Source organism: Meriones unguiculatus, chromosome 20 (assembly GCF_030254825.1).
Source record: "Meriones unguiculatus strain TT.TT164.6M chromosome 20, Bangor_MerUng_6.1, whole genome shotgun sequence".
In the NCBI taxonomy this organism is placed as follows: domain Eukaryota; kingdom Metazoa; phylum Chordata; class Mammalia; order Rodentia; family Muridae; genus Meriones; species Meriones unguiculatus.
The window spans coordinates 33137733-33281911 of record NC_083367.1 but is presented as its reverse complement, the minus strand read 5'-3'; the positions used below and the strand labels follow the sequence as shown (position 1 = coordinate 33281911).

The window sequence follows — 144179 nt, the reverse complement described above, 5'->3', positions numbered from 1 at the left end:
CAGGCGCTAATGATGATCGCAGCGCAATTTCTGGTATTAACTGTCTTAACTCCTCAATCAGGCCCACAGGGCAGGAACTTCAATGTCCCTAGTGCCCCTCTGTTTCCCAAAGTGGGTATGTGGGTGGGAGGGGGTTCGATGCCTGGCTTCTGATTTAGAAGGACCCAGGATCTGGGGAACTGCAGATTCTCAAGGGTGCACTCACTTACAGGCAGGTCTCTTGGCAGAGATCTTGGTATCCGGGGCTCTCTGCTCTCTGGTTTGGCCCTGCTTCTTTGATGTGTTCCGCCAGTTCTGTGCTGCTGTCATTGCCAGGTTCTGAGGTCTTGCTGCAGCTGGAGATTCCAGGGTGGTCACTTCAGCAGGGATGGGGTAACCAGGCTCTGTGTTCTCTGGTTTGGCCCTGGTTAGTCTTAAACTGGAGGGCTGTGGTGCCCCGCCAGTTCAGTGCTGCTCCGCTGCCATGTCCCGCTGTAACTGGAGACTGGGTTGCTAGTCCCAATGCTTTCTGGGAAGTCCTGGGATCTCTTTGTTGTGCTCTCCAAGCTTGGGAGGCCCAGCGCCTGGTGTGTCCAGGTTGTATGACGTTTCTGCCTGGTTTTGGTGAGTATATAGCATATTCTCTGTCACTGTGGGATTGGGCAGGCCGTACCATCAGTGATGGCGATCCTGCGGAGCTAGTATGGTGTCTAGCAGATTTGCGCCCTGGGAGGATGGTGCAGCCGCTGCGCGAATCTGGGACTCTGGGGCACGTACTGCTGGCTTTTGTCTGCCGCTAAAGTGCTTGGGGCTCCGTCTCAGTGGCTGTATACCCCAGGCAGTTAGGTCTGCGCTCAGAAAGATGAGTCCGCTGTGCCGCTGTGCTGAGGAGGAAGGAGGTCTGGGGGAAGGGAGTGCTGCAAGAACAAAGGATCGTTTCTCTCCTTCCCCAAGCAAGTCTCCGGGTGACCAGAGGCCAAAGTTTTCACCTCCTGCGATGTTCCCTGGTGTTCAGAAAGCCTCGCTGTGGTTTTCCTGGGTTGGGGGTCCTTCCATTCTCCAACTCAGAAGATCAGGTATTCCACCGCTCAGAAACTGTGTGTGCTAGTCGCCATCTTGGCTTCGCCCCCCTCAAGGTCATTCTTATTAGGGTTTTATTGCTGTGAAAAGACACCATGACCAAGGCAACTCTTATAAAGGAAAACATTTAATTGGGGTTGGCTTACAGTTTCCCAGGTTTAATCCATTATCATCATGGTGAGAAACATGGCATTGTGTAGGCAGACTTGGTGATGGAGAAAGAGCTGAGATTTCCACATCTTGATCAGAAGGCAGCCAGGAGGAGACTTGCTCTGTTTCACACTGGGAGTAGCTTGAGAATTTAAGACCTAAAAGACCTGCCTCCACAGTGACAAACTTTTTCTAACAAGGCCACACCTCCTCCAATAAGACCACGCCCCCTAATCATGCCACTCCCTATGGGCCAAGCATTCAAACACATGAGACAATGAAGCCCAGACCTATTCAAACCACCACAAGGTCCTTGAAAATTTTCAGAATAGCTATTTTGAAGACATTGTCTTATGATTCAGCTATATCGCATCCTCAAAGCCTACTGTAGCTCAGTCCCTGGGCTCCCTCTAGGGGAAATTTAGGGTCCTGACTGTTATTGTGCTTTTATACTCCTGTCTAAGCATCTGGGTTTGGGTTGGCTTTACCTCTAGGTGCTGATATCTGGCCTTTTCTTTGTTGGGTGGGTTTTCTGTTCCTTGTGGTTATCAATCAGGCACTCCATCTGCCTGCATTTCAGTGACTCAGCTCTGATGGCTTGCTTCATCACCCACCGTCACCGCCAGGCGCAGACATTTTCACTGTGGCTATGAGCTGTGCATTTTCCTATGCAACATGCGCACCGTTTAAAAGATCCCTCTTTACCTCACAGACCCTCTCTCTTTTTTCCCTTTGTCTCCTGGTCTCTGTCTGTCTGTCTGTCTTTATCTCATGTCCTCACTCTGAGATGGTTTTAGCATTCCTTGGCCTGACCTGCCAAGGAACCTTCTGCTGCTTAATCCTAACAGTTGGTTCTGATGCTCTATTTGGGTCCTAGCTGTGGTGGCTGTGGAGAGCTTTGTAGGGAATGATTCTTAATTCCTGTGTGGTATGGCTGAAGGTCCCAGTTAGAACTTGTTTCTAGTGATTGGTAGCTAACATGCTGGAATGGGAATGGGCTACAAAGTGGTTGGACTGAGAGCATCCTCAGGGAATGGTGGAAGAGAGGTCCCTGTCTGCTATAGGCCAAGGAGAATGAACACCACCTACTTGTTTCACTGACCAGCATGTCCAGCAGGTTTCGAGGGAGATACTCTCCCTGATGTTGGCAGCTGAGACAAAAAGATGGGGTGAAGAAGGAAAGCCATAGGAGAAGATTAGTTTAGGCTTTTTAGAATTAGGGCACAGAGGAAGGAGAGGGTGCAGCAGGTGGTCCTCTATAAGCTTGGGGCAACAGTTGATAATTGGAATTGAAGGATGGAAAGGAGAGTGAAAATCTGCTACCTGACTCCCTGGCTAGGTGTGTCCAATGGGTTTCCTGGGACAGATGCTTTGGGTGTTGACAGATAAAGAGATGGGATGAAGAAGACAGATTGTAAAAGAGAATCTACTTAGTTCCCTGGGAGTGGATGCAGAGAGCATATTAATTATCTTGACTGTGAAAACATGTTTCAATATATGTACATATTAAATTACTGTAGACTTTAAATACATATAATTTTGTTTTGTTAATTTTATACCTTAACTAAGCTATAAGTAAAACTAGCAGGATAAAATTAAGTATACAGTAGTTTTCTGGGACTGAAAGAAAAGGGAGGCTTGTTTAATAGGTATAGAGTTTTAGTCATGCAATATGAAAAGGTCTAGATAAGAATTGTACAGCAATGCTCGTCTTTAACAATTCTTTGTGCACTTAAAAACATTTTGTGAACAGGGTTTACGCTAGGACTTTAATTACTATTTAAAAGAAGGAAGAGTGGACTCTTAGTAAGTAAACAGAAATTGTGATTATACATTGTTAAAATATGTATAATTTTATGAAATATTAATTGTAAAATCAAGACTGCATTTGAGCATCTGAGGATGGCAGAATGTGTTGGTGTTTGATTGGCAACTTTTTTGTGAAGTAGAAATGAAATTATGAAGGCATGTAACTATTATACTTATTACATTATGTGTATTAACTCTCTGCTAATGTATGTCTGTTACTGCATTTAACTTTTATAAAAATGTAACTGAATGTGTAGAATTATATATATTTTACAAATACACAAATGTGGATTCACTAAGCAAGATGTAGAAGAACTCAACTGCAAAGGAACAACTGCAGAGTTGGCCCACTTATAGCGATTAAGAAAGTGCTCAGAGTAATATTCTAAGGAGACCTCACTTAAAGATAGCTTGCTTTAAGTGGTTGAAAAGACCATGATGGTAGCTTAGATGTGACAATAGCTTAAACATTTTATAGCCTTTTATTTAATAACATGGAAGTAAAAGATGGAAAGAAATCACTAATGAATTGTGATTTCAATGTGTTTTCTTTCTTCCCTTCATTGTCAAGTATTCTGACTTACTGATGAATACCTGAATGCAATCTACTGGCTTCAGTTCATTCAGAAACAGTGAAGAAATATGAATGTTTCCTCCTATTCTTTCAAGTTCTTCCTACATTGGGTACTGCAAGTAGTTAAATGCTCAAAGAGGTAATCATAAGTCATTTGGGGGAGGGGGCATAGAGATGGATCAGCAGTGGAGAGAACTAGAGAACTTGGTGTTCTTCTAGAGGACACAAGCTCAATTTCCAGAAACCACATGGTGACTCAAGCCATGTTACTTCAGTCCTAGGGAGTCTGATATCTTTAGGTCCCTGTAAACGCTGCACTCATGTGTTGCACAGACTATAAGGAGGCAAAATAGTCATACACGGAATAATAAAAATAAAATTTAAAAATCATTTCAGGTAGTTATACGCTATACAGAAAGTTCTTTTTTTCATATGTAAAATTATTTTTATTATTATTATTTTTTACACTTTATTCACTTTGTATCCTCCCATAAGCCCCTCCCTCCTCCCCTCCTGATCCCACCCTTCTTACCCCTTCTTCATGCATGCCCCTCCCCAAGTCCACTGATAGGGGAGGTCCTCCTCTCCTTCCTTCTGATCTTAGTCTATCAGATCTCATCCGGAGTGGCTGCATTGTCATCTTGTTTCTTTTTATTTACTATTTGGACAATTGTGTTGAATTACTACTTCTAGCAGACTCTCCAGGATACATTTAAGCTCATGTGCTAAGTGTTGGTTTTTGTTTTTATGAGTGGAAACAAGTCTAGTATTTACCATTTCTATTAGTAAAGAAAAATTCTTTCTTCTCACAGGTGGTATACCAAAAAGTTATAACGACTTCACATTGCATTCATTAAGAAACCATCAGTCAATTTTTTTGCATCAACTTTTCACCAAATTGCCTCATAAGCATCCTAGATAAAGCAATCACTGAAAATTATAGTTAAGACTAAACTCTTCACTTTCAATACCATTTGATTTATTCACATGCTTATGTTTATGCTTGCATTAATTCCCAAGTATTATGTAAGTTCCACTAAGAATCTACCCCTCTGCTATGTTGCCTTCCTATAGCCAACTGATTTAATGTTTTCTGTTCTAGTAGTTCCCCTTTCTCCTTTATATCAGTATGCTCTATCTCCCTTCTCTTGAAAGCTCCCATTGCCCTTTCTTTTTTTGTTGGCCTTTGTGGGTATTCCAAGTGAAACATGAATCTAAAGAGTCTAAGATAACATCACAGATGAGAGTAAGCATGTGACATTTGTCTACGTGGGGCTCAACCTTCTTAATTAAGTCATAGGACATGGAAAAATAAAACTGGAATTGACTTGAAAGCTTCATTTCATTTCTACTGGCTTTGTTTCATAAAGCTGGAAGGTACTATGCATGCTTCTGGAAGAGAAATACAATTCTCAGTCTTATCCAGCTGTGAACCCTGAAACCTATACTAATGACCTGCCTGGCAAGAGATGTCTATCGATGAAGTAATGGCCTCAATTTAGTGGGAGTAACCAACAGCTTTGCTCTGATTTAATTTAAAGTCCACTCCACACGATCGAACCTCTATCTAGTATCATTATTGGGGACAAAAATACCTGTCTAAAAAATACCTGTCATAGGCCTTAGAGGAAAACCTAGTACTATTCCTGTTAAAGGGACATTGTATTAACCCTACTCTCTACAAGTTACTGATAGTTTCTTAGTTAGATGAGAATTTGTGACCATCTCCACTGACATTCAGCGATTTTGTCTTGTTTTGGCATGCTATCACAACACTGTGAGTTTATGTGAGCAAGAGCTCTGCTGTGTTTGGAAGGAACTCTTTCACTGTAGTCATCCACCATCTGCGGCTTTTACAATCTTTCTGTACCCTCTTCTACAGTGATCCTTGAGTCTTGGGATACAGATACTCTGTTTATCTCATGTTGACCAGTTGTGAATTTCTGGGTTCATTGCCATTTAATTTAAAAACAAAACAAAACAAAACAAAAAAAAACCTTCTTTGACTATTGCATCTCCAAAACCTCATCCAAGTGAAGAGCAGTTGGTAACTGAAAACTTTCTGTAGGGGGAGAGAGCTAGCTTTTGTGAAGGCTGTTTCTCGCTAGCTCTCTCTTACTCTAGAGGGTAGCTAGATACCCAAGGATGCTTAACTGCCACAAACTGAACTCACATCACTTTAAAAAATGAGGAGAAAAACAAATTTGAGTGGATATTGAATGGGGTTTATAGCTGGGAGTTTTTGGAGGGAGAGGGGTAAATATGATCCCGTTACGAAGTATGAAATTCCGAAAAACAATAAAATACTTTAAAAGTTTTAAAATTTATAGTGTGCCAAATCACGTCAGTAGAATTCAAGAATAATACATTCATCTCCTTTTTCTTCTTCTTTTTTTAAATCATCCTCTTTCCAATAGATCTCACTCCAGATTCTGAGAAGTAATTTTAGTTTTTGTCCTTATGCGTAATTTTCCTGAAACTGTTGCATTGTTTGTTTAGATCATGGAAAGATCTGAATACCTAGTAAGTGGATGTGAAACAAAAGTTTCATTTACGCAGAGGGCATGAGTTCAAGTGGAAGCATGAGGTCTGAGGCTGCTGGAGTCTTGGACTTCCTCCAGGGCTTCTCTGCTCTCTTGGAGGAAACCATTGATTCGAATAATTTGCTATTGATGCTCTCAAGAAGGACCTTACAAATTGTCTTTATTCACTTTCATATGTTATTGTGGGGATTTTTTAAATGAACATAAAAGCACAACACAGTCTCCTCCAAAACCCAGCTCCGGCAACCGTTAATGTTTTACTAACTGTTTCTAAAAGTCGGTCGCACCACCCTGATTATTATTATTATAACCTGAATGTATTCGAGGGTAAGTCAAGGGCATGGTATTATTTGATATGTAAATAATTTTATTTGCATGGAGCTCTTTCAGAGAGAGTTGAAAATTCTTTAAGAAAAGCATTCAAATGAAGCCAGTGGTCAGTTTTCCAACAAGATGCATTCATGCAGCAGAGGGCAGGAGCCACCATTAGCCCCTAGTTCCTAGACTTAAAAATCCTGACACAGGTAGGATACTAGTAGAAATGTGAGCACATTCTTTAACCCTGTGTCCTCTGTTTTTATCTCCATAGTACGGATAAAAAAAAATCGCTTCCTTCAGAAGCAGTTATTGAATCATTAAAAATATGAAACACAGCAAAATTACAAATTTACTTTGTAAATCGCTAATACAGAGTTCTAGTGTGTTTAATAGAGCTTTGAGTGGCGTAAGTGCCAAATATGTGTAAAATAGAAATACATTATGTAAAAATGATCTAAGAATATTAGCTACCTAATGTTTTATGAAAAATATGTTGAATCACCTGAATAAATGTTTTGCTCAATTATACTGCATAAACAGCTATTTAGGAATACCACCTGAACACACACTATATATTAGGTATACTTCTTGTCTATGTTTAATCTTTGGTCAAGAGTTGGTATAATGTTCTTTTGGAATGTATACACCTTACTCTTGTTCATTCAAATGTTGATTTCTCTCCCCCACTCTCTGGTTTCAATCCGGACATTGCATTGTGATACTTATTCTAAGCATCACCTGTCTAAGTTTGTGAAAACGTGCCAAAATAAAACAACCAGCCACAATGTTGAGCAATGGAGGAGAGGAGAGGAGCCAGAGGAGAGGAAGGAAGAGGAGGACAGGAAGGAGTGGGAGGAGAGGAGGAGGAGAGGCAGCAGGATCAGAAGCTGGGGGAGCAGAGGCTGGAGGAGGGGTCTTGGGATGACATGGAGAGATGGACTGGACCTAAAATATCACTAAAAGCAAATATAATGTGGGAAATCTGTGTGGGCTTGGAGGTTTAGGATGGAGTAACTATTGACCAGCATTGTGTTCTAGGTTAATTAAATAAATCTTAGTCTCTGTGTGGTGATTTGATTATACAGCTGTTTAGGATTAACCATAGCATTAATAAAAGAAAATTAACTGTAAATATTAGCTCCTAGTACAACAAATAGCACCCAACTAATCTAAGTATCCCCACCCCTTAAATAATGCTTTATCATAATTTGGTGGGGGGAATAAACTCCCAGTGATAAAACCCAAACTTAAAACCTAAAAACTCCCAGGTCAATTACTGTCTCTTTAAGAGAAACTCTTGAACAGGCCAGGTCTTCAAGTGAAAGACAGCCTACTGTGGGGAGACCTGAGACTTAACATAACAAAACTGGCTGCTGCTGCAGTCTAACTGAGGGATACACAAGCATGGCTCCTTTATACTGTGGCTGGCTCAACTAGCTCAGCTCCACAGCCATGGCAGGAAAGAAAGGGACTGGAGGCAGACAAGCCTCTAGACAGAGTTTGGCCTAAAACTGCATCTAAAATAAAAAATGCCACAGCAGAGGGTGTTTTAATCCTTTTTGGCTTCATTTTGGCTGTCATAGGCATGGATCTGGTTGCAATATGTTTAATGGTGATGGTTCTTCTCCATGCCTTCTCTGAGAAAGTTCAAGAAGAAAATGGGGAAAAAAAAAAAAACAACAAGGATTGAAATACTAAGTTACAGACAAGAGAAAGGACACTTTTCCTAATAATTAGATAAATATTGGCTAAAATTCAAAGCTCTCTGGCTGCAAGATACATGACAGCTCTTTCTGGTAAGGGTCCACCAATTCACTGAAACATCAACTAAATTCCAAAAAATAACCAACTGGGCTTTGCTTGATACAGCATAAATTGGCTCAACTGAGGTCAAACTTAGAATTTTTTTTGTCTCTTTGCTTAATTTTCATTTAAAGGCTTTGAGTTACAACGATATTATTTTGAAAAAAAAATTGAACCAGTTGGTGAAGGCAAGTGTCTTTATTCCCAACACAAAGTAAAAGAGAAACAGGCAGATCTCTGAGTTCCAGGTCAAACTAATTTATATAATAAAAGCCAGGATGGCAACTCCTGCTATTTAACCACTTGCAGAAATAGTCTAAGATTCAAAATGACAAAATTTTCCTTAAGGTTACCATGTAAATTCTTTTTCTTAATAATAGATGTTATGTCCTTACTGCTCTAAAGGTTGGATTCACATCAATTTTAGGTTTATGTGAAGAGAGATAATGTCACACTGCTCTGGAAGCTGGCTTATCCTTTCAAATGTGAGACATTTTCACTAGGGACAAATGTTGGTCATGCCCGATACAAAAAAGACAAAGGAGGCTTACAGATGGCACAGTACATGCCAGCCTCGTTAAGTCCTAGAAACTAAAAAATTATAATTCATATGTTTAAAAACAAAACTGTCCATCCATATCAAAAAGGGGGCAAGCCAAAGAAGAGCCCAAACCAATGTAAAAACACAGGTACAAGATACTTAGGATATACTTAAATGCTAAGGGTAAAAGAGAATTTATGTATAGTTTGGCTACAAAGGCTTAACTGCCCATTCTATATTAAAAAAAGGGGTTAGGACAAATAGCTACAACATATACAAAAACCTAGGCCTAAACCTCTAAACAGGTACAAGATGCCTAGGGTATGCTTAAATTCTAAATTAAAAAGGAGTTTATATAAAGTTTACTTAAAACATGTCTTTTCTGTTGTTCAAGGCAACCAGAATGTCTCTCTAATGGGAGGCCTTCTCTCTGGAGATAGGTAGCAGCTTGGCCTAATACAACAGACACTCAAGAGCCCAAAAAAGATATTTTGATCTATTCAACCTTGTTTTGAGTTCAACATGATAATGATTGTATGTTCAATAATAATGGTAAATTATATTGCTGATCCGTTTACATGGGAACAACTCTGAAACTGACTGTCTCCAGCCAAAACTTCAACAATTCATGGCCAATAAAGCATTGGCTATAATATACTCAAAAATATATTATGCTAAACTTTTAATTGTAGATAAAATTGGCTTACAGTTTAGTTTCATCCTGCATGTCTCATACATTTATAATTTTAGAACTCTGTAATACTTGTAAGAAATTATATGTTTGCAGAACAAAAGAAATGGAGACCAGAGATGCTGGATCTAACCTGACAGGATTCATCCTTCAGCATGCTGAGACATTGACACATCTATTCAAGCATCTTGCATGTTCCAGCATTCAGCTTGTTCCTGCCTCAACTGCTACAAATGCTGTTTTTCATCAAAGCCTGCTCCCAAGAGATCTTTGAAGAATGCTACTAATCTTAATTGGTCTAGCATTTTAGACTGTTTCAAACAGGATTTTTATTGAGCCTGAAATTTCTCAACATTCAAAGACTGGACCACAAATGTTATTGCTTGCTTAATTAACCATTTTTCCCAATTTTCTTTGGGCACCCTAATAGGATTTCTGCATGTCCAAAATGTCAGCTAGAAGAAATCCATGACAACAACATCCAATTTTCCTTAAAGCGGGTTGGGTAGGTTTTGGTTGTTTTCTGTGGCTATGAATTTTTATTGTCATTGGGAGATGTTTATAAATTATTAATGGTCATATTCAGAGTGAAACAAGGTTATACTGAGGGATTTCTCTCTTTTCCTTTTTCTATCTTTCTTTCTTAGACAAGGAGAAAAGGGGTTGAAAAGAAAGGAGTATACAGGGATGTCTTATAGGAATAAGACAACAGGTAGATTATTGAATCTACTCAACTTAGAGTTTTATTTGTTATTCTCAAATAAGGTTAATTTTAACTCTGGTATAGGATTTTGCATATTGATGCAAAAATAAATATTTTTGATACATTGGTATGAGCCTTAGTATATTGATACAAATTCAAGGTTACTTCTAATACTTTTAAATTGCTTTTAAAAATGGTTTAGATTATTAGGTTATGCAAATTAATTGCTAGTTAATTAACTCGTAGTCATGTCAGATGACTAGTCTAATTTATCACAGGAGTATACATCCTAGGTTTAACAGATAGATCTGATTTTGTAGACAGATCGCTTATATAAAGATAGTCTTCAAAAACTTCAGACACCTACAGAATATGTCATTTAAAAGTGTCTTTATTATTTTAAAGATTCTTTGACAATGAGACAGGTCATCTCCTGGCAGCACCCCACCTACCTCAAAGAAGATGATGAGCATTGAAGAACCTTTATATGGAGATGGCTACAAATGTGGCAAATGAGCCACTTGGGTAAAGAAAATACTCTCGCTTCGCTACAGACAAATTCTGCCAAAAATGGCCAAACTTAAGTGCAGGACAAGACAACTACTGAACTCTGCCAAGACAGGGTAAGCATGTCCTAAATAGTTCCTGCTTCACATATTATGTCTGTCAAATATTTTGAGCCAGAAGGCTGAAGATGATGTTCCAACGTTATAGAGAGTTATGGGTGATTAAATAGTCATAGTGCCACATTTAAGTTTAAGTTGTTTATAAGTTAAGAAATGCTTTCATATAGGTAATAACAATAAGGATAAAAGTTAATTCAGGTATAGAACTCTACGCTTGTCAAGTTAGATAGGATAATCAAATACTTTCTCCTAAGTTGCTAAATACACATGGACTGGACATTGCACATGTAGGTTTTACCTAACAGTTTTCATAATTTCATAATTATTATTGTATTGAAAGAAAAGGAGCCATTTATTGGACTTAAAGGGGGAAATGTTGGTGTAATGTTCTTTTGGAATGTATACATACACCTTACCATTGTTCATTCAAATGCTGATTTCTCTCCCCAACTCTCTGGTTTCAATCTGGACATTGCAATATTCTAAGCATCACCTGTCTCAAGTTTGTGTAAACATGCCAAAATAAAACAACCAGCCACAGTGTTGAACAATGGAGGAGAGGGGAGGAGCCACAGGAGAGGAAAGAAGAGGAGGACAGGAAGGAGTGGGAGAAGAGGAGCAGAATCATCAGGAGCAGAAACTGGGAGAGTAGCGGCTGGAGGAGAGGTCTTGGAATGATGTGGAGAGATGAACCAGACGTATGATATCACTAAAAGCAAATATAATGTGGGAAATCTAAATGCGTAGGAAACTGTGTGGGCTTGGAGGTTTAGGATGGAGTAACTATTGCCCAGCATTGTGTTCTAGGTTAATTAAACAAATCCTAGTCTCTGTGTGGTGATTTGATTATACAGCTGTTTAAGATTAACTGCAGCCCTTCTAAAAGATATACCAATAGTAAATATTAATGACCTAATACAACAGTCAAGCATGGTTGTTAGGTATTTTCATATGGGTGCTTTATTGTGTTTTACAGTAAAGCTAAGAAGCCTTTTTGCACACTGCTCTTTACATTGAAAGGGCTTTGTTTAGGTCATGCTAATCTCTAGCATAGTTTAACTGCATTGTGTCTTGGGTTCCTGATTGCTTTTCCTCAATGACCATGGTGATTGATCTAGAGAAAAATATCTTTCTAAGTGACATGATGATCCCACATTTCTCTCTTTGAAATGTTCCAATTTCTCCACTTGTGAGGGATGCTAGCCCTGAGTATCTTCCTAGACAACTTTCCAGTCCTGTTATGAAGGTTAGTAGAAAAGATCTACCCAATAGAATAACACAAGTGCTTTAAACATGGTATAAGTGAAGAGAGAGGAAGACACAATTAAAATCTTAAATGGAATCACTTGAATCTTTAGCACTTCCTATGGTTGAAGAAAACAGGGAGGAACTATAGGAAGTAGTTTATCATGATCTGTATACATGATCTGGTTTACTGAATTTGTGCAGCCTAGAGAACTTGCTCAGGCATCTCTCGGCAGCTCTTGTTTCACTACAGTGCACTGTTCAGTTGTCTGTAAAAAAAAAAATGGTTCACAACATCTCATAAAAGGGGAGTTGATGAGATGTGAAGCCCCCTTTCTCACTGTCCTAGTGGCAAGTAACAAAATGTTTATAAGTTAAGAATTTGCTTTTTCCTGGATTTGAAATCGTGTTGGGGAGTCTTTGAGCATATCACAGTGATACCTAGAGGACAGGTCATGAGATTCCCATTACTGCGTGGGAATCTCAAGGGACCGAAGGTGCCTTGACACCACTTTAAATGCTCATTACTTTTATGAGTTTTGCCCTAAGGCATGTTCAAGGCTTGGCTATAGTGGCATAAATGTCTCTTCTAGCCCTCATTCAGTTCTTTCCTTTAATATAGTCTTGATAGGTGAAAACCTCAGATCTCAGAGCACACATTCCTCCTTAAGCATCAAGGCATGCACATAAACCAATGTCAGGCATATTCTTCTCCAAACATTCTTTGGGCCACATTTTTTTTTTTTTAGCTTTCTTGATCTCCAATACATTACTGGATCACATAAAGAGTATGTCTCTCTCCCTCTAACCATATTCATAGCTCCATTTTCTAACACAATGAAGAGAAGATATTGCTTATTATACAGATATAGTTGGTGGCTTTCTATTTTGTGTGAGTAATGTTGGTTTTAAATGGCACATAATCAGTGTCCATTTACTGAGACAATCAGTCCACTCTTCTGATGAATTGCTTTTAATTTTCTTTTGGCATTTAGTGAATAGATTCTCAAATGTGATATTACCTTGGTCATCTAAAACTAGAAATTCTGGGTGGAGATTCATATGGTGATGTTCTGGTATTATTATCTAACAAAATATAATAGTAACATTCGAATGGGCTAAGCCTACCTTTGTATTGCTCTAATCAAAGAAGGTAATACATAAAAAGATACACACAGTTGTCCAAAATGGTATTTCAACTTCTAAGGTTTAACTGTAGTGATTAGAATTGAATTACTAGAACTATATTTAAAAGTGGTTTCAAGCCACAGTTTATACTTGAGACGAGTCATTTTTTTTTAGCTTCATCTTATTGAACGATGGATATTTCCACTCAGCAATATAACCACAAAACAAGCCAATTTATCATGAGAATGCAGAAGATATTGTGTCAAACACCGATCGTTTGCAAAGATATATATTTCCTCTTACTTATCTTAGACAACAGAATAAATGTACTGTGTTCTTAGCTGAACAGTGCTGGAAACACCTCTCCCTTTCATATATTATACATTCAATGTTATTATCAGACTAGATGATTTTTAAATTGGAAGGGAACAATACAGTCATCTAACTGAACACTCCTGAGCACTGGAACTTTACGAGGGGAAAACAGCATGGCTAAGAGATATGGAATGACTTCACCTAATATCACAGCAGGTAAGAAAAGCAGAAGTAAGATCTGGTATCTTGATTTCTATCCCATACTTAAAATTCTGTCTGTTTTATAAGCATGTAATTATAGTATTTTGTTTAATGCATTTGTCTGTGCTTATGCACTGCCCAAGAAAGCTGGCATATTCTCTAAACAAGGTCAAGTGATCTTGTTTATTAATTCAACACAGATCTATCACATCCATGTAGGACCAAGCATCAACTTTACAGACTTATTAACACTACGAAACAAGTTTTTCTAAATAAAAAGGAAGACAATAGGCAATTACCTCGAAGCACTGTAAATGTTAAAATATAAGGAAGATGTCTTGATTGTGTACTAAGGGTGAGTCACATAATTGTTTTGAAGTTGAGTCGTGAATGTTTCCTAATTTTTTCCACATGAAGGAGAAGAGGAGAGAGTTCTAAGATCAGAGAGCAGAGTATATAACAGGGCATGCAAAGACCCAGAAGCAAGTCAGGGCAGCTAGTCTAGGTATTTTGCTATGACATAATACTTAACCAAACAACTTAATAAAGGAAGAAAAAGGAAGAATTTCTTCCAGCTCACAGTTGGTGGGTACAGCCCATCATATCAGGGAAGGCATGGCTGCTGCAGCATGAAGCAGCACATCACATTATGTCTGGAGTCAGAGAGTTGAGGCAGACCCTCACTGCTGCTCAGCTCATTTTCTTCTTTATTCAGTCCAAAACCCTAACATTGTGCTCTGCTACATTAAATTGAGTCTTAACCACCTCAAGTGAGAAGAACTTCCTAATCCTGGAAGTTCCTCTCAATTGTGGCCAGAGGTGTGTTTCAAATCACATCCAGCTGACAATCAACATCACTATAATGCCCACCACTTCTGCTTGTGAGTTCTGTAGCCATTGTTCTGCAACTGTCTGGCCACCTGTATGGACCGTCCTGTCACTGTAGATAGGTAGATACTGTTAGTAACCTACTTGCCATATCCCCCCTTTGCTTTCACTTCTGGTGTTGATAAAATGTCTTTTTGCTCATTGTTAAAGGATACTATTTTATCTTCCACTTTGCAGCAAACAGACCTGTCAGCTCAACCTGCCAGAGAGAATATGGCACATCAAGTTAAAATTTTAATTTTAAACTCACTAAACCTCATGGACATTGCATGGACGATACTTGTAACGTTTGGTCTTGATTTTTAGCCTGATGAAATATGGTCATCTCACCTGGAAGATGGGTCTCTGAGAATGCTTGTGGAGGATTACTTTGATTAAATTAATTGAAGTGAAAAGACTAACTTTCTTTGCTAGACATCCTTCTTCTAGTTTTCTGTCCTGGACTACATAAAAATGAGAAAGCTAGCCAGTCACAGCCATTCATTGTTCTTTGCCCATTGACTGTGGAAATAATGTGACCAGCTTTCTCAAGATGCTGTTGCTATGATCTCCCTGCAATGCTGACTTTTAGCACTGAACTGTGAGCCAAAATATGCCCCTTTCCCCTGACATTGCTTCTATAAATAGCAAGAAACAAACAAAAACAAACAAAAAACCACAAGACAATTGTTTTGCTGAACATTTGAGTATTAATTTGTTTTTGAAACTAAATGTTACTATGTAGCTCAAGATGGCCTTGAGTTAAAAAAATCTTTCTGATTTAGTCTCTCAGGTGCTGGGATTACAAGTGGATCACATGTTCTGCTTACGCTAATTTGTTGTTTATTATTTCTCTGAAATCCTAATGTATCTGGACATCTCTATTTCCCTCAAACCACATAATCTTACTTTCAATTTGTTTTAAAGAGCAAAACTCCTAGGTGACCAAGACGTTTTGACTCCTAAATATTAGTCAGAATTTGTCAAGTTTACAGTGCCCTCTACTGGGAAGCCAGAGAGCATAGGGGACTACAGCAGGACTAAGGCAAAATAAGAGCAAAATAAAGGGTAACACTTGGAGAACATATGTGGTGATTAAGGGGCACAAACAGACCTCATTTCACGAGACTGTGAATACTGACAAGACCTGAATTGGAAAGACTGTTCTCAGTAATTTTATACTTGAAGAATCTTCATAGCCTTATGAGAGCATTATACTTTGATTAATTTTATTTCCTCTATTCTACAATGAATACAAATCAACCTCTTCTCCCACCTCACTATCACTTGCATTCTTGCACTTTTTAGCTGCCTGCAGGATTAGAGGATTAGAAGATCAAGTAGGATATGATTTTCAGTGATTAATGTTCTACCAATAAATAACTCTACAGCTCTAGTTTGGAGAAAATTGCTATGAATAGTTTAATTTTATTTTCTTATTGGATTTTCCCTCACATCGAGTGTAATTTGGGTTTTCTTCCTACAAGGCATATGCCATAATATAGTTGAATCATGGAGAAGGTTTGTGGTGAATATATCTTTTAAATTTTTCCACAGAGCAGTATGGAAATGGTAGCTAGGAGTTTGGTAAAACCGACTCTTGCTTTTACAGGGCAAAGTATATAATAAATAATTTATATTGAATGGTTTTCCAGTCATAAATCTAGTCACAAATACTAGGTTCTGTACAGGTTCTTGAATAATGAAAAGAAAGTCGCTTCACAGAGAGGATGAAAAACTGAATGCTTATTCTGGCCTATTCAAGGGTATATTCTTTCAAATAGTGACGTTTGTTGACTTGGGAACAATGATGGATAAAGAAAGCAACGCTGCTGGGCTGCCGGGTCTTTGCTTATGTGGAGGGGAGGGGAGCTTTTGGTTGCAACATCAGAAGAGAGATCACCAGTTCAGCAGCAGTAGATTCTAGGTTGTGGTTGCAATGTTTACTTGTTCATGGTAACCTAGCCTTCAAGGCTCTGGCAGAATACAGCCTCTGGTTCCTGGACTGGTGGGAAAACATTCACAAGCAAAGGAGTTATTATTTAGCTACCAAAGAATTTGTCTAATGATAACTTGTGTCTGGTTTCAGGTAAAAGCCAAAGCCTGTAAAGATCAAAGCAGATTAAGATCTGGTAAAGTTACTGTATTTGTGGCAAGCCGTCACAACTCAGTTCTGTGCACTGTGTCTACCTACGGATCAAAGGCAGCCCTAGGTGCTGTGACCTGGGACATATCTAGGTGCTGGGAATAAGGCTAGGTTTTGTAATATTACGTCTCAGGGAAATTGGCAAATGAAGTGACTACAGTATGGGAGTTCAGACGGTTAGCACAATCTGGGCATCCTGAAACTTTACTGGGCCATGATAGCTCAGGGATTATCTTGGGCAAAACAAATTAGTTCATACCAAGGGATAAGGAAGTCCAGCAAGTGTTTTTGTGTTATATGCTGTGCGGAAGGAAATTGATACAAACAGGCTGAGATGCCACCCTACAGACTGATTCACATTTTGTAAAAACCTCCTGGGTCCTGAGTGATATTTGAATTTGAAGTCTTTGGCTTATGGTTTACTTTTGAAAACCATGTTATTTTTCCTTTATTTTTTTTCTGAGATTATAATTTAGTTACATTTCTCCTTTCTCTTGTCTTCACCCAAACCCTCCATTATATCCCCCAAATCTCCTTTAAATTCAAGATTTTTTTCACTAATCATTATTGCATGCATATTCATATGTGTATATCTATACACACATATTTCTAAATATAACCCAGTCAGTCCATATAATGCTACCTGTATGTCTGTTTGTAGGGCTACTGCATGGCATTGGACAGCCGGTTTGTGCATTCTTCCCTGGTGAAGAACACTTCTCTGCATTTGTGTAGGGTTAAGGCCTTGTAGGACTTTTCTCCATCCCACTTAAAATGTTTCTTGGTGTAATTCTTGTTCGGCTCATATTTGGGAAGTCATGTTGGTGAGCTTTATGTGTGTAGCTTCTGATATTAATAGGAGATACAATCTCACAGATCCTCTGGCTCTTATAATCTCCCCACCCCCTCTTCTGCTGTGTTCCCTGAACCTTCGGGGAACTAATGTTTTTTAATGTACCCACAGCTCTCTAATTGGATTTAAGACCCATTGAAAAAGAGAGATACCATGCCTGGTTGTGAATATCTACTAAATACTCAGTCTTGGTGAAGTCATGGATATTGTAGAAGAATCCATAACCACTAATTTTCTAAACCAGCAGAATTTCTAAATAAACATATATCCTTACATACACAGAAGAGTTTAGCCTTTACCCTTCATCAAGGAAACTTCTCTTTGCAACAGATGAAGAGAATTAGAGAAAACCACAAACCAATCAAAACATAGACTTGTGGAGCCCTGGGCCAATGTTATATGTATACTATCCTTTATTGATCTGTGAAGGAGAATAGGGCCAGAATCCTCCAGTGTGGCCAGCACTGCATTGGAGGAAGGGAGAGTAAGGCTGATGTTGATGGTGCTAAAGAGAAAGCAGTCTTCAAAAATACTGCTATCCTGTACGAATGTGTGAGAAGTTATAAGGAATAATGCTATTAGCAATCTACCTTGAAAACTCTTATAACACATGTAACTCTGTGTATAAATACACATATATAGTCTGAATGAAATTTTCTCATCTTTCTCAATTTTCCTTCCAAAAGACAAAAATCCTGGCACTAGTCATGAGAAGTCCTCTTTGAAGTTATTGGTCAGTGTTGTCCTAAACATGACAGGCTATTGCTGTTATGAAAACATGGCAGGCTATTGCTCTTGCTCCTGGTTGCCCTCTAGACGTTGAAGGTAAGTCCGTATTGCTGAAGACACCATGAACATCAGATGCAGGGCCAAAAGACTTCTAAGCACGAACTGGCCTGAAAATGTCCTCCCTGAAGACTGCCTTTCATAGCACCAGAAGACACCATGCAAGCTTCCAAAGGAAGAAAGCAAAACATTTGCACCCAAATAAGATTCCAGTGAACCACAATGATGAACATCACGGCAACATAACCCTAAAGGCACAGCAGTGGCATGCATATATGATGGTAACCAACAACTTTTTAATTGGAGTGAAGCCCTGCTCAACAGTAGGGAATTCATGCCTGGTACTGATCAACCTGATCAACCACACAGGGCTAGTGACATAATGGATTTTGGGAGAGAGGCTACAACCAATAATTTACTAAGCCAGCATAATCCCTGACTATATTCCAAATATTTGTCCTTTTGCCCACAGGATAAGTGTAATTCCCACTAACCATCAAGAAAATTTCTCATTGAAACAGATGGAGAACATTGCAGAAAACAACAATCAATCAAAATACAGAGTTGTGAATTCCAGTCCCAATGGATACATCTTCAACACAACTCCTACACCTAAGAGTCAGGGAACATTGTGGAGGAGGAGGTGAAAGTATTGTAAGATCCAGAAGATGAGGGAGTTTGCTGTGAGACTGTATTTCCTAGGAATGTCAGAATCTACAACTGTACAATCTCACTAACATGACTGCCTGAATGTGAGCTGAATGAGGACAACAGAAATAGACATGCCAAAATAGATGGGGGAAGGGTAAAAAGGCTTCAACCCTCCATAAAGAACTACAGGTAATTAAAGAATGTTCAGAGCAAGATAGTCTTCCCTGAGGAAAAGCACATCAATTAATTATCCATTAAAAAGTAGGCAGCCTTAAAACATAACATATAAGTAATATTATGAGACTGTACATGTTATAATTAGTATTTATAAATATGGATGTTTACAGTACACATATATGTATATAGCAATAACTGATGAACAAAGAGGCCATGAATTTGAAAAAGAGCAAGCAGGGGTATATGAGATTATTTGGAGGGAGGAAACAAATCAAATTACAATATGACAAAACAACCAAATAAGAAAAAGAGACAAAGAAAAAACACAAGAAACAAATATAGATGTATAGATACACAGGTTTTCACAGTCAAGAATCCCATAAAAACTCTAAATAGGAAGCAATTATACACACACACACACACACACACACACACACACACACGTAAAGTAGTTGTAAGGTAGAGAAAAAAGAAAACAAAATAATAATAAAAAACCAACAAAACAAAAATATACCCTAATTTAACATACGATAAAAAGAATCTCCAACTTTTCTGAAAACAGTAAAACAAACAAAATAGATAAATACAAATGAGTAAATGTATTTATACTTCCAAAATGTCTTATCTGGGGTTTGGTAAAATAAAATTATACTGAGAAAAGTTAAACAGTAACGGAAGACTTTACTCAATACTGATAAAAATGGAGAGACAGAAGATCTGAAATCAACTCCACAGAAAGTAAAGATCAGAAGGTTTGATGCATGGATGGACTAGTGGAAAAACACTGGAGAAGTTTAGGGATGACCAGTGGAGTATGTCCTGAGTAATTAGTTTCCCCTCAATTTTTAGGCCACTGGTGCTTACTTCTGAAACTAGTCTTCTACTTTCCCACAAAGGTAAGAAAGCACTAGTTCTATATTGTATGAAACTTGCATTTCAACCCTAGCATGGCGGCTGATACCTTTGTAAGAAAGAGAACTATGAGTTCAAGGCCACACAGAGTTACATAATAAGACCCTGTTTCCTCCCCAGAAATACTTTTCCTTTCATGGGAAGGGTCTTTCTTGGTTTTGAGACCTGTATTAATACTTAAAAGAGACTGGAAGAATTTCCAAGAATTTTAAAGGGCAGGCACACAATTCAGAATTGGAGGTATATGAAGCAATCATTAAGAAAAGTTTCTCTCTCTGTGGCACAGAGAGTTTACTTGATGAAGGGGTTGAACGACTGACCCTTTCATAGACATTTGGAAGACACAGATATTTACATTACAATTTATAACAGTAGCAATATTACAGCTATGAAGTAAAATAACCTTGTGGTTGGGGTCATCAGAGCATGAGAAAGTGTATTAAAACGTTGCAGCATTAGGAAGGTCGAGAAGAACTGGTTTAAAACAAAGCAGGAACTACGCTGCAATAGGCCATAGCTACTATTTGACACCATTCTTTCCCCCATTAGTTGTTAGGGGTCTATTTGTATATAATAGAAGACTTACCTAATTGTCAGCATGAAAGGTATGTTTTATACAGAGGATACACACACACACACACATACACACACACACACACACACGTTATATATACATATAACAAGAAGGAGAATCAAATAGTAGGAAGGATTCTGGATGATCACATCTCGTACCATACCTTCTGTTTTGATATTTCTGGGCTGAGATATTACCACTCATATGAATGATGTTGAGCACTGAAAAAGTACTGGAACTCAACAGTAAAAAAAAGGCTAGTTTTCCAGGGAACATGAAGGATTGACAAAAAACTGAAAGTACTTCTTTATGAATAAATAAATCACTGTAAAAAAAATGGATCTCCAAAACTGCTGTTGAGCTCGTTTGGGTGGCTATTTCCTCTTGGTCATGGGGCCTACCCTTAAGAGTGTTTTGTTTTGTTTTTTTTGTTTGTTTGTTTGTTTTTTGTTTTCTCCAGTGAGACTTGCTTGGAAAAAACGATTTTTATATTTGCCGGTGGTTATCAATTGGAGATAGCTTATGGGTTCAGGATGGGGGTGTGTGTCCACTTGTACTTTCAGTTACAGGACCCCATCTGGTGCAGAGTGATGCTTACTCCCACAGTCTTTGAGTTCACCTGTAAGCCTGCCATGTTGTGTCTAGAATGCCTTAGTTACTTAATGTTATCTATTCTCTCTGGTTCTTAGACTTCTTTCTCCTCCTTTTCCCCACAGTTCTCTGAGTTCTCATGTCTGTTTGTTACCATATGCTGCAAGAAGAAGTTTCTCTGATAATGGCTGAGCAAGGCACTGCTCTATGAGTGTAGTAGAATGCTGTTAGGCACTGTTTTATTTCTTTAGTATAACAATAGTATTTGGTTTTCCCTAGCTCCCCGTCCAATCTAGTCTCATGTCCTTGGCCACTCAAGCGGTGCAGGGTATAAATTCCATCTCATAGAATGGGCCTTAAATCCAGTCAGATATGGGCTGGTTAATTCCACAAGTTCTGTGCTACTATGATTCAGCATACACTTGAAGTCTGATCACTTCTGTAGATTGAATGTTTTGTAGATGGGGTGATGTTTCCTTTTCTCCTGTGGTAGCATTCAGAGTACTTTCTAGTACCATGAATGCTAACTAGTTCCTAGTGGTGAAGGCCCTAGGTAGGCACCGACTTGACTTCTCCATGTTCAATGAATTGTGTAGGTGCCATCTTCAATCATAGGGCTTTGTCGTCAGTTTGTAGAGACTCTTGGCAATAGCCTAGAATATTTGGGAGACCCTTATAGGACTCCTATGGTCAACAACTCGATTAGATGAAACCAGTTCCCAGCACAGGAAGCTTCATTTGAGAGAAGGGACATCCAATTGGGCCTCTGACTCCTCTCTTCTTTAGATTTTATTTAGATCACATGTACATAGGTGTATATTATAAGAATACTCTATTGTATTAGGTTTCCACATGACCCCTCAAATGGCCCTTAGATTTAGTTATCCCTTACATCCCTCCCTTCTACCCATACCCTTTCTGTTTGATCCTCCCATTTCCTGCACATCCATAACTATTCTATATCTCCTTCTTGGAAAGACCCATCTCTCCTTACTAGTTACTTCCTAAAAAACCTTTATAGTTATACTGATTGTATCTTGCTTATCAATGACTTAAGAGCTAACAACCACATATAAGCAATGTATACCATATATGTCTTTCTGGGTCTGAGTTGCTTCACTCAGGGTTATTTTTTTCTACTTCCATTCATTTACCTGTGAATTTTATGATTTCACAATTTTTAAGGTTTGGCAATATTCAGTTGAATAAATGTACCATATTTTCTTTATCCATTCATCTGTTGATGAACATCCAGGTGGCTTCATTTTTCGGCTTTCATGAATAGAGCAGTCATGAACATGGTTGAACAAGTGTCTTTGTAGTAGGATGAAGCAGTTTTTGTGTATATACCCAAGAGTGGTATAGTTAGGTCTTGAAATAGATCAATTCCCATCTTTCTGATTTCCTACAGATTTCCCTAGTGGCTGTAAAAATTTGCTCTCCCACCAGCAGCAGATAAGGGTTCTGCTTATTCCATATCCTCACCAGCATGGACTGTCGCCTGTTTTTTTTTATCTTGACCATTCTTAATGATGTAAGATGAGGTCTCGACATAGGTTGTTTGCATAGCCTCAATGGCTAAGGATGCTGAACCTCATTTTGAATGTTTCTCAGCCATTTTAGTTTCCTCTTTGGGAGAATTCTCTGTTCTATGCTCCCTTTTTAAAATTGGGTTAATATGCTTTGATGTCCAAGTTTTTGAGTTCTTTATATGGTTTGTAGATTAGTCCTCTCTAGAATGTGTAGTTGGTAACAATCTTTTCCCGTTCTGTAGGCTGATGCCTTATCTGAACAATGATGTCTTTTGCCATGAAGAGGCTTCTGTTTCATGAGGTCACATTTATTAATTGTTGATCTTAGTGCCTTTGCTAACAGTGTTGTGTTCAGAAACTTTTTCCTTGAGCCAAGGAGTTCAAGACTACCCCCCCCCAACTCTTTCTTCTATAACACTCAGTGTATCTGGGAGTATGTTGAGTGTTTTGATCCATTTAAAGCTGAGTTTTGTGCAGGATAATAAGGGTAGCTCTACTTTCATTCTTCTAAAAGCAGCCAAACAGTTTAATCAGCACCATTTTCCAGTGTGTATTTCCGGATTCTTTGTCAAAAACACATGTCCACTCCATACGTGAATGGACTTATCTCTAGGTCTGCAATTCAATCCCATCGGTCAACTGGTCTGTTTTGTGCCACTACCATTCTGTTCATATTACTATAGCTCTATAGTACAACTGAGATAGGGGATGGGAATACAACCAGCAGTTCTTTTATTGTTCAGGATTGTTTTAGTTATCCTGATTTTTGTGTTTCCATATGAAGCTGAAAATTGCTTTCAAGTTCTGTGAAGAATTGTGTTGGAATTTTGATGGGAATTACAGCCAGTCTGTGGACTGTTTTTGGTAGGTGTCCAGTTTTACTACGGTGATCCTACTGACCCATGAACATGGAAGATCCTCCCATTTTCTGATATCTTCTTCAATTTCTTTCTTCAAATACTTGTAGGTTTTATCATGCATGCCTTCCACTTGCTTGGTCAGAGTTACCACAAGATATTTGACATTATTTGAGGCTATTGTGAAAGATCTTGTTTTCCTGCTTTCTTTCTCAATCTGTCCATCATTTGCATATAGGAAGAGCACTGATTTTTTTTGTGAGTTAATTTTGTATTCAACTACTTTGCTAAAAGAGTTTATCAACTGTAGGAGTTCCCTGGGGAAATTTTTAGGGCCACTTATGTATGCTATCATATCACTTGCAAATGAAGATACTTTGACTTCTTCCTTTCCAATTTGTATCCCCTCGATCTCCTTCAGGTCTCTTATTGATCTAGATAAGACTTCAAGTACTATATTATTAATCAGTATGCAGAGAGTGGACAACCTTGTCTTGTTCCTGATTTTAGTGGAACTGCTTTAAATTTCTCTCCCTGCCTTTATTATGTTGAGGTATGGTCCTTGCTGTCCTAATCTTTCGAGGACTTTTATTATGAAGGAATGTTAGATTTTTTTTTTCAAAGGCATTTTCTATACTTAAGGAAATGATCATACATTTTCATTCTTTAATTTTGTTTGTATGGTGGATCACCTTTATTGATTTTTTTGTATATTGAACAGTTTCTGCATATCTGGGACAAAGCCTACTTGGTAATGGTGAATGATTATTTTGAAGTATTCTTGGATTTGGGGTGTAAGTATTTTATTGAGAATTTTTGCACCTATGTTGATAAGGGAAATATAAATCAGAAATTCTTTTTATTGAATCTTCATGTAGTTTAGGTATCAGAGTTACTGTGGTCTAGTAAAAAGAACTGGGCAACATGCCTTTTATTTCTATTTTGTGAAATAATTTCTAGAATGTTGATGCTAGTTCTTCTTTGAAAGTCTGATAGAATACTAATGCTAAAACCATATGACTGTGGTTTTTTTCCCCCCCTTTGGGATATTTTTATTTATTAGCTTCTATTTTACTAGAATTTATAGATCTGTTTACATTGATTATCTAATCTTGATTTAGCTTTGGTACGTGGTATATATCTAGAAAACTAATAATTTATTTGAGATTTTACATTTTGTTTGGGTACAAGGTTTTAAAAGAATGTATGATTCCCTGGAATTCCTTAGTGTCTGTTGTTAGGCCCCTGGTTTCATTTCTGATTTTGTTAACTTGGATACTCTCTCTCTGCCTTTTAGTTAATTTGGATGCAGATTTGTCAATCATATTGATAGTCTCAAAGAGCCACCTCATTGTTTCATTGATTTTTTTTACTGTTTCTTTGTTTCCATTTTATTGATTTTAGCCCTGAATTGATTTTTTTCTTGCTGTCTACTCCTTTTGAGTGTGATTTCTTCTCTTTTTTCTATAGATTTCAAGTTTGCTGTTAAGTTAGTCACATAAGAGTTCTCTCTCTTTTTTACGTGAGCACTTTGTGGTATGGACTTGCTGTTTAGAACCATCTTCACCAATTCTCATAAGTTTGGGAATATATGTTTTCATTTTTTTTTACAATTCTTAAGTTTTAATTTTTCTTAATTTCTTCTGGTTGAAGTTTTCTTAATATCAGTCTTCACACATTTTTCATTGTGAAAAATGAACTGTTCTTGTGTTTCCACAGAGTTTTAAAGCTTTCTGTTGTTTCTGTGGTTGTTGATATCCAGCTTTAATCTATGATAGTCAGAGAAAATGTTCAGTTGTTACCTTAATTTTAGTATATCTGTTGGGACTTGCTTTGTGTCTAAATATGTGGTCAATTCTGAAGAAAGTTCTATGAGGTGAAGAAGAAGAAAAAAAAAAGAAAAAAAAACGTGTGTTTGGGTGAAATACTCTGAAAATAACTGTTAGGTCCATTTGATGTATAATGTCATTTATCTGAATCATTTTTCTGTTTAGTTTTCATCTGCATGACCTGCTCACTGGCAAGACTCAGACTTTAAAACACCCATTATCATTGAGAGGGTCAATAGGTGATTTTAGCCCTTTTAAGAACCAGGGTGCCCTTAAGTTTTGCATATAAACATTACCTTCTTGGTTGAGTTTTCCATTGATGATAATGTAGTCATGTTCCTATTTCTTCTGACGAGTTTCAGTTTGAAGTTTATTTTGTCAGATATTTAAATGGATATATCCTTAGTTCCTTGGGAATGAGGGCAGGAAGGGAGTTGAGACTGCAACTAGGACTCTGCTCCACAGCTGGACATGAGACTGGGTCTTGCGCTTGAGGAAGAGTAGGAAGATTGCAGTCCTAACAATCACCCACCTCCTTCCCAGGCCTGAATGTTCCCATAACCACCATGTCCTAATATTTCCAGGAAATGCCTGACAGAGCTGGAGGCGGAGGCAAAGGGATGGGCGGTGAGGGAAGTTCTGAAGGGTGTGTACTTATCTCCATGGTTAGCTCGCTTGGCTGGTGGGCCTTATTATTTTTTTTTCCCCATGATGTTTGGTTTTCTTCACTCCCCCTTTACAGTACCTCTATGATGTAATAATAAGATTTTTGGTGCTTTTGAGAGCAGAATCCCTTCTAAGAAAAATGAAAGAAATTTGAATTTGAACAGTTGGTATGAAAATATGTTACAACTGAGATCGCATGCTTCAAAACATGAGCAATGAGGCATGACTGAATTTGCTCTCTTGTACTGACAAGATATCACTAACAGGGTGACATTCACAGGCATGTCAACTGGCCTCACTCAAGAAATGTCAAATCTGACAAGTTCAGCAAAACAACAATTTTCTGTACGTTTAGAGATCTCTTACCCAAGACACACTCGTTTCAGCGGGTTTTAGGCTGCTTTTCCCAAGTTGTTAATGGAGGAAGCCCATCGATGCTGGTGTGTTTAGAACACTCGGAGCTTGTGTGTGTACTCATTCAATACTCCCTTCTACATGTGCATGTTCACATGTGTGTGAATACACGCTCTCTTTCAAATGTTTAGTCTAATTCTATCTATATACTTACTAAGAATGCTGGAAATACTGCTACACGGATGTTAACGATCCCAGAAAAAAACTAAAAATGAATATCCTGGGAAAGCTTTATTAAAGTGAAATTTAATGTTACATAAAATATGATGCAAGGTAAGAGATCTAAGAAATAAAATATTATTAAAATATTTCTATATGGTATGTGCTGTCACGTACTAATTTAAAGCTTCACAAGTCAGCAAGATTTAATATTAAACTTCCATAACCACATTAACTTCTCAGAAGGAGAGAAAAGTGCTTTAATAACCACTGACTCCTATAGGCTTCCTGGAAAGAATCTATGCCACAAGATGGAAAACTGGATCTATTTCCCATTATCAGCTACTGGAAAGGTGTGATATGATTGGTCACAGGGCTGAAATGAAACAAAGATTTGTCAGCTGCATCTTCAACCCCAGTGAGGATGATGGATTGGCAAAAAGATTACCAGGTTCTTATTTCAGCATATTGAGTGCTGTCGTGTGCCAGCTGATTACCAGTCATGGACCACAGTATTCCAAGGACTCAGTGGGCTGCAGCTGGGACTCTGTGATAGGACATTTGCACAGAAACTTCGTTTAATGTTTCTGTTGCATTTTTATAACTTAGAAGCATTCATCTTTTGGGAGAGTCAAGTAGAACTTACTGGAGGGTATTTAGTTGTGGTAACCTTAGAGATCCCCTTTGCTGACTAGAGTGTTGTCTGCCAGTATCTATTAATGTCAGTTTCTCCTTGGACATTTTAGGTTTCTATGATGTGACCATTGGGAGAATGGTAGGAAGAGAGTGTCTGGTATGTTTTTGTATTACTTCCTAAAACTTGAGTTTACAAAGAATTTTAAAATAAAAAAAAGTGAAATAAAAATTCTCCATTTAAGAATTTTAAGTAAATGTAAAGCCTAGAACCTTTTCTCTGTGATTTTGCCCTTAGTTATCATTTGTCCATGTATGAAATTTGTAGATGGAGTATTGGAGAAGTGAATACTCCAGGAAAAACTTAGAAATGAGTGCGGGATTGTGTTTCATTTCTGTTGCTATTGCTATTTTTTGGCTACTTGTGAGCCTTGGTTCCTTATGATTTAATAGTTGTTGTAGTAGATAAAAAATAAGTGTTGGGCTATCTAATGTTTATTTATTATCCTTAAGACTATCATGGCGGTATTATTTAATTCACTAACATAAATAATGAGACACAGACACAAGTTAGATTTTATAATTGTTTTATTACCTTCGGCTGGGTAGATATTTCATCTACCCTGTCTCAATAACCTCATCATCTATTTCCCAGCCCCCATCCAATGCCATCCACCTTAATCATCCTCATCTAAACTATCTTCCATTCGTAATCTTATGGTACTTGCTTGTATTATTCATCTGACCATTATAGGAGTCCTTGCTCTCAGCTCACGTTTTTTTGTTGTCCTTTTTATTTTTCTCCTCACTAACCCATCATGATGTCCTCCTTCCTCCTTCCTTCGCATCCATCTGTTTCCAGTGATTCCCTGTCCTCAAAAGCCCAGGAACCTTAGCTAAGCCTATCTCATTCAGCCCTGCCCAGGTATAGGCTGTTTAATCAACCTATCAGGTATGTCTTAGGCAGGTTCATAAAACAAGCATAGGTGTAACTAGATCTTGAGTGCCAGCATTAGAACAACTCCCAACAAATAGTTTCTATTTTTCTCCTACTTACATATGTATAAAAATTTAGAGTATACTGTTATGATTTCTGACAATAAAACATCTATCAGTAGTAAAAATTATAAATGATTTATTCTATAATGTCTTTTTTAAAAAGCTATTTTTTTTGGATGATTTGGTGGCCAACCCACCTGCTGAGGATGTTTAGGAGAAATAAAAATAAAAATAAAACCCACCTAAACGTATTGGTCAGAAATAGATGCAAAGGGGGGGTCTTACTATGTGACTCACTGTTTTTTGTTATGTTTTCACGATAGTGCAGTACATTGTTGAAGAAATCCCAGCTTCATGGTTGAAAGGCCAGGCAGTATGTTGTTTTTCAATATTTCAGAAGGTGGAGGAGACAGGTTTAGAGTCAAGGGCATACCAAGAACAGTTTCTTTTTTTTTTCTTTATATTTTTTTCCATCAATTACACTTTATTCATTCCCCCCATAAGCCCCTCCCTCCTCCCCTCCCAATCCCACCCTCCCTCCTCCCTCTGCTTGCATGCCACTCCCCAAGTCCACTAATAGGGGAGGTTCTCCTAAGAACAGTTTCTTAAAAGTAAAAATATCTGAGAAATGTCTTAGCTCCTTCAGGCTACTGCAACAAATACATCAGGAGCTGTGGGGCTTATAAACAGTGGAAGTCCATTTCTCATAGTTCTAGATCTGGGAAGTGCAAATTCAAGGCAAGTATAATGGTTGCATGTCTGATCTGGTTCACTGACAGTCATCTTTATCAAAAAGGGTCAAATGTACAGCTGGGATACAAAGTTAATAAAATGTAACTCAAAAAAATAAAAAATAAAAATTTAATAAAAAAATACAGAGTATGGTTACATAAGCATCTATATCTGCTATGAATTGGGATCTTTAAAATTTTAAAGTAGACTCTTCAGAATTACATTTGCAGGGACATCAAAGAGAGCACATCTGGCTCTTGAAATAGTCCTTGCAAATTTCTCTATGGTCATTCAGACCTGCATACCGATTTCCCTTTTTTCACTTGCTCAGTGTAGGGGTAATGTTTTCCCTTCAAAATGTAGCACATTAAAAATGACCACAAGAAGACAATGCAGCCACTCCTGATGAGACCTGATGGACTAGGGTCAGAGGGAAGGAGAGGAGGACCTCCCTTATCAGTGGACTGGAAGAGGGACAAGACACTGGTAGGAAAGAGGGAGGATGGGATTGGGAGGGGAGAAGGAAGGGAGGTATGGGGGGGGTAAAAGTGAAGTGTACAGGAGGTACAAAGTGAATAAACTGTAATTGATAAAAAGAAAAAAATGAATAAATTGTAATTTAAAAAGGGTCAAATGTTTTTCTAAATTAAAAGTTCATAGAATAGAGATACAGTAGGCTGAGGTTAAATTACAGAAGGAATAACTGTTTTTGATAAAAGAAATGTCATATTCTCTATGTACTGGGCTGAAGTAGTATGCAGTAGTGCAGTCATGGCCTAGGCCTATGCTTTTACCCTGCTTTCTGAATTATTAGACCTCTCAGGATCCCAGGTCATGGTAAGAATCATGTGATCTTACAGCTACAATAATTAATAACATTTTCAGTCTTCTCTAGGTTTTACATGCCTTTTCTATGTTTAGACACACACATATGTAGACTGCTGTTTCACCTTTGGTCACAGTTTTTAGTGTATTAACGTTTGTGGCTGTAAGCAATAGGCTGTGCTATCCAGCCAGATGGGTAGTATGATACATTGTCAAAGTTTGTGTATCATGTTGACACATAATAGCACACACCACCTCACAACACATTTATCAGAAATTAAAAAATGACATTATGAAATTTGCAGGCAAATGGATGGAACTAAAAAAAATCATCCTGAAAGAGGCATCCTAGACTCAGAAAGACAAATATGATATGTATTTGCTTATATGTGACTATTAGCTGTGAAGTCAGTGAGACAAAGCTACAATCATAGAACCACAGAGGGTAGGTACAGCATAAGGAACTAGAGAGAACAGTTAGATATTGTTGGGAAAGGGAAAAGGATAGAGAGTTATGGAAGGATGGATGGGTGGATGGAGTGGGTATTAAATCTAATTAAGTTGTTGGCTGTTGGCTGAAAGGGTTGGTTTCCAGTTCAGTGCTCTTGTGGGATTTCCTGAGTGTGGGCTCAAGTGGGCCTTTGATTCTTGTGATTTCTCTTGAGCTCTTTTCTTTTCTTTTTTTTTTTTTTGTTTTTGTTTGTCTTGTTCAACTTTGATGTGATAGTTTTAGTTTTACCCAAATGTATTTTATTTTGTTATAGTTAAACAAAAAATGAATGAATGAGTGAAAAACCTAGCCGCTAGGGTAAAGGTTAACAACTGAACTGTCATTAACACCCGCTGAGAGGAAAAATTAGTTTTCTTCTACAGAGCGCCACTGGGCTATCAACCACTCTAAGACAGGCTTCATGTTCATGAGTAGTTGACCAACATATAATGGACTCCACAGTTTTTTTGTGTGCTTTTATTTGCTTTCAATTTGGTGTTCTCATTTTGTTTTGCTTTTTTCTCTTCTGGTTTGGTTTTATTTTGTCTTCTTTGCTTCAGGGGTTTTGTTATTGTATTGGATTTTCGTTTTTTGAGGAAAAAAAATTAATGTTGGGTGGGTCAGGAGGAGGCTCTGGAAATACTTAGGGGGAGGAAAGAATATGATCAAAATATATTTAAGTTTTAAAATTGTTTTAAATAAAAAAACACAATAAAAAGTCTGAAAAGGGCCTGGGTACATGTCTCATTGTTAGGTAGAGAGCTTGTTTAGCATGCTCAGAGTTTGGGTTCTTTTTAACACCAGCACTCCAAGCAACCACAATAGCAACAAAGTCTATCTATCTATCTATCTATCTATCTATCTATCTATCTATCTATCTAATCCGGTTGAACATCTCCACTTTAGAGAATTATATTAAGCAGTTGTTTTAACTCTTTTAAGGTAACACTCAACTGTCTATCGTTTCAGGAATGCTCCTGGCAGATATGATCTAAACTCCTGGATCATCAAGCCAGCAGGCAGCATGGGTACCTACACGCCAAGCATTGGGTCCTTAGCTTCATTCCTGTAGAGCTAAGAAAAGAGTCAGGTGACACTGTACATCCAGGGGGTACTTTGGGAGTAATGCATCTCTATGTTCAGAGTATTTACATAAGCTCTTTTGCCTTTTGCTTAATATGGCGATATTGTAGCTCCACACATATATATAAACTTTATTCCAGATGAAGTGCTGTTATCTCCATCTCTTGAGGCCCCTCCAAGATTACTATTGTAGCAACATGTTTGAAAAATTAGTCTGGAAAGCAGGTACTTAGTCTCTATTTTGTTAGACACAAGAGAGCTATGGAAAATTCCCCTTCAACACTGACGACAGCTACAGCCTGATTATAAGTTGATATGAGACAGGAATTTCTTCCAAAATTTAGAAGTTGTCTGAATCAAATTTATATAGATATATTAAAATATTCATATTCATGGTTTCCATATATGTGGATTAAGCAAACTGAGAATTAAAATACTCGCAGAAACAATTTCTTCTTTCCTAAACATATACAGGCATTTCTTTTCATCAGTATTCCCTAAAGAATACAACATGACAACTATTTACACAGCATTTGCATTGCGTTCATTATCGTAAGTAATATAGAGATGATTTAAAGTACATGCAAGGTGTGTGTAGAATATATACAAATACTGTAGCATTCTATATACTTAAGTGTCTGCAGAATTTATTATCCACAGGACCTGAGAACATTTTCCCACGGATTCCAAGATATGTACAGTATATATATAGCATATATATACCACGGACACATACACACACCAGACACCTGCATAAGCACACACACACATCTATACGGCTAATTTCCCATTCTTGCATTTACAATACAAACCAGTGACTATGTGTATAAGATTTGTTCTCTTTTTCTGGTCCCTAAATTATTTCACATCAGTTCACTTAACAAATGGTATACAGTGCCATTTCACAGTTCTTTCCTTTTTTTTTAAATCAATACCATTCTCAAGAAAACAAAAATGATGTTCTAAAATTTGACAGTCTAGTGTGGTCTTTGAGATAGAAAGACCTGGAGGGGACTGACAAGGAGAGCAACGGGACCAAAAATTCTGGGCCCAGGAGTCTTTTCTGAGACTGATACTCCAACCAAAGACCATTCATGGAGATAACCTAGAACCCCTAGATGTAGCCCATGGCAGCTCAGTCTCCAAATGGGCTTCTTAGTAAGGGGAACAGGGGCTGCCTTTGACTTGAACTCAGTGTCTGACTCTTTGATCACCTCCCTCTGAGGGGGGAGGGGGGCACAGAGGAAGACCATGCAGCCAGTCCTGATAAAACTTGATAGGCTAGGGTCAGATGGAAGGGGAGGAGGCCCTCCCCTATCAGTGGATTGAGGAAGGGGCATGGGAGGAGAAGAGGGAGGGAGGGAGGGCAGAATTGGGAGGGGACGAAGGAGGGGGCTACAGCTGAGATACAAAGTGAATAAACTGTAATAAATAAAATAATTTTTAAAAAATGTTGCAACTTCAGAGCTATGTCTTATCCACAGAATCTGGACCACTGGCCTACAGTGGGGAGCTGTGAAGAGTTGCTGCATCAGGCTACATAAACGTAGGAGCCTTTCTTATGGCGTGAGTAATGCACAGTGTGCTTTGAAAATTGAAAATAATCTCTTAACAAATACGTTTCCAGCCATCATAAGCTCAAGGGTTCTTTTTTATTTATAATGATTCCAGTATAAAGATGTATCACAAGGGAAAGAGCATGTCTCTAGAAGTAACTGGAAATACACTTTATTAAGAGTCAAGTGCCGCCCCCAGCACCCTCCTCCCCAGTCCCCGCCATCCTATGACAACTGTGTTGTTCTTGTTGATTTTGTTGATTTTTGCCCCGGTTGTCATTTTCATCTTCTTCAACAGGAATTTAGCAGGGAGAGTTTGCGGCCAAAACCAAATCGGTGTAAGTTTCCCCGGGAGAGTAAACACCCAACAACATCTTGGAACCTCTGTGGTCTTCCTTAAAATCAGATCTCTCTGTGTATAAGAAAAGCAGAAAACACAAAATGTTTCTGGACTCCTTCTCCATCAAAACGGCCCACAGGAACCAGAAGACGTTTAGCAACCTCAGTTACGGAGCAAGCACAAAGGTTACTCTGCCGGGCACTCCGGGGTCATGCACACAAAGGGTGAGCGAGGGGCATCTGGAGTCTGTGAGGCGTTGCCTGTCCCTCCAGACCAACTGAAGCGGACCCTGGCTTGGGACCTGGGGACCCGGAGCAGGCTAAACTTGGGGCTCCGGATATTCGAATGCCTCCTGAACTGCGGTCCTACCCTTAAGAGGCAGAGAGAGGAGCGGAGTGCGTGCGCGGGCGCTTACAGCGCTTACGTCGCTGCGAGCTCTCTGCTGGGATAATCAGGAGTTGGGCTGAGCCGAGTCCTCTCCTAACAGCAGCGGGCGCAGGAGTGGCGGCGGCAGCCCCCAGGGGCGCGCGGGACCCAGGGGGCTCTGGGCGCACGGGGACAGCTGGTGCGGGCCTCGCCGGTGCCACCGCGGGGGCGCACAAAGGTAAAGGCGGCCGCAGCCCTCCCGGCCTGCTCAGTCCCGGCATTCCCATCCCCTCCCTCCTTCCTCTCCCGAAGGCGAAAATGGCTGGGCCGGGCGAGGACCTGGGACAGCAGTGGTCTTAGCTCTGCTGGTCCCCACCCTTCCTGCTCACACAGGCACCCCCGCTGTCCTGGATGTGGTGGCCGAGACTGCTCCCCGGTTCATCCTCAGCCCGGGTCACAGCCACCGGCTCTTCCCGCTTGCTCCATCCCTCTGAGAAGAGTTGATGCTGCTGTCGCCCCCGCCTCCGCCGCCGCCACCACCACCTCCGCGGAAGCCAGGGCTCATGGATGCCGGGGAGTGCCGCATTGCTTAGCGTCCCTGCCTCCGGGTTTGCTGGTAGGAACTGGCTGCTCTTTCTTCCTTCTGGCTTTGGGGGGTTATAGGAAAGATACAGACATCTTTATTTCGTTCTCCACAACTCCCTGTACCCACCCTGGTTTTGACATCTTTGCTCCCAGAGAGGTCTCCTCCTGTCCTTATGATTACCCTCCACTCCCTTGGCAAGTCCCCTGAAATAAAGGGATAGACTAGGCAAGAAGTTGGGGGCGGGGGTGGAGGAGCCCACGCCCGTGTCAACGGTACCCAAAACCCAGTTGGAGCCTTATGAGATGGTGTGTGGAAGACGGGCGGAGGGAAGGATGCACTGTCTGCGGTCGCCCCTAATTGGATCGTAATAACCCAAAGTACAAGATCACACAAAGATAGCTTGTAAAAATAGCATTTTTAAATAAGCAGAGAGAGAAATGAGCTCCTTTCCCTTCCTCTTTCTCGCTCTTTTTTTCTGCTGAAGACGCTCCCTCCCCGCCCTGGAGCTCAGCGCTGAAGAGCTACCTTATTATTAATCAGAATTCCCGTCTTTATCCGTGGCAGGCACATCCTTCAGCTGGGACCGCAGCAGCATCACAGAGCTGGGGCTGAGATGTGCGTGGGGGTTGTTTTCCTTACATCTTGCAAGACAAGAAAAGAAGACAGAACCAGGATCCAGAGCACCCATGCTAGGTGGAATTAGGGTTTCTTTCTTTTTATATTCAGAGAGGTAAAGGGCAAGAGGCAGGCTTGCAGGGCCTGCCCAGAGGCCCACTTCTGATGGGAGGCATTGTTTTTTAGGAGTGCTGGGGGTATAAGTTTAGATACTCTCCAGAAAAAAAAACTGTGGGGAAAAGCAGGAGCAACAGGGTACTTGACTGAACACAGAAGAGGAACCATTTCCTGTACAGGAAAGGAAGCAGACAGCAGCGAGAACTGGGGGCCAGAGAGTGGTGTGGAGGTGGCAAAAGCCAGGCGTATAGTTGGACACACAAGGAGAGCTGCAGAGAGGACAGCTTGGGTACAGGGGAACAATGACTCATTTGCAAGCTGGTCTCTCTCCGGAGACCTTGGAGAAGGCTCGCCTGGAACTCAATGAGAACCCAGACACTCTGCACCAGGACATCCAAGAAGTGAGGGACATGGTCATCACCAGGCCGGACATTGGTTTTCTGCGCACGGATGACGCTTTCATCTTACGCTTCTTGCGGGCCAGGAAGTTTCATCACTTCGAGGCTTTCCGCCTCTTGGCCCAATACTTTGAGTATCGGCAGCAGAACCTGGATATGTTCAAAAGCTTCAAGGCCACTGACCCTGGCATCAAGCAGGCGCTGAAGGATGGCTTTCCTGGGGGCCTGGCCAATCTGGACCACTATGGGAGGAAGATTCTAGTCCTTTTTGCTGCCAACTGGGATCAGAGCAGGTAAATCCTGAATCCAAAATTTTTACTTATGATCTTTTGACAGCTCAATTTAAAAAAAAAATTTACTCCAAGGAGTCTCATAGTGTTTCAATTTCAATGTTTTGTTTATTTGGCTGGGGGTGGGGGTGGGGAAGGGAAAATGGGACTGAGGAACGAGCGTTGGGTAGGCTCCCTAGGAAGGGCTTGTGCTTTTACTTTCAAAGCTTTTATTTCTCTAAGACAGTTTCTCCTGCAGTCTATGTGCTCCTAAGGCAGATTATTATGTTGAGAACTAAAATCACACAACTACCAAATCAAGCATCTAAGAATCTTGGCTTCCAAATCCTGGTGTTTACTGAGGTGGAGACTGGAGACAACTTTTTCCTTCTTCAAGAAATTCTTAGTCTGTTCATCATCATCATTGTCATCAAGTTTTTCTCTCTCCCTAGTGGTGATATTTTATCTCCCTCAAACAGCCTCATGCATAACCAAGAACAGGCAGTTTTATTGCTTGGGAACGTTTCTGCTTGGTGATGTGTAGATGATGGGCTGATGTGATAGGTGTCACTTCAATGAGAAGGAAGAGTTGTACCCTGCGTCTCTGAGCATGCTTAGTGACACTGAAAATAAAGGCTGACTAGTGTTCGTGTTCTACGCCTGTCACTAATTTGAAAGGTATGCTTCCTGTCTGATGTGATTTCTCATCTTTTAGAAGTGGGAAACTTTTAAGATCCATCAGCTGGTAGACTTTATGAGCTCTGGTGTTCTAGGAGAGAAATAATACTCTTAGTTCCTCTATTTTACTGTGGAAAAATGCAGACCTGTGACATTTCTAGGTTCCCCATCACAACTATTTTCTCAGACTGATAGACACAAAAATCATAAAAGCCTCTTGGGTAAGGTAGTTTCCATCAAATACAAAGTTAAACAGATTTCATAGTATTTACAAAACTAGTTGTTGAAGCATTTGGTGTCTTTTTAGTTCCGTGAACGGTGTCTTTCGATGCATCTGGTTAGTTTAAACTATTTCTGGAGCAATGTAAATGACTTCTGCAGTTAAAGAGAGATCCAATAGCTCTAACAGATTTTCAGACAGATTTCTCAGAGTATTACTATGTTAAAATGTAAATGGATACTTTAATAGCTTTTCCTCTTTTATTGTTCATGCTTTCCTATAATTCTAGGTTGAGAGGTTCTACTAACAATTTTTTTTTAGTAAATAAAAAGACTAGGTGTTATCTGAAGAACCACCAAGTTTAGGAACTCACCAGTAGGATTAGTCATTGAGAGGGATGGAATCCCCTTGCTTTGAGTAGATCTATGGATTGTGCACCACTTTTTTTTGGGGGGGGGTCAGGCAGGAAACTTCAAAGAACTATAACATTCTACCCATTGACTACATGCTTTTTTTTGAGTTTTTTTTCCTTTTAATGTAAGAAGTTCATGGTAGAGTTGTGTGAACCAGCTGTGTCTATCAAAATGTAAAATAAAATTCATTGAGACCCTCATATTTCTTATATCAGTTGGACTGGAAATTTATTAGTTGAGCTATGATGTTAAGTTATATTGAACCATAGTCATATGTGGATATTTTATATTTAACTATGTCTTAAATCTGTTTGAAGTTTTTAAATAGGCAGGTTTCACACCCTCACACCTACCTCTCCCTGCACATACACATACAACTACAGTGTTTTTCCTGTAAGTAGACAAATGTTATTCAAGCTTTATAAACCATGCCAAGGTGAATTTTACTTACAGTTCTCATGTATGTAGGAAGGGTTATTTTGGCTATGGGAAAGAGAATGTATTTCAGTAGCTTATTGCATGTATTACTATGAAAGACAGGCCATTAATCAAAACTCTCCCTGGAAATCTATAATGGAAGAGAATTTATTGATTGGTATGTAGCTTTATTTTTAATAAGCTGATATAAGATTATAAGTAACAATAAATGATTGTGAGGATAAATTTAATAATGAGAAGCCATGTTTTATGGATGTGTAATGTCAGGGTGTCTATGCTGGAAGCAGGGTGCCATTTCTGGGATTGACGAGGAGAAGTTATCATGTAGAAGGCAGAGCACATCAATAGGAAAAGAACGCACATAGATTAGGGCTTGGCTGAATTCCAGATATTTTCTCCATCTTTACTCATAAACTAGTTCTTTCTTTTTTCCTACCTAAAGCACATTCAAATCCATAAACACTCATGGGCAGCATCTTGGCATTTTCTGAAAGCCTTCATCTTCAGGACATGGGCTTAAACAGTACTGTGATATCTGCCCTGAAATGGAAGAAAAGCTGTGCCCGGACCTCCCCAGTTCATCTCAGAATGGATCTTCTCTTTTTGCCCATCACATCATGGCTTATCATGTAGAAGTCACCGATACCGTCTTTATATGATACCTCGGCAATACTATGAGGTGTATGTGTCATGTGCCACCTTCTCCTGTTCCTCAGTCTCCTCCTGTTCTGTGACTCAGCACCAGTTTTCCCTTTCCCTCACTTTGACAATCCCAAATCTCCTGAGTTCAAGAAGACTGCATATCTGAAATTAATTCTGACCATATCCCTTGAGTGCAGTCACCATCTTTAAAAACATTTTAAGGAAAGAACAGGGGGAGTGTAAATAATTATTCAGGGAAATTTCAGAAATTGAGAAAAATCAATAACCCACATAATTTAAGGGAAAAGGGATTACATACAACTTCCTAATTATGGAGTTAAAAGAAAAGTGTGTAAATTTTGAAAAAAAAAAAAAAAAAAAAAGCCAAGTCCACAGGAAGTTAATCTTGTAACAGAAGCACCTTAACTAGAGAGTCGCAGAAAGAACCCGAGTGCAAATAAAAGTCACATAGTTCTTGCTAAAAATTCTAGTGGGATTCATCTGTGGTGAATATTCTCCTGTACTGACTAAGGAAGAAACATTGGTTCCATAAGTGTATGTGAGAGGCAAGCATAAACAAAACAGAGACTTTTTCATATATGACGTTTTCATATAACAGTGATTTTTTAATATAATGTAATATAGCACAGATTACTTTGGACTTATTATAAAGAACTGAACCATTTCCAAAAACTTGATGAGAGATGAAGTCATCAAGAAGACTCTGTGAATCACAGTATCTGCAGGAAAACCTCTTTAGAGTGAATGTAATGCAACTCAAAATTCTAAAATGTCAGAGTGACTTTTGCTTTGATCTGTGGTTCTTTTTAAAAGAACTAGAATGGCTAAAGTGACTGGTAAATTTCATTGATCAGGCTGTACTTTGGAAGATTCACCAAATTTGTCTCCTTTTGTTCAGGTCATCTAACATAATATGTGAAAATAGAAGTAAACACAAGGAAATTATAAGCAATTTGATAGTCACTCTGCAGCATTAGACTGCCACAGTCTTCCCAGGACCCCAGATATCACATGCTTCATTTGCTTCCTCAGTGATAGTGCCCTGCTTAGGACTCAGCGGAGAAATTCAATTTGTTCACCTGATTTTGTCAAGAGTCTGAGGATAATGGTCCGTGAAGCTAAAGGAGATAGTTTCTTGCAGAAGGAAAGATTGGAATGACAAGAGAAAACAAGCAGTCTAGCAAATGTTGAAGAAGTTGGTATCTGTAGGTAAAACCTGTGGAGATGGCTCACTGTGTAAAAGCACTATCCACAAAAGCACTGTAACTTGACTTTGAATTCCAAAATCCACGTAAAAGCTAGGCACAAAGACTGTGTCTCTGTAATCCCAGTGTTCCTACTTGTAAGAATATGACATAGGAAAATCATTGGAAGCTCATGGGTCAGCTTGTTGTACACCATGGTAAAACTACAGAAACCCTGTTTCAAACAAGATGTAAGATGAGGACTGACACCAAAGTTTCTCAACTCTGACTTTTACTTGTGTCTGTACCATGTCCATCTCACATACACACACAGGCACACACACACACACACACACACAACACATGATAAGAGAGGGAGGGAGGGAGAGATAGAAAGAGAGAGAGAGAGAGAGAGAGAGAGAGAGAGAGAGAGAGAGAGAATACTACATGAATGTACAAGTAATTATTGCTGGACATATTCATGAATGAAATTTTGTCATATGAAATATAAGATGATGTAGTATTCTGAGTTGGCTTGTGTATTTTCAATTAGCCCACCACTTACACACCTGAGATCAGAACAGGCTTGCAGAGTCGTTATTTATGTTCCAAACAGTCATTTACCTGGAACCGGGCTGACTCATTAGTAAACAACTAAATGTAACTATAATTAAAATAATTCTTATCAGAGTGGCAACTCAGAGGGTACTGACCATCTTGCCCTTGTCTTGTCATAATGCTTGACTATCACATACAGTATTAAAGTTCCCAGAAGTGGTAGAAAGCAGACTGCTCAGATATGGCTATGATCCTCCTACAAATGTGCCCATTATTCTTGCATATTTGTTGGTAGTTTTTTTTTTTTTTTTTAAGAAAAGAAGGCATGCAAGTGGACAGCTGTTTGTGGCTTCTCTTCAAATAAGAGCATGCTCCTATTTCTCCAAACAGGGTGGGAAACGGTCAAAACAAATGCAAATGCTGAAACAGTCACTGAACACTTAAAAACATAGCCACAGAGCACAGCACAGAGCATATTGTACCTGGTTTACTGCCAGGTACAATGATTTAGTCTTTCTTAAAGTGTACTAAAAGATGTAAATTGAAGTAAAACAAATATGACTTAAGTATAGATTAATACAGTCAAGGGCAATTAGCCAGAGAAGTAGGAAGACACAAGGACAGAAAGTTTCAATTGCCAAGTCTGATTTTAAGAGCCTCCTTTTCTCAGTTTATTGAAAATTTTCTCAGTAAAGAGTTGTTGTCATCTCCTTACTGAGCCAGTGTAGACCAGGCTCCTTCACCTTCACTATCCTAAAGGCACTGTTGTGCAGTGTTACGGTGGGGGTGAGGAGGTTGAAGCTAACAGTGGCAGATGAGCATTGTATGGGATTTCTGTTCCAGAAGAACTCCTGTAACTGTAAGGAAGCTATCTGAACAACATTCTAGAACAACAGCAGCTGATGCCAAACTTTACTCCTGGTACAGACCACGGCAAACTGAAGGTGATGTGAAAGCTGACTTGGGAACTAGTAAAAGGATAAAGTGACAGACTCCTATATTTTTTTTTAAAGTAGAGCAGTCTCTTAAAATTGGGACAATTATGTAGTAACTACTGAACTAATCCTGAAATAGCAGCAAAAGTGACAGAAACAACCGTAGCTAGCATGCTGACTAGGTCTGGTCCAGGCTGTTCCCATGTTTCAAACATGCAGGTTTAAACAAAGTTGAAGAGTAGCAAAGGCCTTAACTTACTACAGGATGACTCAAATGAAATATTTAAAGGTGTATTAACACAGGAGTCAATACTTAGTACATGGGTAGGTTATGCTTAGTGAACGAATGCATTCCTTCCATTTGAGAAAGAAAAAAAATTGAGCTTCTTTAACTTTGCCTTGAGCGGATACATAATTCCACTATTATGATGAGCAGTGTTAATATCATGAGAGCAATCTATTCTAGTGTCTTTTGTCCTTACATTAGTAAGTAACAAAGTGAATAAATTGTAAATAATAATAATTTGAGAAGAAAACTTCAGACTTTTTATCTCTTCCAGAGCTTGTCGACTGGGCCACTTCCACCCTGCCTCTTTTGAATGTGGTCCTGGTTTTCCTCTACTCAAATACTGACTCTGGCTAGGTTGGAAGTGCCTGGCTCAATGGGAAAGTTCCATGTTGGTACTGACTTCCTGATATCCTACATTTTGATACATATGTGCCATCAAGTCACAGAAATGCAGATCAACTCTATTAAATTGTGTCCTGGGTATAAGACACTAAAGGAACTGGAAAGAAGCTTGTTCTAAGTGGTGAGAGGAAGACACTGGCTTCTAATCTAGGCGCCCCTCTTTCTTCCCATGAAGATTTGGAAAAACTTTAAACTCTCTGAGACCGGTATTCTCTTTTAAAAAGTAATGCAGTCAAACCAGTGCCAAGTCTTCATTATTATGGCAAGATTAAAATAATATATTTGAAACTGCTTGGGAAATGTTAACTATTATCCAGATAGAAGTATTATTAATAATTATTATTATCACCACATGGTGATATAAACCCCCTAGATAGGTTCACCAGCTTTAGCAGTAATGATACACTGCAGCATAATAAAGCCAATTCTTTGCCTTTGTTTCAACTTCAAGCACCTTTCCAACAGAAAACACTTTCAGCATTGGAAAAATGCGGCTTAATGAAAACTGAGGGGTTGGGCTAACTTTAATGAAAGGTTTAATAATGGTTGTTGATTTATTGACAAAGGGAAATTGCTGGCTGTGGTGCTGTTTAGAGTGATACTAGGATGCTAGCTAGCATTTTCCTTGTACTGAAAGGGTTGGAAAGTGGTAGACAGAACCCATTCGGATTTTAGCTGATCTTTGCTCTGAAAGAAGGCATGCTGTGGACTCGAGGAGGGAGATATGGTCCACAAACTGACTAAAAATTGCTTGGCTTGAGGTAGAGGCTTACCTGGTCACCTTGAATGTTTTTAAAAAGTACTTTTGGAATTCACTTCCCATAATTAACACTTCCAATTTTAAAAAAGCTTCATTTTTCCCTCTACTAAGCCATAATATATAACTCTTGTTTACACTCTAGGTAGCTTTTCAACTTCTCCTTTGAAGGGAAAGGGAAGCCTGAAGTGAATGATACAATCCAAATATTTACATCAAATGATGGCAACTTGTTTTCTTCGGTGTGGGGAAATAACAGTGTATTTTCTGTCTTGGGGAAATAATCTGATTTGTGCATATGCTGTTAGAGACCTGACTATATGCTAGTGTTGTACTGAACACAGAAGGTAGCATCATACTGAAAAAATATCCTCTGAGATATAGATTCATTGTGGGAAATGTCTCAAATAGTTGGAGACAACCTCACACAGTAGAACATGCTGAGGGTGAGCAGAGGAGAACCTGGAGAAAATGAAAAGCAGTGGCATCCTCAATAGATTGAAGAGAAGGAAGAACAGAGAAATATACTAATATTTTGGGGCTCTGCCATATGACAAAAATCTCAGTGTCTGGGGTGAGTTGTTTTGTGTGAGTCTGTAAGGTAAGACGTATGATTTTGGAAGAGCTGTGGGTGATTAGTGTTACATGTAAGTGTCCCAAAGTCGAATCGCACAGAAGAAAGTAGTCAAGATGACCGTCCGCAAGAGGAAGAGAAAAGATAAAGAGAAAGGAGCAGAGTGCCATTTTGTTTTACTAGGCAATGGAGGTAGGAATCTCGTGGAAAGGAGTCATCAGATGCCAAAGTTACATGAATATATACAAAAAGCAGGTTTGGATAAAAAATATAGAATCAAAAGGGAATAGGATAACTGAGTTATTAATTCATTGAGTGCTTCATGAAGACAATCTCAGAGAAAAAGTTGGTTTGGGTGACAGTGGAATGACTTCCATTAATATGAAATATTTCAGTTAACAAGGGATACTAATTCCTGGTATTTACATAGCAACTGGGAAGGTGAGGCTATGTCTCAGGAGGACACTGGCTCTGAGTCAGCAATAGGTCATCATTCAGTATCTTGGCCAAAGGTACAAACAAATGATTCTGTGAGATACAACACGAGGAGGGCAGAAATTATATTCTATTTCTGCATTGGGGAGATTGGAGGAAGGAGTGGAAAAAAAAAAAAACAGTTTCTGGAAAAGTGGGAGGAGAAATAGTTCCTTGTAATATTGTAGAGCACAGTGGTCTCAGCAGCCAAGACTAATGTAAATATTGTTCTTGTTTTCATTATTGGCCCAGTCCAGCTAAAAATGTTACACTTTACTTATTTCATTTTTATCCTTATAAAGATTTTGTGATATTAGGACTATATGGTGCAAAGGTTCAAACAGCTAGTGTAGAATAAGTGAATATAGAATGGAAAGAATAAAATCTGTGGGGATCATAGAAGTCAACATCCATGTGGAGTCTGTGGTTGGCATAAGCCTACACACTTTACATTTTTGTCTTATGAAGTCAATGGTATCATCTCTATTTTTTTTTAAATGGAAATGAAAGTTTAGTGATATTCAACAACTGTTTTCAATGCAAAAAGGGAAGCTGGTGTTAGAGAAATAACAGTTCCCACTTTTATTTTGTATTTTGTACAGCTATAAGTTTTACATTAAGACATCAAGTTAAATAAAAATGACCTCAAATTGTGAATTCAGGGTTGTGTTATACTCCATAAGGAAGATTGATTGTATAACCAATGCGCTTCAAGAGGGGTTTGATAGTTTCTCTCTGACTGCACAGTGAGTAAGAAGTAGCTATGGCTGTCAATGGTTTTTTAAAAGCACATTATTGAAGGTTTAATTTCCTTTGAGAGCAATGGTTTACGTGGTATGGTGCCCTTTGTTAGAATCATGATTTTTCTCTTACTTTGTGCTCTGTATTTTTCTTTCAACCAATTCAAGTCTTGGCTCAGGCTATTTTGGGAAGCACCTTCGGGAGTCAGGAGCCAGGAACTGCAACAATGCGCTAGTTTTTATTCATGAGTCTTTCTTAGTACACAAGGGAAGAAAAACAATGACTGAACTCACACAATTTAGGTATGAAGCCCAAACATGAACGTGGGAAATATTTCGTTGTAGTGAACTTTAATTAAAAAAAAAAAAGCTAGCATCTGAAAGAAATAAAAAAGAAAAGAAAAGAAAAGAAAATGGTAAGCTTCCTGAAGAGATGAATTGTTTTAGTAGATGCTATGTCTCTGTGGACGGTATTTTACAGGCATTGGCAGGATCCTGTGTAATAATGTTCTGTTAAGCAAAAGCCTGCTGAGTTGCTAATGGTGACAATATGACATGTTTGACAACAGAGGGCCAGAGGAAGTCAAGAGTGCTGTTGGCCTGCCCTGTGAATGCACTTAGCTTGGAACTTTGTAATGTTTCTTTTCTCAGACTTGAAAATTAAAACGATTTATTTATATAAGACCTTTTAGTTTTCTTTCTGAAGTAAGATACTATCTTGCGAAAGGTTAGACTTCCTCTTATACAAACTCCGCAGGCTAGAGCCTCTTTCTCATGTATGCTGTGATTTTCCTTATTTTAGTAGCGTTCGAATAATGATATGAATAAATCGTTTGATTTTGACACAGTTTGGAAGGAACAGGTATGTTTCTTGAAACAAACTATCTCTTGTTTTGTCCTTACCGGAGCCATGATTGATTGTCATGATATACATACTCATTACCCCCTTGAAGCATATTTCAGATTCGAATTACATCTCATAATTTTTGTATCAATAACATTTGAGAGTCTTATGGATAATGCAAGGATAAATCTTCCCCATGAGGGAATATCCAAATTAGGCTTTTGTGAATTTAAATTTTTTTTCTTTAACTTGGTTTTGTTGTGAATTTCAGAAATTAAAATGATAGTTTGAAAAGGTGCCCAACTTTAACCTAACATACATCCTTCTTGTTCTAACTTGCCTGCCTATAAGCTTCCATTCATGACGCTGTCAGAACAGTGTTTACAGTGAAGGTGGGACAGCCGTGCAGTGGTAGCAAAAACATCCATGCACATTTCACATATTCAAGGCAATAAGCTACAGAACTCTTTATCTCTCTAAAACATTTTCTAATCTTGGGAACTGCCAGGATAGGCAATGGGATACAGGCACTTGCCACTAAGCCTGACATTTGAACTTGAACCCTGGGAGACCCTACTGATGGAAGGAGAGAACTGACTCCCAAACATTGTTCTCTGAGCGACACATAAGCTATGGCAGACCCACACCTGTACTTACTCTGCCCCACGTTAACACATAAGTGTAATAAAAATGTGGAGTAGTTTTATTACCTTACATATTCAATAAATATTTTTAGGCTTCTTATAATGAATATGTGATTCCATGGGTGCATTCCAGATAGTTGGATATAATCTTTTGGTTCTTAATTATTATAAAAGCAGAGAGTCTATGATAAGTTTATTCTACTTATTTATTTATGTTAATTAAGTTATTTATTTATTTTACATCCTGAGATCGTAGCTTTTTCCCCTCTCCTCCCAGTCCCTCCCTCTCACCCTCTCTCATCCATCCCTCCTTCATTTCTCTTCAAAAAAGGGGATATCAACCATCCTTGGAATATCAGTCATCCTTGGCATATCAAGTTGCAGTAAGACTGGGAGCATGCATTTCCTATTAAGGCTAGACAAGGCAACGCAGTTAGGGGAAAGAGATCCCAAGGCAGGCAATACAGAGACAGCCCTGCTTTGCCTTAACAGTCCCATGTTAGGACCCAGCTGCACAACTCTTACGTATGTGCAGAGGGCCTAGGTCTGTCTGAAGCATACTCTCTGGTTGGCAGTTCCGTCTCTATGAGCCCCTGTAGACCAGGTTAGTTAATTGCTTTCTTGTGGTACCCTTGACCCCCCTGGATACTTCAATCTTTTCTCCCCCTTTTACACAGGATTCCCCAAGCTCCACTTGCTGTTTACCTGTGGGTCTCTGCATCAGTTTCCATCAGTTGCTAAGTGAAGCCTCTCTGATGACAGTTATGCTAGGCTCCTTTCTGCAAGTATAGCAGAGTACCATTAATTGTGTCAGGGGTGGGCTCCTTCCTATGGCATGTATCTCAAGCTGGGCCAGTCATTTGTTGGACCTTGCCTCAAATTTTGCTTCACCTTTTACCTCTGCACATCTTATAGGCAGGACAAATTGTGGGTATAGGTTTTGTGGTTGAGTTTGTGTCCCAATTTCTCCTTTGGAAGTCTTGCCTGGTTTCAGGAGATGGATGGTTCAGGATGCATTTTCCTTGTTGCTAGGAGTCCTAGAGAGGATTACCCTCACATATTCCTGGGAGTTTCCATTGTCCTAGGTATCTAGCATGTCCCAGAAATGCTCCCTTCCCAGATCCGATTGTCTCTCCCAGTACTCGCTTCCTTTATTCTGCCCCGCCACTTCATTCTTCCTGTTCCCTTCTCCACTCATTCCCCTACACAGTCTCCTCCCTCCCTCCATTCCTTATGTTTAACCTATTTCCCTCTCTCAGTGAGATTCAAGTATCCTTCTTTGGACCATCCTTGCTATTTAGCTTCTTTGGGTCTGTAGACTGTAGCATGGCTATCCTGTACTTTATGGCTAACATCCACTTATAAATGAGTACATACCACATTTCTCTTTCTGGATCTGGGTTACCTCACTCAGGGTGATCTTTTCTAGTTCTTTCCATTTGCCTGTAAATTTCATGGTATCATTGTCTTTAATAGCTGAGCAGTACTCCACTGCATAAATGTACCACATTTTCTTTATCCATTCTTCAGCTGAGGTATATTTAGGTTGTTTCCAGTTTCCGCCTATTACAAACAAAGCTGCTATGAACATGGTTGAACAGTTGTCCTGGTAGTATGATGGAGCTTCTTTTGCGTATATGCCCAGGAGTGGTATGTCTGGGTCTTGAGGTAGAGCTATTTCCAATTTTCTGAGAAAGCATTAGGTTGATTTTCAAAGTGGTTGCACAAGTTTGCACTCCCACCAACAACAATGTCTTTCTCTACATCTTCACCAGCATGTGCTGTCACTTAAGGGTTTTTTTTTTTCATTTTTTATTAATTACACTTTATTCATTTTGTATCCCCCCATAAACCCCTCCCTCCTCCCCTCCCAATCCCACCCTCCCTCCTCTTTCTGCATGCATGCCCCTCCCCAAGTCCACTGATAGGGGAGGTTCTCCTCTCCTTTCTGATCTTAGTCTATCAGTTCTCATCAAAAGTGGCTGCATTAATCTTAGCCATTCTGAGGGGGTATAAGGTGGAATCTCAGAGTTGTTTAATTTGCATTTCTCTGATGACTAAGGACATTGAGCATTTCTTTAAGTGTTTCTCTGCCATTTGAAGTTCCTCTGTTGAGAATTCTGTTTCTATCTGTGCTCCATTTTATTTATTATTATTATTATTATTATTATTAATTACAATTTATTCACTTTGTATCCCTACTGTGCCCCCTCATCTCCTCCCCCTATGTGCCTCTCCTAGACCACTGATAGGGAAGGAACTCCTTCCATCCTATGTGATCCTAGCCTATTAGGTCTGATTAGGACTAACTACATTGTCTTCCTCTGTGGCCTGGCAAAGCTGCACACACCATGGGGAGGTGATCAGAGAGCCTGACACTGAATTCATGCCAGAGACAGCCCCTGCTCCCCTTACTAGGGAACCCACATGGAGACTGAGTCTGTGGGCTACATCTGAGCAGGGATTTTAGGTCTTCTCCATGTCTGGTCCTTCGTTGGGGTATCAGTCTCTGCAGGGCCTCTGTTGGTCTCCTTTTGGAGCTTCTGTCCCCTCCAGGCCTTTCTGTCTCCCCATTCTTTCATAAAATTCCATGCATTCTGCCCAAAGTTTGGCTATGAGTCTCAGTATCTGCCTTGACACACTCTGGGTAGTCTTTCAGATGCTGTCTATGGTAGGCTCCTGTCCTGTTCCTTGTCTTTTGCCTCTCCGAGGTCTATCGCATTTGCCCAGCTGAATGAGGATTGAGCATCTTTCCTAGGGTCTTCCCTGTTGTTTGGCTTCTTTAGAGGTGCAGATTTTATTATGTTTACCCTATATTATATGTCTAATAACCACTCATGAGTGAGTATATACCGTATACTGTCCTCTGTTTCTGGATTATCTTACTCAGGATGATCATTTCTAGTTCCATCCATTTGCCTGTAAATTTCATGATTTCCTTTTTTTTTAATAGCTAAGTAGTATTCCACTGTGTAAATGTACAACAATTTCTGTATTCATTCCTCCATTGAGGCCATCTAGGTTGTTTCCAGTTTCTGGTTATTACGAATAGGGCTGCTACGGACATGGTTGAGCAAATGTCCTTGTTGTATAGTTGAACACAGTAGGGATATATGCCTAGGAGTAGTATAACTGGACCTTGAGGTAACACTGTTCCCAATTTTCTGCATCAGATTGATTTCCAAAATGGTTGCACAGGTTTACATTTGGGTTATTTGATTTGGTGATGTCTAGTTTCTTGAGTTCTTTATGTATTTTAGATATCAACCCACTGTCAGATATGAACTTCGTGAAAAAAAATTCCAATCTGTAGGCTCTCATTTTGTCCTTTTGATGGTATCCTTTGCCATACAGAAGCTTTTCAGTTTCATAAGGTCCTATTTATTGATTGTTGATCTTTGTGCTTGAGCTGATGGTGTTCTATTACCCACTTTCTCTTCTATCAACTCTAGTGGATCCTATTTTTTCTTTTTTTAAATTTAATTTTATTTTTAATTACATTTTTATTTACTTTGTGTCCCCCCTTTATTTCCCTCTCTCCTCCCCTCCCAATCCCCCCTTCCACCTTCTTCTCCACACACATCCCTCCCCAAGTCCAATGGTAAGGGAGGGTTTCTTTTTCTTCCTTCTGATCCTAGTCTGTTAGGTCTCATCAGGAGTGGCTGCATTGTCTTCCTCTGTGGCCTGGTAAGGCTGCTCTCCCCTCAGGGGGAGGTGATAAAAGAGCAGGCCAATCATTTCATGTCAGAAGCAGTCTCTGTTCCCATTACTATGGAACCCACTTGGACACTGAACTGCCACGGACTACATCTGTGCAGGGGTTCTAGGTTATCTCCATGCATGGTACTTGGTTGGAGTATGAGTCTTAGGAAAGACCCCTGTACTCAAATTTTTTGGTTCTGTTGATCTTCTTGTGGACCTCCTGTCCTCTCCAGATCTTACTATTATTTCCCACTTCTTTCATAAGATTCCCTGCATTATGCCCAAAGTTTGGCTATAAGTCTCAACATCTGCTTTGATAGTCTGCAGGGCAAAGCCTCTCAGACGCCTCTGTGGGAGGCTCCTAACTTGTTACCTGTTTTCTTCTTCTTCTGGTGTCCATCCTCTTTGCCTTTCAGGATGGGGATTGAGCATTTTAGCCAGAGTCGTCCCTCTTGATTAATTTCTTTAGGTGTACAGATTTTAGTAGGTTTATCCTATATTATATGTCTATATGAGTGAGTATTGAACCGTGTGCATCATTCTGCTTCTGGGATAGCTCACTCAGGTTGATCCTTTCCAGATTTCACTACTCAATGACAGTTGGGTCAAGGAAGAAATAAAGAAAAAAAAAATCAAAGTATTCCTAGAATTCAATGAAAATGAAGGCATAACATACCCAGACTTGTGGGACACAATGAAAGCAGTGCTAAGAGGAAAGTTCATAGCACTAAGTACCCACAAGGAGAAATTTGAAACCTCTCATGCCAGTGACTTAATGGCTCACCTAAAAGCCCTAGGAAAAAAGAAGCAGACACATCAAATAGGAGTAGACAGCTGGAAATAATCAAACTCAGGGCTGAAATCAATAAATTAGAAACAAATAAAACAATTCAAAGAATCAATGAAACCAAGAGCTGGTTCTTTGAGAAAATCAACAAGATAGACAAACCCTTATCCAAACTAACCAAATGGCAAAGAGACACTATCCAAATCAACAAAATCAGGAATGAAAAGGGGGACATAACAACAGACACTAAGGAATCCAAACAATCATTAGGACTTACTTCAAAAGTCTATATGCCACAAAATTTGAAAATCTAACTGAAATGGACAATTTTCTTGATCGATTCCACTTACCTAAGCTGAATCAAGACCAGATAAATCAATTTAATAGTCCTATGTCCCCTAAGGAAATAGAAACAGTCATCCAAAGTCTCCCATCTAAAAAAAGCCCAGGACCAGATGGTTTCAGCAAAGAATTCTACCAGACTTTCAAAAAAGTTCTAACTCCAATTCTCTTCAAACTATTCCACAAAATAGAAAACAGAAGGAACACTACCAAACTCATTCTATAAAGCCACAGTCACCTTGGTACCTAAACCTCACAAAGACCCAATAAAGAAAGAGAATTTCAGGCCAATCTTTCTTATGAACATTGATGTAAAAATACTCAACAAAATACTTGCAAACTGAATACAAGATCACATCAAAGATATCATCTACTATGACCAAGTAGGCTTCATCCCAGCTATACAGGGGTGGTTCAATATATGGAAATCCATCAATGTGATCCACTGAATTAACAAACTGAAAAAAAAAAAAAACCACATGATAATCTCCTTAGATCCTGAAAAAGCATTTGACAAAATCCAACATCCATTCATGTTTAAAGTCTTGGAGAGGATCAGGGATACAAGGCACATATCTAAACATAGTAAAGGCAATATACAGCAAGACTATAGCCAACATCAAACTAAATGGAGAGAAACTTAGAGCAATGCCACTGAAGTCAGGGACAAGGAAAGGCTGTCTACTGTCTCCATATCTCTTCAACATAGTTCTGGAAGTCCTTGCTAGAGCAGTAAGACAATTGAAAGAGATCAAGGGGATACAAATTGGAAAGGAAGAAGTCAAAGTATCACTATTTGCAGATGATATGATAGTATACCTGACTGACTCCAAAAATTCTACCAGAGAACTCCTACAGCTGATAAACACCTTCAGCAAAGTGCCCAGATACAAAATTAACTCAAAAAAAAAAAATCAGTAGCCCTCCTGTACCTCCTGTATACCAAAGACAAAAGGGCCGAGAAAGAAATCAGGGAAACAACACCCTTCACAATAGCCACAAAAGACATAAAGTACCTTGGTGTAACCCTAACCAAGCAAGTCAAAGACTTGTATGAAAAAAACTTCAAGTCTCTGAAGAAGAGTTAGAAGAATATATCAGAAGATGGAAAGATCTCCCATGCTCACGGCTTAGCAGGATTAACATAGGAAAAATGGCCATCTTACCAAAAGCAATCTATAGATTCAATGCAATTCCCATCAAATTACCAACACAATTCTTTACAGACCTGGAAAGAAAAATTCTCAACTTCATATGGAATAACAAGAAACCCAGAATTGCTAAAACAATCCTCTACAATGAAAAATCTTCTGAAGGTATCTCCATCCCTGATCTCAAGCTGTACTATAGAGCAACAGCAATAAAAAATTCATGATACTTGCATAGAAACAAAATGGTGGATCAATGGAACTGAATAGAAGTAAACCCACACACTTATGGACACCTGATCTTTGACAAAGATGCCAAAAACATACAATGGAAAAAAGATAGCATCTTCAACAAATGGTGCTGGTCTAACTGGATGTCTACATGTAGAAAAATGTAAATAGATCCATACTTATCACCCTGCACAAAACTAAATTCCAAGTGGATCAAAGACTTCAACATAAAACCAGACACATTAAATTGGTTAGAAGAAAAAGTGGGGAAGATCCTAGAATTCACTGGTACAGGAGACAGCTTCCTGAACAGAACACCAACAGCACAGGCTCTAAGAGCAACAATCAATAAATGGGACTTCATGAAACTGAAAAGCTATGTAAAGCAAAGGAGACCATCCTCAAAACAAAATGAACACCTACGGATTGGGAAAGAATCTTCACCAACCCTCCATCTGACACAGGGCTAATAACCAGTATATATAAAGAACTAAAGACATTGAAGAGCAACAAATCAAGTAATCCAATTAAAAAATGGGCAACAGAGCTAAACAGAATTCTTGATAGAGGATTATTGAATGGTAGAGAAACACTTAAAGAAATGCTCAAGTCATTAGCCATCAGGGAAATGCAAATCAAAGTGACCCTGAGATTTCACTTTACACCCATCAGAATGACTAAGATGAAAAAAAAAATCAAGTGACAACACATGCTGGAGAGTTTGTGGAGAAAGCGGAACCCTCCTCCACTGCTGGTGGGAATGTAAACTTGTATAACCACTCTGGAAATCAGTCTGGTGCTTTCTCAGTCAACAAGGAATAGCACTTCCTCAAGATCCAGCTATATCACTCCTAGTCATATATCCAAAAGATGCTCAAGTACACAATAAGGACATTTTCTCAACCATGTTTGTAGCAGATTTATTTGTAATAGGTAGAAGGTGGAAACAGCCCAGATGTCCCTCAACTGAAGAATGGGTACATAAATTGTGGTACATCTACACAATGGAATATTACTCAGCAGTGAAAAACAAGGAAATCATGAAATTTGCAGGTGGATCCTGTTTTATGTTGAGGTCTTTGATCTACTTGGATTTCAGTTTTGTGCCTGGTGACAGAAATGGATCTATGGGCATTCTTTTGCATGCAAACATCCAGTTAGACCAGCACCATTTGTTGAAGGTATTTTCTTTTTTCCATTTTATCGTTTTGGTTTCTTCATCAAAAATCAAGTGTTCAGAGGTGTGTTGGTTTATTTCTTGGCCTTTGATTGGATTCCATTGATCTACTTGTCTGATGTTATGCCAGTGCCATGCATTTTTTAAAAATTGGTATTTCTCTGTAGTACAGCTTGAAATTGGGGATGACGGTAACATTAGAAGTTTTTTTTTTATTGTACAGAACTGTTTTAGCTATCTTGGGTTTTCTACTTTTTCATACAAAGTTGAGAATTGTTCTTTCAAAGTCTGTAAAGAAATGTGTTGGAATTTTGATGGGAATTGCATTGAATCTATAGATTGCTTTTGGTGTACGGCCATTTTTACTATGTTAATCCTACTGATTTATAAGCATGGAGGTCTTTCCATCTTCTGATATCTTCTTCACTTTTTTTCTTTAAGGATTTTAGGTTCTTTTCATACAGGTCTTTCACTTGCTTAGTTAGAAATACGCTGAGATACTTTATATTATTTGTGGCTATATTGAAAGACAATGTTTGCCTAATTTCTTTCTTAGCCCATTTATATCTTGTACATAGGAGGGATACTAATTTTTTTTAGTTAATTTTGTATTCAGCCATATTGCTAAAGGTGATTTTTCAGCTGTAGGTGTTTCTTGTTAAGACTTTTGGGGTCATTTATGTGGTACGATACTATCATATCATCTCCAAATCATACTTTGATTTCTTTCCAATTTGTAGCCCTTTGTTCTTTTTTACTTGTCTTATTGCTCTAGCTAAAATTTCAAGTACTATATTGAATAGATACAGCCTTATCTTGCCCCTGATGTTAGGGGAATCACTTCAAGTTTCCCTCTGTTCAATTTGATGTTGGCTATCAGCTTGCTGTATTTTGCCTTTATTGTGTTTAGATGTGTTACCTATATCCCTGATCTCTCCAAGACTTTTATCATAAATGGGTTTGTATTTTGTCAGAGGTCCTTTCAGCCTCTAATAAGATGTTCATGTGGCTTTTTTTTCTTTCAGTTTGTTTATATGGTTCATTACACCATCTATCAATCCCCTTTCATCCCTCCTTGGTTTTGAACTGTCCATTGGAGCTTAATGGGCTTACCAGCAGGGATACAATTGAAGAGTACTCCATATGTCCCAGAATTTATCTGGAGCCATTTCAGTAATGAGAAGTAGCTTAGCTCTTCCCAATCCATCCCTGACTATTGACAGAGCCATTCTTTGGCAGACCCCAAGTAAGCAAGAGTAGTTGCTGTATTTTTCCCAGAAGACAGCATTTCAATATCTTCTGGTTCTTATGTTCTTTCTTTTCCTTCTTCCACAATGTTCTCTGAGCCACAGTGAAGAAAGTAGAAATTGTAGAAAGTAGAAATGTCTGACTCAAGGCTGATTATTTGAACTTATTTTCAGCATTCAGAGCAGCCATTAGACTGTATTCACAACTATTGGCTGGAATGAGACTTTAATTTTTATTTACTTTATTTTTTCTGTTCAGAGCATGGAGTAGCATTTGGAAGGTAGTTTATGCTATCAATTTAGCTAAGCAAAAGAATTAAATAGTTTGCTAGGACCCATGACCTGCTATTTTCTTAGCTATTGGTTTTCGGCTGGATTTATCATTCCTGGCATGGATCAGCTCCATTAGATAAAGCCCTAAAGCAAACCAGAGAGTGGTTGACCAGCTCCATACCAGTCATGCATAGCACTAGTGCGCCAGAGTGCATATCTTCCCTTGCAGGTTGGCATTGTATGTAAACCTATTGATGCCTTTTCTTTCTGTTCCCTGCATGGCACCTTCTGACATACAAAAACTAGCCACCAGCGAGGAAGCTTCAGGCTCACGTCAGTCTGACTTCCTTATGTCTTGAAAACAAGGTATGTGGTGTCTTCGGCAATAGGCTTTTATTAAATTCCGGTGGGCAAGCAAGAGGAATGATAAGAACTATAATTATTTTGTTGTTCTGTGGGGTCTCGCTGTTCAACAACTCACAGAGAGGATTGCAAACCTGACATTAGGATTTTATTTAATAATAACTTATTGCTTATAGAAGTGTCAGTGTCCAGCCATGCAAAATACGCCCCTTCAAATTCATTCAAAGCATGTATCTTCAAATTGGTTCCAAGATAATCGGTTTCCATATGACCATGTCATACATCTTTTAATGTGGTGTCATCCCTCTCTCCCACCCTCCGATCTCCTCTGGCAGTGTTTCTCTTCTTGCTTCAACCCTTCCACCCTGGTGTTCTCCCTTTCTACTTTCATATCACTATTGTTCCTCTATCTCCTGCTCACTGTCACCACTGCACAAATAGCTTCGTTCTAGTTTCCTGGCTTCTGGGGGTACTTCAAGTTAGAATTTACAAAATTAGAGATTCAAAGCTTGAATTTATCTGTGAGAGTGAAGCAATTTGTCTCCCTGGATCTGGGTTCACTTCATTAAGTTTTACAGTTACATCCATTTACCTGCAAATTCCACAACTTCATTTTAATTTACAGCTGAATGAAACTTCATTGGTCACATACCACATTTTCTTTGCCCATTCATTCATCGACGGGCATCTAGGCTGATTCCATTTCCTAGTTAGTGTGAAGAAATGGATATAGGTGAGCAGGTACTCTGCCATAGAGTCCCTTGGGCATATGCTTAGGAATGGAACAGCTGTATCACATGTTGTTCAATTTCTAGTTTTTTGAGGACTATCCATGTTGATTTCCATAATGCATACACCAGTTTATAGTCCAATAAATATTAAGTGTGGGATCTTTTTCCATTCCTTCTCCAGCCTTGGTTGCCATTTGATTTCTGATAAAAATCATTCCATAATAAGGGAGATAGAAACTCAAAGTCATTTTAATTTCCTCGTGGCTAAGGATGTTGAACACTTCATAATGGTTATTAGCTACTTGTATTTTATTTTATTTTTGAGGCCTCTTTCTTCAGATGTACAGCCTTTCCTTGACTTGGTTGTCTGTTTCTTGATGTTTTGTGCTTCATTTTTTTTTTTTTTGTATATTTTTCAGTATTAATTCTCTGTCCAAAGAATGAGTGTAGAAGCTTTTCTCCCATTTGGTAAGCTGCATTTTCACTCAGTTGACATTTTGTTTTGTTTTGTTTGCTGTAGAGAAGCTGATTTGGAGTTAGTTTTTTTGTGAAAGGTCAGAGATAAGTGTCTAGTTTAATTCTTATACATATAGACATTGAGTTTCCTCAACATCATTTGGTACAGCTACTGTCTTTTCTTTAGTATGCATTTTTAGCTTCCTAAAAAAAAATCAATGGTTATAATTTGTTAAATATGGGTTTTCATTCTATATCTAATACACTTATCTATTCTTGTGCAAGCACCTACTGCTTTTATTATTTCATGTATGACTTCTGACATTGGGTATGGTAATGTTTCCAGCAATTCTTTTTGTTTTTTTCTCCTTAGGGTTACACTAATATATGGATCTTTAATATTTGCATATCACTTTTAAGATTGTTTTTTTTTTTCTTAGTTCTGTGAAGAATAGCATGGATATTTGACTGGGGTTGCATTGAATCTATAAATTGCTTTTTGCAAGCTGGTCATTTTTACAATTCAGTTCTACTACTCAGTCAGCATAGGAGGTTTTTGTATCTTTAGTGTCTAACTCAATTTCTTTCTTCCCAAAGTTTAACATTTTTCTTGGTTAGTTTTACTCCATGGGTTTTCCCTTTTTATTGGAAATATTTTTTTCCATGTAATGTATTCTGATTCTGATTCTCCTTTCTCTACTCCTCTCAATTCTTCCCCACTTCTCCTCTTACTCAGAGCCAAAGAGATAGAGAACACCAAGGAAACAAGGCTTTCTAAACACAGCTTGAACAATGCATATATGAACTGCCAGAGATGGAGGCAGCAAGCACAGGAGTCTACACCAGATGGGGGCCTAGAATTGAAAGGAGCACATGCTCCCATTTCTAAATCAAAGCTTTCTCCATTTGACAACTACCTGAAAAAAAAAAAAGTTTTCTGCAAAGGAATCTTGTTGGGAAATCTTAAGGGCAGGCCCCAAGCCCAGCAGGAGATTCCAACAAAAATGAACTCAAAAACTCAAAAATATCTTTGAAGGTTCCTTGTCTCCTAATGTTCACTATGGCCTTTTTTCCTTTTTTTTCTCTTCCTTTCCTTTCTTTCTTCCTTCCTTCTTTTCTTTCTTCCTTCCTTCTTTTCTTTCTTTCTTTCTTTCTTTCTTTCTTTCTTTCTTTCTTTCTTTCTTTCTTTCTCTCTCTCTCTCTCTCTTTCTTTTCTTACAGGTTTTTGTGTATATATTATGATTTCAGGTTTTGTGGTTTTCTGGGATTCCTGTGTATTCAATAGTGTGTGTTTCTACATCTATATATGTTTCTTTTGCTTTTTCTTTGCCCATTTCTTTTTGGGTTTTTGTTTGTTTGTTTGTTTGTTTTTCTATTCTGATTTGTTTATTTTATTACTATTTCTTTTGGAGGGATTTTTTCTTCTTTATGTTTATTTATTTATTTTATTTTGATTTATTCACTTTGTGTACTGGCTGTAGCCCCCTCCCTCATCTCTTCCCAGTCCCACCGTCTCTCCCTCTTCTTCCCCATGTCCTTCTTAAATACCTGTTTGTTTCTAATGAAAGACAGAATATTTTATTTGTTTTTTTTTTTTTTTGTTGTTGTTATGAATGAGAGCAGTTGCCTGATTTCTCACTCAGTGTATTTGGCCTTAGTGTATAGAAAGGCTACTAATTTTCTTTAATTTTGTGTTCTGCTAGTTTGCTGAAAGTTTAATAACTTCTAGAAGTTTTCTGGTGGACTGACTACATTTTTCATGCATGGAGTTCAGTTATGGGTAAACAGAGAGGCTTTAATTTAGTTTCCTATTTGTATCTTTTATTTCCTTTCATCTTTTTTTTCTATTATTATTTACAATTTATTGGCTTCGTATCTCACTTGTAACTCCCTCTATCATCTCCTCCTGGTCCCACCCTGCCTCCCTTTTCCTCTTCTATCCCTCTCCTTAGTCCACCAATAGGGGAAGTCCTCCTTTCCTACTGTCTGATCCTAGCTTATCAGGTTCCGTTAAGACTGCCTGGATTCTCTTCCTCTCTGGGCTGGCTAGGTCATCCTACTAGGGTGAAGCATTCAAGGAACAGGCAACCGAGTTTATGTCAGAGACTGTCTCTTCTCCTCTTACTAGCATACCTAACTTGGAGACTGAGCTGTCTATGGGCTACATCTTAGCAGGAGTTTAGGTCCTCTCGATGCATGATCTTTCATTGATGCATCAGTCTCTGCAGTCCCCTCTGGGTCCAGCTTTTTTGGCTTAGGTTGGTCTCCTTGTGGGGCTCCTGTCCCCTCAGGGATATTTCTATATCCCTCTTCTTCCATAAGAGTCCTTGTACTCTGACCTAAGTTTGGCCATGAATCTCTGCATCTGCCTTGATCTGCTACTGGGTGGAGTCTTTTAGAGGACAACTGTGGTAGGCCTCCATCCTGTTCTCTCTCTTCTACCACTTCCAATGCCTATTCTCTTTTCCTCTCTGAAAGAGAATGAAGCCTCTTCTTTAGGGTCCTTCTTGTTTAACTTGTTTAGGTCTGTAGGTTTTAGTATGTATATCCTATATTTGCCCAGCTTTGTTTATAGCAGCTTTATTGGTAATACCTAGAATCTGGAAACAATCTAGATGTCCTTCAACTGAAGAATGGATACAGAAATTGAGGTACATTTACACAAGAAAAGATCATTCTGAGTGAAGTAACCCAGAAGCAGAAAGACACACATGGAATATACTCACTTATAAGTTGATATTTCCTTGTTATCTTATTGCTTGAGATAAGATTTTTCACAATCTATTGAACAGGAGTGGCAACAGTATGAATAAAGCCCCATCTTGTTCCTTATTTTAATGAGATTGCTTTAATTTTTTTTCTCATGTACTTAGTATGAGTTTGTCATATGTCACCTTTATTTTGTTAGGATACCCTCTCTCTAAGCCTATCCTCTCTGAGACTTCTATCTTGAAATAATATTGGATTTTGTCAAAGGCCTTTCCTGCATTTGTTTGATAAGATGATCATGTCTATTTTTAAAGCCCATTTATATGATTTATTACACTTACTTGTTTGCCAATCTCTGATATAAAACTGCAATCGTTTTTGCAGTCCTCATCCCCAGTGATAGGACACACATATACATGCAAATACATATATCTATATAAATATTTTTCTAGGATAAAGACAGCGCACTGCAGAATTATAAATAAGTGACATTGAGGGACACAAAGTTCAACTTGTGATGGATGGGACAGAGATTCTGTCTTGAAGTTTTCTGACATCATGTCATGGCTTGGTCAATGTTGCAATACTAAAGCACAGTCTGTCCCAAAGCCTTGGCTTTCAGGTAGGGAAATGGGATTTCTTACCCAAGAGGGTAAGAAATTAGTTGAAGATTCAGTGTTACCTACTCATTGTTTTTCTGAACTACTATGTTTTCTCTATTTTCTTTCAAACACTTTTAGAAGTAAAAAGAGAGTAAAACTCTGTTAAGAGTGCACTGTCTTCCTGGTGATCCCATGTCTTCCATTGAATAAAGACACTGCTTCTTATTTACCCATTCTCCATTTTCTTATAGGCTCCGAGTTCCAAGTTTCTATTCAGCTTTCTCTGGAAATCTCCAGTTGAATTTCTCCAGAAAAAGGACTGGAATAAAATACCACTGCTTAAGAATGAAATTGTCAATATTCTTCATAAAATTTGTGACTCATCTTAAAGTATGGTATTCCTAGCAATCATTTTCTTAGAATAATTATTAGTAGTGTTTTATCTGTTAACTCCCTTGATCACAGAGTCTGTTTCTAATTTCAGTATTTTAAACTTTGAGCTCTTTCCTGAGTTTGAGATATATTTTTTCAAGTGTTTCTCCAATGTATCTTTCTAGATACAATACATTTCACAACTCAACAGTCTTTCTTCAAAAGTTATTTTGCCACCACCTCCATGGTTTCTTTCATTGCTACTATTTTTATTAAATATTTTTACTACTTTCTCAGCAGATAACTTAAGCTACACTCTTAATGTCATCCTTTATTTTTCCTTTGTGTTAATATTCACATTCAGTTAAGTACCAATTTTTTCTAAGCTTACCTCTAAAAATACTTCTCAAATTTGGCTTTACCATTTGGTTTTTCCTTTTACTGTCTTTACTGAGGCAGCGTCTTAATCCATAGCCAGTGTCCTTGCAATAACCTTTGATTTTGTTTCCCAGGAATGCATGAACCTTTTGGGTTTTTAGAGTATGTTAAGACATTATGCTAACTATAAGGCAGAAAAACTAAAGAGCCAATCCTTAAGTTTAGATGGCTTAGTTTAATATAGAGGTATGGATTTGCTTAGTTATTCCCCTTTTGATTTTATTTATTATTTGTTTAATTCCCTTTATCCTATCTTCTTTGTTTTATAATTATGAGAATTACAATAGAAGCTATTAAGGACTTGTGAATTTTATATATAGCTCTCACATACAGTGCTCTTGTGTGTTGAATGAGACTCTTTGAATCCCATTCTCAAAATTTTAAAATATAGTTGTCTCCAAGTGTCCTTTGGGCATTGGTTTCAGCATTCTACATAGACTCCAAAATCTGAAGATGTTTAAGTGTATTATAAAAAATGGCAGTGTACTTGTGTAAGATTTATAATCCCCTTAGTATATAGCTTTGTATCTCTATTTAAGTTTCTCTTGATGACTTGCAATGTCAGATGACATATAAAAGGTCTGTCAATCATTATATTTATTGAATAATAGGAAGTATCTGTACATGTTCCTGGTTTATACATTTGCAAAATGTATTTGATTCTCAGTTGACACAATGTTCAGATGCATGTTTCTCAGATACTGGATGCCAACTGTATGACAAAATAATGGTTACGCAGCACGAGGAAGTCTTTAATGAAAAGTGTGATGCTTACTTTTGGAGGCAGTTAAAATGAGACTAGAAAATCATGTGGTAGGCTAGAGGAAAATTAAAACACTAAAAATTTGAAACAAGCTGCAGAATTTCCAAAAGCTTTGTTATTTGTTTGTTTAGAATGTAAGTTTTCTTTATTTTCTTTCTGTTTTTGTTCTCTTTTTGGTTTTTTTGAGACAGGGTTTCCCTGTGTAGCCCTGGCTGTCCTGGACTCACTTTGTAGACCAGGTTGGCCGCGCACTCGCAGCGATCTGCCTGCTTCTGCCTTCCCAAGTGCTGGAATTACATGAGTTTGTCACCATGCCTGGCTTATGCTTCCTTTTTTACGATTTATCTTTGTTATTTTAAATAGAGTATACTTCCTTAGTGATAGGCAGTAGGTTCACATCCATACAGTCGATGGGCCACATAGGCTGTCCGGATTGGATTCCATTATCAATGAAATTACAGGAGGCTGTGAGCCACTGGACATGGGTGCTGGGAACAGAACTTGGGTCTGCTGCCAGTGAAGTGCATGCTATTAATCCTCTTCACTGCAAAGTCACTGCTGTAGCTCCTGTGTGCTGTTTTTTACTTTGTTCTCATGACCCACTCCAAGTCAATCTTGTTAAAAACCAACTTCTAGGCAAAAAATAAAAAAATCCTAAAATATCCTTTTTACTTTAATTATTATTATTATTAGTAGTAGTAGTAGTACAATTTATTCAATTTGTATCCTGAGTGTAGCCCCCTCCCTTGTCTCTTCCTAATCCCTCCTTCCATCCCTCTTCTCCCTCTATGCCCCTCATGTAGACCACTGATAGGAGAGGTCCTCCTCCCCTTCTATCTGACCCTAGCCTATAGGGTCTCACCAGAACTGGTTGCATTGTCTTTCTCTGTGGCCTAACAAGGCTGCCCCTGGGGGAAGGTGATCAGAGAGCCTGCCACTGAGTTGCCAGAGACAGCTTCTTGCCTGGTCCTTGGTTGGGGTATCATTCTCTTCAGGGCCTCCAGGAATCAGTTTTGTTGTTGTTTTTCCTCTGTTGATTTCCATTTGGAGCTCCTGTCCCCTCCAGGTCTTTCTGTCTCCCCCTTCCTTCATAAAATTCCGTGCATTCTGCCCAATGTTTGGCTATGAGTTTCAGCCTCTGCTGCTATACCTCAATCAATAGAGTCGTTCAGAGGCTGACTGTGTTGGGTTTCTGTCCTGTTCCCTGTATCCTCCTGCTTCTAATGTCTACACATTTAAGAGTATAGATTTTAGTATGTTTATCTTATATTATATGTCTAATAACCACTTCTGAGTGAGTATATACCATGTGTGTCCTTCTGTTTCTGAGTTACCTCACTCAAGGTAATCGTTTCTAGTTTCCACTATTGGCCTGCAAATTTCATGAATTCCTTATTTTTAATAACTGAGTAGTATTCCATTGTGTAAATGTACCACAATTTCTGTATCCATTCCTCCATTGAGGGACATCTAGGTTGTTTCCAGATTCTGGCTATTACAAATAAAGCTGCTACAAACATGGTTGAACAAATGTCCTTGCTGTATAGTTGAGCATATTTTTGATATATGCCAAGGAGTGGTATAGCTGGATCTTGAGGTAGCACTATTTCTAATTGTCTGAGAAAGCACCAGATTGATTTCCAAAGTGGTTGTACAAGTTTACATTCCCACCTACAATGGGGGTTGGGGGAGTTCCCCTTTCTCCTTATCCTCTCTAGCATGTGTTGTCACTTGAGTTTTTGATCTTAGCCATTCTGGTGGATGTAAAGTGAAATCTCAGGGTTGTTTTGATTTGCATTTCTCTGATGACTAAGGACATTGAGCATGTCTTTAAGTGTTTCTCTGCCATTCTGTATTCCTCTACAAAGAATTATCTGTTTAGCTCTGTACCCCGTTTTTAAATTGGATTGCTTGATTTGTTGCTTTTTACCTTCTTTAGTTCTTTATATATTCGGGATATCAGCCCTTTGTCAGACATAGGGTGGTTGAAGATCTTTTCCCAGTCTGTAGGCTGTTGTTTTGTTCTGATGACAGTGTCCGTTGCTTTATAGAAGCTTTTCCGTTTCATGAGGTCCCACTTACTGATTGTTATCTTAGAGCCTGTGATGTTGGTGTTCTGTTCAGGAAGTTGTCTCTTGTGCCAATGAGCTCAAGGTTCTTTCTCACTTTTTCTTCTAACAGGTTCAGTATGTCTGATTTTATGTTGAGGTCTTTGATTCACTTAGACTTTAGTCTTGTACATGGTGATAATCATGGATATATTTGCATTTTTCTACATGTAGACATCCAGTTAGACTACCACCATTTGTTGAAGATGCTATCTTTTTTACATTGTATTGTTTTGGCTCCTTTGTCAAAAATCAAGTATCCGTAGGTGTGTGGGTTTACTTCTGGGTCTATTCTACTCTACTCTGCTCTACTCTGCTCTATTCTATTCTATTCCAGTTCCATTGATCCTCCAGTCTGTTTCTATGCAAGTACCACGCAGTTTTTATTACTATTGCTTTTTAGTACAGCTAGAGATCATGGATGAAGAGACCTCCAGATGATTGGTTATTGTACAAGATTGTTTTAGCAAGTCAAGGGTTTTTGTTTGTTTGTTTTTCCATATGAAATTGAGAATTTTTCTTTCAAGTTTTGTAAAGAATTGTGTTGTTATTTTGATGGGAATTGCATTGAATCTGTAGATTGCTTTTGGTAAGATGGCCATTTTCACTATGTTAATCCTGCCAAGGCATGAACACGGGAGATCTTTCCATCTTCTGATATCTTCTTCAATTTCTTTCTTCAGAGACTTGAAGGTTTTTTTTTTTCAACATTCATTTGCTTGGTTAGAGTCACACCCAAGTACATTATGTTATTTGTGGCTGTTGTAAAGGGTATTGTTTCCCCAATTTCTTTCTCAGCCCTTCTGTATTTCATATACAGGAGGGCTACTGATTTTTTTAGTTAATTTTGTATCCAGTCACTTTGCTGAAGGCATTTATCAGCTAAAGAAGTTCTCTGGTTGAATCTTTGCGGTCACTCATGTATACTATCATGTCATCTGCAAATTGTGATACTTTGACTTCTTCCTTTCCAAACTGAATCCCCTTGCTCTCCTTTAGTCATCTTATTGCTCTAGCTAGGACTTCAAGTACTGTGTTGAAGAGATATGGAGAGAGTGGGGGCCAGCTTTGCCTTATCCCTGATTTCAGTGGGATTGGTTTAAATTTCTTTCCCTTTAATTTGATGTTGACTATAGGCTTGCTGTATATTGCCTTTACTATCTTAAAATTCCTTTAAAAAGAATCTTCAGTTTGCTAAAAATCAGTCAAATCAAACCAATAAGTAACAACAACTCCCCGAAACTCTATCCAATAATAAAACTTCAATAATTTTTATACAAGTGGCTATGAATAGTGGCTATCAGATTTAACTCAATACTTCTCTGTTGCTGTTAGGTACACATTGGTGGATATTTTGCGTGCCATCTTACTTTCACTAGAAGCCATGATTGAAGATCCTGAGCTTCAAGTAAATGGATTTGTTTTGATCATAGACTGGAGTAACTTTACCTTCAAGCAAGCTTCTAAGCTTACACCAAGCATGCTACGACTTGCCATCGAAGGCCTTCAGGTAAGGATACACCAGTATTCATTTCCTGTCTCCTATGTGCTACTCATCGAATGTGTTATAATAATGGCTATCTTATGGAATAATAAAAACAAAGAAGGTTATAACTTTTTTGTTGTTGTTGTTTTAACAAGGATTGAACAATGAGAGCTGAAGGATGTGAGTCTTCTAATAGGGAGGGCCTATAACTTGTGGCAGGAGCCTGCTTTGTGTCTACCCATATGTACAAGGCTTGAATGGAGATTCTTGTTTAGGTAGCTGCAACATGTAACTTTTTGGGTTTGATGTAGCTGTATTTAGGCTTTTTTGTTGTTGTTGTTTTATTTTTTATGTTGTGAGCAAATTTTGCTTAGTGACTCCATGAAACTAGGGAATTTGAGATTGAACCATGTTAAATATAATTCGTCAGTGAGTTTATTGCTCCTTATGGTAGGTATAGAAATCTTTGTTTTGAAATATTTCTTATGATGTGATTTGAATTAATACTTTCTCTTTTTTTGGTAGATGAGAGCTCTAATATGGAATTTTTGCAACTATGGTATCTTTCTAGGGAATAATCTTTAACTCTTTGGGATTTATAAAGTGTCAAATGAGTCATTATGCATGCCATTCATAATCCCCTGCTAGTTCTTTTTAACTTTTAGGATATCCTACTGCTTTATTTTTTTCTTTCTACTCTGTTTTACTTGCATAATTTGTGAAATTGGTTTTGAGCGTCTAGAACATTTATAAGTTCACTAAAATGATATTTTCAGTATTTGTTTTTTAACTCTTGTATCTCTTATTTACAAGAATATTTTATTCTTGTTCTTTTTTTTTTCAAAATTTTCTGTATATGTTATCACATCTTGTGTGGACAAAGACTTATTTTTACTAACAACATATGTAAGTTTCTTTCATCTGATTTTTCCCTTAACTAGGATGACCTGTAAAATTTTGAATTGAAGTGGTAAGGGTGGAGTTTTTTTATTGGTTGTTATTAATAGTAAGGAGAATCTACATAAAGGTTGACTATACTTCAGCTTAAATTCTTGAGACCAAGAATGCTTTTATTCAGATATTGTAATGTGTCTATATGGGTAAGAGATATCTTTGGGATTATACTCAAGTTTGAATTAAAAACATCTGTCTACAATTCAAAGACACTTCTGTGAACATTCTGACAGTACTTATGTATATTAAATAGATATTTTTAGTTTAATATATTTTAGATTATTTTCTAGTTATCATTACTAGGAACCCACTTGGAGACTGAGCTGCTATGGACTATATCTGTGCAGGGGTTCTAGGTTATCTCTATGCATGGTTCTTGGTTGGAGTATCAGTTGTAGAAAAGACACCTGGGTCCAGATTTTTTGGTTCTGTTGCTCTCCTTTGGAGCTCCTGACCCCTCCAGGTCTTTCAGTCTAGCTTTTCTTTCAAAAGATTCCCTACACTTCACCCAAAGTTTATCTATGAGTCTCAGCATCTGCTTCGATACCCTGCTGGGTAGTCTTTCAGAGGTTCTCCGTGGTAGGCTCATGTCCTGTTCCCTGTTCTCTCCCTCTTCTGATATCCATCCCATTTGCTTTTCTGAGTGAGGATCATCTTACCCAGGGTCCTCCTTCTTGCTTAGCTTCTTTAGGTATACATATTTGAGTATGTTTATCCTATATTGTATGTCTAATAGTCACTTATAAGTGAATATATACCATATGTGTCTTTCTGCTTCTGGGACATTTCACTCAGAATGATCTTTTTTTAGTTCCCACCATTGGCCTGCAAGTTTCATGAGTTCCTTATTTTTAATTGCTGAGTAGTATTCTATTGCGTAAATGTACCACAATTTCTGTATACATTTCTCCATTGCGGGATATCTAGGTTGTTTCCAGATTCTGGCTATTATGAATAAACCTGCTATGGACATGTTTAAACAAATGTCCTTGTTGTGTAATTGACCATATTTTGGACATATACCTAGGAGTTCTATAGCTTGATCTTGAGATAGCACTATTCTTAATTTTCTGAGAAAGCACCAGATTGATTTTCAAAGTGGTTGTACTAGTTTATATTTCCACCAGCAGTGGAGAAGGGTTTTCTTTTCTCCTTATCCTCTCTAGCATGTGTTGTCACTTGAGTTTTTGATCTTAGCCATTCTGGGCGGTAAAAGGTGAAACCTCAGGGTTGTTCTGACTTGCATTTCCTTGATGACTAAAGATGTTGAACATTTCTTTAAGTGTTTCTCTGCCATTCAATATTCCTATATGAGAATTCTCTGTTTAGTGCTATACCCAGTTTTTAAATTAGATTGCTTGATTTGTTGCTTTTTAACTTCTTGAGTTCTTTATATATTCTGGATATTAGCCCTCTGTCAGATATAGAATTGGTGAAGTTCCTTTCCTAGTCTGAAGGCTGCTGTTTTGTTTTCAGTATTTATTACCTGTATTCCCAACTCATATTCCAGAAATAAGTGGGCTAACATTTTTGCTTTGTTTTTTCAAGACAGAGGCTCTCTGTGCAGCCTTGGCTGTCCTGAACTTACTTTGTAGACCAGTTGGCCTCAAATTCACAGAGATCTGCCTGCCTCTGCTTCCCTGAGTGCTGGGATTACAGGTGTGCACCACTGTGCAGAGCTGCAGGTTAATGTTTTATCAATCAGAGTATCTCTTATTTCAAAATGACAAATTATATACTTAATGATCACTAAGGGAAAGATACTACACTTTCTTTAAATGGCAAATAAACAGAAATAATCTATATCTTACCTGATCTTTGCTGTTGTCTGCAGGCAGTCAAATTGATGATCACTGACCTCTTAACAACGTGTGAGTTCTTTGAGCTGCAGGACACCTCAATGAAATTTAGTTCATGGTTTGTGGCCTGCTTTTGTAATAAATAAATAAATCACACTGATCTTTCCCACACAGGTTTATCCTAAAGCGGGAGTCCTTACTTGCTCTCAGTGCGTCAGCCTTGCTGCTGCCTTATCTTTTTTAACTCCACAGAGACTGTTAACAAGAACTGTGAGAGGGCAAGGATTATGCATGCTCCACAGTGTGCATATCATACATTCTGCCCTATTTCCAGCAATCCAGAAAGCACCCTTCAAACTGTGAAGAAAACTGGTTATCCTCAACTGCCACTTAGCACAGAATGCTCGCCTCACCTAATTCTTCTCTTTATTTAGCACGGGTCTCATTTTTACTTGTATGGAAGCTGGGGGAGGTCTTCAGTTGTGAAGGATGGAGAGCTCATACTACATCCACCACATGTTGGATGGGAGCTCCTTTTATAAGTTATTGCTGGTAACACACAAATAAACAAGCAACAACAACAAAACAGCTTAGGGGTTTGAGGAAAGTTCCCATTCTTTTGATTACTAGCAGAGCTTTAAGTGCTTGGTGTGAACTTCTCGGGAGCTATAGTCAGATTAAAACTGTGTTTGTGGCCAGAGAGGGAAATGATCTCCATTCCCTTCACAGGTTTCTACTGTACGTACGGAGCTTCCTTCTCTTTTTTTTCCATATAAACTTCTCAGCCACCTATTTTCTCCAAAATGTAGACGCTGTAAGCAGGAATAAAATATCCTGATCTACAACCATATTAAAAAGATAAGTATTAAAAGGAAGGAAGCCTATTAAAGGTAATGATTAATATTTACTATTGGTTTATCTTTGATTAAAGTTGCTGTTAATCCTAAACAGCTGTATAACCAAATCACCACACAGAGACCAAGATTTATTTCATTAACCTAGAACACAATGCTGGGCAACAGTTACTCCATCCTAAACCTCCAAGCCCTCATAGTTTCCTAACATTTAGATTTCCCACATTATACTTGCTTTTAGTGAAATCTTAGGTCCGGTTCATTCTCCACTTCATTCCAGGACCTCTGTCCAGCTCTGATCTCCCAGTTCTCTCCTCTCTTTCTCTCTTCCTCTGTCTTCCACAACTTCCTTTCCTCTGGTTCCTCCCTCTCTTCCTGCTTCCTTTCCATTGCTCAACATTGTGGCTGGTTGTTTTATTTTGGCATGTTTACACAAAGTTGAAACAGGTGATACTTAGATTAAGTATCACAATGCAATGTCCAGATTGAAACCAGAGAATGGGGAAGAGAAATCAGCATTTCAATGAACAAGGGTAAGGTGTATACATTTCAAAAGAACATTATACCAACAGAGGTCTCAAAAATGTGTTTGACATCATATGTTAGTTACTGCTCTATTGCTGAAAGAAAACACCATTGCCAAGACATATATTGGAGAAAGAGTTTATATGGGCTTATAGTTCCAGGGGGTTAAATGTCCATGATGGCAGAAGAGAAGAGTGGAGGCTTGTGCATGAAGTTGAGAGTTTATATCTTGAGCCACAAACATAAGTGAAGAGAGAAATAGAAATTGTGAGTCTTTAAACTCTCAATGAAGTCTAGCCCCCAGTGACAAACCTCAATGTTCAAGATCACACCTCTTTAATGTGACCAAATGGCTCTACCAACTAAGGTCAAATATTCAGACTTCTAAGCTTATGTGTGTGTGATGATGGTGGTGGTGGTAGGGATTCTCATTCGAATCAGAACAGGAGGAACTGAGCTTTAACTTCAAATGCATTGATCCTTGTATCTGTGCATGTATCTGTGTACCTGGCATCCTAAGATTGCTGAAAGTTTTCCACTGTGACACTCCTGAGCTTACAGTTAGTAAGTAGCTGTTAATGAAGTTTTGTTCAGTTACTGAAGTAGGAAAACCTAACTTTTAAAATTAAATCTCTATTTAGCTTGCATTTACTCTTTTGGAAAAATAACTTATTAATGAACATTATTATATATTCCAGTCAGGATGTAATATTAACAATTTTTCAAGATGAACATGAGATTGGAACATGTTTGAAATAACGACACACAGATATAGGTTGCTGTCCCAACCACCATCAGTGTCAAGACTACCACCAACACCACTCCTACACACACACACACACACACACACACACACACACACACACACAGTAAATCAGTCAGGGCAACCAAGAAGTCAGAACATTTTTTAATGACTCAGCAAAACTATGCTGCAATTCTCCTATAATAAATGTAAAGAATATTCTAAGGTATTGATCCAAAAATTAAAAAAAAAATCCTACCAGTAAGTTCAGTGGATGACAGAACATTTATTTTAATGAAGAATTTTATGAATGGATGTCACTATTTTGAAGAGGTCCCATCTTCTGCTTTAATCATCTATGTATTTGTCATTATATGACCAGGCTCCCTTTTCTTGTTCCTGAAGCAAACTGTTTTGGGTGACCTGGATGAAATTAGGATCTCATAGCTACTTTATAAAGGAAAAGGGAAAGTGGTCTAGGTCCACATGTGATGATGGCACAAGGTCAACCAAGAGACCGTATAGGAGGGTGGATGCAGACAGAGCTAGATCCCGATGGCAGCCCCTCCATGCATCAAGGACCTGTGAAATTACATACCTTGCCTGAATCTCATTCTGAGTCTTTACACTAATTTAAAGTGTTATTATGAATGGGACATCTTGCACCTAGCAGGTGATGCTTTAGCTAAAGTCAGTGTGGATCAGCTGAGTTTTCAGGTAGCATATTTTTTTGCTCAGTTATCACTGTGACCTGTTTCCACCGTGACCTGTTTCCTTTTTGAGAAACTTGAAAATTGAGAAATTCAGTAATTTCTCAATCTGAGATGTTCTAGTTGACTTTGGGAAAAAAGAGTTCTCTCTCTTTTTCTTTATGCTCATGTTGCATATAAGTAATTACAGTTTCATATATTTCTTCCCTGTGGTTGAACAGCCTCTGTATGATTTCACAGTGGCTATAAAGCAAAATAATCTTTCAATTGGGAAGCCAGAAGAGAAGAGTGATATGATTACCCCCTGGAGCTGTTTAGCATTTAGTTCTTTGACGAGGCAGGCATTCCAGCCATAGCAGAAAAGGTGCTTTTTGTGAAGATAGTGTTGGCTTTGAAGGCTGCACAAAAGTTTGTTAAAGGGACAAGGGCAAGAAGGGGTTCTTGGGAGGGAACACTCAGAACAGCACAGAACTGAAGTGAGTTGGAAATTTATAATAAATCTGTTTTGATGTGACTGTGGTAAGAAGCAAATTGAGGAAGACGAGCTTGGAACGGCAAACTAAGACTTGGATCACTGGGGTAGAAGACTTCAAGCTATGCCATTTGGCCAGGGCTTTCCAGAGAGGGGAAATGGAACAGGCCACTTTCTTGATCACTTTTCTCCTTTGGAATGATTTTTCTGAATACAAGAAGAAATGTGGGAAAAAAACAAACAAAACAAAACTGGATAATGAGAATGCCCAAACTACGTCTTAGTAAATCAGGTTTGTTTATAGCAGTGAGTTTAAGATACCTGGCCAAATTTTCTCACCTGATACTTAGTGTTTTCTTCAGGTGATCTGAATTAGAAATCAATGCCTTCCCCAAGTTCTGTTTTCTGTTGTTATTGTTGATTCCTGGACTGACACCAAGAAATATTCAGTAGCTTGAAGTAAGCCCCAGCCCTCAGGTTTAAATATAAGTGAAATGTCCATAATATGAAAGATGGTTCACTTCTGGTTAAGTCACACATGACTGCCCTGTCTTTTTGTACTTTGTTGACATTCACCAGGCAGCTCCATTGTCTGTTCTCCAGTGAACAACCTTGATTGCCTTTTGACTGAGTCCTCTGGGATATAGCATGAGGGTTAAGAGGAAAAACATTTTTGTTAGTATCCAAGAGACCCTTTATAAATAGCACTATACACTGACTAGACATTTGGTTTTGGTACAAAGGGGGTTTTGTATGCTTTGTCTGTAAAGAATACAAAACATTTCCAAAATACAAAAGGCATCAAATGTTTTGATCAACATAGTGCATTTTTCTTGATAGGTATGGGCAATATTAGCTCTTTTAGAAGGAAAAATGTATTCAAGTTTCTTTGTAGAGGAAGAAAAGAGAAAAATTGTCTTGCCATTTACAAGAAGTGTATTGATTAGTGTAGTCATAGAAACAGGAAGTTTCATTTAAAATCAATATAAGATTAAATGAATGTGACTTGTAGACATAAGGTACCTGCCTGGGAAGCCAATTAAAGCATGAAATGTTTGGAAATACATGGAACAGCTCAGTCTTTGAATTCAGAGTGAAATGATGATGTACTTTTCAAATATATTTTATTTCTCCTGATCTATTATTTTCTTGGAAACTTTAGTAATGAAAAACCAATTTATAAAAATTTTAAAATGTGTTCTCCTCTCCCAGCGTTTTCTGCTGCCTTTCAGATATGCTCATCTGTTATTCTCCTTGGTGCTATCCTGCTGTGTCTCTGTGCTTTTGCTTTCACAGTTTCTCTGGAATCCCCTAATTCCATCTGCATAATGCATCCAAGACATGCTGGCTAGCAAAGGGTTTGGTTGTGACAAGGGGCTGAATAGGTCTTTGATTGCTACATAAAACTCAGATGTAGTGCCATTGTGAGGTACCTAACATGGTGCCAGATACTCTAAGATTCCTTATTAAGTAGGACTTGAGAAAGAATAAAGAATATGTTGTCAATTCACTGGCCCTTTCATTTGACTCAAGGACCCTGCTAACTCAGAGAGCTCTGATCATTCATGCAGAAGGCAAAAACGGGCTGCCACTACACAGCCTGATTCTGACTCGCTGAAAGCCCAGTTACACGTGAGGAGTCTTGCCAAAATCATAGTAGAGTGCTAATGGCTTGGAAAATCACTGTGGAAGGCCAGTGGTTGAGGAGCTCCTTTAACATCCATGTAGCCTTACCTTTTCTAGTCTTCCAAAGCCTACGTGTCAAAGTGGGTAGCTATGAAGTCACATGCATGCATGCACATACATGTGGCTTATAAAATAGAAAAAGAAAATGCTGATACTGATGGACTTAGGGCTTCATAGTAAACCTAGAGGCTGCTTTCTTGATGCTCCTGGTGATAGTTGCTAACCTACTAGTCGTTTTCAGGCACACAGCATTTGGACAATAGCAGATGCCTTTTCCCTGCAAACTATATTTGAATTATAAGGCAGTATTGACTAAACAGTTTTGAAATGATGCCTGTCTTGAAAAGGAACACATAGCTGTATGATCTGTATTCATTCAGACAGCCTGGAGGAAGGAACACTCACTTCCACATTTTGTATGCACAGACAGAGCCATATTGAGAAACAGTGACAAGGGCAGTGCGTAAAACGAGTCACATTTTCCTCATCACATGCACAGCTGTCTGAGCTAAGTATGCTTCCTTTCAGGAAGTTGTTACTTCGCCTCAAACAAAATGAGTGAAAATACTAACGGTTCTTAATTTTGTGATGTGAGAATGTTTTGGCTGAGAGCTTTAATTCTCAGAAGTAGGACACCATTACTCTTAAAACTTCACATTAGGTACAAAAAAGCTATATATAAATCCAGTTTTACAGCTGACCAAGACATTAGCATATATATATATATATATATATATATATATATATATATATATATGTGTGTGTGTGTGTGTCTGTGTGTGTCTCTGTGTGTGTGTGTGTCTGTGTGTGTGTGGCCACATTTTTATTGGATTAGGACTGCTATCCATTTCCTTTGTTGAATAGTAAAATGTGTTCAAAACATCCAGTTGTGAGAAAGTAGGTATTAAACTTGAATAAATTATATGGTATGTGCTAGAGAGTTACTTAACATATATTTGCTGAATATACGAATAGATGAATAGAATAGTAGTAATTATTAAGAAAATTCAATACTTGTCCTCCATTAAGTACTGACAAAATGTTTATTTTCTTTTACCTTCAAATAGTTGAACCTTTGAAGCTACAAAAAGGAGTTAAAGAAATTACGCTTTGTTTTTGTGTTTAAGCCATTGAGAGTTTGATGAATGGAAAGCAAGCAACTCTCTATCAGGAAAACTCAAGGCCCCATTGAGCGATTGTAAATGTGAACGTCATTTCCTTGCCTTTGTTTAGATATGTATTGAGCCGAAGGACTGAGATGAGTGAATGTAGCTTCTCTCTTGCTCATTCTAGAATCAGCATGAATGCATTGTGCAATATGCATTCATTCCTCTTAGGAGAACCTCATTTTTATCTGTGTCTTCAAATCAAAGCTGTAAAATCCTGGGGCTGGGGAGATGGCTCAGTGGTCAAAGTGCCTCATGCACACACGTGAGGACATGAGTGGGAAGAAGTTCCAGAATCCACATAAAAGTGGAATGAACAGCTTGAGGAGCAGTTCAGTCCTAACACTGCAAAGATATGGTACATGTAGGAGAGAATCTCCAGAAGTTTGCAGGCCAGTCAGCTAGGTGAAAACAATGTGAGATCCTGTCCCAAACAAGGCGAAAGGTGAGGATTGACTGCTGAGGTTGTCTTCTACCTCCATGTCCACGGCACCTCTGTGCCTGCATTCCCACACGTGCACACACAGAGCTATGCACATGCACACACACAATGGCAAATGTGAACACACACTTATACTTTTAAATGTTAATTTAATACTTGAGTGGCATCAGGTCTAACTACAGGGATTAATAAGACTTACACACTTATCCTTCAAATATATACTCATGTTTTTCTTTAGAGTTTTTGGTCTCCTTAGCACTAAATTAACAAAGAGGATGGACATCAGAAGAAGAAGAAAACAGGAAACAACCTAGGAACCTACCACAGAGGGCCTCTGAAAGCCTCTGCCCTTCAGACTATCAAAGCAGATGCTGAGCCTGATGGGCAACTGTTGGGCAGAGTGAATGGAATTTTAGGTAAGAACTGGGAAATAGTAAGAGCTGGAGAGGACAGGGTCTCCACAAGGAGAGCAACAGAACAAGAAAATTTGAACATAGGGAACTTCCCAGAGACTCATACTCCAACCAAGGACTATTCATGGAATTAACCCAGAACCCCTGTACAGATGTAGCCCAGGGCAGTTCAGAGTCCAATTGGGTTACATAGTAATGTGAAGAGGGACTGCCTCTGACATAATCTGATTGGCCTGCTCTTTGATCACCTCCCTCTGGGGGGGGGAGAGCAGCCTTACCAGGCCACAGTAGAGGACAATACAGCCACTTTTGATGTGAACTGACAGACTAAGATCAGAAAGGAGAGGAGAACCTCCCCTATTAGTGGACTTGGGGAGTGGCATGCAAGCAGAGGGAGGAGGGAGGGTGGGATTGGGATGGGAGGAGGGAGGGGCTTATGGGGGGATGCAGAATGAATAAAGTGTAATTGATGAAAAAAAATAATAAATAAATAAATAAATTAAAAAAAATGTTTTGATCTATAAATTAAATATTACTTTATTTTACTTATATTTAAAATTCAGGCATCATATTGTCATAACCTTGGAAGTGGTTGTTATATTATTTCATTGATGGGTAACACTGTGGTTCTATTCTCGTAACATTGTTCTAGGAATTAAAGCACACTCCATCTCTCACTGTCACTATTCGGAGAGCTGTTTTTTATCCTCCCAGTTTTCTTTTCTACAACTGAAAAGCTATAACACAGTCATAAGAGGAACGCCTCCTTTGAGCTTTTCCTGGGAGATGTTTGATGTACAACTAATAGTACGGTGTCTCTGTAGTCTGAAGTGGACCAAATTTTAAAATCCCACAATCAAGTGGAGTGATAAAATGCGAGAAAGGCACTTGACTGAATGCTGGCTGCTCTCCCTGGCAAACTCAAGTACATACATCAGCTCTACCATCTCTTTCTGACATGAATTCTGTAGACATTTGCGATCAGCAGATGGTGCCGCTCCTGACTCAGTGGCCTGGATTTCTTCCTCCTTGTTGCCTGCCGTCTTCTGCATGTGCTTTCCAGTGACTTTGCTCAGTTTCATTCATTGACCTTGTACGTTGTCAGACTTGAAAGGTCACAGTTGCAGAGCCCACAGGCCAGATTGGGAAGGAGTGCTCATGTTTCCATTGGCATTCCCTTCGCTGTAACTGAAACAGTGGATGCTCACTGTTGCAAAGGAAGCAGCAAAACATCCCTGTGATCCCAGGAAGGAGAGTGATCCATGTACAGGGAACAGCCTTTCACAGCACTGACCAATGAAGTAACTTTGATGACTCTTCAATTAGCCCTTTAACGAATGTTTTCCTTATGTTCCATGAAAAGAAAAAAAAATAATTAGACAGTCTTTCAAAGAATTTTAATGTCTATATTCGAGTACAAAAGAATAAATACATCGTTTTTACAACCTATCCATGTCCTGTCTACCATTTCTATACCTAACTAGCTTTGCATAATTTGCAGGCAATTTCTACTTTCCTAGGCTAGCATACTATGCCTCTCTAACAACAGTCATGATGTAACCCATCCAGCATTTCACAAGTTACTTTTATTCTCCAAATGGTGAGAACTTCCTAGTGGTTTGAGTTTAATAGGACAAAAAGTAAATCCTCTAAATTCCCCACTCTCTGATGCACCTATGTGTTAATGTGGGGGTGTGTATGACAATGGAGGCCAATTCTTGATACTGGTGCCCTTCTTCACAGCTCTCCAGTTAATTCTTTGAGTAAGCCTGACTCGCTGAATCTGTAGTACATCAGTGGCAGGCTGGTTAGTCAGGGAGCTTTAAGGATGTACCTGTTTCTACATTCTCAGTGCTGAAGTTCTAAACGCCTGCCACATGCCAGGCTTTTACATGCATTGTAGATAAACTCAGGTCAGCCATCTCCCCAGTCCAGGCATCTAAAATTTTCCAGATGATTTCCAGAAAAGCTGTATTCTTGGTTCTCTAGAGAACTGGAACCAATTTAATGGACTAGATATGGTGAGAATGACAGAGAGGGTGAGTCAGGTCGAGCCTGGGACTTGCAGACAAACTTGAGAATCAGAAAGCTGACAGAACAGAGTCTGAAGGAACTCAGACTCTGTGAAGAGAAACACAGAGAACCAGAATAGTCTGTGTGCAGTACGAGATATGATCTGAGCCAAACCAGTCTTAGGCTAAGAAAAGGAAAGAGGGGTGTGGGGGCAGTTTTCTTGGTTTTTCTTTTATTCTGTCTTTTGTTTGGGCTTTTGGTGGATTGAATGAAGCCCGAAGATGCTGCATTTTGTTTAGTCATTCTAAATACACCTGTTAATTTTTTTCTGAAGTGACTACCACAGACTCTCAGAGTTAATGTTTAAATAAATTCGGGCACCTCTTAGCCCCTTCAAGTTTAAACGTTCTCTACAATACCTGCTAGATTCTTCTCCTTGGTGTTAGAAATAGCCTGAGTCTGAAATTAATTTTTGTAAAATGAGAGTAAGATGTTGTAAATGAAGTGGTCTAACTTCATACATTTCCAGAAAAATACTAAAAGCAATTAAATAATTAAAATTTTAACAAATACAGTCTCATGTCTCAGATACATTCTTTTTTTTTTTTTTTTTTTTTTTTTTCAATGCAGTTTATTCAGGAACCTTGAACAATCATCGGACCCTGGGGAAAGCCAGCCCAAAGCTTAAATAGCCTCTGGGTAGCCAACCCCAGCATGCCACGTGGGCAATGCAGATAGGTGCACATACATGGAAGCAAGCCAGATCCTCAGCCTTAGCCAAATGTGGAGTTGTTTGTGACAGGAAGGTGGAAGGCAGAAACCAGCTTCATCTTTCAGGAGCGCATTACGCAACTCTCTACAGTTCCCCCTTTTTGTTTTAGACGCATCAGACAAGAGTGGAGGTCTGATCTCTGATATTAGAAATAAATTGGGACTTTGTACCGATGTTCATTTAGGTGTCATCCACCCAAAGAGCATCAGACCCGTCTGATACCTTTTTCTCAGAGGCGGGACCAGAGGCATCAACCCGCATGCAATCAGACTTGCTCTTCTCTGGGTCGAAAGCGGCTGACCCTGAGTGCAGTGCTTAGCCTCGCATCCTGAGCATAACATTTTAGCTTTTTATGATAGCCAACCATGCTTGGGGAGACTGTCCTGCTTCAATGGCTGTAAAGGCCTGATTGATCATGGCTGCATTACGCTGTTGTGAGACTCTAATCTTGCATATACACCACAGGCAAACCAAGGAGACCAACACCAGAAGGCCTGCTAACGCTCCCATGCCCGCCCATTCCTTCAGATAATTCATGGCTGCAGCAATCCATGGTGATAATCCTGTGGCTAGTCCTGCGTCCACTCTGGTAGAATTTACTGTGATAATGGCCACTCTCAGCTGCTCCATCATAGTATCGAATTCTCTAGTCCAATAACCTAAAATATAGCTAGACAATTGTTTAGACAGATTTGCAGCCCAGGAAAAATTCTCATGTTGTATGCTAGTGACACAAAGTCCAGCATACTTTCATTGACAGCCCGGTTGATCCATTTGCCATAGGGTATCAATTTGCTCCTGCACGAGGTCAATCCTCTGATTGAACACCATCAAACCTCCTTTTAGTTGAGCATTAATTCCTTTTTGTACATCTAAGGCATGAGCTACATTGGCTAAAAGATTATTCAGGGTCTGAGCAGTCTGCACAGTATGACTCATGGCTAATGCCACGGTGGTAGCTCCAACAGCCGCCAATGAGATGGCAGTAACAGTGGCGGCTGTAGTTCCAAGATCCCTTTTCTGTCTGAAGAGACTCATAGCGTGAGGGACATCAACGGGCACAGGCACCCAGCGAGGCATGCGAGTAACCAGGGCATACCTAAATTCACTAGCATTCCAGCATTGGGCAAAAAAGCAAGTATCATCACCACAATTACTTGGCTCTATCTGGCTAATAATGAATACAAATGGGGGATATAAACAAACAGGTGTGGGCTTATAGGAAATATTATGAGAAGCCTTAACCCCCTCGTTGGAACATCTTGCATCAGTTCTAGAACTAGCAGTGGTGGTGTCCGAGGTCTGAGTAGGTTCAGGAGACCATTGCCCCCAGGGGCGAGACATGCTCCATGTAAATTGACTAACTCCATGTTTTGCTCCAATTTTGAAAGTCATTTAAGGTTCTTAAATTATTTCCCCCCCCCTTTTTTTTTAATTTTTCCTCAATTACACTTTATTCATTCTGCATCCCCCATAAGCCCCTCCCTCCTCCCCTCCTAATCCCACCCTCCCTCCTCCCTCTGCATGCATGCCACTCCCCAAGTCCACTGATAGGGGAAGTTCTCCTCTCCTTTCTGATCTTAGTCCATCAGTTCACATCAAAAGTGGCTGCATTGTCCTCTACTATGACCTGGTAAGGCTACTCCCCCCCAGGGGGAGGTGATCAAAGAGCAGGCCAATCAGATTATGTCAGAGGCAGTCCCTCTTCCCATTACTATGTAACCCAATTGGACTCTGAACTGCCCTGGGCTACATCTGTGCAGGGGTTCTGGGTTATCTCCAAGAATAGACCTTGGTTGGAGTATGAGTCTCTGGGAAGTTCCCTGTGTTCAAATTTTCTTGTTCTGTTGCTCTCCTTGTGGAGACCCTGTCCTCTCCAGCTCTTACTATTTCCCAGTTCTTACCTAAAATTCCATTCACTCTTCCCAACAGTTGACCATCAGGTTCAGCATCTGCTTTGATAGTCTGTAGGGCAGAGGGTTTCAGAGGCCCTCTGTGGTAGGTTCCTAGGTTGTTTCCTGTTTTCTTCTTCTTCTGATGTCCATCCTCTTTGCCTTTCTGGATGGGGATTAGACATTTTAGTTAGGGTCCTCTCTCTTGCTTAGTTTCTTTAGATGCACAGGTTATAGTGGGTTTGTCCTATGTTGTATGTCTGTATGAGTGAGTATATACCATGTGTGTCTTTTTGCTTCTGGGACAACTCACTCAGGATGATCCTTTCCAGATCCCACCATTTACCTGCAAATTTCATGATTTCCTTGTTTTTCATTGCTGAGTAATATTCCATTGTGTAGATGTACCACAATTTCTGCATCCATTCTTCAGTTGAGGGGCATCTGGGTTGTTTCCAGCTTCTGGCTATTACAAATAAAGCTGCTACAAACATGGTTGAACAAATGTCCTTTTTGTATACTTGAGCCTCTTTTGGATATATGCCTAGGAGTGCTATGGCTGGATCATGGAGAAGCGCTATTCCTAGTTGTCTGAGAAAGCACCAGATTGATTTCCAGAGTGGTTGTACAAGTTTACATTCCCACCAGCAGTGGAGAAGGGTTCCCCTTTCTCCACAACCTCTCAGCATGTGTTGTCACTTGAGCTTTTGATCTTGGCCATTCTGATGGGTGTAAGGTGAAATCTCAGAGTTGTTTTGATTTGCATTTCCCTAATGGCTATTGAGGTTGAGCATTTCTTTAAGTGCTTCTCTGCCATTCGGTATTCCTCTACAGAGAATTCTCTGTTTAGCTCTGTTCCCCATTTTTTAAGTGGATTAGTTGGTTTGCTGCTTTCCAGCTTCTTTAGTTCTTTATATATACTGGATATGAGTCCTCTGTCAGATAAAGGGTTGGTGAAGATTCTTTCCCAATCTGTAGGCAGTCGCTTTGTTTTGGTGATGGTCTCCTTTGCTTTGCAGAAGCTTTTCAGTTTCATGAGGTCCCATTTATTGATTGTTGCTCTTAGAGCCTGTGCTGTTGGTGTTCTGTTCAGGAAGTTTTCTCTTGTACCAACGAGTTCTAGGGTATTCCCCACTTTTTTTTCTAGCCGATTTAATGTGTCAGGTTTTATGTTGAGGTCTTTGATCCACTTGGACTTCAGTTTTGTGCAGGGTGATAAGTATGGATCTATTTTCATTTTTCTACATGTAGACATCCAGTTGGACCAGCACCATTTGTTGAAGATGCTATCTTTTTTCCATTGTATGGTTTTGGCACCTTTGTCAAAGATCAGGTGTCCATAAGTGTGTGGGTTTATTTCTGGGTCCTCTGTTCGGTTCCATTGATCCACTATTCTGTTATTATGCCAGTACCATGCAGTTTTTAAAACTGTTGCTCTATAGTACAACTTAAGATCAGGGATGGAGATACCTCCAGAAGATCTTTTATTGTAGAGGATTGTTTTAGCAATTCTGGGTTTCTTGTTGTTCCATATGAAGGTGAGAATTTTTCTTTCCAGGTCTGTAAAGATTTGTGTTGGTAATTTGATGGGAATTGCATTGAATCTGTAGATTGCTTTTGGTAAGATGGCCATTTTTACTATGTTAATCCTGCCAAGCCATGAGCATGGGAGATCTTTCCATCTTCTCATATCTTCTTCTAATTCTTTCTTCAGAGACTTGAAATTTTTTTCATACAAGTCTTTGACTTCCTTGGTTAGGGTTACTCCAAGGTACCTTATGTCATTTGTGGCTATTGTGAAGGGTGTTGTTTCCCTAATTTCTTTCTCAGCCCTTTTGTCTTTTGTATATAGGAGGGCTACTGATTTTTTTTGAGTTAATTTTGTATCCGGCCACTTTGCTGAAGGTGTTTATCAACTATAGGAGTTCCCTGGTAGAGTTTTTGGGGTTACTCACGTATACTATCATATCATCTGCAAATAGTGATAATTTGACTTCTTCCTTTCCAATTTGTATCCCCTTGATCTCCTTCAACTGTCTTATTGCTCTAGCAAGGACTTCCCGCACTACGTTGAAGAGATATGGAGAGAGTGGGCAGCCTTGTCTTGTCCCTGATTTCAGTGGGATTGCTTTAAGTTTCTCTCAATTCAGTTTGATGTTGGCTATAGGTTTGGTGTATATCGCCTTTACTATGTTTAGATATGTGCCTTGTATCCCTGATCTCTCCAATACTTTAAACATGAATGGATGTTGGATTTTGTCAAATGCTTTTTCAGCATTAGATACATTCTTAAGATAGGGTCTTAGATAAATTAATAGAGTTACTTTCATAGAGTGTGGTTACAAACCAGAATGCTACACTAGCAAGTGACCCAAACACCATTGTACTGAGCAAAAAGTCTATACTGGAAAAATTTTTGCAAAGTCTTCTTTCGAATACATAAAGAATGAAATTGCTGTTAAGTTTCATGATGTAGAGAAGATAGGACTTCTCATATCATGACTATTTAATAATAGGTGGGCGTCTATTATCAAATGAATTTTTACTTAACATGTTTCCATACCGGGTAAACATAGAGATTAGTGTGTTATTAATAAATATTGAAACCAAGAAATTATTATTATTATTATTATTATTATTATTATTATTATTATAGTTTAACTGTTAATCATGCTGTGTTCTGTAGAAATACACTTTCTTCTCAAAGGAATTCTAGCAGCTGTTTTTATCATCCTTTGTTTTCATGTCATATTTATCAGATATATTAGAATGTTTATCTTAAAACATTTAAAATTTTCAAATTTGTGTTTTATTCATTCTCTTGGACTTTCTCCTCTCCTTGCCTTTGAATTTTTCTGTCTGTGTCTTCTCTCTTTTTCTTTCTAATATTAAATACTAATTTATTTTAATTTTAAACATTTTTTATTTGAAAATAGGTCCTTCTCTCATACAATACATCCCAACTAGAGTTTCTTCTCTATCTACTTTTCCGAGCTCCATCTCAACCTTCCCTTTCTCCAAAATCCACTCCCCTTTTATTTTCTCTTCAGAAGGGTACAGGATGCCTTGACTCAGTCTTTTTTTTTTTTTTTTGAAAACTCGAAGTTCTTTTTCATTAACTATTCTTTTTTTTAAATAATTTTTTTATCAGTTACATTTTATTAACTCTGTATCCCAGCCGTGTCCCAATCCCTCATTCCCTCCCAGTCCCTCCCTCCCTCCCTCATCTCCACCGTGCCCCTTTCCAAGTCCACTGATGGGGGGACCTCCTCCCCATTCATCTGATCCTGTTTTATCAGGTATCTTCAGGACTGGCTGCAAAGCCCTCCTCTGTGGCCTAACAGGACTGCTCCTCCCTTCGGGGGTGGGAAGACCAAATTGACTCAGTCTTAAATGCTCTCTGAATGGTGTTTTGTTTCTCATGTAAAAATTTCCTTGGTTTTGCAGAGATATGGTTTAAATCTTTGGTGCCCAGGTTAGCCTCTAACTCACTATGTAGCAGAGGGTGGCTTGGGTTAGTAGTAGTGTATGTCTTTCCTTGACTCCTTTTCTTGTTGGGTTGTTTTGTCATATACTGATTTGCTTGTTTTCAGTTAAACTTTTTTATTTTATGTAATGATTATACTATAAATGTCCATTTTGCTGTCTTACAAGAGACAAGATGTGGATCTGGATGGGAGGTTAGTATGGGGAGAAAATGTGAGGGATAGATAGAAGAAAAACTCTAATCAGAATATATTGTATGAAGAAAACCTGTTCCCAATAAAAATATATGTAAGTTCAAAATGAATTTCCCTTGAAATCAGCATTTCATAGTTGTCAGGCATCTATGGCTTCTGAGAAGAAGCCAGTCTACAAAGTCGTTACTTTATAGTACCTGCAGCTGCTCTGTTAACTGTTGAGACCTTCCTTTCTGTTCCTATTTCATAAACAAGCTTCTGAAAATGAATCTTCTTCCACACTCTATACATAAACCCAACTGATGATTCATGAACTCATTTAGGAACCAATTTTATTGTTCTTTTCTTTAAATCTGCCTCTGACTGTATTTTGGTGTTCCCATACCTTGGATTCCATACTTGTGCTCATAATTCTCTGTGCTGTATAACATAATGATTCTGTGTCATAATTTCAGGTATTTTATTAAAATTAGATAATTTAAATAATTGAGGATATACACATAAATTCAAGATAATACAGGAAAATACTTTGCCATTTCTTTCAATAGTTACTCTGTGTAAAATTATTGTACGGTGCCACCAAAGGAGCTGTAACACTGACACAGCAGGGAGAAAGTCAAATAGGCAGTGCTTATTCTTCTGAATGGCAATAGTAAGATGGTGATGGTAATATTGGGGAGAACGATGAAGATGCTGTTGCTCTCTGATATGCATGAGATTTTGGGGTATATTTTCTCATGGGGTGAAATAAGAAAAATGCTTATTCCCAAAATTCAAAATTTCAAGAGACACATTAAAATTCTTGATCAGTAAATCTTGGCAGATTGAACTTACCCTTGAAAGCTGTGAATGCCATTTTTATTTGAAACTAGGTGGTTATTTGGGTAAATGGGATACTTTTTCAATGAGATTCAAAATAGGTCTCAGGTGGGTAAGTCTGGTGAACTCACAGCCTACCCTAAGAGGGAAAGCTTATTCTCCACCATATAGGATTTGAGGGTGATACTCAGAGCCCATGTAAAAATTCAGTCACAGTGCCTGGAAAGTCAGAGCTTAAGAAGTAGAGAAAATAGGATCCTGGGGGCTCTCTAGCCAACCAGGCAGTTCCAAATTCAATGAGAGACCATGTCTCAAAAATGAAGGCCGAAAGGGGCCAGAATTGTGGCTCAGTGTACAGAGAGAACTCACTGTGCAAGATGCAGGACCTGAGTTTAGATCTTCAACATCCCTGCAAAACGTGAGGCCCGTCCACACATGCCTGTAACTTTAGTGCTGTGGGGCAAGGGACTAAGAAAGGTTGAAGACAATAGGCTATCTTGTGCTTGCTGGCAAATAGTTTAGCTGAGAAAACCACAAATTCCATGTTCAATGAGAGATCGTTGGAAGAATAAAGAAGGGAGTTATACAGAAAGACATTTGATGACCTTGTCTGTCATGTAAACATGTGGGCACATGTATGTATACTAACACACACACATGTTCATGCATGAACACACACTAACCCACATGCTAAAGTGGAAACCAAATGAAAAAGTATGCAGTTGAACTCTGGACCCAACATATCCAGCACACTCTGGTACCTTTTTCACTTGCACACAAAGAAACAGATTTACATACACAAAAACACACATTAATACACAGAAAAACATAGATGGGAAGACAATAAAGCTTTCATTTTAGTATTCAATAATGCAAAACTAATAAGGTGAGGACAGTGAATCCCATAAAAGTTCGAATACTATGCCTAGTTCCTACCTTGGACCAGTCTAAAGACTTCATATCCATAGAGTCAAAAATATAGAAGAACCAGGTACCTCACCATTTTTAAATAGATCTACAGCCATTTATTTGGATAACAGTACACAGGAATAGGGAGTTACAAAGCCATTTCAAGGGCAAGTGAACACAGGAGCCAGGGTGACTTTCATATCTGGGGACACAAAACACCTTAAATGAAATCCTCCCTCTTCATTAGAGTGGGAATTTACAAGGTCAAAAAAAAAAATCAAAAAAAGGTGGTGGTATCTGCAAGTTGCTCATAGTATGTCTTCTTGTCAGTATGCTCACTTGTTTCTCGGGAAGTACATAGCAAGAAGGAAAGTCTTTGAGACAAGTAGCTTTAGTGAAAGCTTAGTTGTGTATAACTTTCCTCTTTTTAAATTTTCAATGTGAAACGACAGAACACTAGGGCTGCTCTTACGGAAGGGATGATCTTGTCATGAGAAACGAGTGGAGGTGAGTGGCACGAAGGGGTGGGTACATACACAGTGTGGAAGGTGGCTCAGACTTCTCTCTAGCATCCAGGGGTTCTTCTCCTTGGCCCGGTGTATTAGATGCCAATAGGTTAACCTGCATTCTTTCACAAATACTGTCCAGAGGGAACTGCTTTCCCAGAGGTGATGTCCGTAGGGAGTCTACAAGCACAAGTGAGCTGGACATTTTAGCATTGCAAATGCATTGTCTTCTTTCCTCCATTCTGAGCAGCACTGCGGGATCCCACACCAGTGCATTTTGTGACATCCGCTGAGGCCTTTGTTGTATCCATCAGATGTCTCTTTACTTAGCTATGTTTCCCTTGATTCTGATGAGATATGTTCTTGAGCTGTGGTGTATGTTCTTTTCATGTCAGGGGTAGTGCTTGATTGCAAAATTTATAAATAACATGGGAAATATTACATATAGTGTTAAGCAGAATATGACAGATGTGACACAAATGAATGTAAAATAGTGCCACACTTATATTGCTAATATATGAGATAGATAGATAGATAGATAGATAGATAGATAGATAGATAGATAGATAGAGAATACATTGTAGTGGAAAAAGTGGGGCATCAGTGTGTCAAGGCTATGATGAAATCTTATCTTTTCTGCTCTCTGCCTTTCCAGACTTTATCACTTAGAATAGAATGTTTTTAATCATAGATATTTTATTTCAGTCATGATGATCTTCAATGTAAAATAAAACTCATTAAGCAAAGAGTTATACAATGTGCTGTGTTGGAAAAGTTAGTTCCTATTCCAAAATAGCATTAGCATAATTTGATGCGTTAATTAATAAAATGAAGACAGCTGCAGTTGCTCATCTTAAGAGAGTTATGCTGTGCACAACACTGTTTTCATTGTGGTGGCTCATGTCTGGGCTCATAGCCCAAAGGAAAGCTACAGCAAGACCCAGGGAAGCAGGATCAGCAGAAATCCAACAAAACCATACATCTTTTAGAAAGCTTGATTTTGAAGCCACCAGACATATATAAAATGCCAAATATTGTGCTAATATTATACTCAGCATATGCTAAGCAGTTTTTGGTTGGAGGAAGGAAGTTGAATTTAATCCAGTAACCACCATAGCATCATTTAAAATAGGATGTTTTTGCAAAGATATAATAATATAGCTATGAAAGAAATAAATTAAAGAAAAATAATGGCAACAAATAGCATCTTATTAGGACACTTGTGATTTTGCTCTATATGTCATTCCTGTTTATAGGTTACATTCTTGTGTTATTGAAATCATTTCAAAACACAATAAAATACATTTTTGTAGGCAGAAATTACTTACAAATATTGGTGAAAATGTGGGAAAGTATTTATGAAGCCTTTTAAAATTGAGCTAAACCTTTAGATAAAACACAGTGGTTATATGAAGAGACAAAGGGTGAATATTTGCTCATTTTGGTGTATATAGAACAACAATGGTTAAAGAAAAAGAGGGCCTGTGAACGTGGCATGGTATGAGGATAGGTAAATAGGATGATAGGAAGGAAGGAGGAAATTATACATTTATAGTTTAATTAAATAAAATTTCATATATTGCACTGTGGACACAATGAATCTAAGAAATCCTTTGTGAAATGTTCTAAGAAGATCAAGAAAGAGAAGCTCAAGAAATCTGATTTCATGGAGCAAAATGGGATGTTCCTTGAATTTAAAGTAAATATTATGAGTGGTTGTCTGATGTCAAATGGTTAGCCCTGAAAAAACATACATACAGGTAACATTATATGCCTGGGTAGATTACATTAAAAAATATATAAATGAGTGTGTGTATGTATATATGTATATGTACACATATAAATGCATGCAATAAGAATTAATAAAAAAAAAGCAATGAATTTAAGGGAGTGTGGGGAGAGGATTGGTAAGCTTTGAAGAGAGGGAAGGGAAGGGAGAAACGTAGTGAGTACAGTCTCAAAAAACATTAAAAAAGAAATATAGAAACTCAATGTGTAATTTATCCTGTCATGGTTTTACTACATTTGGCAAGTGGTATACTCTCCAGAATTAAAAAAAAAATGTTTATGACTGAGTGCTGTGTGTGAGTATACGCACAAAAGTGCAGGAAATCACAGATGCCAGAAGAGGGTAAGTGTGTGTCTCCCAACATGAATCCTGGGAGCCAAAATCAGTCTCTGCTTAGACAATAATCCTCTCAACTACTAAACCATTTTTCCGGCCTGAGTTTAGAGACTTGTGTAACAGCTTACCATTAGAAATGTTGGAATTTCACTTAGTACTGGTCATGTGATAATGTACAGATTGACAGGGCACATTTTGTCGTCATTGTTTCCTGTCTATTTCTCTCCTTCCCTTACTTTATTCTTTGTCATACCTCACTTTGACATTCGTTAGAGAGAAGTAGATTTGTCTAATGCCTGCCAATGTTCCATACTTTCCCACATATTGATCACATTGTTCTCTGAAGTAAAGGTTCTCTCAGCAGACATTTTCCCATCCCTTTGCACAGAGGAGAAACGAGGGCATGACAGAGTGTTTGTACACAGAGCCCATAGACTTAAGAGATGATGGAATAAGCTAGAGTTTAGACAAAATAATGGATTGGGACTTAGTTCAGAATGTAATGAAAGACAAATGAGTTGTTCAGGTTAAAAATCTCTTGTGGAAAAGATTCGCAGAAAATGTTTTGTGCTTGCTTAGACTAAAATGATACATTCTGTTCATCATATTCTTGTTCATCATATTAATGAACTGCGCATTTTCAGAGAAGCACATTTGTGAGAATTCCAGAAAGTCTGCTGCGAAACAGTCTCTCCTAGAAATGGCTGCATAAACAAGACTGGAATTATGGCAAATATCACTGGCATGTTAACAAGGAAGGGGGAATTTTTGCAGGATTCCACCCAAAGAGAATGAACTATGGATAACCAACGACCACTGGGAGAAAGGAATTGGCCTTTTCCAAGGATGAGTATCCTTATTGGTTATCCAGTGGAGACTGGTCAGTTCTGAAACCATATGCACACCAATAACACAAATGTTCTCAGCAGATTGCATTTATATATAGTTGTGCATACATGCATTTATACACATGTGTAACAGTAAAAATCAAAATAAGAGTGAGGGGGCATTTATAGGCTTTGAGAGGAAGGGTACCTGGGAGGGAGGCAACAATTTTCCAAATACCTAGAAGGTCTGTTCCTTGGAAAATTTGAAGCTATTCATTACTGTTTAAATGAATGTATTTGTGTGTCCTGTAGACAATGGGCTGTGATAATTAAACTTGACTGCAGTACTGATTGGAATTGAAAAAAAAATTATGAGTTTACTAAAACACACCTAAGGGTGTGTCATGAGGGAAGTTACAGAAAGAAGTAACTTCTGCAGAGAATGCCTGGAATGGGAATGGCAGGATTCCGTAGCCTGAGTACTTGGGTAGAATCCAAAGGCGGAAAGAAGACAGGTAGATAGTGTTTGCGTATAGCATCTCTGCTTCTTTGTTTCCATGATCTGAGCTGCTCTGCTTGATCATCCTTGCCAGAGTGGAGTGAAATCTCTGAAACCATGAGCTCAAATAAATCCTCTCATAGCTTGTTTCCCTCATATGTTCATCACAGCGGTGAGAAGTCTGATCAGCGCTGTCCTTGATAAGTTTCATTTATGTAATTGGCCCTGTCTCTACATCTCTCTGCCCCTTTGTCTTATGAATGAAATTTTAAAGAATGCAGCATTCTTATATAGTCTGCAGAAATTCGTATATTGTTAGTTTATCTTCAAAGGAAACGGGCTTCATGTTCACATCTCTTTGAAGTTAAGATGTTAGGGAGATCCTTCATGATAGGATTATGCTCCTAATGTGCATATTCAGAGGAGTTTGTGACCTGTCTTTCTCACTTTATGCTATGTGAGGAGATTGTAAAGCCAGCCCTCGCCAGAGGCCAGCCATGAGAGCATTTTGGTTTTGGACTTGTAAGCCCACATGACCATGAGAACTGAATGACATAGAAGCAAACTGATGTGTACTGTTTCTGTATAGTGCCAAAAGTAAGATACTAAAGAAAAATAATAATAAATGCACATGTACTTTGTGCAATAAAGCAAATATCCATCATTACAAAAATATACAATTAAAATGTCAATGATTATGTTAACTTAAATTGTAAAATGCTTAGTAAAAATGCTAATAATTTACCTATGGTGCTGGAAAAAAAAAGGCAGTTAGATCTTTGTTAGTAAAAGGACCTAAGACAATATGAATAAAGGATTTTTAAAAGTATTATGAAAGGAAAGATGTGCACTATTACAGCATTATGTGTTGAAGGATAGGGAAGAAAGTAATTATATTTTTGGAGTATTTTGATATTAGAGAGCAGCCTGATTCAGTAGTTTGTCCAGTGCCAAATGATCAGCCCTGAAAACATACAAGTAACCTTATATGGACTCAGTAAGTTATATTTGGGAATGTATATGTACATACAGGAACATGCATGGATACAATAATAATTGATAAATAAAAAACCACAGTTATGAAGGAGATTGGTCAGAGATATATATGAGGTCTTAGAGGGAGGAATGTTGGAAAGAAAATACATTTTCAAAAATAAATGACAAAAAAGAAAGGTAAGAAAGTTTTCAATTTCAGCTGAGATGAAATAGTAGAAGCTCATTGTCTCAGTTTTCCTGTTGAAATAAAATACTCTTACAAAAGCAACTTACGGAGAGTTCATTCTAGCTCACATTTGAGAGGAACTGTGTATCATGGGAAGGGAACCCGTACACCAGGAGCTTGAAGCAATTGGTCACATCACACACAGCTACCTTTTCTAGCGTTCTGCTTCAATGTGCTGGGTGCCTTGGCAGTGTGGGGAAGGAATGAGTCATTTTGAAGTCTAGCTTTCTGCCAGCTAATGCTATGTTCAGACTTTCATGTGAATGCTTGCTTAGAAAACTGCTTTCTCCCTGCTGGTGAAGCAAAAAGGTCAGCATGACCTTTGGTCACATTCTCTCCTCTCCACATCTGCTTCTCTTTGCCCCTCTCCACAGCTGTAAACCAGTCTTGAAGTCTAGCTGACATCGGAGTGACACGCGCTCTGAGCAGATCCACCTAAAAAGCACATCTTTGTTCTGTGTGGATCACACTGGATGACCAGGAACTCACTATGTAGCCAAGATTTACCTGGTTCTGCCTCCCCCCCTCTGTATATATATAAATATATTAAATAAATACACATATATAATTAAATATATATCATTTTATCTTTGATAAAGCTAAAGAGAAAAAAACCTGATGATTTTTTACCTGCTCTCCCCCCCCACCCACAGTGGCCAAAAGATTGTAAGGGAGCAAAACTCCAAGTTCTACTACTAAAACTTCTAATAATCTACTGACTTTCTTCCCGTAGGGCATACTTAAAGACTCACACTGGCTTCAGTAGGAAGATATGTGACCTTATTGTTTCTTCTTTCATACTTGGCTAAGTATTGTTGCGTTGTGAGGATGTATGTATAAAATGATACACCGGGGGGGGGGGGCTTTTTCTTAAGGCGACTTCTGCAGTTTGTAGATTGAATATACAGTGCTCTCCCATAGACTCCCAAATGCTTGAGCATTTGGTCTCATAGTAGTCTTGTTTTAAGAAGCTGTGAAATCAGGAAATGACTGGGGATAGACTTTGGGGATACATTATCCCTTGACATTTCTTTTTTTAAATTTTTTTATTTAACTTTTATTAATTACACTTTATTCCTTTTGTATCCCCCCATAAGCCCCTCCCCCTCCCCTCCTGGTCCCACCCTCCCCGCCTTTCTGCATGCATGCCCCTCCCCAAGTCCACTGATAGGGGAGGTTCTCCTCTCCTTCTTTCTGATCTTAGTCTATCAGTTCTCATCAGAAGTGGCTGCATTGTCAGGGTTCTAGGTAATCTCCATGAATAGTCCTTGGTTGGAGTCTGAGTCTCTGGGAAGTTCCCTGCGTTCAAATTTTCTTGTTCTGTTGCTCTCCTTGTGGAGTTCCTGTCCTCTCCAGCTCTTACAATTTCCCACTTCTTACATAAAATTCCATTCACTCTGCCCATCAGTTGGCCAGCAGGCTCAGCATCTGCTTTCACAGTCTGCATGGCAGAGGCTTTCAAAGGCCCTCTGTGGTAGGTTCCAAGGTTCCTTCCTGTTTTCTTCTTCTGGCTTTCAGAGGCCCTTTGTAGCAGGTTCCTAGGTTGTTTCCTGTTTTCTTCTTCTTCTGATGTCCATCCTCTTTGCCTTTCAGGATGGGGATTGAACATTTTCGTAAGGGTCTTCTCTTTTGCTTAGTATGTTTAGATGTACAGATTTTAGTGGGTTTATTCTATGTTGTATGTTTATATGAGTGAGTATATACTGTGTGTGTCTTTTTGCTTCTGGGACAACTCACTCAGGATGATCCTTTCCAGGTCCCACCATTTACCTGAAAATTTCATGATTTCCTTATTTTTCATTGCTGAGTAATACTCCATTGTATAGATGTACCACAGTTTCTGCATCCATTCTTCAGTTGAGGGGCATCTGGGCTGTTTCCAGCTTCTGGCTATTACAAATAAAGCTGCTACAAACATGGTTGAGCAAATGTCCTTTTTGTGTACTTGAGCCTCTTTTGGGTATATGCCTAGGAGTGGTATGGCTGGATCTTCAGGAAGCACTATTCCTAGTTGTCTGTTGGGGATACATTATCCCTGAGAAAGTGCCATGTTGATTTTCAAGTGGATCAAAGACCTCAACATAAAACCAGACACATTAAATTGGCTAGAAAAAAAGTGGGGAATACCCTAGAACTCACTGGTACAGGAGACAACTTCCTGAACAGAACACCAACAGCACAGGCTCTAAGAGCAACAATCAATAAATGGGACCCCTTGACATTTCTTGCTTCATTCTCTGACCTATGTACAAATGATGTGAACAGCTGGCTCCATCTTTCTGTGACCATGATGCTCTGTTTAAATACGTGGCAAACACTTATTTTCACTCTGAAAATGTGAGCCCAAGTAAGTCTTTAATTTTTTAACTTGTTCCTCCCATCTATTAGCTTAAAAGCAATAAAAACCTGAGTGAGACAGTCAGGACACATTATCAGTATCTTATAATAATTATTTGTGATTTTATTCTGGCTCTTTTTTTATTATTATTTTTAGCCTAGCCACACTTTTTTTTTTCCTAAATCGTCTGGTTCCTCTCTGTTTTGGTTGCATGTCTTTCACTCTGGGTTATTTCTCATTTAACTCTTGCTTTACATCCACCAGTCCTTGTTCAATATGTCTGTTACTCCTCTGCTTCCCACGTTTTATGCTTATATTGTTTCTGCTGTATATACTGCCATTTTTTCTACTTTTACTATTTTAGAGCATCGTTCAGAGTACGTGGAGTGATGAATTTGTTCTTCAGCTCTGCAACTGTTTTTAGTTTTGTTTCTTTCAAAATACTTCCTGGGCTTGGGGGGATGGGTAAGTGGTTAAAATTCTTGCTGTGTAAGCATGAAGATGTGTGTTTGGATCATCAGCACCTATGTAGAAGCTGGTCTGAGAGTAAGAGGGAAGAGAGGGTTGAACCCCGTGGCTTTCCTGAGCAACTACTGTGTTTGAAACTCCTGGAACAGTGACATACTTGTGTAAAAAATAGCATGGACTACATCTGTGCAGGGGTTCTAGGTTATCTCCATGAATAGTCCTTGGTTGGAGTATGAGTCTCTGGGAAGTTCCCTATGTTCAAATTTTCTTGTTCTGTTGCTCTCCTTGTTGGCTAAGGCCGAGGATCTGGCTTGCTTCCATGTATGTGGACCTATCTGCATTGCCCCCGTGGCACGCCTGGGTTGGCTACCCAGAGGCTATTTAAGCTGTGGGCTGGCTTTCCCCGGGGTCCGAGGATTGTTCAATGTTCCTGAATAAACTGCATTGAAAAAAAAAAAAAAAAAGTACAGTTCCTAAGCAGAAAAAAAAAATAAAATAAAAAAATAAAATGTCAAAAAAAAAAAAAAATAGCATGGAGTATAAGGAGTGAGATGCCAGACATTGACCTCTGGCCTTGATATGTGCATGCATAGGTATGTATTTCTGTGGGACAAATACACGTGTATTCACCACTCATATACACACATATCACACATACATACACACACACATATAAAAGTTGGTTTGGTAACCAACTTTTCCAGTTTATTTTTTTAAAAAAATGTGTATCAATGATTATGTATTGTTGTATATCAATAATTGTGTATCACTGTAACCTCTCAAAAACTTTATGGTCAACACGGTGTAAAAAGATGACACTTTAGTTCAATGATGTTTTAGTTAGTGTCAATCTGACATAGTCTAGAAGCATCTGAGAGGAAAACCTTGATTGTCGAATTGCCTAGGTCAGATTGAATTGTGGATAATTGTAGATTCACTTTGGGGGCTTGTCATGATCATTAATTGATGCACAAGGACACATGTAACTATGTTTGGGAAAAATCATCCTCAGACAGGTAGTCATGGGCTGTATAAGAAAGCTAGGTAATCATGAGCTTTTGAGCCAGCCAGAAAAACTTATAAGCATATCCTGTGTGGTTCCTGCCTCTATGTTTCTCTCTTGAGTTCTTCCCCTGACTTCCCTCAGTCATAAATTTTAAATATATTTTTTAAATACCACAGTAAAATGATGAGAAAACGAACTGCATATGGGCAAGCACTGTGGAATACAGCAATGCCAGTTTCCTGGGTTTGGTGATTTATTCAAGTGAAATAACTCAATGCTAAATTTTTATAATGGGTGTACAGAACTACACATCTTGGATTTTTTAGCAAACCTCCTGTGGTTGTCTAACAATTTTAAAATTAGATCAAGAAAAGTCAGTGACTTGGTAGATTTGTCAATGTGTATTGTAAACATTGAACATTAATAATACCACAGAGTTAGATATCAGGCACAGGACATAATTGGTGAGTGGGAAAAATATTTATTTTCTATGGTGAAGAATACTGGTTTGAATGAGAATGGCTTCCATAGGCTTGTATCTTTGAATACTCCATTCCCAATTGGTGGAACTGTTTGGGAAGGATTAGGAAGTAAGGCACTTCTGGCGGTGTGTCACTGGAGGCAGGTTTGGGGGTTTTAAAAGAATAATTTCTCAGTATCTGCTTTGATCCCCTGTTGGGTAAAGTCTTTCAGAGGACATCTTTGGAAGGCTCTTGTCCTGTTCCCTCTCTTCAAACATTCCCAGGCTCTATTCTATTTGCTCTTCTGAATGAGAATTAATCAACTTCCCTAGGATCCTCATTAGTACTTAGCTTCTTTAGATCTGTGGATTCTAGTATGTTATCCTATATTTTTTGGCTAATATCCACTCATAAGTGAGTATATACCATGCATGTATTTCTGGGTTTGGGTTACTTCACTCAGGATGATCTTTTCCCAATCTACCCATTTGCCTGAAAATTTCATAATGTCCTTGTTTTTAATAGCTGAACACTATTTCATTGTATAGATGTACCACACTTTCTTTATCCATTTTTTGGTTGAGGGACATCTGGGTTCTTTCTAGTTTCTCTCTATTATGAATAAAGCTTTTGTGAAAATAGTTGAACAAACGTCCTTGTTGCGTACTTGAGCATCTTTTGGGTATATGCCCAGGAGTGGCATAGCTGGGTCCTAAGGTAGAGCTATTCCCAAATGTCTGAGAAAGTGCCAGATTGATTTCCAAAGTGGTTGCACAAGTTTACACATCCACCAGCAATGGAGGAGGGTTTCCCTTCCTCTACAACCTCAACAGCATGTGCTGTCACATGAGTTTTGATCTTAGCCATTATGATACCTATAAGATTGAATCTCAGAGTCATTTTGATTTGCATTTCCCTTATGACTAATAACATTGAACATTTCTTTAAGTCCTTCTTGGCCATTTGATATTCCTATTGAGAATTCTCTGTGTTGCTCTGTACCCCATTTTAAAATTGGATTATTTGGTTTGCTGATGTTTAATTTCTTGAGTTCATTATAAAATTTGGATATTAGCTCTCTGTCAGATGAAGGGTTGGTGAAAATCTTTTTCCAGTTTTTAGGCTGTTATTTTGTTCTATTGATAGTGTCCTTTGTTTTAACAGAAGCTTTTCAGTTTCAAGGGGAGTTTAGTACCCCAATATGATCTTCTAAAAGATGTAGTCATTACTGAGTTTTCTCATAGAAACAGAAAAGTAAATAATATGCCATACAACTAAAATCAGTAAACATTGCATCATTAACAACAGGAATGTGACCTTTTGTATTGTTGTGTTCCTTAGTCAAATCAGTATACTGCAAAAAATATTGTGAAAGAAAATTCTTCAGAGTAAAAGCCATTTTTTAACTTCTTAAGATAGTTATCTTTCTTCCTAAAACCTTTTTACATATGTATAATAGAAATATGGTTACATACACTCCCCTATCTTGTTTTCCAATTCTACTCATTCTCCCAACACATCCTCTTACCAGCTTCTTTTCCTTTTATTGTGTTTGATAACCAGCTAAGTATAATTAATGTTGCCTATAGGTGTATTGGTATGAAGCCATCTACTGCAACATAGGATACCTACAAACAGCCAAGTCCTTGAAAAAAACATTTTTTTCTTCCCCCACACACTATCAAATATCAATGGTTCCTCAGTAAGGGATGGATCCTGGAGAATGCTGTCTCCATGTGTGCTGAAATTTTGGCTGGTTGATTTTCTTGTTCAAGAACTCACAGCTGCTGTAGGTTCATGACACATGAACACATGTAGGTTCATGAATGTTACACATGTCATATCCAGAAGATGGCATTTCACATTCTTCCGCACCCTCTTACTCTTGAATTCTATTTCTTTCTTCATTTTTTAAATGTTCTCTGATAATAAGGTGGTGCACATTTGATAAAGATGAAGTTGACAAATTTTGTTTCATTTTTGTAGTATTTGATATCTTTTACATATAAAAACATTTTGATGGCTTCCATAATATTAGGGGGTCTTAAATATTATGCAACTCTTAAAATGAAACTTTCTATTCGGTACACATATGTGAATATGGGGACATGAACATGAAAACACATAAGACCAGTGTACAGAAATGGAATATGAACGATTAAAAATAGTAAATCAGTAAGACTTGAGCCAATGACAAATTCTGTAGATTAGAGATAAGATGAATTATTGAAGATAAAGAAGTTCTGTGAAAGGACCCTATTTCCTCAAAAAACAAAAACAAAAACAAAAACAAAAACCTTCTGAAATCCACCTAAGTTGTCTCATAGAAAAGTTACACTTTTATCCAAAGAAAGAAAAAAAAAAAACCCAGAATACTTACTTGTAAGTGGCACAGGGGTCTTTTCTGAGACTGATACTCCAACCAAGGACCATGTGTGGATATAACCTAGAACTCCTCTACAGATGTAGCCCATGGCAGCTCAGCATCCAAGTGGGTACCCTAGTAAGGGGAAGAGGGACTGTCTCTGACATGAACTCAGTGGTTGGCTCTTTGACTGCCTCTCCCTGATTGGGGAACAGCTTTGCCAGGCCACAGAGGAGGACTATGCAGCCATTTCTGCTGAGACCTGATAAGCCAGGGTCGGATGGAAGGGAAGGAGGACCTCCCCTATGTGTGGACTTGGAGAGGGGCATAGGAGGAGATGAGGAAGGGAGGGTGGGATTGGGAGAGGATGAGGGAGGGGGCTACAGGTGGGATACAAAGTGAATAAACTGTAATTAATATAAAAATAAAAAAGTTAATTAAAAAAGAATAGAGAATAGGTTTTTAAAAGCGGTGCCAGTCAGCCAGCCACATGTTGCTGACCACAACTGTGGTATGAGCTACTTCAACAGAGACAAGAAGATTCTTTTATCTTGAAAGTTCAAGACCCCTAGACAGCAAAGCCAGGACCAGTCTCAAAGAAACAAAATAAAAACAGTACAAGTAATACTGCTTTCCACATTTTAAATGGCATATATCTCCCAGTGTCAGATTACAATGTCACATAATACAGATTATTGAATAAACTGCTGTTTCTGAGTTGTTGTTGTTGTTGTGTGTGTGTGTGAGCACTCTATGAGGTATCAAGGGACTGCTAAAATGTCTTTCCAAGAATTCCAGGGGAGTTTGATGGATCGATAGATCTCTTATGTCCCCTCCTACCCCGAGTGTACACACACACACACACACACACACACACACACTCCTGCTATTAACAACTTCCCTTCCGCAAAATATGTACTTTCTTGAGAACTGTGTTCTTCAGTGATTTACTTTGTTAGGCTTACACATACACACACACACACCTGTGTGTATGTATACATATACATACATATCATATATGTAAAAGTCTAATCAAATAAATATATATGTATACACACATACATACCATGAATGAGATTTGAAAAAAAAAGATTACAGACATTTTTGAATGGAAATGTAGAAATGTTTCTGTGTCTAATTCAACTAATGCCTAATTCAATTTTCTAGTCACCATCATGGTGATTAACTGTGAATTGGAGCCCCTGAATGCATAATACTGTTATGGTGGACATACATGCTACTCACAGACATCTTAACACTAGTACAGTGCCTTACTTTTCAACAGTTTACTGAATAATATGTTCTGAAAACTTTTATTTGTCAGAAGAGAGAAGTTATTTGAAAGAAAACCAAGGAACACTTTTGGTTGGTTATTACTTGTCAGTAAAACCAAAGAGGCTTAGGCAAAAGACAGAAAAGTCCCTTGTAGGATAAATGTATGTTCTAGAAACTTAATTTAAATCTTAACAAAACTGTTAAGTATCCATAAGATTTGAGAGTGAGTGCAAGAAAAACAGAGGAGAAAAACTTTGAAGCATTGAACTAAGTTATTTTCAAATGATATTAAGAGAAATGGTCTATGTTTTTGAATTTTGAATGGGGGTAATGATCCTAAAATAAACCCATTGCTTCTTTCTTACCATAAAACTAACAGATAACAGAAGCTCTCATAGCAACGAACACACCTACCCTTTTTATTACCCCTAACCTTGCAGTGAATGTTTGGAAACTTAATGGGAACTCCTCAGCAGCCACATCATACAGAGTGGCTGCCTACAGCCTGAGCCTCATCCTGTGGTTCATGTGAGCTTCTTCGAGAAACATGTGCCTGAACAATCTTTAGACTTGCTCAAGCTGTCTTTATAGTCCCCTGTTTCACAACCCATATGGACACCGCACAGATCTGGAACAGGGTGGAGAGCTAAAAGTGTCCTTGCAAATTATTGGAAATCTCGGTCTGGCTTCAGTAATCTACTCCCTGTAGTTCTGTACTCTAACCAGTTTCATGACAATGCCCAAAAACTTAAATTAGGAAGAAAACATATTATTATTACTATAACCATTACTGTTTATTATTATTGTTATTATTATTATTATTGCATTTTATACTATTTAAAATGTTTTTTTTGCGTGCATCCACAGATCATTTTCTGTTTTTTCCAGGTATTTAACAGATTTATCATATCTTGGGAACATCTTCATATAAATAATCTATTGATACTTCACATTTAGTATATCACACTGACTTTTAAGTACTATCTAAGCTTCTCATATTTTAGGTTCTAATATAATTAGAGATATTTCAATTAACCAAGATTAGAATGAACAGTATGCTCTCCTATGTGTCCTCTGCATCCAGTCATTATGAACTTCTACAGCCTCCGCCTTCCCCTATTTCTAACCTACATGCCTTGTTTTCCTTTCAGAGTTTATCTAATGATATGATTTAAGACTCAGGCTCTAACAACCTGAAGGTACCACTAATCTTTATCGTCAATCTTTTGTTTGTTTGTTTGTTTTAAACTTTATTACATTCTCTTTCACTGTGGAGTTAAATCAAGCAGAAACTTCTATACATCCCCATCCAGTAGACTCACGGGAAAAAAAACAAAACAAAACATAAATTCACTGCTTGTTTGATTTTTCAAAAATTTTGCGTCAGAGACAACTCATTCTCATCTCTGTTTATTCCCATGTCTCCCGTCAGTCCAACCTATGTCTAACCCTTGTTGTCTCACCCTTGTTGTGCATGATGGCCAGGACGTGAGTCATGAGGGCCCTGGATTATACTTGTTTAACACATTACTTGGTTATTGAAAAAGTTATGAAACTAAACGGCTACCTGCTTCTTTCCTTTTTATACTTCAGAGTTATCTGTCCCACATCTGTTGCACTAAAACATGAATATTAAAACAGTGGGTTTTTACTCTAGGCTGAAACATCCTGCTAAGGTAATGGTCTTAAGTAGGATCCCTGCATACCACTCTCTTCTCTGTCATACCTAGTGCTAAAATACATATCAAGCCAGACAATTCTCCCGTTCCTCTTACATTTCTCAGCATCGTGATTTAGTAAGTATTTATTTTTAAACTTCTTTAATCCTTGGAATACTAAATATCATTACTGTCTTTTACTTTTTAAAATTGTGTGACATATTACTATACACATTCTTGAAAGTATATAGAGATACATATACACACAGTCCACTGTCATTTCAGAACATTTGAAACATATAAAATGTACAAAGGATAAGAAAAAGTCTTGTTATTCTAGATCACAAAGTTAACAAGTTTACTTTTTCTGTGTTTTTAAGTATCATCTATTCTCTTATGAATAAGTTATTTTGTTATTTATTGACTACATTTTGCATTTAGGAATTTTTAGAAAATACTACTTACTGATTCTTTAATATGCTATCTTACAAATACATTAATAATTTATTCATTCTTCTGTGGAAGACAATTAAAATCGATTCCAATATTTTTCTAGTTATCAAATGTAAAAGTCAAATGAACATTCTTTTTTTTTTTTTTTTTAAAGAAACATATCAGCATTTATTTGAATTATGGCATTGCTGAGGTTGGAAGGACACTTTACCAGAAGTAAGGAAGTGAAATACAGGGCTGATCTGATTTTTTTTATTGTTTGTTATTATTAGTTATAGTTTATTAAATCTGTATCCCAGCAATCCTCCCAATCCCACCCTCTCTCCCTCAGCTTCTCCCTGCCCCTTTCCAAGTCCACGGAATGGGAGGAACATTGTTGTACATAAAATTTTGCTTCAGCTATTCTTTTTTTTTTTCTAAGATTAGTGCCAAGTAAGCTTCATCCCAGGTATCCAGGGGTCATTCAATATGCATAAATCCATCAATGTAATCCAACAATATTAAAAAAACTGAAAGAAAAAAACCTACATGATAATAATCTCCTTAGACGCTGAAAAAGCATTTGACAAAATACAATAACCATTCATTTTTAAAGTCCTGGAGAGATCAGGGATACAAGGCACTTAGCTAAACATAGTAAAGGCAATATAGAGCAAGCCTTATAGCTAACTAAACCGAGAGAAAATTAAATCAATTCCACTGAAACCAGGGAGAAGGCAAGGCTGCCCACTCTCTCCATATCTCTTCAACAGAGTTCTTGAAAAGTTCTTGCTAGAGCAATAAAACAAATAAAGGATATCAAGGGGATTGAGTTTGGAAAGGAAGAAGTCAAAGTATCACTATTTGCAGATGATATGATAGTATACCTGAGTGACCCAAAAATTCTATCAGGGAACTCCTACAGCTGATTAACACCTTCAGCAAAGTGGCTGGATACAAAATTAACTAAAAAAAAAATCAGTAGCCCTCCTGTATACAGAAGACAAATGGGTTGAAAAAGAAATTAGGGAAACAACACCCTTCACAATAGCCACAAAGGACATAAAGTACCTTGGTGTAACTCTAACCAAGCAAGTCAAAGACTTGTATGAAAAAAAAAAACTTCCAGTCTCTGAAGAAAGAAATAGAAAAAGATATCAGAAGATGGAAAGATCTCCCATGCTCATGGCTCAGTCGTATTATATAGTAAAAATGGCCATCTTACCAAAAGCAATCTATAGATTCAATGCAATTCCCATCAAATTACCAACACAATTCTTTACAGACCTTGAAAGAAAAATTCTCACCTTCATATGGAATAACAAGAAACCCAGAACTGCTAAAACAATCCTCTACAACAAAAGATCCTCTGGGGGTATCTCCATCTCAACCTGTACTATAGAGCAACAGTAATAAAAACTGCATGGTACTGGCATAGAAACAGGTTGGTGGATCAATGGAATTAATAGAAGACCCAGAAATATACCCACACACTTATAGACAACTGATTTTTTTACAAAGATGCCAAAAACAAACAATGGAAAAAGTAACGTCTTTAACAAATGGTGCTGGTCTAACAGGATAACTATATGTAGAAAAATGCAAATAGATCCATACTTATCACCCTGCACAAAATTAAAGTCCAAATGGATCAAAGACTTCATTATAAAACCAGACACATTAAATCGGTTAGAAGAAAAAGTGGGGAATACCCTAGAACTCATTGGCACAGGAGACAACTTCCTGAACAGAACACCAACAGCACAATCCCCTTGATATCCTTTATTTGTCTTATTGCTCTAGCAATAAGAGCAACAATCAATAAATGGAACCTCAAGAAACTGAAAATCTTCTGTAAAGCAAATGACACTGTCACACTGTCGTTAGAACAAAACCACAACCTACAGATTGGGAAAGGATCTTCATCAACCTGATATCTGACAGACGGCTAATATCCAGAATATATAAAGAACTGAAGAATTTAAACAGCAACAAATCAAGTAATACAATTAAAAAATGGGTACAGAGCCAAACAGAGAATTCTCAATAGAGGAATATTGAATGACAGAGATACGCTTAAAGAAATTCTCAATGTCCTTAGTCATCAGAGAAATGCAAATCAAAACAACCCTGAGATTTCACCTCACACCCATCAGAATGGCTAAGATCAAAAACTCATGTGAGAATGCATGCTGGAGAGGTTGTGGAGAAAGGGGAACTCTCCTCTATTGCTGGTGGGAATGTAAACTTGTACAACCACTATGGAAATCAGTCTGGCGCTTTCTCAGACAATTAAGAATAGTGTTTCCCAAATCCAGCTATACCACTCCTAGGCATGTATCCAAAAGATTTTCAAGTATACAACAAGAACATTTGCTCAACCATGTTTGTAGCAGCTTTATTTGTAATAGCCAGAAGCTGGAAACAACCCAGATGCCCCTCAGTTAAGGAGATATGGATACAGAAATTTTGGAATAGCTACACAATGGAATAATACTGAGCAATAAAAAACAAGGAAATCATGAAATTTGCAGGCAAATGGTGGGAACTTGAAAAGACAATCTTGACTGAAGTATCCCAGAAGCAGAAAGACACACCCGCTATACTCACTTATAAGTGGATTCTAGACCACTTAATAAAATCTGTACACCTAAAGAAGCTAAGCTAAGCAAGAAAGAGGACTTGGGGTAAGATGATCAATCTTCACTTAGAAAGACAAATGGGATTTACATTGGAAACAGGAGAAAACAAGTAACAGGACAGGAACCTACCACAGGCTGCCACTGAAAGACTCTACCTAGCAGTGTATTAAAGCAGATGATGAGACTCATAACCAAACCATGGGCAGAGTGCAGGGACTCATATGAAAGAAGGGGGAGTAGTATGACCTGGGTAGGACAGGAGCTCCACAAGGACCAAATATATCTGGGCACAGGGGTCTTTTCTGAGACTGTTTCTCCAACAAAAGGACCATGCATGGATATAACCTTGAACTCCTGCTTGGATGTAGCCCATGGCAGCTCAGTATCCAAGTGGGTTACCTAGTAAGGGGAACAGTGACTGTCTGTGACATTAACTCAATGGTTGGCTCTTTGACATCCACCTCCACCCTAGGGAGGAGAATCCTTGCTAGGCCACAGAGGAGGACATTGCAGCCAGTCCTGAAGAGACCTGGTCGGATCAGATGGAAGGGGAGGAGGACCTCCCTTATCAGTGGACTTAGAGAGGGGCAGGGAGGGAGGGTGGGATTGGGAGGAAATGAGGGAGGGGGCTACAGCTGGGGTATAAAGTAAATAACCTGTAACTAATATAAAAAATAAAATTTAATTAAAAATTTAAAAAAATGGGGTACAGAGCTATACAGAGAATTCTCGATAAAGGAATATTGAATGGCAGAGATACACTTAAAGAAATGCTCAATGTCCTTAGTCATCAGAGAAATGCAAATCAAAACAACCATGAGATTTCACCTTACACCCATCAGAATGGCTAAGATCAAAAACTCAAGTGACAATACATGCTGGAGAAGTTGTTGAGAAAGGAGAGCCCTCCTCCATTGCTGGTGGGAATGTAAACTTGTACAACCACTTTGCGAAAATCAGTCTAGTGCTTTCTCAGACAATTAGGCATAGTGCTACCTTAAGATCCAGCTATAGCACTCCTAGGTATATATCCAAAATATGCTCAAGTACACATCAAGGACATTGCATAACCATGTCTGTGGCAGCTTTATTCATAATAGCCAGAATCTAGAAACAACCCTAAATGTCCCTCAACTGAGGAATGGATACAGAAATTGTGGTACTTTACACAATGGAATATTACTCAGCAATGAAAAACAAGGAATTCAAGAAATTTGCAGGCAAATGGTGGGAACTAGAAAAGATCATCCTGAGTGAGGTATCCCAGGAGCAGAAAGACATACACAGGGTATATACTCACTTATAAGTGGATATCAGACATATAATATAGGATAATCATACTAAAATCTGTACACCAAAAGATGCTAAGGAAGAAGGACGACCCTGGGTAAGATGCTCAATCCTCATTCAGAAAGGCAAAAGGGATAGACATCAGAAGAAGGTGAAAATAACGAACAAGACATCAGCCTACCATAGAGGGTCTCTGAAAGACTCTACCCAGCAGGGTATTAAAGCAGATGCTGAGACTCATAGCCAAATGTTGGGCAGAGTACAGGGAATCTTGTGAAAGAAGGAGGAGATAGAAAAACCTGGAAGTGTCTGGAACTCCACAATAAGAAGAACAGAGCTTAGATATCTGGACCCAGGGGTCTTTTCTTAGACTGATACTCCAACCAAGGACTATGCCTGGAGATAACCTAGACCCCCTGCACACAGGTAGCCTATGGTAGCTCAGTCTCCAAATGGGCCTCCTAGTAAGGGGAACAGGGACTGTCCATGAACTCAGTGGCTGGCTTTTTGATAACCTCCTTCTGAGGGGGGAACCGCCTTACCAGGCCACAGAGGAAGACTATGAAAGACAGTCCTGCTGAGATTTGATAGGCTAGATTCAGATGGAAGGAAAGGAGGTCCTCCGCTATCAGTGGACTGTGGAAGGGACATGGGAGGAGATGAGGGAAGGAGTGAAGTCATGTTTGGGAGGGGATGAGGGTGAGGCTACAGCTGGGATACAAAGTGAATGAATTTTAATAACTAAAAAGTGTAATAAAAATAAGTTTTTTCATTTATACATGTACAGTGTTCTGCCTGCATGTATACCTGCAGGTTAGAAGAGGGCACCAGATCTCATCATAGATTATTGTGAGCCACCATGTGGTTGCTGGGAATTGAACTCAAGATTTCTGGAACAGCAGCCAGTGCTCTTAACCTCTGAGCCATCTCTCCAACACCAGTTATTTTCTTATAATTGTTCATAAGAAGGAACATGAGGGCACGTGACGGATAGGCCTTTTAAGTTTCTTTCAAGAGTATTTTATGTCTACGTGTCTTTAACAGATATGACAATTCCTATTTTCCAAACATCATTAACATTGTTTGGTCATTCAGAACAATATTGCCTCTAGTTTCACATGTGCTAGGTAAGTCAAGAGTATCCTGGAATATCCATTTATGGAGATTTGTCCGTTTTTATTGTAATTCATTTATTTCAGTTTTTCTGGGACGTTTTTTTTTAAGTGACTCCCCTTTTGGGAAGCTTGGATTTGGAACCAGCAGTTCTGGGCACACATTATTTAAAGCAGGACCCCTGAGCCATTATCGACACTAGGGTAAGAGTAAGGCATTCTTGCTGATATGTGGATGGGGGCTCTGAGTCTCAGAAAGAGCCTGGCTTAGCAACCTGTACATGTGACATTTGTTAAAAGGTGAACAGTTTTAGTGTAAGTTCTCTCCTTCTGTTAGATCTTACTGAACTTGATACCTAGTGGATTGTGAGAACATATGAGAATAGCTTCTGTGATGTTTCTTGGGCATCCCTCAATATCTGATTGCCTCAGGCACATATGGGCAGTCGAAGACAGAAATGAGTCTGTGCTTCACGTGGGGGCTGGCGGTTGTGATTTTCTTCAGTGTGTAATCAGTCTTCCTTGACAGAGGAACAGCTGAGAGAATGCCACACCCGTTTCGCACAGAAAGAGAAGCTTTCTGCCCACTCAGTTACTGGATGACTCAGTGTGTTGCAAGTGAGCTGTTTGCAGTGGCTCTATTTTGGGAAATAGTGTATTTAATTATTAGAACTTACAAACCAAGAACGGCACATATTATTTCATTATATATATATTCAAAGTACAGCAAGAGAAAGGAAAATACAAGCAGTAACAATATGGGCATTTTCCCCATAACTAATGAATGTATCACTCCTATTAAAAAGCGATAATTTAGTGGTGAAAGGTGAGAAATTTAAATAAATCTACTAACAGTATTTTTCACATTTAAAAATTGGAAATGGTAGCTGCATTATGATACAGTAATGACAGAAACATGGAAAGACTCCACTTTTAACATGGTTAGGTAGAAATCATGTGCAGTTTTGGAGAAGAGGAATGGCATGGCATGATGGCATGTTCTTCTTTAGCCCTGTAAGTTTCCTGAGCTTGATCATCTCTGACAATGGTCATGGGCTGATTGATCTGAGAATATTCTTCCTAGTTCCCTTGAATGACATCTTAAAAACTGATCTTGTCCAAACAATGAATGTTGATTGTAGAGTTATCAAGAAAATGTGGCCAAATTCCTCTGCCTTCCAAATGTTGTGAGATGCTCGGTTTCCCTATAGTATGTGTCCATGACAATTTGAAGGGTAGCATTCTCCCTGGGAATTCACTGTTACGACCAGTTAGCTAACAGAGTACTGTGGGAAAATATCTCTCTCCATCATTTCTTTCTGAGACCATTTTATGCAATCTGTCTTTCAGGCAGCACTATTAGGTTATAGCATCTTCCCTAATTAATTTGATAAAAAGATTCCTCAAATGGAACTTAAAAAAATAAAAGCTAGATTTTTTTCTGTTACTCTGTAGTAACTGAATTCCAAGGAAGAACAGTGGCAAGGGGAAAGAATATTTTTCTATGATCTGTGGTTTCACCAAGTCTTTCCTAACCAAGTATCAATGAACACAGCATGGAAGAATGAGAACTTGCTATTGTTTGCTACTGCTGTATTTTGAGACATAGTTTCACCGTGTAGCTCTGAATGGGATCCAGCTGCTGATAATCATCCTGCCTCAGTCATTTTTGAACTGGGTTTACAGTCATGCACCAACATGGTCAATAGAAATGACAATTTTTTTAAATGCCAGAAGTGATGAGTATATATGTGTGTGTATGTATGTATGTATGTATGTATGTATGTATAGTACATTCTACAACCACTCTGATGAGAAATACATACTGACATGTGAAATACATACTGACAGACAATACAAACAATAGCTGACACTTTGTTCTTAAACAAATATGTGGTTAAATATACAGACGCAAACCTTGAAAATCAGTCTTCTGATTCTAACCTGAAGCTCAAATGTTTTCTACATGTTTGTGTAAATTTAGGTTAATATTTAAACAGCTGGCGAGGCAAAATCATTTCAAAACACATTGATATTTCAAAAATTAGAATGCCAAAAAAAAAAGAATTTTACTTAGAAAGTTACATAAAAACCAAAAAAAAATCAAGTCACTCTTTTCTTAACAATTCTATAATGATCCATTGGAGTAAATCCATATTGCTTTCTTAAAACACTTAAGACACAGTTTTTAGATCAATGATGAGAATGTAAGTATGTGGTTTGCATACATTTTGTTTCAAGGGTTAGTACTGGAAAAAAAGACTCACTATATGCATAGCTTGAAATACTTTGCCACTTATCTTTGAAGGTTGACTTGATTCTTGTAAAAAGAATTGACTCTTTCGACCCAGAGAAGAGCATGTCTGATTGCATGCGGGTTGATGCCCCAGGTCCCGCCTCTGAGAAAAAGGTATTGGACAGGTCTGATGCTCTTTGGGTGGATGGCACCTAAATGAACATCTGTACAAAGTCCCAATTTATTTCTAATATCAGAGATCAGACCTCTACTCTTGCCTGATGCGTCTAAAACAAAAAGGGGGAACTGTAGAGAGCTGCGTAATGCCGTGCCTTAAAGATGGAGCTGGTTTCCACCTTCCACCTTCCCGATGGTGAGTGCTCTCTGTCACGAACAATTCCACATTTGGCTAAGGCCGAGGTTCTGGCTTGCTTCCATGTATGTGGACCTATCTGCATTGCCCACGTTGCACGCTGGGGTTGGCTACCCAGAGACTATTTAAGCTGTGGGCTGGCTTTCCCCAGGGTCAGATGATTGTTCAAGGTTCCTGAATAAACTGCATTGAAAAAAAAAAAAAAAAAAAAGAATTGACTCTCCATTTTGTCTTATGTAGGCATTATTTCTTCTTCTCTGTGATAAACTACCAAGTGTTAAAAAGCCTGTTTATAGAATATGTGATTCATTATTTCCCATACATATTACAGCAGTTTCTTTACTTATTGTTGAGTCCTTGTTTCTATACAATTTGCATCTAACCCAGTTCATTGTCTGCTTGGATAGCATGACCTGTTAAAGAGCAGTTAGTAGTTACAAGAAAGGAGATGAGGAGTCCTGTATCAAGAGTACAAGTGTAAGGTAAATCCTCCTTGATGTGTCTTATGAAGATTGAGCCCTTTGTTTCACAACCTGTTATTTGCATCCATTAAAATATGGTCATTACTGTTTATAAGACTGGCACAGAAAAAGGCATTCTTCTTAACTGGAAATTGAATGGTTTCTTGGCGACCTCTCCCCAGTTTGGCAGAACACACAGAAAATGGAATGTTTTTGCTGAGATACTTGCTTTTGTCCCGGCAGTGAGTGAAGATCTTGTGGGAACTCTGTCCAGAAACGATGACAGAAATGTAGGACCATATATGTGTAGTCTGCTTCTGTCCCATTCTGGACGTTGAGAGTGGGGGCTAGGGTTTTCAACAGTATCCGGCTTGACTTCTTTTTGGGATCTGACGTTTCAGCAGATGAGATACAAATACTTAGTACAAACTATTAAAGGTGGGTGTAATATCATCATACAATTCAGAGATGATATTCCCAGAAGACGTATTAAGGGAAACACTATGGTTAGCATGTCGCAGCACAGCAACTGTAGTAGGTTTGAACGCAGTGGAAGAAGACTGGGACAGCTTCTGCAGCAATCACTTGTACTTCCTGCACTATGGCATAGAAAGTAATACTGTGCATGCCACATATCCATGAACTATTACAAAAAACTATCACCACAGTTCCAAGCTTCTATATAGAGTTCTGTGTCCTCTGTACAAAGCTTAAATGAATAATACTGGAAACTTAGACTAAGATGCTTGTAGTAGTCCTCTTGTGTTTGAATGGTAAGAACATAAGTGGCATTTTAAATAGCATCTGTAAATAGTCAAAACTAGTGGGAAAACATGCTTCGTATTTATAACAAAAGGGTCATAAAGGAATGATACAATGATTTGTATCCTAGTAAAATTTTAAGAGTAGATTTATGAGTGAGTCCCGTTAGTGCATACAGTGATCCCAACTATGTGGAAGGCTGATGCAAGAGTGTTAGTTCAAAATCTACTTGAATTAGAGTGAGCTCAAGGCCATCTAGATGAACTTTGTTTAAAAATTTAAAAAAAATGAATCTGAAAGACAGCAAGGTGACAAGGTTATATAAAAGAAAGTGTTATATAAAAGAAAAAAAGGGATTGTTTGTTTGTTTGTTTGTTTGTGACAGGGTTTCTCTGCTTAGCCTTGGCTGTCCTGATCTCACTTTATAGACCAAGCTGGCCTTGAGAGGGAAATGATGTAATTCTATTTTAATTAAAAATAATGTTAAGAAAAGAAAAAGGCCCCCAGGGAAGTAGGTCAGTGATAGAATGTTTGCCTAACTGGTGCTATTCTGTAGTTCAGTTCTCCGGTCTGTAAGAAATAAAGTAGATTTGTAGTATGGCAAGTGAAATCCCTGGGTACTGATTGCTACAACTTACAATTACATGTGTGCCCCTGTGGTGCACCCAGTGTTTGAAATGCTTTGACTTCTCTCAAAAACATGTAAAGAAGACAGAAAAAAATGAGGAAACTTGACATAGTTAATTATGAATGAGCAAATTACAAATACAAGTTTTGCCTGGTAAAGACACTTTTTAAAAGTATGTATTTGTCTCAGGAACCCTATTCAGTCACCATTTATGAACTGGCTCCAGAACTATGAATTTTATTTTTACGTGGTAGTGCTTTTTTCTCTCATTTATAGCTTTAAAACTACACCCTGACTATGTCAGAAATTATGCTATCCTTTCCCATTTGGCAATATTACCAATAATATTATTATCACAGTTTTTATATTCTTGAAAATTAATTTACAAATTTGAATAACATGCTAATAGTTCAAAATCTCTCTCTGAGGCACACATTATTATGAGAAAAAATATGAGCAATTTGTGAGCAATTTGCTGGCATGCGCATGGATTAGGTATACGTCCGTCTTGTACACAAAGTCTGGAGAGCTGGATAAAAACCAGAGGCTTTGCTTTTGATCCGCCCTCATCTTGTAATTGTTTGCAATAATGTGTGCTTTGGAGGGAAGTCACACTTTATGCAGGAGTTAACTCCAAATCCATCTTTTCCCAAACAGGGATATTTGCTCTAGTGTCATCTCAGCACAGCCTTAGAGAAATATTGATGTCTGGGGAGTGTTGGTGGGCTCATTCTCTGTTCTGTACATAGAAGAAAGGTATTTACAGCACTGAGGCAATACATGCCGTTCATCAAGCACCAAGTGCTCTGCTGAACAACACAGAAACGAAAAATTCATGGGAATCTCTTGGAAGGTAGAACTCACATCCATTTTCTTGATCCTATCTTGGCCACACTCTCCCTTATTACTGGACATTTCTTATATTCCTGTTTGCAAGGTAGAGCTGCGAATTAGGTAGAGCTAATGATAGGCGCCTTGTATGTTATCTTGTATTCTGTAGTGCTATTCTGGGCCAAAAGACTGCCTTTATGACACTTAAAAAGCACTTTCAGAAATGCTTTCCTTTTTATAAAGTGCACTTGATAGTGAGTGTGGTTCTATCAACTTCTACATGACAGAAAGTTGAAATGAGCATTTCTCTTAAGTGTTGTTCCTTACAGAAAATAAAATGTGGTTTGGAAAAGGCAGATTATTTAAATAGTTTAGTTAAGCACTAAGCATGAGAGTATGTTTCATTTGATGAGACTTGCCTATCTGTGATCTGGGACACATTTGCAAAGTGAAGTGAATACAAACATGAATATGGCATAGCTGGGCGCAGGTTCATACACAAAGCAGAGACCTTCCTGATGAGTTCAAGAAAAAGTACATTTATTCATAGGTTTTAAGCTCTTAATGTTTAATGAGAAAAAAAAAAAGCAAAAACAGAAGGAATGGAGTACCTGGAGGATTGCTACAAAGCTCTGGGTTCTGCTGTGATCATATTTATTGTTGTTGCTTGGAGGCCTCTTGTCTTCTAAATGTTTTCTACAAAGGGAAAGAAGGGTCTAGGTCCTAACTGCTTCAGTGGGATGTGCTTGCACATGGGAAAAGCAAGCGGGTGACTGGATGTGGGACTCTTCTGGATGCTGTGTCCGAAAGAAAGCCTCAGGTGGCCAGGAAACCATCAAGGAAATTGCCCTAAATCTCTATGTCTGGTAGAAAAGCAACAATGTCATTATTAGTACTGATGATGTTAGTAACCTTCTCAATTGCCCAGCGTCATAGTTATTTCAAGACTGTCTGAAATTTGAATGTGTGATGGAGTCAGAGAAACCTCAGCATGAGAAATGAATTTAAAGCCACATGACGTAGCTAGTATCTTATACCTGGTAGAAACAGAAGCACATGTTGTCTGGATAAAAGCATCTCCAAGCCAGCTTCTAGATGATTTATAATTAATGTAACCAAACTTGACTTCACCCTAAACAGGATGAGAAAAATCATTAAGGACAGCAGGCAATTTACACTCTCAAGAACTTGAAAATATGATATTGTGCTCAAAGCTTTATTATTAATGATGAAAATAACCATTATGAATAGAGACCAAGAAATAAAGTTTGTATGTGAATCTATTTTATTTCTACTACATTTGTAAAATTAGAAGGTTGCGCTATACCAGCTAAACAAAAATAACTGGAATTGGCACATTATCCCGGGGGAAGAAGGCGTGGAAATTGATTCGGTTGCTCTTGCTGGTTTGGTAAGCTTGCACATGCACTCTGGGAAGCAGTGGCAATGCTGAGAAAACCGCATTCCTACACCCTTGAATGGGCATGTGAAGGATGCCTTGAGAGCTGCTATGTGGGCCATGGCAGACACAAAAAATTGTGAAAAACAATGTGCATAGATGAGAAAAAGATAGGTCAATTCCCATATACCATAACATACTCATAATATTCATTGTTGATACCAGATTACAGTGACACTGAATATATGTAGCCACCCACAAATGCAGTGAACCTCAGAAATGATGCTATGTCGCAGCAGATCATACATATAATACATATAGTATATATATTACAGATACGATATATGTATATATAAGGTAACATATATGCTACGTGATAACACACACATTAAAAACTGCTTAGTGTCTTACACTGGTACATGTTTTGGATCAGAAAATCTTACTCAAGAGAACCTTTAAATTAAAAAAAAAATACAGTAGATTTCTCCTCACTGTGACCCTCATTTTTTATTTGCTCTTACTCATGTTCTGAAGAAGACAGGAAAATGCCAACTACTCATGGTACTACTTGAAAGACAAGCCTAGTAAGAGGAGTTTATTTTGTTCCTTTTATTCATCTGTTTATGAGGGCAATGAAGCTTTTTCTTGTGGAGTTTCGAAGTAGCAGAAGGTAGATGAATCAGGTTGTTTGGAAGAGGGCTCAGCATATTTACACACATGTGAAGGCTGTCAGTCGTCTGGCTTGGGTAATCTTCTTTGCTACGCAGTGAGCCGCAGGTGCATCTTCTTTGTCACCGGTAGGCAGAGCACACCTCATTTCAGCACTCCGTGCTCACACTCACCCCGGGTAAGTTTTGGTGAAGAGGAAGTAGCTCTTACTGGAGGCACACCTACCTCCCTTGGAGTGAGTTCAGAGCATTTTTTTTTTTTTACACTAATTTAACCTACTGAACGTATCCTGAAGTTTCCTGTACCACAACCCTAGGTTTTCATTTGCTTAAGTGTGATTTCTTTTTAATAGTCGAAATAAGGAGTGGTGAATGTTTACAATAAAGTTTAGAAATCAAATGTACAGAATAAGGTATGCTTTTAATGTATCCCAATTTGCATTTTAATTTAACGTTTAAATTTTAGTGTGAAGAGAAGTACAAGCTACGTTGTACTTCTGGACATAAAAGACCACCTTTGCTTATTTCTTTCCTCCACGTTAGTTCCCAGATTTGAACTCAGGCCATCAGGTGCCCTTACCCACTCCCTCTCTTTCTGAGTTATTTACTTATTTGTCATAGGTTTGGGGATAGGTGGGTTCATCAGAGTCTACTTGGAGGTCAGAGGACAACCTGCAGGTTTTCTCCTTATACCATATGGGTCCCAGGGATTGAACTCAGATCTTAAAGCTTAGCAGTAAGCATCTTTACACTGGAGCCATCTCACTGGCCCTTATATATAAAGTCTCATTCCCACTACAGATGATTGCACTAAAAGTTAATTCAATATTTTAACTTAAAATTTTTTATTATAAATTTAAGTAACTAAATAAAACATTTATTCTATATAAGTCCAGTATTTGGTACTTCTTTCTAATCTGTTTATTGTGCTTCTGTCATGGTAATAACTGTTAGAATTTAGCAGGCTTATAATACAGAGTCTGAAAAATGCTGAAGTTCTTTTCAGCAACCTTCTCTTTGGAAGGATTTGCTTTACTACACATCATTGTAATTTCTTCTTCTCCTCCTCCTCCTTCTCATTCTTTTCCTTCTCTTTCTCCTCCTCCTCCTTCGCCTCATCCTTCTTCTTCTTAATTGAGACAGGATTTCTTTTTGTAACCTTGGCCGTTTTGAAATTGCTTTGTAGACAGGCTGGCCTCGAACTCACAGATATCTGCCTGCCTCTGCATCCCTCAGAACTGGGATTAGAGGTGTGTGCCACTGTGCCCAGCTTGTTTACTTTCTTAAGAGAGTCATACTCTGGCAAGGCTTGGCCCCCTTCTTTCTTTAGTATATAGATTATTATTGCATGTTGAATGACATGCAATATTTCCTGAACCACCCAGTGTAGAAAAGCCTGTCCTAACGCCTATACCTTTCTCGTTGCTCTAGGACAGCTTCCCCGCAAGATTTGGAGGAATCCATTTTGTCAATCAGCCTTGGTATATCCATGCCCTGTACACTGTGATCCGACCATTCCTGAAGGAGAAGACTCGGAAAAGGGTAACTTTTGCTTCTGTGTTTTAAATTCTGATCTCTGTCCCCAATCCCCATTCAATGAGTTTCGATGTATACCTCGATTGTTTAATGTCAACCATGATAAAATATCCTTAATCTTGTCAGCTTAATACTCAGCATAGTGACATTTTCAGATTTTCAGAGAGCTTATAAGCTCTCTAAATTCACTAATAGTGCATGAATGAAACATTTGAATACAAGTTTTCCTCCTTTCTCACTGGACAATGAAATACTCGTAGTACCTTCATTCATTTAATAGTCTCACTATAAACCTTGAAAAAATATGCTATGTTGTCCCACCATTGTTGGTACTCTTAATTTCAAGTGAGGTCTAGTCATAAATCGTTATACAATTTACTGACAAATTAGAGCTTGGTGTTTCATAATATTTACTGAAATGAAGCAAATTTTGTAGAATTTGATATATTTGTGCAGTGACAGTCATAATCAAGCAGATATTTTTATAATAATGTTGATGTGTTGAAGTTTTAACATTTCTTTATCTAACATGTTATATAAATTTGCCTGAGATTGAGTTTTTATCACACAAGGGTGGGGATCAACATACATGAAAGAAAAACATGAGTTGTCCGGAACTATAATAATTATTTAAAACTGTCAATGCTAGCACCACAGCACTTGGTAAATTGAATAGACATTTTTATTGAGCATAGAATTTCAAAACGTATTTAATTGTAAATTATTTCATTTATTCATTTGAGAGTCTGTAAAACACATTTAAAATACTGTTCAACTACTTACTTAAATATATGTACATTGTATATACAATGTGAACAAGTCAAATGAGAGTAAACATATGCATCTTCTTTAAAATTGGTGTTTCTTTGTGGTGAAACCATTTTAAATCTTTTTTCTTATAGCTTATACATACAGTGAACTATCATCTGGAGTCATCATATCTATATTTTGGATCTAACTGTAACTTGGATAACTTGTATTCACAGACCAACCTATTCCTAGCTCTTCTTTGCCAGCCTCTGATTTCTGATTTTATGCTGAACTCTGAAAAGTAAATTTAGTAAACATGCTCTCCTATTTCCGAGCCGAGAAAGGAAGTCCGAGAATGGATATGTAGCTTGCTTCCTCGTAGACGCAGCTGGGAAGTTGTGGGGCCAGTGTTTGCCTTCACAGCCTCCAGTTCTGTTTACCTCTGTGTGCTAATCACCATCAAACAGTTAGTGGCGCTGTAAAGTATACTCACTTTTACACCTATGTGCACAACAATAGGGATTGAGTGTCAGTGATTACGCCTTTCATGTCTTCCAGTCCCGCAAAGTCCTCGTTCCTAGCGCGAAAGAACAGTAATTATGTGTTTACATCAAGGGCTAGTGAGCAGAGGGCTGGCTGTGTGGATTTGTTAAAAATATTGCAGCAGTTCAGGAGGAAGAACTCTACAGTCCACTGTAATTTATACCTAGTTGTTTCTGCCATTTGGCATGAGATTATGCATATTGCTGAGTTCAAAAGTACATTGAAGTGCTTCACAAATGTCCCTTCAGGCTTTGTTTCATTAAGCGATAATCAGGCGATCCAAAACATCTGTTGGGGGCTTTAGCACAAATTGCACTTGTGTGAGTTCAGTCTTGCCACGTGCTGTTCTCAGTGCAATATATGTGTTTCATTTAATACTTACAATACTTTAGGGTATGTCATCCTTTTTGTCCTTGTTTTTATATGTTGGGAAGGAGACTTGGAAGGATAACCAATTCGCTGGGTATTGCTCTTAGTTGATGGAAGAGCTAGAGGTTTCAGTCTGAAATGACAGAAAATTTCCCAGAGAGGGAATAGCAGCGGCACAAGTCTTAGGTCAGCACATGTCTAAGATATTGAACATAAACAAAAAGAGCAGAGAATGTGGAAAACAGACTGTGGGGGAGGATTGAAGGAAATATGGTCTTGCATTGCATTACAAGTCCTTGGGTGTCCAACCAGTCCCATTGTTACTTGGTGTTCCTGCTCTGTTGGATGCATTGCTTGCCAGATGAAAGCAAGGCAACTGAACATCATAACTTTAGTTGAAGTTATGTGGCTTGGAAACTTTCATGTAAAATGATTAAAGGTTAAATTCCTTTAATTTTTACTTTTATAATGAACATGTATGGCAAAGGTATTTTATTCTTACTGGCATCCCAAGGGACACCCTGTCATAACATTACTCAAGCACATTACTCTGCTGATATGATACACGTTCTGAAAATCTGCTGAAAGAAAGCCTACGGAGCATTGGGAATCTTCTTCCATGTACCCAGGTGTTCAAGAAATGGTGCCACTTCATTTTCTTAAATTCAGTGTAATAGGAACACAACGGAATGGTGGGGATTTCTCAGTTCAATATTATGAAGTCCCTTCTCACAATTTCATCAAGGCCTGAAATTTTCTTACCAGGCTTCCTATCTATCATTTTCATGCTTAACATTCTCAGGATTCAGTGTATGTATTTAAGGTCTTTTTCTGTTTTGCTTTTATATTGCCACCCAAATAAAGGCATTGTTGCTGACTCTGAAAAGCAGGTTTCAACTCGTCACCCCATTGAAGCCATGGGGGAGCCTCTCCTTATGGTTTTGCCACCCTAAAAAGGTTGACAAGATGCTGGGTTCTCCATTAGCTAGTACATATTTTTATCTATTCCTACATATGGTGGGCTCTATCTTCTAAACTTTATGATTCTCGGATGTGTGGTACCTTTTTCCTTTCTCTTCCTGGTAACGAGGAGTAGTTTCTTTAATGGAATAAATGACACAGGAAGATTAAATAGAAAAAGCATAAGCCATTTTCAAGATAATTCTTATTGTTTTGAAGTATGTGAGGCAAAGGAGCCCATAAAGATCAAATGTATTTCATGAGATAACAGAAGAAAAAAGATAGATAAATAGATAGTAGATAATAGATAAATGAAAGAGAAACAAGTCAATACAAAAACTACAGTAGAAGCTCTAAAGAGAGAACTATTTAATATTATAAATCTACAGATTGAATTAAATCACCAAAAAGGGTAGATATATTAAAAAATAATGAATCCAGGAATTAAGGCCTTGGTTTTATCAAAGTTAAAATATTGGGATTGGGCTGGGAATGGTAACACATTTCTTTATTTCTTGCACCTGAAAGGTTGAGGAAAGTGGATCTCCGTGACTTCAAGAGTAGCCTGGTCTACATAATGAACATAACAAGTTCCAGGCCTGTTAAGCTAAAACCACATAATGAGACTGTGTCTTAACAAACAAAAACAAACTTTGGAGTCATCAGCAAAGGAGATTAAAGATGACTGTAGCAAGGTAGAAGAATAATAATGGTACTAAGAGAAGAAGCCATATCCTCTGTCTAGCTGTGCTGATGCTTGAGGATAGTGAGACAAGAATTAGATATTGAGTGTATCAGGGTGAGCAAAATTGAGAGCAGGTGATATAATGTACTGCTAAGAGGTCAGGTAGATATGAAGCAGCTTATGAAGTGTGGGAAGAGAGTATTTGGACAATGATTAGAAACAACTCCTCTGGTGAGTTCTGATGTGAACCAAAAATTGAAGCTATGAACTCAAGAGCCAAGAGAGGTTTTATGTTTCTATTTGCAGGTTATTGAAGACAGCAAGTTATTTTCTCAGAGGGGCGAGAGAGGTTAAGGTTTTAATATGAGAAAAGCAAGGGATAATTGTTGAGAAATAAAACTGAGTTGAGGAAAGACAACAGATCTTGTTTTTTGTTTTTTTTTTTTGTTTTTTTTTTTTCAATGCAGTTTATTCAGGAACCTTAAACAATCATCTGACCCTGGGGAAAGCCAGCCCACAGCTTAAATAGCCTCTGGGTAGCCAACCCCAGTGTGCCACGTGGGCAATGCAGATAGGTCCACATACATGGAAGCAAGCCAGATCCTCAGCCTTAGCCAAATGTGGAGTTGTTTGTGACAGAGAGCACTCACCATCGGGAAGGTGGAAGGCGGAAACCAGCTCCATCTTTAAGGCACGGCATTACACAGCTCTCTACAGTTCCCCCTTTTTGTTTTAGATGCATCAGGCAAGAGTAGAGGTCTGATCTCTGATATTAGAAATAAATTGGGACTTTGTACTGATGTTCATTTAGGTGTCATCCACCCAAAGAGCATCAGACCCGTCTGATCTTGTTTTGCTGGTGGAAGAGCTGGTCTTTGTGAGGTTTCTACTTTCTTTGTTTTAGTGGTGAGGCAGAACACATGGGCACAGATGCTGGTGGGTGGATCTCAGCTGGCTGCCCTATTTCCTCAGCGAGAGTGGAATCAAGGCCAATGCTGAAAGTGATGCCGAGGGAGGAGGTAGCAGAGTGTTCCAGAATTTACTGCTCTAAGGGTTGTTTTTAACCACAACACCTTCATGAATTGATGGAAGAAGATTCTGGTGTGATGAAACACAACTGATTTTTTCAAAGTTATAAAGACAAAACAATAAATTTTTTAGAAGCATAGTTTTTTGGGGAAATTAATTCTGACTGGAGAATATTGTTGTTTGTGTTCAAAATATATACAGGAACATTCAGCATTGGCCAATGTTTGGCTGATATCTGGTTTTAATCTTCCATTTGTTAAAAACAATAGATTATTGGTGATTTTCCTCTCTCTGAGTTCACTTGATGATACAGATATATTTTCCTACATACTTACTTCTGTGGATTCTAAAGGTACAAAGAACAAACATGAATGTGTTAGCCCGTTCATCTGAACTCCAAGTGTGAAATTAAGTTTCTTATAAAGTGTATGTTTTAAATAAGTATTAGAGAAATCTGTGTAAGATGCTAATGATACTTTTTTGAGAGATATACCTATACTTTTGTGGTGATAGAAATGAAAAGTGAAGAAAAAGCAAGTTACACTCTAGAAATCTCTTATTCTTAGATTGGGAATAGAAGGTAAATACCTGATGATGAAAACTTGATTATGAAGGAGGACTTGTGAGTCACATACGTTTATTTTTTTCAACTTTTTAAAATTTGATTTTTGAAAATTTCACACATATGTGTATGCACGTAAAGACATAATGGCATATATGCACACACATATATGTACATGCAGCATATTCTGATGACTGTCACCCATCTTTTCTTGTCTCTTTTCACCCCAATGCCCCAAGCCTCACCTCCCTATTCACTGAGTGTAATCAGGGCCTTTTATGTACCATCGGTTTGGAATTATCCATTGCAGCCTTCTGGTCTCATAGGTGAACATATAATCACAAAAGATGATTTCTCCCCTGAACCCACCACTGGTCAGTAGTTCATCAGAGAAGGGTAGGTAGAATGCATCCGTTCCATTAGTCTGTGTCTCTTTATTGGAGAGTTGAGTCCATTGATGTTGAGAGAGATTAATGACCAGTGGCTGTTAGATCCTTTGAATTTGCTGTTGGTTATGGTATTGTGTTTGTGTGCTTGGCTACTTTCAGTTTTGCTGTAGTGAGGTTATTTATTTTCTGTGTTTTTCTGACTGTAGTTAGCTTTCCTGGGCTTCAGTTTTCCTTCTAGTGTCTTCTTCTGTAATGCTGGATTTGTGTGTAGGTATTGTTGAATTTTTTTTTTTTTTTTTTTTTGTCGTTGAATATCTTGTTTTCTCCATCTATGAAGACTGAGAGTTTTGCTGGGTATAGTAGTCTGGGCTGACATCTGTGTTCACTTAGGGTCTGCATGATAATCTGCCCTGGCTCTTCTGGCGTTCATAGACTCTGTTGAGAAGTCAGGTGTGATTGTGATAGGTTTGACATTATATGTTACTTGTCTTTTTTCTGTTGCAGCTTTTAGTATTTTTCTTTGTTCTGTATACTTACTGTTTTGATTATTATGTGGCGGAAGGATTTTCTTTTCTGGTCTAATTTATTAGGTGTTCTGTAGGCCTTATGTATGCTCATAGGCCTTTCCTTTAAATTAGGGAAATTTTCTTTTATGATTTTGTTGAAAATATTTTCTGGGCCTTCGATACAGGAATCTTAGCTTTGGTCTGGGATTTCTTGGATGGTTTGTGTAAGGACAGTTTTAGATTTAACATTTTTTTTAAATGTTAAATCAGATACATAGATTTCTTTCTTTGTTTCTTCCACACCTGAGATTCTTTCTTCCATCTCTTATAGTCTGTTGGTTATGCTTACTTCTGTAGTTCCTGTTTTCTCTCCTCAGTTCTTCCGTTCTATGGTTTTCTCCGTTTGTGTTTTCTTTAATTTTCCCAATTCTATCTTCAGATCTTAAACCGTTTGATTCATTTCCTTCACTTGTCTGTCTGTATTTTCCTGTTTTTCCTTCAATTTCTTTACCTGTTTGTTTGAACATTCCTCTGTTTTTTTATTTTATTTTATTTTATTTTTATTTCAGTATTTCCTCTCTGAAGGCCACAAATTGTTTGACTGCATCTTCCTATATTTCTTTACAGACAGCCATACTCTGTTTGACTTCATCTTCCTCCATTTCTTTACAGATGGTCATAATCTGTTTGACTTTATCTTCCTCTGTTTCTTTATGGATGGCCTTAATCTATATCTTCCTCTATTTCTTTATGCATATTATTTGTTTCCTCCATTATTCTCTTCATAGACATAGATGTAAGGTCATCTCCTTGGATTTCACTTATTATAGGGTGTCAAGAGCTGCTTGTCCCTGGATAACTGGGTTCTGGAGATGCCATATTGCTTTGGCTTTTGTTGGTTGTGTATTTACATTGGCTTCTACCCATCTGATTGTCTCAGGTGTTAGCTGTTAGTTTCTGGTACCTCTGGGAATCCTGAGGTGGGGAGAATACCCTTAGCAGGAAGATGGTTGTTCCTGAAGGAGGCCTCCTCAGCTTTTTGGGTATGGTTACCAAATGGCCAGTGCTTCTCAGGAATTGCCACAGATCTACCCAAGCCTATGGACCTGTGTGGTAACTGTGGTCATTGGTAGTCGAGGAGGCTCTCCTCTCAGCAGGAGAAATCTTGGAGACACCTGCCGAGCAGCTGGGTTTCTTGCTTTGAATGTAGTGGGCTGCTGCTTCTGCTCTTACACTGTGTTTGCTTGGCACAGCCCTCTTGAAGAACCAGGGAGCCTTGGGTTTGGTCAGTTTATCTAGGGAGACAGGTTGCAGTGTCTGGGGCTGATCCTGTGGATACCAGGCTTCTGTAGGTCTGAGGTTGGATCTCTATGACCCAGTACCCAAGGAGTAACCGGTGGTAGGTGAGCACAGCATTCATGCTTGCAGGTGGACATGCAGCCAGAGAATGAGCCTGGAGCCTTCACAAACCCAGAAACTTTTCTGGAGCTAGGTGTCCTGAGGTTGGACTTGATATTTCCCCCACCATGGGGTTTCCTCCCAACAGGGAGACCCAGTCTGTGGTGTTTTGGGGTCCATAATTCAGTCTCAGATAGTGAGTAGAGCACACAGGCACAGAATAGTCGCCCTAGGCTGGCAACTGAGCACCTGCAGGAACCCAGGAATTTTTTCCAACTTTTTGGGGGTGTGTGTACAGCTGAGTGCCCTGAGGTCAGACCTAATGTTTCCCTCACCATAGGGTTTCCTCCCAAGAGAGAAACCCTGTCTCTGGTTCCCTTGCCTACAGCAGTCTGTGACGATGAGTTGGCACAGGCAGGTCTCCAGGCTGGGGTTGAGTACCTACCAGAGCCCAGGGATTGTGTGAGTGATCTGAGGTCTGTCCTGATTGCTTTCTTCACTGTGGGGTTTTCTCATGACTGGAAATCCCACTCTGTGGTGTTGTGGGGCCCAGAGTTTAGTCTAGGATGGTGATCAAAGCATGCAGGTGTGTGGCTCTTAGCTGGAGACCTCAAGCCTGCCAGGAACCAGCAACTCTTCTAGGGTGACCTTAGAATGGACCTGATTGTTTCCCTCACTGTGGGGTTTCCTCTTACCTGGGAAACAAAATCACCAGTTTTTAGGGCCCAGGGTTCAGTCTTTTGGTCACTGTGTAGTCACTGTTGTCCTGCTAATCAGACACAGTGTCCTCTGGGTGCCGCCATCTTGGATCAACCCTATATTAGCAAGTTAATGAGTCGTGTTTTAATATTTTTCTTGTTGAAAATTTTTAAAAATATAAAATTTAAATGATTCTTAATTAAAAAATTAAGAAAGTGGTAGCAATTGATGGAAGCAACAAATAATTGCGATCGTAGTTTGGATTAATTTTCATCTTAAAAAATTGTTCATTTGGACAATAATACCAATAATGTAAGTATGCTTATGATGTGTGTCCCTTTCAATTCATTGTTATAATTTTCATTTGAATAATGAATATCTAAATTCCTAGAATAGAGGGTGTGGGCAATATCTTTTGTGACATGGGCCTCACTCAGCATTTTTGTTTGAGGATGCTAATTTATTTTCCTTACAGCATCCACTTCAAGTCATAAAGCAACAGTAGAGCAGTTATAATATTCTTATTGACAATAAAGGGAATGGATTTGGAGGCAGCATTTGGCCTCAATAACTTGGACAGCTCTGGAACTGATGAGAAAAGGCTGATTGAACAGCATTTATCATGCATATCACCATGTTTACACAGCCAACACCAAGGTGACATGGAGCTTAGCTTATTCTGCTCATGATCCTTACTCAGAAGTAGAAAATCAAATTTGTGCCTCTAAGTCTTTAGCCCAATAACTATCTGACCATCCAGAAAGTAAGCATTCTTGACCCTTGGGACTTTTATATGAAGTGCTAGATAAGAGTATAATGTTGCCTATGTCATAGAATGGAAGAGAAACGTAAATATTGTGAGAGACATGTAAACCTCTTATTTTTGTTCTTCTAGCCTCACCCCTTCCCCACAGCATTTGGATGATATTTAGTTTTCTCTGTGTTTCCTTCCCATTTTCACCTTGCATTTATAGATATTTTTGCATGGCAACAACCTGAACAGTCTACACCAGCTCATTCATCCTGAGATCTTGCCTTCTGAGTTTGGAGGAATGTTGCCACCGTATGACATGGGAACATGGGCAAGAACCCTGCTGGACCATGAGTATGACGATGACAGCGAGTACAACGTGGATTCCTATAGCATGCCTGTGAAGGAAGTAGAGAAGGAACTCTCCCCCAAATCCATGAAGAGGTATGCTACAGATAGCCTGGGAAGAAAGCAAAGCTGCTGGGGAAGGCACGCTGAGTTTAAGTTCCCCTCCCCACCATTCATGCTTTTATGTTTCTGTCTTATTTCCTTTCTAATAGAATTCTTAAAGTCTTGTAGTGACAATGACATGTGTCTAAGTACATAAAAGCCCAATCAATGACTTACAAAAAAAGTCATATGGGTCACAAAGACACATACAAGCCACACATACACACAGACACTCACACACATACATGCAGATACACAGATATATACATATACACACTTTCAAACACTACGCTCAAACTTTAATACCTGCTCAATGTCTCTGCCCAGTCTTTGTCTAACAGTAACCCTTTTTGTGCCAAGCACTGTATCTTTATAGGTTTAATCATCAAGAAGTTCATTGTTGAGTTGGAGCCTATCTTCCTGTTTGCCTCCTACAGGTTTATGCCTGTTTCTATCAGTTAGTGGGCAGCGGATAATTGGCTGTGCCTCTAGCAAACAACATGACTTTGATTCTCAGGCTTCTTCAGGCCCCAGCAGAGTGCAACTTAATGATGCTAACAGATAACTCAAGTCTACTCACCATCCACAAAAGTATGTGATTTCCATCACCCCCAAGAAAGATGGATACATTTTACATGTCATGCTGAACCTTATCTTGAATCTTTTCCTCAGGAAGCTTAGTGGATCTTTGTTTATGGCTTTGGTTCAGGTAGTCATGCATGATCCTAAACCATCTCTCCCTTCCTTTCTTTCTCTCTTCCTCCCCCCTTTTCCGTCTCTGCCTCACTTTTTCTGTTTCTCTCTGTCTTTGCCTTTCTGTCTGTGTTTCTCCATCTCTGTTTCTCTGTCTGTTGCTCTTTCTGTCTATGTCTGTTTCATGTGTATATGCCCACACATGCGTTTTTCTGTAATAATGATGATGTGTTGCCCACGATAGGCAACTGCACAGCCCCTGGAAGTAAAAGGAATAAACTGGAAGGTTTCCCTGCCGTCATTTCCTCTCTTGTTAACAAGTTTGCCTTGGAGTCAGCCTTAGGCTTCTCAATCCCTTTCAGCTGACATCCATACACAATAATTATCAGTAAACCTGAGGACTCATTAAGGCCCTGACCTGTTTGTTGAGGGGTTGCTGAAGATTCTGTTCAGTACTGACTTCCATTCAAAATCAGCATGTATATAACTGAATGTGTGTGTGTGTTTATATTGCATTTCTTCAGCTCTAGAAATGTTCAGAAAACAAAAATCCCTAAAAGGAATTGCCTCTAGATAACAGTTACTAACAAAAGTAACTCTCCTAACAATTGTTATACTCTAACATTTATCATAAAAAGGCTCTTAAAGTGGCCTCTTTTACATTAATGAATTTAGTTAAAATATTCTATTTTCAGTGTTTTTCCTCACATAGTGTGTGTGTGAGTCTATGTGTGCATGTGTGTGTTGTATGAGTATATGTGTGTGTTGTGAAGAACAACGCTCATCTGGACATCTGGAGCCTTTCAGAATGTTGAAAGAAACTGTCTACTCTTTTATGACAGTGTGACACAGTGTGATGCTTCCCTCTCTGGAAGTGAGAGCTATATAAAGCTTAGGGGACAGGTATCCATAATGGCTCTAGTTTTCTTTAACACTGAACAAAGACCTTTCCCTCTGCCATTCCTCCTGTGATAGTTCACGCAGCCCAGTCACAAACTGCAATCTAGCTGTCCCTCTGTAACTCACACTGTTTACCTTTTCCCTTCCTAGAATTTTCTGATTGTCCATCTATTTATTTATTTATTTACTTATTTGTTTGTTTGTTTTCTCAAGACTGGATTTCTCTGTGTAGCCCTGGATGTCCTGGAACTCACTCTGTAGACCAGGGTGGCCTCAAACTCACAAAGATCCACCTGCCTCTGCCTCCCAAGTGCTGGAACTAAACGTGTGCACCACCACCACACAGCTGCTAATTGCCCTCTTAAATTTCATCTTTACCTTGTTCTCCTTTCCACATTTGCATCACATGAAAAAATCCAAAAATCCTTTTAAGAATGTGACTTAAGTCATTATACAACTCCAATTTAAATTTTATTTATTTATTTTTATTTATTTATTTTTTATCAGTTACATTTTATTAACTCTGTATCCCAGCCATGTCCCGATCCCTCATTCCCTCCCAGTCCCTCCCTCCCTCCCTCATCTCCACCGTGCCCCTTTCCGAGTCCACTGATAGGGGGGACCTCCTCCCCATTCATCTGATCCTGTTTTATCAGGTATCTTCAGGACTGGCTGCAAAGCTCTCCTCTGTGGCCTAACAGGACTGCTCCTCCCTTCGGGGGTGGGGAGACCAAAGAGCCAGTCATTGAGTTCCTGTTAGAAATAGTCCCTGTTCCCCTCACTTTGGGAAACCAATTGGTTACTGAGCTACCACAGGCTACATCTGAGTGGAGGTTCTAGGTTATATCCATACATGGTCCTTGGTTGAATGTCAGTCTCAGAAAAGACCCTGTGCCCAGATATATTTGGTCCTTGTGGAGCTCCTATCCTTTCCCCATCAGACTAACTCCCCTTCTTTCTTATGATTCCCTGTACTCTGCCAAAGGTTTGGTCATGAGTCTTTGCTTTGAAAACACTGCTAGTTAGAGTCTTTCAGATGCGCTCAGTAGACTCCTGTCATACGTTCAATGCACATCCCATCTGTCTTTCTAAATGAGGATTGATCATCTTACCCCATGTCCACTCAATTGATTATCTTTTTTAGGTGTATAGATTTCATTATGTTTATCATATCTTATAGATCTATATAAGTGAGTATATCCCATGTTTGTCTTTCTCCTTCTGGGATATTTCACTCAGAATGATCTTTTCTAGATCCCACCATTTGCCTGCAAATTTCATGATTTCCTCCTTTTTGATTGCTGAGTAGTATTCCATTGTATAAAAATACCACAATTTCTGTACCCATTCCAGCGTTGATGGACATCTGGGTTGTTTCCAGGTTCTGGCTATTACAAATAGAGCTGCTATAAACATGATTGAGCAAGTGTCCTTTTTGTGTACTTGAACAAACTTTGGGTATATACCTAGCAGTGGTATAGCTGGGTCTGGAGGAAGCACTATTCCTATTTGTCTTAGAAAGCGCCAGATATCTTTCCAGAGTGGTTGTACCAGTTTACATTCCCACCAGCAGTGGAGGAGGGTTCCCCTTTCTCCACAACCTCTCCAGCATGTGTTATTGCTTGAGTTTTTCATCTTGGCCATTCTGATGGGTGTAAGGTGATATCTCAGGGTCGTTTTGATTTGCATTTCCCTGATGGCTAATGAGGATGAGCATTTCTTTAAGTGTTTTTCTGCCATTCGATATTCCTCTGTCGAGAATTGTCTGTTTAGCTCTGTTCCCCATTTTTTAATTGGATTACTTGGTTTGCTGCTTTTCAGCTTCTTTAGTTCTTTGTATATACTGGATATTAGTCCTCTGTCAGATAAAGGGTTAGTGAAGATTCTTTCCCAATCTGTAGGCAGTCGTTTTGTTTTGATGATGGTATCCTTTGCTTTACAGAAACTTTTCAGTTTCATGAGGTCCCATTTATTGATTGTTGCTCTTAGAGCCTGTGCTGTTGGTATTCTGTTCAGGAAGTTGTCTCCTGTGCCAATGAGTTCTAGGCTGTTCCCCACTTTTTTTTCCAATTGATTTAGGGTATCTGGTTTTATGTTGAGGTCCTTGATCCACTTTGACTTTAGTTTTGTGCAGGGTGATAAATATGGTTCTATTTTCATTTTTCTGCATGTAGACATCCAGTTGGTCCAGCACCATTTGTTGAAGATGCTGTCTTTTTTCCATTGAATGGAATTGGCTTCTTTGTTGAATATCGAGTATTCATAGGTGTGTGGATTTAGTTCTGGGTCTTCTATGCGGTTCCATTGATCCTCCTTTCTGTTTCTATGCCAATACCATGCAGTTTTTATTACTGTTGCCCTGTAGTACAGCTTGAGATCAGGGATGGAGATACCTCCAGATGATCTGTTGTTGTACAGGATCGTTTTGGAGATTCTGGGTTTTTTGTTTCTCCATATGAAGCTGAGAATCTTTTTTTCAAGGTCTGTAAAGAATTGAGTTGGTATTTTGATGGGAATTGCATTGAATCTGTAGATTGCTTTTGGCAGTATGGCCATTTTCACAATGTTAATCCTACCAATCCATGAGCACGGGAGATCTTTCCATCTTCTGATATCTTCTTCGATTTCTTTCTTCAGAGACTTTAAGTTTTTCTCAAACAGGTCTTTCACTTGCTTGGTTAGAGTCACACCAAGGTACTTTATGTTATTAGTGGCTATTGTGAAGGGTGTTGTTTCCCTAATTTCTTTCTCAGCCTTTTTGTCTTTGGTATATAGGAGGGCTTCTGATTTTTTTGAGTTGATTTTGTATCCTGCCCCTTTGCTGAAAGTGTTTATCAGCTGAAGGAGTTCTCTGGTTGAATTTTTGGGGTCGCTCATGTATACTATCATATCATCTGCAAATAGTGACACTTTGACCTCTTCCTTTCCGATTTGTATCCCCTTGATCTCCTTTAGTTGTCTTATTGCTCTGGCTAGGACTTCAAGTACTATGTTGAAGAGATATGGGGACAATGGACAGCCTTGTCTTGTCCCTGATTTCAGTGGGATTGATTTAAGTTTCTCTCCATTGAGTTTGATGTTAGCTATAGGCTTGCTATATATTGCCTTTACTATGTTTAGGTATGTGCCTTGTATCCCTGATCTCTCCAAGACTTTAAACATGAATGGATGTTGGACTTTGTCAAATGCTTTTTCGGCGTCTAAGGAGATGATCATGTGGTTTTTCTCCTTCAGTTTGTTTATGTGGTGGATTACATTGATGGATTTCCGTATGTTGAACCACCCTTGCATGCCTGGGATGAAGCCTACTTGGTCATGGTGGATGATATCTTTGATGTGTTCTTGGATTCGGTTTGCAAGTATTTTATTAAGTATTTTTGCGTCAATGTTCATAAGAGAGATAGGCCTAAAGTTCTCTTTTTTTGTTGGGTCTTTGTGTGGTTTAGGTATTAAGGTGACTGTGGCTTCATAGAATGAGTTTGGTAGTGTTCCTTCTGTTTCTATTTTGTGGAATAGCTTGAGGAGAATTGGAGTTAGCACTTCTTTGAAGGTCTTGTAGAATTCTGTGCTGAAGCCATCTGGTCCAGGGCTTTTTTTGGAGGGGAGACTGTTAATAACTGCTTTGATTTCCTTGGGAGATATAGGGCTATTCAGTCTTTCTACCTGATCTTGACTTAGTTTTGGTAGATGGAATCTTTCAAGAAAATTATCCATTTCATTCAGATTCTCAAATTTTGTGGCAATTAGGCTTTTGTAGTATGACCTAATAATTGTTTGGATTTCCTCAATGTCTGTGGTTATGTCCCCATTTTCATTTCTGATTTTGCTGATCTGGATAGTTTCTCTCTGCTTTTTAGTTAGTTTGGCTAAGGGTTTGTCTATCTTGTTGATTTTCTCAAAGAACCAGCTTTTTGTTTCATTGATTCTTTGGATAGTTTTATTTGTTTCTAGTTGATTGATTTCAGCCCTTAGTTTGATTATTTCCAGCCGTCTGCTCCTCTTGGGTTTATCTGCTTCTTTTTTTTCTAGGGTTTTCAGTTGGGCCATTAAGTTGTTTGTATGTGATATTACGAATTTCTTCTTGCAGGCACTTAGTGCTATAAATTTTCCTCTGAGCACTGCTTTCAATGTGTCCCATAAATTTGGGTATGTTGTGCCTTCCTTTTCATTGAATTCTAGGAAGTCTTTAATTTCTTTCTTTATTTCTTCCTTAACCCAGCTGTCATTGAGTAGTAAGTTGTTCAGTTTCCATGTGCGTGTCGGCTTTTTGTTGTTTCTGTTGTTGTTGAGGTCGAGCTTTAATCCATGGTGGTCAGATAGTATACAAGGGATTATTTCAATCCTTTTGTATCTGTTGAGGCTTGCTTTGTGGCCCACTATATGGTCTATTTTGGAAAAGGTTCCATGCGGTGCTGAAAAGAAGGTGTACTCTTTTGAGTTTGGGTGAAATGATCTGTAGACGTCTATTAGGTCCATTTGATTTAGGGATTCTGTGAGTGCTTTTATTTCCCTATTTGGTGTCTGTCTAGTTGATCTGTCCCTTGGTGAGAGTGGAGTGTTGAAGTCTCCCAATATTAAGGTATTAGGATCAATGTATGATTTAAGCTTTAATAATGTTTCATTTACGAATGTCGGTGCTCTTATATTTGGGGCATAGATATTCAAGATTGTGATGTCCTCTTGGTGGATTTTTCCTTTGATGAGAATATAGTGGCCCTCCTTATCTTTTTTTATTAACTTGGGTTGAAAGTCTATTTTATTAGATATTAGGATGGCTACTCCAGCTTGTTTTCTGGAACCGTTTGCTTGAAAAACAGTTTTCCAGCCCTTTACTCTGAGGTAGTGTTTGTCTTTGTTGCATAGGTGTGTTTCTTGGATGCAACAGAATGTTGCATCCTGTTTCCTTAACCATTCTGTTAGCCTGTGTCTTTTTATTGGTGAGTTGAGTCCATTGATATTGATAGATAATAGTGACCAATGCATGTTAGTTCCTTTTGTAATGGAGTCGATGATCTAACCCTGTTTCATTGCTTGTTTTCTTTTCATTTTTGTTGGGACATTATCTGTATGCCCTGTTTTCTTGGGTGAATTTGTTTTCATTGGATTGGAGTTTTCCTTCTAGTATCTTCTGTAGGGATGGTTTGCTGTGTAGATATTGTATAAATTTAGTTTTGTCATGGAATATTTTGTTTTCTCCATCTATGTTGATTGAAAGCTTTGCAGGGTATAGTAGTCTGGGTTGACATTTGTGATCTCTTAGAGTCTCCATGATACTTGCCCAGGCCCTTCTGGCTTTCATAGTTTCTGATGAGAAGTCCGGCGTGATTCTGATAGGTCTACCTTCATATGTTACTTGGCCTTTTTCCCTTGCTGCTTTTAATATCTTTTCTTTGTTCTGTAGATTTAGTGTTTTGACTATGATGTGACGTGATGTGTTTCTTTTCTGGTCTAGTCTATTTGGAGTTCTGTAGGCCTCTTGTATATTTATGGTCATCTTTTTCTTTAAGTTGGGAAAATTTTCTTCTATGATTTTCTTGAAAATATTTTCTGGACCTTGGAGTCTGGAGTCTTCTTTTTCGTGAATTCGTATTATTCTTAGATTTTGTCTTTTCATAGCATCCTTGATTTCTTGGATATTTTGTGATTGGAACTTTTCTGATTTTACTTTTTCTTTGAGAGAAGTATCCATTTCTGCAAGTGTGTCTTCAGCTCCAGAGATTCTCTCTTCCATCTCTTGTATTCTGTTGGTGATGCTTACTTTTGTTGTTCCTGATCTTTTCTCCAAGTTCTCCAGCTCAAGGGTTTTCTCATTTTGTGTTTTCTTTATTGATTCTAATTCTGTTTTCATGCCTTGCACCATTTCTTTCATGTGTTTGAATTTGGATTCCTGTCTCTCTACGATGGCCTCTATTTCTTTTTTCATTTCCTTCTTATATGCCACTAATTTTTCCTCTACTTGTGTATCTATTTGTTTGGCTATGTTTGCCTGTGTTTCTTTAAGGATATTGTCTATTTCTTCTTTCTTTGCCTCCAATTGACTGGCCATCTCTTTGAAAGACTTGTTCATTTGCTCCTTATGAGCCTCAAATAATTGGGCAAGCATGGCTTTAAAATCATTTTCCTGTGCTTCTGCTGAATTGGTGTATCCACCGATTTTGGGGTTTGCTGGTGAAGTCATGATGTCCTGATTTATGTTGGAAGTGTTCTTTCGCCTACCTCTGGCCATTGGCTTATCTGAAACCTTCCCTGTTTGTTTTTGGATTCTGCAGATCAGACTGGTGCTGTCTCTCTCTGGTGTCTGGAGAGTTCTTCAGGAAGCTGAGCACTCTCAGCGTGTGCTGAGGACTAGCTGTACCTGTGGGAGGAAAGTACGCAAGCGCAAACGGGGCAAATGCAAGCGTGTGTGTGTGTGTGCGCGCGCGCGTGCGTGTCTGTGTGTGTAAGTGTGCGTGGATGAGTTTCTCGAGGGACAGAGTGATGGCTAACGTTGAACCCTTGAGTGTGTGGGAGGGGCTCTGCACTGTATATGTCGCAGGCGCTAATGATGATCGCAGCGCAATTTCTGGCATTAACTGTCTTAGCTCCTCAATCAGGCCCACAGGGCAGGAACTTCAATGCCCCTAGTGCCCCTCTGTTTCCCAAAGTGGGTATGTGGGTGGGAGGGGGGTTCGATGCCTGGCTTCTGATTTAGAAGGACCCAGGATCTGGGGAACTGCAGATTCTCAAGGGTGCACTCACTTACAGGCAGGTCTCTTGGCAGAGATCTTGGTATCTGGGGCTCTCTGCTCTCTGGTTTGGCCCTGCTTCTTTGATGTGTTCCGCCAGTTCTGTGCTGCTGTCACTGCCAGGTTCTGAGGTCTTGCTGCAGCTGGAGATTCCAGGGTGGTCACTTCAGCAGGGATGGGGTAACCAGGCTCTGTGTTCTCTGGTTTGGCCCTGGTTAGTCTTAAACTGGAGGGCTGTGGTGCCCCGCCAGTTCAGTGCTGCTCCGCTGCCAGGTCCCGCTGTAACTGGAGACTGGGTTGCTAGTCCCAATGCTTTCTGGGAAGTCCTGGGATCTCTTCGTTGTGCTCTCCAAGCTTGGGAGGCCCAGTGCCTGGTGTGTCCAGGTTGTATGACGTTTCTGCCTGGTTTCGGTGAGTATATAGCGTATTCTCTGTCACTGTGGGATTGGGCGGGCCTTACCGTCAGTGATGGCGATCCTGCGGAGCTAGTATGGTGTCTAGCAGATTCGCGCCCTGGGAGGATGGTGCAGCCGCTGCGCGAATCTGGGACTCCGGGGCACGTACTGCTGGCTTTTGTCTGCCGCTAAAGTGCTTGGGGCTCCGTCTCAGCGGCTGTATACCCCAGGCAGTTAGGTCTGCGCTGAGAAAGATGAGTCAGCTGTGCTGCTGTGCCGAGGAGGAAGGAGGTCTGGGGGAAGGGAGTGCCGCAAGAACAAAGGATCGTTTCTCTCCTTCCCCAAGCAAGTCTCCGGGTGACCGGAGGCCAAAGTTTTCACCTCCTGCGATGTTCCCTGTTGTTCAGAAAGCCTCGCTGTGGTTTTCCTGGGTTGGGGGTCCTTCCATTCTCCAACTCAGAAGATCAGGTATCCCACTGCTCAGAAACTGTGTGTGCTAGTCGCCATCTTGGCTCCGCCCCCCCAATTTAAATTTTAAATGACTGGTGATTATATCATGAATAACAGCCCATTTTGACTTAAGAAGACACTGTCTCCTCTGGTCCTGCCTGCATTTCTCCTCTCCTGCTTACAGATGCAGTATAGCCTTTTCTCTGCTCTTCAGCTTCTCCAGCTTGGCTCTTTCTCAAGTCTTTACTGGTCACTTTTTGGCTGGAGTTCTCTTCCATGCATCTTCAAATGGTTGGTAACAGCCAAATGCCTCCTCAAAAGGGTCCTTGGCCCCTACTCAGCCCCTCAGTCTTAACTATTTCCATATGCTGCTCATTCTAGTCATTTCAAAGCAATCACTGTTTAAAAATGATTTTCATACCACTTAGCAATGCTATGAAATGACTGGAACTAGTTCGATGTTTATCCTACAGAACTTCCTGGAGACCATGCGACTGTATTAGTTCTATTCTCTGAATCCTTAGTTCCAGGAGAAAGGCTGCCCTCAAGGTGGCCAACTATATCCCAGCAGAGAGAAAGAGGGAGTTATTTTGTCTTTCAATAGCTGTCTAAAGTCGCTAGTCATAACTAATGGGTGATGACTATCTGAACCTCGTGTGGCTAGTGGTGTGTGGGCGTCTTGTGTGGACCTTGTGAGGCTCTATTCTTGTTATCAACAGCTGCTATGAAGAAGTCAAAGCGCACCATTGACTCACGTTGATCACCTTAAACACAGCAGCCTACTGATCAATCAGCCCACAACCTTCTAAGTTTATGTCCTGCATGGAACATTTCCTTGTTAGATGAGCGGTGCCATCCTAATTTGAAATCAGTTTGGATCGGGTTCTTTATTCCAATTAACTGGGACATTTTGTTCCTTGACGAGCAGGCTCTTAGCCCATCTACCACCCCAGCTGTGTGTTTGTTTTTTATGTGAGCTGAATAGAATTTTAAAGGTTCTTGTTTGCTGGTGTATGCTTACAGCGTGGGAAGGTTTTATAATCCCATTGGAGTTTGTCCTGCTCGGTGAACATTCACTAGAGTCTGCCTATCTTTAATGCTGGGGTGTCTTTTACTTTATACCCTTCATTTCCTAGGATAGTGCCTGACAACATGCAGAAGGACTAATAGTATGCATTTGCTGAATTCTGAATGACCCTCAGGGGGCACATTCCTAAAGAAAATTAACTCCCCTTCCCCCAGAAGTCATCAATTGCCAATAGTATCCCAGTGATGGATTGGGACTTCATAAATTGCCCTCCCCTCGCCCCCGGACTGCCCATCCATGCAGGGACTTTGGCTGGCCAATTCTTATGCAGGTCTTGTGCATGCAGTCATAGCCATGTGAATCCATACTACCCGAAAACACTATTTGCTGCAGATATCCATTTTGTTGAATAGTATGAATACTTATCACTACATGTTAATCTCCATTCTACTGACATTATCAAACCCACACTCTTGCTTCTTCTTGAAGTTAACTAATAAGATAGTACTTGTCCCATCTTATTGATAAGGACAATAAGATATAAGAAGGCTAATGAATTCCAGTTATAATCTCAGTGAATAGACTATCATCTCTGTGAACCATTTTCTTAACCCTTTCTGGTGTGTGTGTGTGTGTGTGTGTGTGTGTGTATGTGTGTGGTTTAGGTATGTGTTATGTTTTGTCCTCATTATGTCAATGTAAAGTAGAGGTTATCCCTCAATTTTACATATAAAAATAATCTTAGGAATTTTTAATAGCTTTGCCATGACTAAAGCAAGTGAATTAGCTACAAAGGCAACTTGTCTCTGAAATACAGGTCTAAATTATTTTAACCTGTTACAGCTGCATAGTTACTGCATAAATGAATGTTGGATTACTAAATTTAAGTTACTTTGCTTTTTTGTATGTTTATGTTCATGTGTGTGTACTTGTGTAGGTATTTGTGTGTGGGTGAGTGTACATGAGTACGGAGGCAGAGGTCAATGTCATGAGTCTTCCTTAACTGTTCCTATCTTATTGCTTGAAACAGGATCTTTCATTGAATGAGAGTTCGCCATTTTTACTATGCTGGCTAGCCCATGAGCTTCAGGCATCCTCCTGTTTCTGCATCCCTGCCTGGGTTTAGAGGCAGCAGCACTCAGCTATAATCAGGTGTTAAGGACCCAACGTCAGGACCTTGTCTTTGCCTGGCAGGCATTTAACCCACAGAGTTATTTCCCCATCCCCTAACTCACTTTAAATATGAACTATGTTTTTTATTGCAAAGACAGTAGGAGTTGTACAGCACTTCCGGATATAAGTGGTAAATCAATGGTAGATAGTTTCCTTTATCATGGCTGGAATAAACCTTTTAGTAATAGTTATGACCTTACAAAACCACCCTCTTCTTTCACATATGAGAGATAAGAATAAAAGCCCAAGCTAAGTAATAGTACAGTAGGGATAACAAAATACCAATGACAACCTTAATCATCCTTTTGAGTTTTTTTTTTTTCTTTCTCTTGTGAAATTGTTGTGCACATGGAGGCAATATTTGCCCATCAATAGTTCTGATAACTGGTAGTGCCTGAGGGAAAAAAAAGTAACACTTTAATTCCAATTTGGATAGGAAAATTACCATATTCTTTCATGTTATTAAAATGTCAGATTTCATAAACTTAAAATAATGTATGTGTGTATCATGTTTATCTTAACAGAATATTATGGTAAACACAAATAGCTTTTTAATTAAATTTTTATTTTTATGTATTAATTAGTTTATTCATTTTGTATCCCAGCTGTAGCCCTCTCTCTCATTCCTTCCCCATTCCACCCTCCCTTCTTCATCTCCTCCCATGCCCCTCTCCAAGTCCACTGATAGAAGAGATTCTCCTCCCCATCCATCTGACCCTAGCTTATCAGGTCTGATCAGGACTGGCTGAATTGTTCTCCTCTGTGGCCTGGCAAGGTTGCTTCCCCCTCAGGGGAGGTGATCAAAGAGCCAACCACTGAGTTCATGTCAGAGACAGTCCCTGTTCCCTTTACTAGGGAACCTACATGGATACTGAGCTGCCCTGGGCTACATCTGAGCAGAGGTTCTAGGTAATATCCATGAATGGTCGTTGGTTGGAGTATCAGTCTCAGAAAAGACACCTGTGTCCAGATTTCTTGGTTCAAACACAAATAGTTTAACAGTAGGCTTTGTGAAGCTTAAACAGCTTTGGCATTTGCTTATTAAAGCTGATTAATACAGAGTTCAAAATCTTACTAGTAGTTGTATTTTGTGATTTGTTTTCTGTAAAGAATCAATTTTCTATTTGCTTGTTACTCTTTATGTTGAGTGCCATTATTTTTGCTGGGAAATTCATTTGTTAGAAATTGAGACATTCAAATCTTCCTATGCATCTTACCCTGTGATTCTCCCTTCTGCTTCTCCACTTTTCTGTCTTGTTTTTCCCCTTGTTCTCCTCTTTATTCATTTATCCTTTTTCTTGAAAACACACAGAGAAACACAGAAAAGTTTAATCAGTATGTTTTCTAAGATCTAGCACCTATTTAATATTCAGATAAAGGGAAATTTATTTAGGAAACAAATAACATCTACACTTAAAAAAAACTCCTGTTTTTATTTTTTTAAAAAACAGAATTGTTTATTTAAATAAATGATTCATTTTATTGGTGAATCTTGTGAATCTTAAAAATATAATTAGTTCCATTACATTCCTTTTTATTAGCATGTGCAATTGTAATTTAGCTGCGAGTCTTCCTTTCCAGGAGTTAATGAAGTCTGCTAAGAGGCACGTTCCTACATTGCTACAGGAAATGTCAATATGCTAGAATACAGCAATGTGGAAGAATTCATTATCAGGGAGGCTTCTAAAAGGGCAGCTGCTTTTTAATGCCATAGCCATTAAAATGGCATCTTCTTGCCACAATATTAGCACGTGTCATTGTTTTCTCTCCTTCCCATTCTCATGCTGTTTTCTACTGATGAACTGGAATATAATTCCACCTTGCTAATAAGAGCATGCACATATGTATCTATGGTGTTTTCAAATTATGTGCTATCTTGATTTTAGAGTCTTCCTGACCAAATAAGTGTTATTACTTTAAAAGTCTTTAACCATTCTGTGAGGTGTTCAAGCATATGGTTTATTTTATTTGGGTATTTTGGTGGGAAACATAATAAAATTACAATCAAATTCTGAATTTTTTTGTTGACATGATAATTAAAATTAAGAGCTAATAAAGACATAAATTGTATATACTTTGGATTTGTCTATAGGTTGTTTTTAAGCAGGAATTAAGCCTCTTAATGATGTAAAAAAATCATCATCAAAATCATCTTCCCATTAGTTTATTTTTCCATCAGGAAATATTTTGTTACAAAATATCTCTCTGAAACTAGAAACTTTCAGTATTTCAAAGAGAAGACTCCTTCTTCTCAATTGTCAGAACATTAATCCTATTATTCTCGACTTGGACCTCCTTGCTGCTCACATCCCAGGAGGCCAGAGAGGATTGTTTGCTCTCTCTGATGCCAAACTCCAAATGCATAGAATCCTCAGTTCATAAATCCCCTGATGTGGGGGAAGAGAATTCAGGGCCCTGGGAGAAGCAGTGATGAAGAAAAGACTGAAGAGAATGTCATGTGGATAATTATTGGTGCTAACGCAGCGACTTTGCCTTTATTCTTTCCAGATCTCAATCAGTAGTGGACCCCACAGCACTAAAACGCATGGATAAAAGTGAGGAAGAAAACATGCAGCCTTTACTTTCTCTGGACTGAGAACTTTTCCACCCCTACCCCATGGATTAGAAATGGGAGGTACTGGCTTTCAGCAACAGGGACAGCGCTGTGGCATTTACCTGCTGCAAAACCTTATTCACGTCAATGTAGCATTAATGCATAAGGCATCTGGCTTTCACATTTGCCTAAACCATGGGTGCCCTGGGCTAGATTTTAAAAAGTCAATAATTTATTCTGTAAGTGCCAAGTTCTTTGTAAATACAATATAGTCTTCACATCAAGTTTGTAAATTTTGGTAGTAATTTAATTTGGGAAAGATTGACTCCTAAGTTTGAGCCAGTGATATGGACTATAATAAGAAGCATAAACTATAAGCATACACTATAAAATTTAATTAAATGTATCCCTGTTTCCTATGAAGCCATATTTCTGCTATCATAGTGAATTGTTTCATTGTTTTCTCTGAAACACTGTCAATATTCAAAGATACTTTGGGCACAGCAAGCTCAGTTATTCCAGGAAATCATTTATGATTAATGTTTCCCTGTTTAGCTATTTTCATTTCAGAGGAACTATTCTACAATCATCACTGGCTGCAACTGGAGACAAAGAGTGGATGATGAGCTGATAAACAAAAAGTCCTGAGCTTATCTCTGTTGTTTGATTTACACAGTCTTTCAAGAAAATGTGTTTCCTCACTCAAGATGTGTAATTCTGAAAAAGTACCGGTTTTTGTCTAAATTCCTGTCTTCACAATGTTGCATTTACTTAAGATTCCATTGTAACCCCTGTCTGATGTGCTTTACAATATTTTTACCCAAAAACTCACCCAAGAAAATGAAAATTAGTTCCCGAATCATTTTGAAAGCCAATTTTGAACATAAAATTGATCTCTCACAAATCGGGGGCTAATTTCCCATCATTGCGCACTTGTTGGAAAACATAAATATTCACATACTACGTATATATATTTTTATTGAGTTCTAATAAATTCTTGATATGACAGGCTTTGAGATGGCATGGAAAATGACTTTCAGTGAAATAAATAAAAATGAGACCATTTGATAGACTTCAGGATACCTATTCAAGGGATTTCAATATATAATAAAATGAAATCTGAAATGTGTGTCACCTTAATGAATGTGGCTTTTTTCCTTTTAAGAAATAACAAATCTCAATATAACATAGGTACCAGGCAATAAAGAACAAATGAGTTTTTCTTTTGGGTTAATTATCCTCGTGTCCTTTTATGCTCAAATTTTCTTTCGAGAAAAGATTAAAAGAGAACGTGACATCTGGCAGATATAATAAATGCATTGGAGAGCATAAAGACAACATATAACAGTTTAACTCTAGACTCAAAAGTTGTATATAATTCATAGTCTTATTTCATAAATCTTGTAAGTATAGTCAGTGTTAAACATCTTAATTTAATTTTTAAATTCCTGTGTAGAAAGGAAAGCATTTAATCACTTTTCCTGGCAGGATGAATTTTGAGATTGAGAATTTACCATTATTCATTCAAAAGAAAAATATCTTCAGGAACTTTTGGAAACCAGTATTAGTAAAGGCATCTAACAATCTTGACATACTCATTAGCCAAAAACTTCAAAAAATGTAGATAATATTATGCAGCCTCAAATTAGGTCTGCAGCAACATGGGTGGCCTAAGGCTTGTAAAATCACAAAGGTCATAAACCTTTGATAGTTAGTCTGCATATTTAAAGATATGTTAAGAATGGTAACCTTCAGTGGGGTTAATAATAGTGATCGTTGAATAATAGTGAATAGCAGAATAATAGTGATTGTTGGTCTGGGTACTCTGACCACCCTCGTGGCAGGGATTTGAATGAAGTGAGGATTAAAAGCCAGAGAAATTCCACTGGATAAGAACCCATGCACCACTTAGTAATGTGTATGCTTTTGTCTTCCTGGCATACTTTCTATAGCGCTGGACCTTCTTCACGACATAAGCATACATCTGGAAGAAGGAGTCATTGGAATAAACCAAAAACAAAATAAGCTCAGACAGGCAATCTTATTCTCTTTAGATGCATCGTTTGTTGACAGTGTTGAGAATCCTACCAGCTTCGGATGTCATCCAGCATAGCCAGCATCCTCCTCCTATCAAAAAGTTTGTGTCACATATAAAAATAACTAGTATCATTTACACTCTCTCCTAATCCCACATTTGGCATTGCTAAGCATCTGCCCCTCTTCGAATGAGCAACTGAAAGTTGGCTAGATGGTGTACAATATTTTAAAAATGAATGAACAAATTAAAACAGTGATGCCTTCTGATTTTCTGACAATGGTTTTGAAGCTGCTAGTCAAAGGATATTTGTTCAAATTTATAAATTTTCCCTTCAGCATCAGCTAAAGCAATGTTTAGCCAAATGTTTCCCTATTGTGATATTTTACATCATGTAGCAGTGTTGATGGTTCATGACCTAGTAAGGAGGTAGGCCAGTGTTCTGGATCACTAGATGGTCCTGACGGATTCTTTAAATTGAAACCTATATTTTGACTTTTAAATGGTCTCATTACTTGACATTTGTGAACTCAAACTGAAATAGTCCAGTGGACCAGTGTTCTCTTCATTTTAAAAAATGGTGCTGGGCATTGAGCCCGGCCCTGAGTGTGCCCGGCAGGTGCTCTACTTCTGAGCCCTCGCCAAATTCCTATTCATTTTTCTCTTTGTCTGTTCCATCTCTTACATCTTTCTTTTGGTTGTTTCAAGAATAGTTGCTTCCAAAACTGGCTTAAAAATAAAGAACTCTTCTTATCATGTTTTCAGTGACACATTTTGTTTGGCTACTAAATAAGATAATATCACAAAAAAAAAAATACTCTAAGGAATATGAAGAAGTCCCTCTTTAGAAGCAGAATAAAGGATCAGTAATATCATGCTCCATTTACTTGCACTCTCTTCCAAAAATAAATAAATAAATAAAACCCAACATATCCTTCAGTATTGAAAGGGTAACATGGAGATATCTTTTGAAAAAGGACATCGAAGGGTGTGGTTTGACGATTTTCAGATAGCACTGTGTATTGGGCAAGATCCGTGCAGCAACTTCCGGTCATTCTATTTAAAACAGAGCACTGTGTTAAAACAGCACCGAGGTGTTAAGTAGAAGTTTTCAAGCAAACTGCTGAAATGGGAATGCAAGACTTAGTTTCAGCGGTTTGCATTTGTGTGGGGAGAAGCATTCATCCCATTAGCCACCTCCTAGAAAATGCTTGTTTACAGTATTAAAATTTTCATATCACTGAAGAGAAAAGCCATGTAAGGTGTTCACTCTAATATGGGTATGCAGGTTACACGGTCAAACAAGCATTTAAGGTGTCTGTAGCATGCCCAGGGGAACAGAATTGACGGTATAGCACCATGAAAAGGGGAATCAGCTTCAGCTTCAGGAAACACAGATATGAGTCACTGCCCAAAGGAACCTTTAGAACCATGGCAGGCTGTTTCTATTTCTACACACAACTTCAGGCTTAACACCACACCTGTGGTCCTTTAAGATGTTTTATGAGGAAATCTGTGGAGAGACTTTGTACCTCTGCTACTTTAATTAAATTCTGCCTGGTTGGTTTTGGTTCATATTAACCCTTTGCTTCTTCCATTGAGGGTGCATACATTAACTATTCTTTGAAAAGTTGCTCTGAGTCGTGATGACATTCCAGAAAGATTCCCAACACACTCAGTGAAATGACTCAAGTGCCATCATGGGCTGTTTTAACTTTTAGGTGGTCTGGTATCGACACCTCACATCAGTCAGCCACAGGCGTTCCAGGTTAGACCGGCTTTGTGCGCAGGCAGCCTGAAATAGCAGCGCTCTGTGAGGCTGTCGCAGAAGGGGCACACGTGGAACGAATGGACTTTTCTTGACTTTGGCTGAGGAAAACAGCTTCCCATCCCACACTCCCACACGGTAGCGACCGGTCATTGCTCAGCACCTCAGATTGGTTGAATAAATAGAAATACAAGCAGGACTTCCTTGGCTTTGCTGTGTTACTAGCCCACTGCCTTTACAGCCTTACACACATCCAAAATATTAGTTCATAAAAATCCAGAAGTTAGGCCCACACATAATGCCATGAAGTTTTTTTGTTGTTGTTTTTTGTTTTTAATTCAAGAAATATGGGAGTAAATCCACCTAGATGTAGGAAAAATGTAAAAACTGCATTTCTGTGCCGTGAAATGCTCAAACTGGACCTTTTGCTCAAAAGACTACAAATGTTACTGTAGACATGAGAATCATTTCTAGATCAAACAGTTGTTGCTATAAAAACTGCACTTTACAGCAAAGGTTGGGAAATGTTGATCACGTAGAAGATATTTATACTGGACTTAGTTTCAGATCTCCACACAAAAACTTCTGTCCTTTATGTTTTCAGAATTGTTGATTGTGTCAACATTATTTTTGTGAATAAAATAGACCTAGATAAAACCTAACTAAATTTTAGTATGAACCAGTCCCCAACTATTTTTAAAAATCCCAGTGATCTACACCTAACTAATTTACACATCACACACAGGTTCAAGCCATTATCTTGTTTCTGATCTTGTGTCATTTCATGATGTTTTTAGTTGCAAGTTTTTATAATTGTATTAAAATAAATAAAACAAAAAATACGATTATTTTGCCTTTAAAGTTCCAATAATATGTAAAGGAAGGTTATGCATGTGTTTAAAATATACCCAATACTTTGTTATTTGGCTTAAATGTAATAACTACGTCTATCATACGTTGTTTGTGCTACATTGTACACTATTTACTATTTGATCTCTTGAGGGAGTTCTTTGAGGCAAAGTATTACGATAAAACATCTCTTACACTCTAAGAGAATGGGATTTTTGCAAGACATTATAGAGTTAATAATATGCATTTGAGGTCCTTGAAAATTTAAGACTAACAAATCTTGAAGAGTTGAGACTGCTGTTCTACTGCATGTTCAGCTGTTTGTTGAATTTTCTCTTAAGAGAACAATGTAACCATCAACATTACTTGCCTTGGATTTCCCATGTAATTGACTTTTGCAACCTATGATAATGCATAGCTATAATCTTACGTTAGGTACTCTTCCATGCCCCTGACCTAGAACAATGCATGTGTATCATTTGCTGAGAGCAACAAATACAGAGGTTGAAGACAATCTTCTAAAATGAATATAGACCATAAATTTTTTAACAGAAATTTGGATACTGGTTCAGAAACAATGATGTCCGAATTACTGTTTGTTTTCTGACCAGCTGGGGTATGTTGAAGCCAATGCCTTAGTCCCGTGTAAAACTCTGATAAATATTTATGTAAAATAGCCCTCATTCCTTTTCCACTAGATGTTTTCTAAGTGGTTAAGTGGATAGAGAAAAACTTTGTTAGGGACGGAGACAGCCACACAAACAGACACACAGGACAAAATTACAAGACAGTCTTCAGTCAGGGAAAATTCAGACTCATACAATAGACAGAAAATGAAATAAACTAGAGAATTCTAATCTGAATTCACTTTTGGTTAAGTGACTTCAAAAGGAAATGCTTTTATTTCTTTCTTTAATGTGACATGGATGCAATATTAGTAACCCCGAGTAAACTCTTAATTAATCTAATTATTCAGTTTAGTTATTTATTTCAACACGGAATTAAAAACAACAAAGTATCTTTCTGTTAAGATTACAATTCTGTCAACAGTAGTTGTTTTACATATGGCAGATTTTGAGTTTGTGGGTTCAGATGGGCTACATCTGAAAAATTAGTGATTTCTAATGAAATGTATAAACAGAGGTAGAGAGATTATTGTTTCCTCTTGGGCAGGAATGTCTCAATTTTTCTAATATTTGCATGTTTGAAGCAGGGAGAAACACATAATTACATAATTTGCTTCACTAAAATACTAGTTAGCATTTGCTCACTTCACAACCCTTCAAAAGAGTGTGAAGAAGTAAACTTGTAAGTTCCGTACTGTGGACTATAACCTTAAACACGGCGTGATTCTCATATCTTCACAGAAAGCAACTGGGTTAGGCAAAGGTTGAAAGACAGAAATTAGGATTACAAGAAACATCTATACTGATTTAAGTAACTGTCACTGGAACTAATTTCAGGAGGAAATATTAAGTAAAATAAAAATATTCAACTTGACTGAAGAGTTAATATTTTGCCAAACCCCCAAATTTTCATGTGTGTGTTCAATATCAGCTAAATGTTACCTTTTCTTCTCTCATACAACATAAGATATGTGATTATTAATTATTAAATCAGTGCAGCATTTCTTATTTGGTGGATTGTTTCTTCAAAATGGAAGCTACATTAAAATAAGATGAGGCCACCAAATACTGAGCAGAGGGCAAAGTGTTGGTTCAGAGAGCATTAACTCTGCACATGTGCATGTGCGTATACTTTTATTTCTATTTTTCTTTCATTAAAAACGTTTTTCATAAAATATATTCTGATTATGATTTTTCTCTCCCTTAACTACCCCAAGATCTTCCCCACCTTATCTACCATCTGCTTAGAAGACAAGCATCTAAAGAATAATAATAAAATGAGATAGGAATAAACCAAACAAGCTGGAATTGGACAAAATAAACAACAGAAGGAAAAGAGACAAAGAAAAAAAAGCACAAGAAATACATGATAGAGAGAAACGAATGATTGCACATATAGGAAGCTTCATTTGGAGATGAGTGATGTTGGAGCTGTTTCTCCCTTGTTATTTGGCAATTTTATTTGCATTGCCTTCATACATATACATATTTTAAGAAGCTTGTGCTGAATCTGATTTCCATATGCCCCTCAAATGGCCTTTAGTTTTAGTTGTCAGGCTCCCTTTTACCCCATTGTCCCTTTTTTCTCTCTCTTCCTGTTTAAACCTTCCATTCCTGTGTCTTCCTCATCCATCCATAAATATTTATTCTATTTCTCCTTCCTAGGATATTCCATGTGTCCCTACTATTCCTGTACTCTATGCGTAACTTCTGTGTTTGTACATGTTGTAGCTTGCTTATTGAAGATTTGGTTTCATTTGCTCATTGGTTCTTTTTGTTTTGTTTTGTTTTTCTATTTTATTTATTTCAGCCCAGAGTTTTATTTTTTTTTGTTACCATCTACTACTATTGAATTTCATTTCTTTCTTTTGTTCTAGAGTTTTCATGTATGCCATTAAGTTACTAATATGAGATGTAGCCTTTTTTTTTTAATGTAGCCACTTAGTGCTGTGAAATTATCTTTTAGAATGCTCCTTCTATATCATAAGTTTGGGTACATTGTATATTCATTTTTCATTCAATTCTAAAAAAATCTTTAATTTCTTTCCTAAAATGTGCCTTTCCCCATTTTTTCATCCAGTAGTGAGTTGTTCAGTTTCCATGAGTTTGTGATCTTTCTGTTCTTTCTTTTGCTGTTGATACTCAGCTTTAGTCCTTAGTCTTCATATAGGATTCAAGGTGTTATTTCAATTTTCTTGTATCTGTTGAAGTGTGTCTTTGCGTCAAGTAAGTCATCAGTTTTGGAGAAAGCTTCATGAGCTTCTGAGAAAAAGGTACATTTTTTTTGTGTGTTTGAATAAGATGTTCTGTACTTATCTTCTAGGTCCATTTAATTTAGTACATTATTTAGTTCCAAATTTTTTCCATTATGTTTTTCTCTGGATGGTCTGTCTATTGTTGAAAATGGGTATTGAAGTCACCCACTATTACTGTGTGAGGGTCAAAATG

The 144179-nt window shown here is 38.5% G+C and overlaps 1 protein-coding gene across 1 annotated transcript; it reads left to right on the top strand.

The window, feature by feature from the left end:
• The first annotated feature begins 34911 nt into the window (after positions 1 to 34911).
• Positions 34912 to 139244, top strand: Clvs2 (clavesin 2). The gene is made up of 5 exons (XM_021661363.2): positions 34912 to 35753; positions 64327 to 64501; positions 113341 to 113451; positions 122310 to 122530; positions 136408 to 139244. Exons 1-5 carry the CDS (start codon positions 35365 to 35367, stop codon positions 136493 to 136495), a joined length of 984 nt encoding a protein of 327 aa, XP_021517038.1. The 5' UTR covers positions 34912 to 35364; the 3' UTR covers positions 136496 to 139244.
• The last annotated feature ends 4935 nt before the right edge of the window (positions 139245 to 144179 follow it).

Bases quoted from the DNA above. Each gene is read 5' to 3' on its own strand.
- Clvs2 (XM_021661363.2), top strand. From the start codon at position 35,365: ATGACTCATTTGCAAGCTGGTCTCTCTCCGGAGACCTTGGAGAAGGCT. The intron at 64,502-113,340 runs GTAAGGATACAC...TCGTTGCTCTAG, and splicing joins TTGCCATCGAAGGCCTTCAG to GACAGCTTCCCCGCAAGATT. The intron at 113,452-122,309 runs GTAACTTTTGCT...TTGCATTTATAG, and splicing joins AGGAGAAGACTCGGAAAAGG to ATATTTTTGCATGGCAACAA.